Genomic DNA, 127,219 nt, shown 5'->3' with positions numbered 1-127,219 from the left:
TGCGAACTACTTTTTGTATGCTACTTTTGATGAAAGTGACTTCTAGACATAAAATGTCACTTTTTCACCTTATCATACTTTTTCATCACTTTTGCATTTTAAATGTAAACAATCATATTTCGTATATTTTGGGTCAGAACATTTCATAGTACTATACTATGTCTAACTATGTGAAAAAAATCAAATTGAGTAGGTCGGGCAACTGATTTATGATTTGTTAGAAAAACCACTTTCCTTTGCTCCTAGCGCCTTCTCGTTCGCTGTATATACGTTTTGAGCGGATAAAGAGCACAAGTGTGTAATGGGACACAGGATGATGCGAACTAGTTTTGTTATGGCACTTTTGTTGAAAGTGACTTTCTAGACATAAAATGTCACTTTTTTCACCTTATCATACTTTTTCATCAACTTTTGCATTTTAATGTAACAATCATATTCGTAATATTTTGGGTCAGAAACCATTTCATAGTACTATCTATGTCTAACTATGTGAAAAAAATCAAATTGGAGTAGGTCGCGGCAACTGATTATATGCGTTTTGTTAGAAAAACCCACTTTCCTTTGCTCCTAGCGCCTTCTCTGTTCGCTCTATATCGTTTTGACATCGGATAAAGAGCACAAGTGGGTAAGGGGAACACAGGATGACATGTGCACCTATTTTTTTATGCCACTTTTGATTCAAAAGTGAACTGTCTAGACATAAATGTCACTTTTTTTCACCTTATCATACTTTTCATTTTCATACTTTTGCATTTAATGTAAACATCATATTTCGTAATATTTTGGTGTCAGAAACATTTCCTAGTACTATACTATGTCTAACTATGTGAAAAAATCAATTGAGTAGGTCGGCAACTGATTATATGAGTTTGTTAGAAAAACACTTTCCTTTGCTCCTAGCGCCTCTCGTTCGCTCTAATAGCGTTTTGAGCGGATAAAGAGCACAAGTGTGCAGGGACACAGGGATGAATGCAAACTAGTTTTGTTATGCCACTTTTGATGAAAGTGACTGTCTAGACATAAATGTCACTTTTTTCTTCACCCTTATCTTAATTTTTCAATCAACTTTTGCATTTTAATGTAAACAATCATATTTCGTAATATTTTGGGGTCAGAAACATTTCATAGTACTATACTTATGTCTAACTATGTGAAAAAAATCAAATTGGAGTAGGTCGGGCAACTGATTATATGAGTTTGTTAGAAAAACCACTTTCCTTGCTCCTAGCGCCTTCTCGTTCGCTCTATAGCGTTTTGAGCGGATAAAGAGCACAAGTGTGTAAGGGGACACAGGATGAATGCAAACTAGTTTTGTTATTGTACTTTTGATGAAAAGTGACTGTCTAGACATAAAATGTCACTTTTTTTCACCTTATCAATACTTTTTCATCAACTTTTGCATTTTAATGTAAACAATCATATTTCGTAATATTTGGGTCAGAAACAGTTCATAGTACTATATATGTCTAACTATGTGAAAAAAAATCAAATTGGAGTAGGTCGGTGCACTGATTATATGAGTTTGTTAAAAAAAACCACTTTCCTTTGCTCCTAGCGCCGTCTCGTTCGCTCTTAAGCGTTTTGAGCGGATAAAAGAGCACAAGTGTGTAAGGGGAAACACAGGATGAATGCGAACTAGGTTGTGTATTGTACTTTGATGAAAAGTGACTGTCTAGACATAAAATGTCACTTTTTCACCTTATCATACTTTTTCATCAACTTTTGCATTTTAATGTAAACAATCATATTTCGTAATATTTGGGTCAGAAACATTTCATAGTACTATATTATGTCTAACTATGTGAAAAAAATCAAATTGGAGTAGGTCGGGCAACTGATTATATGAGTTTGTTAGAAAAACCATCCTAGCGCCTTCTCGTTCGCTCTATATGCGTTTTGAGGTTTATTGTTAACAGGATAAGGGACACGGTTTCTTTTGTGCTTTTAAAAGTGACTGTCTAGACATAAAATGTCTTTTTTTCACCTATCATACTTTTTCATCAACTTTTGCATTTTAATGTAAACAATCATATTTCGTAATATTTTGGGTCAGAAACATTTCATAGTACTATTATGTCTAACTATGTGAAAAAAAGGAAGGTCGGGCAACTGATTATATGAGTTTGTTAGAAAAACCACTTTCCTTTGCTCCTAGCGCCTTCTCGTTCGCTTATAGCGTTTTGAGCGGATAAAGAGCACAAGTGTGTAGGGGACACAGGATGATTGGAAGTTTTGTTATGGTACTTTTGATGAAAAGTGACTGTCTAGACATAAAATGTCACTTTTTTCACCTTATCATACTTTTTCATCAACTTTTGCATTTTAATGTAAACAATCATATTTCGTAATATTTTGGGTCAGAAACATTTCATAGTACTATATTATGTCTAACTATGTGAAAAAAATCAAATTGGAGTAGGTCGGGCAACTGATTTTATATTTTTTTTGTTAGAAAAACCACTTTCCTTTGCTCCTAGCGCCTTCTCGTTCGCTGTATAGCGTTTTGAGCGGATAAAGAGCACAAGTGTGTAAGGGGACACAGGATGAATGCGAACTAGTTTTGTTATTGTACTTTTTGATGAAAGTGACTTTCTAGACATAAAATGTCACTTTTTTCACCTTATCATACTTTTTCATCAACTTTTGCATTTTAATGTAAACAATCATATTTCGAAATATTTTGGGTCAGAAACATTTCATAGTACTATACTATGTCTAACTATGTGAAAAAAATCAAATTGGAGTAGGTCGGGCAACTGATTATATGAGTTTGTTAGAAAAACCACTTTCCTTTGCTCCTAGCGCCTTCTCGTTCGCTCTATAGCGTTTTGAGCGGATAAAGAGCACAAGTGTGTAAGGGGACACAGGATGAATGGAACTAGTTTTGTTATTGGTACTTTTGATGAAAAGTGACTGTCTAGACATAAAATGTCACTTTTTTCACCTTATCATACTTTTTCATCAACTTTTGCATTTTAATGTAAACAATCATATTTCGGAATATTTTGGGTCAGAAACATTTCATAGTACTATATTATGTCTAACTATGTGAAAAAAATCAAATTGGAGTAGGTCGGGCAACTGATTATATGAGTTTGTTAGAAAAACCACTTTCCTTTGCTCCTAGCGCCTTCTCGTTCGCTCTATAGCGTTTTGAGCGGATAAAGAGCACAAGTGTGTAAGGGGACACAGGATGAATGCGAACTAGTTTTGTTATGGTACTTTTGATGAAAAGTGACTGTCTAGACATAAAATGTCACTTTTTTCACCTTATCATACTTTTTCATCAACTTTTGCATTTTAATGTAAACAATCATATTTCGTAATATTTTGGGTCAGAAACATTTCATAGTACTATATTATGTCTAACTATGTGAAAAAAATCAAATTGGAGTAGGTCGGGCAACTGATTATATGAGTTTGTTAGAAAAACCACTTTCCTTTGCTCCTAGCGCCTTCTCGTTCGCTGTATAGCGTTTTGAGCGGATAAAGAGCACAAGTGTGTAAGGGGACACAGGATGAATGGGAACTAGTTTTGTTATTGTACTTTTGATGAAAAGTGACTTTCTAGACATAAAATGTCACTTTTTTCACCTTATCATACTTTTTCATCAACTTTTGCATTTTAATGTAAACAATCATATTTCGTAATATTTTGGGTCAGAAACATTTCATAGTACTATATTATGTCTAACTATGTGAAAAAAATCAAATTGGAGTAGGTCGGGCAACTGATTATATGAGTTTGTTAGAAAAACCACTTTCCTTTGCTCCTAGCGCCTTCTCGTTCGCTGTATAGCGTTTTGAGCGGATAAAGAGCACAAGTGTGTAAGGGGACACAGGATGAATGGAACTAGTTTTGTTATTGTACTTTTGATGAAAAGTGACTTTCTAGACATAAAATGTCACTTTTTTCACCTTATCATACTTTTTCATCAACTTTTGCATTTTAATGTAAACAATCATATTTCGTAATATTTTGGGTCAGAAACATTTCATAGCACTATATTATGTCTAACTATGTGAAAAAAATCAAATTGGAGTAGGTCGGGCAACTGATTATATGAGTTTGTTAGAAAAACCACTTTCCTTTGCTCCTAGCGCCTTCTCGTTCGCTCTATAGCGTTTTGAGCGGATAAAGAGCACAAGTGTGTAAGGGACACAGGATGAATGCGAACTAGTTTTGTTATTGTACTTTTGATGAAAAGTGACTTTCTAGACATAAAATGTCACTTTTTTCACCTTATCATACTTTTTCATCAACTTTTGCATTTTAATGTAAACAATCATATTTCGTAATATTTTGGGTCAGAAACATTTCATAGTACTATATTATGTCTAACTATGTGAAAAAAATCAAATTGGAGTAGGTCGGGCAACTGATTATATGAGTTTGTTAGAAAAACCACTTTCCTTTGCTCCTAGCGCCTTCTCGTTCGCTGTATAGCGTTTTGAGCGGATAAAGAGCACAAGTGTGTAAGGGGACACAGGATGAATGGGAACTAGTTTTGTTATTGTACTTTTGATGAAAAGTGACTTTCTAGACATAAAATGTCACTTTTTTCACCTTATCATACTTTTTCATCAACTTTTGCATTTTAATGTAAACAATCATATTTCGTAATATTTTGGGTCAGAAACATTTCATAGTACTATATTATGTCTAACTATGTGAAAAAAATCAAATTGGAGTAGGTCGGGCAACTGATTATATGAGTTTGTTAGAAAAACCACTTTCCTTTGCTCCTAGCGCCTTCTCGTTCGCTGTATAGCGTTTTGAGCGGATAAAGAGCACAAGTGTGTATGGGACACAGGATGAATGGAACTAGTTTTGTTATTGTACTTTTGATGAAAAGTGACTTTCTAGACATAAAATGTCACTTTTTTCACCTTATCATACTTTTTCATCAACTTTTGCATTTTAATGTAAACAATCATATTTCGTAATATTTTGGGTCAGAAACATTTCATAGTACTATATTATGTCTAACTATGTGAAAAAAATCAAATTGGAGTAGGTCGGGCAACTGATTATATGAGTTTGTTAGAAAAACCACTTTCCTTTGCTCCTAGCGCCTTCTCGTTCGCTGTATAGCGTTTTGAGCGGATAAAGAGCACAAGTGTGTAGGGGACACAGGATGAATGCGAACTAGTTTTGTTATTGTACTTTTGATGAAAAGTGTCTAGACATAAAATGTCACTTTTTTCACCTTATCATACTTTTTCATCAACTTTTGCATTTTAATGTAAACAATCATATTTCGTAATATTTTGGGTCAGAAACATTTCATAGTACTATATTATGTCTAACTATGTGAAAAAAATCAAAATTGGAGTAGGTCGGGCAACTGATTATATGAGTTTGTTAGAAAAACCACTTTCCTTTGCTCCTAGCGCCTTCTCGTTCGCTCTATAGCGTTTTGAGCGGATAAAGAGCACAAGTGTGTGGGACACAGGATGAATGCGAACTAGTTTTGTTATGTACTTTTGATGAAAAGTGACTTTCTAGACATAAAATGTCACTTTTTTCACCTTATCATACTTTTTCATCAACTTTTGCATTTTAATGTAAACAATCATATTTCGTAATATTTTGGGTCAGAAACATTTCATAGTACTATATTATGTCTAACTATGTGAAAAAAATCAAATTGGAGTAGGTCGGGCAACTGATTATATGAGTTTGTTAGAAAAACCACTTTCCTTTGCTCCTAGCGCCTTCTCGTTCGCTCTATAGCGTTTTGAGCGGATAAAGAGCACAAGTGTGTAAGGGGACACAGGATGAATGCGAACTAGTTTTGTTATTGTACTTTTGATGAAAAGTGACTTTCTAGACATAAAATGTCACTTTTTTCACCTTATCATACTTTTTCATCAACTTTTGCATTTTAATGTAAACAATCATATTTCGTAATATTTTGGGTCAGAAACATTTCATAGTACTATATTATGTCTAACTATGTGAAAAAAATCAAATTGGAGTAGGTCGGGCAACTGATTATATGAGTTTGTTAGAAAAACCACTTTCCTTTGCTCCTAGCGCCTTCTCGTTCGCTCTATAGCGTTTTGAGCGGATAAAGAGCACAAGTGTGTAAGGGGACACAGGATGAATGGAACTAGTTTTGTTATTGTACTTTTGATGAAAAGTGACTTTCTAGACATAAAATGTCACTTTTTTCACCTTATCATACTTTTTCATCAACTTTTGCATTTTAATGTAAACAATCATATTTCGTAATATTTTGGGTCAGAAACATTTCATAGTACTATATTATGTCTAACTATGTGAAAAAAATCAAATTGGAGTAGGTCGGGCAACTGATTATATGAGTTTGTTAGAAAAACCACTTTCCTTTGCTCCTAGCGCCTTCTCGTTCGCTCTATAGCGTTTTGAGCGGATAAAGAGCACAAGTGTGTAAGGGACACAGGATGAATGGGAACTAGTTTTGTTATTGTACTTTTGATGAAAAGTGACTTTCTAGACATAAAATGTCACTTTTTTCACCTTATCATACTTTTTCATCAACTTTTGCATTTTAATGTAAACAATCATATTTCGTAATATTTTGGGTCAGAAACATTTCATAGTACTATATTATGTCTAACTATGTGAAAAAAATCAAATTGGAGTAGGTCGGGCAACTGATTATATGAGTTTGTTAGAAAAACCACTTTCCTTTGCTCCTAGCGCCTTCTCGTTCGCTCTATAGCGTTTTGAGCGGATAAAGAGCACAAGTGTGTAAGGGACACAGGATGAATGGGAACTAGTTTTGTTATTGTACTTTTGATGAAAAGTGACTTTCTAGACATAAAATGTCACTTTTTTCACCTTATCATACTTTTTCATCAACTTTTGCATTTTAATGTAAACAATCATATTTCGTAATATTTTGGGTCAGAAACATTTCATAGTACTATATTATGTCTAACTATGTGAAAAAAATCAAATTGGAGTAGGTCGGGCAACTGATTATATGAGTTTGTTAGAAAAACCACTTTCCTTTGCTCCTAGCGCCTTCTCGTTCGCTCTATAGCGTTTTGAGCGGATAAAGAGCACAAGTGTGTAGGGGACACAGGATGAATGGGAACTAGTTTTGTTATTGTACTTTTGATGAAAAGTGACTTTCTAGACATAAAATGTCACTTTTTTCACCTTATCATACTTTTTCATCAACTTTTGCATTTTAATGTAAACAATCATATTTCGTAATATTTTGGGTCAGAAACATTTCATAGTACTATATTATGTCTAACTATGTGAAAAAAATCAAATTGGAGTAGGTCGGGCAACTGATTATATGAGTTTGTTAGAAAAACCACTTTCCTTTGCTCCTAGCGCCTTCTCGTTCGCTGTATAGCGTTTTGAGCGGATAAAGAGCACAAGTGTGTAAGGGGACACAGGATGAATGGGAACTAGTTTTGTTATTGTACTTTTGATGAAAAGTGACTTTCTAGACATAAAATGTCACTTTTTTCACCTTATCATACTTTTTCATCAACTTTTGCATTTTAATGTAAACAATCATATTTCGTAATATTTTGGGTCAGAAACATTTCATAGTACTATATTATGTCTAACTATGTGAAAAAAATCAAATTGGAGTAGGTCGGGCAACTGATTATATGAGTTTGTTAGAAAAACCACTTTCCTTTGCTCCTAGCGCCTTCTCGTTCGCTGTATAGCGTTTTGAGCGGATAAAGAGCACAAGTGTGTAAGGGGACACAGGATGAATGCGAACTAGTTTTGTTATGTACTTTTGATGAAAAGTGACTTTCTAGACATAAAATGTCACTTTTTTCACCTTATCATACTTTTTCATCAACTTTTGCATTTTAATGTAAACAATCATATTTCGTAATATTTTGGGTCAGAAACATTTCATAGTACTATATTATGTCTAACTATGTGAAAAAAATCAAATTGGAGTAGGTCGGGCAACTGATTATATGAGTTTGTTAGAAAAACCACTTTCCTTTGCTCCTAGCGCCTTCTCGTTCGCTCTATAGCGTTTTGAGCGGATAAAGAGCACAAGTGTGTAAGGGGACACAGGATGAATGCGAACTAGTTTTGTTATTGTACTTTTGATGAAAAGTGACTTTCTAGACATAAAATGTCACTTTTTTCACCTTATCATACTTTTTCATCAACTTTTGCATTTTAATGTAAACAATCATATTTCGTAATATTTTGGGTCAGAAACATTTCATAGTACTATATTATGTCTAACTATGTGAAAAAAATCAAATTGGAGTAGGTCGGGCAACTGATTATATGAGTTTGTTAGAAAAACCACTTTCCTTTGCTCCTAGCGCCTTCTCGTTCGCTCTATAGCGTTTTGAGCGGATAAAGAGCACAAGTGTGTAAGGGACACAGGATGAATGGGAACTAGTTTTGTTATTGTACTTTTGATGAAAAGTGACTTTCTAGACATAAAATGTCACTTTTTTCACCTTATCATACTTTTTCATCAACTTTTGCATTTTAATGTAAACAATCATATTTCGTAATATTTTGGGTCAGAAACATTTCATAGTACTATATTATGTCTAACTATGTGAAAAAAATCAAATTGGAGTAGGTCGGGCAACTGATTATATGAGTTTGTTAGAAAAACCACTTTCCTTTGCTCCTAGCGCCTTCTCGTTCGCTCTATAGCGTTTTGAGCGGATAAAGAGCACAAGTGTGTAAGGGGACACAGGATGAATGCGAACTAGTTTTGTTATTGTACTTTTGATGAAAAGTGACTTTCTAGACATAAAATGTCACTTTTTTCACCTTATCATACTTTTTCATCAACTTTTGCATTTTAATGTAAACAATCATATTTCGTAATATTTTGGGTCAGAAACATTTCATAGTACTATATTATGTCTAACTATGTGAAAAAAATCAAATTGGAGTAGGTCGGGCAACTGATTATATGAGTTTGTTAGAAAAACCACTTTCCTTTGCTCCTAGCGCCTTCTCGTTCGCTCTATAGCGTTTTGAGCGGATAAAGAGCACAAGTGTGTAAGGGGACACAGGATGAATGCGAACTAGTTTTGTTATTGTACTTTTGATGAAAAGTGACTTTCTAGACATAAAATGTCACTTTTTTCACCTTATCATACTTTTTCATCAACTTTTGCATTTTAATGTAAACAATCATATTTCGTAATATTTTGGGTCAGAAACATTTCATAGTACTATATTATGTCTAACTATGTGAAAAAAATCAAATTGGAGTAGGTCGGGCAACTGATTATATGAGTTTGTTAGAAAAACCACTTTCCTTTGCTCCTAGCGCCTTCTCGTTCGCTCTATAGCGTTTTGAGCGGATAAAGAGCACAAGTGTGAAAGGGGACACAGGATGAATGGGAACTAGTTTTGTTATTGTACTTTTGATGAAAAGTGACTTTCTAGACATAAAATGTCACTTTTTTCACCTTATCATACTTTTTCATCAACTTTTGCATTTTAATGTAAACAATCATATTTCGTAATATTTTGGGTCAGAAACATTTCATAGTACTATATTATGTCTAACTATGTGAAAAAAATCAAATTGGAGTAGGTCGGGCAACTGATTATATGAGTTTGTTAGAAAAACCACTTTCCTTTGCTCCTAGCGCCTTCTCGTTCGCTGTATAGCGTTTTGAGCGGATAAAGAGCACAAGTGTGTAAGGGGACACAGGATGAATGGAACTAGTTTTGTTATTGTACTTTTGATGAAAAGTGACTTTCTAGACATAAAATGTCACTTTTTTCACCTTATCATACTTTTTCATCAACTTTTGCATTTTAATGTAAACAATCATATTTCGTAATATTTTGGGTCAGAAACATTTCATAGTACTATATTATGTCTAACTATGTGAAAAAAATCAAATTGGAGTAGGTCGGGCAACTGATTATATGAGTTTGTTAGAAAAACCACTTTCCTTTGCTCCTAGCGCCTTCTCGTTCGCTGTATAGCGTTTTGAGCGGATAAAGAGCACAAGTGTGTAAGGGGACACAGGATGAATGCGAACTAGTTTTGTTATTGTACTTTTGATGAAAAGTGACTTTCTAGACATAAAATGTCACTTTTTTCACCTTATCATACTTTTTCATCAACTTTTGCATTTTAATGTAAACAATCATATTTCGTAATATTTTGGGTCAGAAACATTTCATAGTACTATATTATGTCTAACTATGTGAAAAAAATCAAATTGGAGTAGGTCGGGCAACTGATTATATGAGTTTGTTAGAAAAACCACTTTCCTTTGCTCCTAGCGCCTTCTCGTTCGCTCTATAGCGTTTTGAGCGGATAAAGAGCACAAGTGTGTAAGGGGACACAGGATGAATGGGAACTAGTTTTGTTATTGTACTTTTGATGAAAAGTGACTTTCTAGACATAAAATGTCACTTTTTTCACCTTATCATACTTTTTCATCAACTTTTGCATTTTAATGTAAACAATCATATTTCGTAATATTTTGGGTCAGAAACATTTCATAGTACTATATTATGTCTAACTATGTGAAAAAAATCAAATTGGAGTAGGTCGGGCAACTGATTATATGAGTTTGTTAGAAAAACCACTTTCCTTTGCTCCTAGCGCCTTCTCGTTCGCTCTATAGCGTTTTGAGCGGATAAAGAGCACAAGTGTGTAAGGGGACACAGGATGAATGCGAACTAGTTTTGTTATTGTACTTTTGATGAAAAGTGACTTTCTAGACATAAAATGTCACTTTTTTCACCTTATCATACTTTTTCATCAACTTTTGCATTTTAATGTAAACAATCATATTTCGTAATATTTTGGGTCAGAAACATTTCATAGTACTATATTATGTCTAACTATGTGAAAAAAATCAAATTGGAGTAGGTCGGGCAACTGATTATATGAGTTTGTTAGAAAAACCACTTTCCTTTGCTCCTAGCGCCTTCTCGTTCGCTCTATAGCGTTTTGAGCGGATAAAGAGCACAAGTGTGTAAGGGACACAGGATGAATGCGAACTAGTTTTGTTATTGTACTTTTGATGAAAAGTGACTTTCTAGACATAAAATGTCACTTTTTTCACCTTATCATACTTTTTCATCAACTTTTGCATTTTAATGTAAACAATCATATTTCGTAATATTTTGGGTCAGAAACATTTCATAGTACTATATTATGTCTAACTATGTGAAAAAAATCAAATTGGAGTAGGTCGGGCAACTGATTATATGAGTTTGTTAGAAAAACCACTTTCCTTTGCTCCTAGCGCCTTCTCGTTCGCTGTATAGCGTTTTGAGCGGATAAAGAGCACAAGTGTGTAAGGGGACACAGGATGAATGCGAACTAGTTTTGTTATTGTACTTTTGATGAAAAGTGACTTTCTAGACATAAAATGTCACTTTTTTCACCTTATCATACTTTTTCATCAACTTTTGCATTTTAATGTAAACAATCATATTTCGTAATATTTTGGGTCAGAAACATTTCATAGTACTATATTATGTCTAACTATGTGAAAAAAATCAAATTGGAGTAGGTCGGGCAACTGATTATATGAGTTTGTTAGAAAAACCACTTTCCTTTGCTCCTAGCGCCTTCTCGTTCGCTGTATAGCGTTTTGAGCGGATAAAGAGCACAAGTGTGTAAGGGGACACAGGATGAATGCGAACTAGTTTTGTTATTGTACTTTTGATGAAAAGTGACTTTCTAGACATAAAATGTCACTTTTTTCACCTTATCATACTTTTTCATCAACTTTTGCATTTTAATGTAAACAATCATATTTCGTAATATTTTGGGTCAGAAACATTTCATAGTACTATATTATGTCTAACTATGTGAAAAAAATCAAATTGGAGTAGGTCGGGCAACTGATTATATGAGTTTGTTAGAAAAACCACTTTCCTTTGCTCCTAGCGCCTTCTCGTTCGCTCTATAGCGTTTTGAGCGGATAAAGAGCACAAGTGTGTAAGGGGACACAGGATGAATGCGAACTAGTTTTGTTATTGTACTTTTGATGAAAAGTGACTTTCTAGACATAAAATGTCACTTTTTTCACCTTATCATACTTTTTCATCAACTTTTGCATTTTAATGTAAACAATCATATTTCGTAATATTTTGGGTCAGAAACATTTCATAGTACTATATTATGTCTAACTATGTGAAAAAAATCAAATTGGAGTAGGTCGGGCAACTGATTATATGAGTTTGTTAGAAAAACCACTTTCCTTTGCTCCTAGCGCCTTCTCGTTCGCTCTATAGCGTTTTGAGCGGATAAAGAGCACAAGTGTGTAAGGGGACACAGGATGAATGCGAACTAGTTTTGTTATTGTACTTTTGATGAAAAGTGACTTTCTAGACATAAAATGTCACTTTTTTCACCTTATCATACTTTTTCATCAACTTTTGCATTTTAATGTAAACAATCATATTTCGTAATATTTTGGGTCAGAAACATTTCATAGTACTATATTATGTCTAACTATGTGAAAAAAATCAAATTGGAGTAGGTCGGGCAACTGATTATATGAGTTTGTTAGAAAAACCACTTTCCTTTGCTCCTAGCGCCTTCTCGTTCGCTGTATAGCGTTTTGAGCGGATAAAGAGCACAAGTGTGTAAGGGGACACAGGATGAATGGGAACTAGTTTTGTTATTGTACTTTTGATGAAAAGTGACTTTCTAGACATAAAATGTCACTTTTTTCACCTTATCATACTTTTTCATCAACTTTTGCATTTTAATGTAAACAATCATATTTCGTAATATTTTGGGTCAGAAACATTTCATAGTACTATATTATGTCTAACTATGTGAAAAAAATCAAATTGGAGTAGGTCGGGCAACTGATTATATGAGTTTGTTAGAAAAACCACTTTCCTTTGCTCCTAGCGCCTTCTCGTTCGCTCTATAGCGTTTTGAGCGGATAAAGAGCACAAGTGTGTAAGGGGACACAGGATGAATGCGAACTAGTTTTGTTATTGTACTTTTGATGAAAAGTGACTTTCTAGACATAAAATGTCACTTTTTTCACCTTATCATACTTTTTCATCAACTTTTGCATTTTAATGTAAACAATCATATTTCGTAATATTTTGGGTCAGAAACATTTCATAGTACTATATTATGTCTAACTATGTGAAAAAAATCAAATTGGAGTAGGTCGGGCAACTGATTATATGAGTTTGTTAGAAAAACCACTTTCCTTTGCTCCTAGCGCCTTCTCGTTCGCTGTATAGCGTTTTGAGCGGATAAAGAGCACAAGTGTGTAAGGGGACACAGGATGAATGCGAACTAGTTTTGTTATTGTACTTTTGATGAAAAGTGACTTTCTAGACATAAAATGTCACTTTTTTCACCTTATCATACTTTTTCATCAACTTTTGCATTTTAATGTAAACAATCATATTTCGTAATATTTTGGGTCAGAAACATTTCATAGTACTATATTATGTCTAACTATGTGAAAAAAATCAAATTGGAGTAGGTCGGGCAACTGATTATATGAGTTTGTTAGAAAAACCACTTTCCTTTGCTCCTAGCGCCTTCTCGTTCGCTCTATAGCGTTTTGAGCGGATAAAGAGCACAAGTGTGTAAGGGGACACAGGATGAATGGAACTAGTTTTGTTATTGTACTTTTGATGAAAAGTGACTTTCTAGACATAAAATGTCACTTTTTTCACCTTATCATACTTTTTCATCAACTTTTGCATTTTAATGTAAACAATCATATTTCGTAATATTTTGGGTCAGAAACATTTCATAGTACTATATTATGTCTAACTATGTGAAAAAAATCAAATTGGAGTAGGTCGGGCAACTGATTATATGAGTTTGTTAGAAAAACCACTTTCCTTTGCTCCTAGCGCCTTCTCGTTCGCTGTATAGCGTTTTGAGCGGATAAAGAGCACAAGTGTGTAAGGGGACACAGGATGAATGGGAACTAGTTTTGTTATTGTACTTTTGATGAAAAGTGACTTTCTAGACATAAAATGTCACTTTTTTCACCTTATCATACTTTTTCATCAACTTTTGCATTTTAATGTAAACAATCATATTTCGTAATATTTTGGGTCAGAAACATTTCATAGTACTATATTATGTCTAACTATGTGAAAAAAATCAAATTGGAGTAGGTCGGGCAACTGATTATATGAGTTTGTTAGAAAAACCACTTTCCTTTGCTCCTAGCGCCTTCTCGTTCGCTGTATAGCGTTTTGAGCGGATAAAGAGCACAAGTGTGTAAGGGGACACAGGATGAATGGGAACTAGTTTTGTTATTGTACTTTTGATGAAAAGTGACTTTCTAGACATAAAATGTCACTTTTTTCACCTTATCATACTTTTTCATCAACTTTTGCATTTTAATGTAAACAATCATATTTCGTAATATTTTGGGTCAGAAACATTTCATAGTACTATATTATGTCTAACTATGTGAAAAAAATCAAATTGGAGTAGGTCGGGCAACTGATTATATGAGTTTGTTAGAAAAACCACTTTCCTTTGCTCCTAGCGCCTTCTCGTTCGCTGTATAGCGTTTTGAGCGGATAAAGAGCACAAGTGTGTAAGGGGACACAGGATGAATGGGAACTAGTTTTGTTATTGTACTTTTGATGAAAAGTGACTTTCTAGACATAAAATGTCACTTTTTTCACCTTATCATACTTTTTCATCAACTTTTGCATTTTAATGTAAACAATCATATTTCGTAATATTTTGGGTCAGAAACATTTCATAGTACTATATTATGTCTAACTATGTGAAAAAAATCAAATTGGAGTAGGTCGGGCAACTGATTATATGAGTTTGTTAGAAAAACCACTTTCCTTTGCTCCTAGCGCCTTCTCGTTCGCTGTATAGCGTTTTGAGCGGATAAAGAGCACAAGTGTGTAAGGGGACACAGGATGAATGCGAACTAGTTTTGTTATTGTACTTTTGATGAAAAGTGACTTTCTAGACATAAAATGTCACTTTTTTCACCTTATCATACTTTTTCATCAACTTTTGCATTTTAATGTAAACAATCATATTTCGTAATATTTTGGGTCAGAAACATTTCATAGTACTATATTATGTCTAACTATGTGAAAAAAATCAAATTGGAGTAGGTCGGGCAACTGATTATATGAGTTTGTTAGAAAAACCACTTTCCTTTGCTCCTAGCGCCTTCTCGTTCGCTGTATAGCGTTTTGAGCGGATAAAGAGCACAAGTGTGTAAGGGGACACAGGATGAATGCGAACTAGTTTTGTTATTGTACTTTTGATGAAAAGTGACTTTCTAGACATAAAATGTCACTTTTTTCACCTTATCATACTTTTTCATCAACTTTTGCATTTTAATGTAAACAATCATATTTCGTAATATTTTGGGTCAGAAACATTTCATAGTACTATATTATGTCTAACTATGTGAAAAAAATCAAATTGGAGTAGGTCGGGCAACTGATTATATGAGTTTGTTAGAAAAACCACTTTCCTTTGCTCCTAGCGCCTTCTCGTTCGCTGTATAGCGTTTTGAGCGGATAAAGAGCACAAGTGTGTAAGGGGACACAGGATGAATGGGAACTAGTTTTGTTATTGTACTTTTGATGAAAAGTGACTTTCTAGACATAAAATGTCACTTTTTTCACCTTATCATACTTTTTCATCAACTTTTGCATTTTAATGTAAACAATCATATTTCGTAATATTTTGGGTCAGAAACATTTCATAGTACTATATTATGTCTAACTATGTGAAAAAAATCAAATTGGAGTAGGTCGGGCAACTGATTATATGAGTTTGTTAGAAAAACCACTTTCCTTTGCTCCTAGCGCCTTCTCGTTCGCTGTATAGCGTTTTGAGCGGATAAAGAGCACAAGTGTGTAAGGGGACACAGGATGAATGGGAACTAGTTTTGTTATTGTACTTTTGATGAAAAGTGACTTTCTAGACATAAAATGTCACTTTTTTCACCTTATCATACTTTTTCATCAACTTTTGCATTTTAATGTAAACAATCATATTTCGTAATATTTTGGGTCAGAAACATTTCATAGTACTATATTATGTCTAACTATGTGAAAAAAATCAAATTGGAGTAGGTCGGGCAACTGATTATATGAGTTTGTTAGAAAAACCACTTTCCTTTGCTCCTAGCGCCTTCTCGTTCGCTGTATAGCGTTTTGAGCGGATAAAGAGCACAAGTGTGTAAGGGGACACAGGATGAATGCGAACTAGTTTTGTTATTGTACTTTTGATGAAAAGTGACTTTCTAGACATAAAATGTCACTTTTTTCACCTTATCATACTTTTTCATCAACTTTTGCATTTTAATGTAAACAATCATATTTCGTAATATTTTGGGTCAGAAACATTTCATAGTACTATATTATGTCTAACTATGTGAAAAAAATCAAATTGGAGTAGGTCGGGCAACTGATTATATGAGTTTGTTAGAAAAACCACTTTCCTTTGCTCCTAGCGCCTTCTCGTTCGCTGTATAGCGTTTTGAGCGGATAAAGAGCACAAGTGTGTAAGGGGACACAGGATGAATGGGAACTAGTTTTGTTATTGTACTTTTGATGAAAAGTGACTTTCTAGACATAAAATGTCACTTTTTTCACCTTATCATACTTTTTCATCAACTTTTGCATTTTAATGTAAACAATCATATTTCGTAATATTTTGGGTCAGAAACATTTCATAGTACTATATTATGTCTAACTATGTGAAAAAAATCAAATTGGAGTAGGTCGGGCAACTGATTATATGAGTTTGTTAGAAAAACCACTTTCCTTTGCTCCTAGCGCCTTCTCGTTCGCTGTATAGCGTTTTGAGCGGATAAAGAGCACAAGTGTGTAAGGGGACACAGGATGAATGGAACTAGTTTTGTTATTGTACTTTTGATGAAAAGTGACTTTCTAGACATAAAATGTCACTTTTTTCACCTTATCATACTTTTTCATCAACTTTTGCATTTTAATGTAAACAATCATATTTCGTAATATTTTGGGTCAGAAACATTTCATAGTACTATATTATGTCTAACTATGTGAAAAAAATCAAATTGGAGTAGGTCGGGCAACTGATTATATGAGTTTGTTAGAAAAACCACTTTCCTTTGCTCCTAGCGCCTTCTCGTTCGCTGTATAGCGTTTTGAGCGGATAAAGAGCACAAGTGTGTAAGGGGACACAGGATGAATGGGAACTAGTTTTGTTATTGTACTTTTGATGAAAAGTGACTTTCTAGACATAAAATGTCACTTTTTTCACCTTATCATACTTTTTCATCAACTTTTGCATTTTAATGTAAACAATCATATTTCGTAATATTTTGGGTCAGAAACATTTCATAGTACTATATTATGTCTAACTATGTGAAAAAAATCAAATTGGAGTAGGTCGGGCAACTGATTATATGAGTTTGTTAGAAAAACCACTTTCCTTTGCTCCTAGCGCCTTCTCGTTCGCTGTATAGCGTTTTGAGCGGATAAAGAGCACAAGTGTGTAAGGGGACACAGGATGAATGCGAACTAGTTTTGTTATTGTACTTTTGATGAAAAGTGACTTTCTAGACATAAAATGTCACTTTTTTCACCTTATCATACTTTTTCATCAACTTTTGCATTTTAATGTAAACAATCATATTTCGTAATATTTTGGGTCAGAAACATTTCATAGTACTATATTATGTCTAACTATGTGAAAAAAATCAAATTGGAGTAGGTCGGGCAACTGATTATATGAGTTTGTTAGAAAAACCACTTTCCTTTGCTCCTAGCGCCTTCTCGTTCGCTGTATAGCGTTTTGAGCGGATAAAGAGCACAAGTGTGTAAGGGGACACAGGATGAATGGGAACTAGTTTTGTTATTGTACTTTTGATGAAAAGTGACTTTCTAGACATAAAATGTCACTTTTTTCACCTTATCATACTTTTTCATCAACTTTTGCATTTTAATGTAAACAATCATATTTCGTAATATTTTGGGTCAGAAACATTTCATAGTACTATATTATGTCTAACTATGTGAAAAAAATCAAATTGGAGTAGGTCGGGCAACTGATTATATGAGTTTGTTAGAAAAACCACTTTCCTTTGCTCCTAGCGCCTTCTCGTTCGCTGTATAGCGTTTTGAGCGGATAAAGAGCACAAGTGTGTAAGGGGACACAGGATGAATGGGAACTAGTTTTGTTATTGTACTTTTGATGAAAAGTGACTTTCTAGACATAAAATGTCACTTTTTTCACCTTATCATACTTTTTCATCAACTTTTGCATTTTAATGTAAACAATCATATTTCGTAATATTTTGGGTCAGAAACATTTCATAGTACTATATTATGTCTAACTATGTGAAAAAAATCAAATTGGAGTAGGTCGGGCAACTGATTATATGAGTTTGTTAGAAAAACCACTTTCCTTTGCTCCTAGCGCCTTCTCGTTCGCTGTATAGCGTTTTGAGCGGATAAAGAGCACAAGTGTGTAAGGGACACAGGATGAATGGGAACTAGTTTTGTTATTGTACTTTTGATGAAAAGTGACTTTCTAGACATAAAATGTCACTTTTTTCACCTTATCATACTTTTTCATCAACTTTTGCATTTTAATGTAAACAATCATATTTCGTAATATTTTGGGTCAGAAACATTTCATAGTACTATATTATGTCTAACTATGTGAAAAAAATCAAATTGGAGTAGGTCGGGCAACTGATTATATGAGTTTGTTAGAAAAACCACTTTCCTTTGCTCCTAGCGCCTTCTCGTTCGCTGTATAGCGTTTTGAGCGGATAAAGAGCACAAGTGTGTAAGGGGACACAGGATGAATGGGAACTAGTTTTGTTATTGTACTTTTGATGAAAAGTGACTTTCTAGACATAAAATGTCACTTTTTTCACCTTATCATACTTTTTCATCAACTTTTGCATTTTAATGTAAACAATCATATTTCGTAATATTTTGGGTCAGAAACATTTCATAGTACTATATTATGTCTAACTATGTGAAAAAAATCAAATTGGAGTAGGTCGGGCAACTGATTATATGAGTTTGTTAGAAAAACCACTTTCCTTTGCTCCTAGCGCCTTCTCGTTCGCTGTATAGCGTTTTGAGCGGATAAAGAGCACAAGTGTGTAAGGAGACACAGGATGAATGCGAACTAGTTTTGTTATTGTACTTTTGATGAAAAGTGACTTTCTAGACATAAAATGTCACTTTTTTCACCTTATCATACTTTTTCATCAACTTTTGCATTTTAATGTAAACAATCATATTTCGTAATATTTTGGGTCAGAAACATTTCATAGTACTATATTATGTCTAACTATGTGAAAAAAATCAAATTGGAGTAGGTCGGGCAACTGATTATATGAGTTTGTTAGAAAAACCACTTTCCTTTGCTCCTAGCGCCTTCTCGTTCGCTGTATAGCGTTTTGAGCGGATAAAGAGCACAAGTGTGTAAGGGGACACAGGATGAATGGGAACTAGTTTTGTTATTGTACTTTTGATGAAAAGTGACTTTCTAGACATAAAATGTCACTTTTTTCACCTTATCATACTTTTTCATCAACTTTTGCATTTTAATGTAAACAATCATATTTCGTAATATTTTGGGTCAGAAACATTTCATAGTACTATATTATGTCTAACTATGTGAAAAAAATCAAATTGGAGTAGGTCGGGCAACTGATTATATGAGTTTGTTAGAAAAACCACTTTCCTTTGCTCCTAGCGCCTTCTCGTTCGCTGTATAGCGTTTTGAGCGGATAAAGAGCACAAGTGTGTAAGGGGACACAGGATGAATGGGAACTAGTTTTGTTATTGTACTTTTGATGAAAAGTGACTTTCTAGACATAAAATGTCACTTTTTTCACCTTATCATACTTTTTCATCAACTTTTGCATTTTAATGTAAACAATCATATTTCGTAATATTTTGGGTCAGAAACATTTCATAGTACTATATTATGTCTAACTATGTGAAAAAAATCAAATTGGAGTAGGTCGGGCAACTGATTATATGAGTTTGTTAGAAAAACCACTTTCCTTTGCTCCTAGCGCCTTCTCGTTCGCTGTATAGCGTTTTGAGCGGATAAAGAGCACAAGTGTGTAAGGGGACACAGGATGAATGGGAACTAGTTTTGTTATTGTACTTTTGATGAAAAGTGACTTTCTAGACATAAAATGTCACTTTTTTCACCTTATCATACTTTTTCATCAACTTTTGCATTTTAATGTAAACAATCATATTTCGTAATATTTTGGGTCAGAAACATTTCATAGTACTATATTATGTCTAACTATGTGAAAAAAATCAAATTGGAGTAGGTCGGGCAACTGATTATATGAGTTTGTTAGAAAAACCACTTTCCTTTGCTCCTAGCGCCTTCTCGTTCGCTGTATAGCGTTTTGAGCGGATAAAGAGCACAAGTGTGTAAGGGACACAGGATGAATGGGAACTAGTTTTGTTATTGTACTTTTGATGAAAAGTGACTTTCTAGACATAAAATGTCACTTTTTTCACCTTATCATACTTTTTCATCAACTTTTGCATTTTAATGTAAACAATCATATTTCGTAATATTTTGGGTCAGAAACATTTCATAGTACTATATTATGTCTAACTATGTGAAAAAAATCAAATTGGAGTAGGTCGGGCAACTGATTATATGAGTTTGTTAGAAAAACCACTTTCCTTTGCTCCTAGCGCCTTCTCGTTCGCTGTATAGCGTTTTGAGCGGATAAAGAGCACAAGTGTGTAAGGGGACACAGGATGAATGCGAACTAGTTTTGTTATTGTACTTTTGATGAAAAGTGACTTTCTAGACATAAAATGTCACTTTTTTCACCTTATCATACTTTTTCATCAACTTTTGCATTTTAATGTAAACAATCATATTTCGTAATATTTTGGGTCAGAAACATTTCATAGTACTATATTATGTCTAACTATGTGAAAAAAATCAAATTGGAGTAGGTCGGGCAACTGATTATATGAGTTTGTTAGAAAAACCACTTTCCTTTGCTCCTAGCGCCTTCTCGTTCGCTGTATAGCGTTTTGAGCGGATAAAGAGCACAAGTGTGTAAGGGGACACAGGATGAATGGGAACTAGTTTTGTTATTGTACTTTTGATGAAAAGTGACTTTCTAGACATAAAATGTCACTTTTTTCACCTTATCATACTTTTTCATCAACTTTTGCATTTTAATGTAAACAATCATATTTCGTAATATTTTGGGTCAGAAACATTTCATAGTACTATATTATGTCTAACTATGTGAAAAAAATCAAATTGGAGTAGGTCGGGCAACTGATTATATGAGTTTGTTAGAAAAACCACTTTCCTTTGCTCCTAGCGCCTTCTCGTTCGCTGTATAGCGTTTTGAGCGGATAAAGAGCACAAGTGTGTAAGGAGACACAGGATGAATGGGAACTAGTTTTGTTATTGTACTTTTGATGAAAAGTGACTTTCTAGACATAAAATGTCACTTTTTTCACCTTATCATACTTTTTCATCAACTTTTGCATTTTAATGTAAACAATCATATTTCGTAATATTTTGGGTCAGAAACATTTCATAGTACTATATTATGTCTAACTATGTGAAAAAAATCAAATTGGAGTAGGTCGGGCAACTGATTATATGAGTTTGTTAGAAAAACCACTTTCCTTTGCTCCTAGCGCCTTCTCGTTCGCTGTATAGCGTTTTGAGCGGATAAAGAGCACAAGTGTGTAAGGAGACACAGGATGAATGCGAACTAGTTTTGTTATTGTACTTTTGATGAAAAGTGACTTTCTAGACATAAAATGTCACTTTTTTCACCTTATCATACTTTTTCATCAACTTTTGCATTTTAATGTAAACAATCATATTTCGTAATATTTTGGGTCAGAAACATTTCATAGTACTATATTATGTCTAACTATGTGAAAAAAATCAAATTGGAGTAGGTCGGGCAACTGATTATATGAGTTTGTTAGAAAAACCACTTTCCTTTGCTCCTAGCGCCTTCTCGTTCGCTGTATAGCGTTTTGAGCGGATAAAGAGCACAAGTGTGTAAGGAGACACAGGATGAATGGGAACTAGTTTTGTTATTGTACTTTTGATGAAAAGTGACTTTCTAGACATAAAATGTCACTTTTTTCACCTTATCATACTTTTTCATCAACTTTTGCATTTTAATGTAAACAATCATATTTCGTAATATTTTGGGTCAGAAACATTTCATAGTACTATATTATGTCTAACTATGTGAAAAAAATCAAATTGGAGTAGGTCGGGCAACTGATTATATGAGTTTGTTAGAAAAACCACTTTCCTTTGCTCCTAGCGCCTTCTCGTTCGCTGTATAGCGTTTTGAGCGGATAAAGAGCACAAGTGTGTAAGGAGACACAGGATGAATGCGAACTAGTTTTGTTATTGTACTTTTGATGAAAAGTGACTTTCTAGACATAAAATGTCACTTTTTTCACCTTATCATACTTTTTCATCAACTTTTGCATTTTAATGTAAACAATCATATTTCGTAATATTTTGGGTCAGAAACATTTCATAGTACTATATTATGTCTAACTATGTGAAAAAAATCAAATTGGAGTAGGTCGGGCAACTGATTATATGAGTTTGTTAGAAAAACCACTTTCCTTTGCTCCTAGCGCCTTCTCGTTCGCTGTATAGCGTTTTGAGCGGATAAAGAGCACAAGTGTGTAAGGGACACAGGATGAATGGGAACTAGTTTTGTTATTGTACTTTTGATGAAAAGTGACTTTCTAGACATAAAATGTCACTTTTTTCACCTTATCATACTTTTTCATCAACTTTTGCATTTTAATGTAAACAATCATATTTCGTAATATTTTGGGTCAGAAACATTTCATAGTACTATATTATGTCTAACTATGTGAAAAAAATCAAATTGGAGTAGGTCGGGCAACTGATTATATGAGTTTGTTAGAAAAACCACTTTCCTTTGCTCCTAGCGCCTTCTCGTTCGCTGTATAGCGTTTTGAGCGGATAAAGAGCACAAGTGTGTAAGGGGACACAGGATGAATGGGAACTAGTTTTGTTATTGTACTTTTGATGAAAAGTGACTTTCTAGACATAAAATGTCACTTTTTTCACCTTATCATACTTTTTCATCAACTTTTGCATTTTAATGTAAACAATCATATTTCGTAATATTTTGGGTCAGAAACATTTCATAGTACTATATTATGTCTAACTATGTGAAAAAAATCAAATTGGAGTAGGTCGGGCAACTGATTATATGAGTTTGTTAGAAAAACCACTTTCCTTTGCTCCTAGCGCCTTCTCGTTCGCTGTATAGCGTTTTGAGCGGATAAAGAGCACAAGTGTGTAAGGGGACACAGGATGAATGGGAACTAGTTTTGTTATTGTACTTTTGATGAAAAGTGACTTTCTAGACATAAAATGTCACTTTTTTCACCTTATCATACTTTTTCATCAACTTTTGCATTTTAATGTAAACAATCATATTTCGTAATATTTTGGGTCAGAAACATTTCATAGTACTATATTATGTCTAACTATGTGAAAAAAATCAAATTGGAGTAGGTCGGGCAACTGATTATATGAGTTTGTTAGAAAAACCACTTTCCTTTGCTCCTAGCGCCTTCTCGTTCGCTGTATAGCGTTTTGAGCGGATAAAGAGCACAAGTGTGTAAGGGGACACAGGATGAATGGGAACTAGTTTTGTTATTGTACTTTTGATGAAAAGTGACTTTCTAGACATAAAATGTCACTTTTTTCACCTTATCATACTTTTTCATCAACTTTTGCATTTTAATGTAAACAATCATATTTCGTAATATTTTGGGTCAGAAACATTTCATAGTACTATATTATGTCTAACTATGTGAAAAAAATCAAATTGGAGTAGGTCGGGCAACTGATTATATGAGTTTGTTAGAAAAACCACTTTCCTTTGCTCCTAGCGCCTTCTCGTTCGCTGTATAGCGTTTTGAGCGGATAAAGAGCACAAGTGTGTAAGGGGACACAGGATGAATGGGAACTAGTTTTGTTATTGTACTTTTGATGAAAAGTGACTTTCTAGACATAAAATGTCACTTTTTTCACCTTATCATACTTTTTCATCAACTTTTGCATTTTAATGTAAACAATCATATTTCGTAATATTTTGGGTCAGAAACATTTCATAGTACTATATTATGTCTAACTATGTGAAAAAAATCAAATTGGAGTAGGTCGGGCAACTGATTATATGAGTTTGTTAGAAAAACCACTTTCCTTTGCTCCTAGCGCCTTCTCGTTCGCTGTATAGCGTTTTGAGCGGATACAGAGCACAAGTGTGTAAGGAGACACAGGATGAATGGGAACTAGTTTTGTTATTGTACTTTTGATGAAAAGTGACTTTCTAGACATAAAATGTCACTTTTTTCACCTTATCATACTTTTTCATCAACTTTTGCATTTTAATGTAAACAATCATATTTCGTAATATTTTGGGTCAGAAACATTTCATAGTACTATATTATGTCTAACTATGTGAAAAAAATCAAATTGGAGTAGGTCGGGCAACTGATTATATGAGTTTGTTAGAAAAACCACTTTCCTTTGCTCCTAGCGCCTTCTCGTTCGCTGTATAGCGTTTTGAGCGGATAAAGAGCACAAGTGTGTAAGGGGACACAGGATGAATGGGAACTAGTTTTGTTATTGTACTTTTGATGAAAAGTGACTTTCTAGACATAAAATGTCACTTTTTTCACCTTATCATACTTTTTCATCAACTTTTGCATTTTAATGTAAACAATCATATTTCGTAATATTTTGGGTCAGAAACATTTCATAGTACTATATTATGTCTAACTATGTGAAAAAAATCAAATTGGAGTAGGTCGGGCAACTGATTATATGAGTTTGTTAGAAAAACCACTTTCCTTTGCTCCTAGCGCCTTCTCGTTCGCTGTATAGCGTTTTGAGCGGATAAAGAGCACAAGTGTGTAAGGGGACACAGGATGAATGGGAACTAGTTTTGTTATTGTACTTTTGATGAAAAGTGACTTTCTAGACATAAAATGTCACTTTTTTCACCTTATCATACTTTTTCATCAACTTTTGCATTTTAATGTAAACAATCATATTTCGTAATATTTTGGGTCAGAAACATTTCATAGTACTATATTATGTCTAACTATGTGAAAAAAATCAAATTGGAGTAGGTCGGGCAACTGATTATATGAGTTTGTTAGAAAAACCACTTTCCTTTGCTCCTAGCGCCTTCTCGTTCGCTGTATAGCGTTTTGAGCGGATAAAGAGCACAAGTGTGTAAGGAGACACAGGATGAATGGGAACTAGTTTTGTTATTGTACTTTTGATGAAAAGTGACTTTCTAGACATAAAATGTCACTTTTTTCACCTTATCATACTTTTTCATCAACTTTTGCATTTTAATGTAAACAATCATATTTCGTAATATTTTGGGTCAGAAACATTTCATAGTACTATATTATGTCTAACTATGTGAAAAAAATCAAATTGGAGTAGGTCGGGCAACTGATTATATGAGTTTGTTAGAAAAACCACTTTCCTTTGCTCCTAGCGCCTTCTCGTTCGCTGTATAGCGTTTTGAGCGGATAAAGAGCACAAGTGTGTAAGGAGACACAGGATGAATGGGAACTAGTTTTGTTATTGTACTTTTGATGAAAAGTGACTTTCTAGACATAAAATGTCACTTTTTTCACCTTATCATACTTTTTCATCAACTTTTGCATTTTAATGTAAACAATCATATTTCGTAATATTTTGGGTCAGAAACATTTCATAGTACTATATTATGTCTAACTATGTGAAAAAAATCAAATTGGAGTAGGTCGGGCAACTGATTATATGAGTTTGTTAGAAAAACCACTTTCCTTTGCTCCTAGCGCCTTCTCGTTCGCTGTATAGCGTTTTGAGCGGATAAAGAGCACAAGTGTGTAAGGGGACACAGGATGAATGGGAACTAGTTTTGTTATTGTACTTTTGATGAAAAGTGACTTTCTAGACATAAAATGTCACTTTTTTCACCTTATCATACTTTTTCATCAACTTTTGCATTTTAATGTAAACAATCATATTTTGTAATATTTTGGGTCAGAAACATTTCATAGTACTATATTATGTCTACCTATGTGAAAAAAATCAAATTGGAGTAGGTCGGGCAACTGATTATATGAGTTTGTTAGAAAAACCACTTTCCTTTGCTCCTAGCGCCTTCTCGTTCGCTGTATAGCGTTTTGAGCGGATAAAGAGCACAAGTGTGTAAGGGGACACAGGATGAATGGGAACTAGTTTTGTTATTGTACTTTTGATGAAAAGTGACTTTCTAGACATAAAATGTCACTTTTTTCACCTTATCATACTTTTTCATCAACTTTTGCATTTTAATGTAAACAATCATATTTCGTAATATTTTGGGTCAGAAACATTTCATAGTACTATACTATGTCTAACTATGTGAAAAAAATCAAATTGGAGTAGGTCGGGCAACTGATTATATGAGTTTGTTAGAAAAACCACTTTCCTTTGCTCCTAGCGCCTTCTCGTTCGCTGTATAGCGTTTTGAGCGGATAAAGAGCACAAGTGTGTAAGGGGACATAGGATGAATGGGAACTAGTTTTTTTATGGTACTTTTGATGAAAAGTGACTGTCTAGACATAAAATGTCACTTTTTTCACCTTATCATACTTTTTCATCAACTTTTGCATTTTAATGTAAACAATCATATTTTGTAGTATTTTGGGTCAGAAACATTTCATAGTACTATATTATGTCTACCTATGTGAAAAAAATCAAATTGGAGTAGGTCGGGCAACTGATTATATGAGTTTGTTAGAAAAACCACTTTCCTTTGCTCCGAGCGCCTTCTCGTTCGCTGTATAGCGTTTTGAGCGGATAAAGAGCACAAGTGTGTAAGGAGACACAGGATGAATGCGAACTATTTTTGTTATTGTACTTTTGATGAAAACGGACTTTCTAGACATAAAATGTCACTTTTTTCACCTTATCATACTTTTTCATCAACTTTTGCATTTTAATGTAAACAATCATATTTCGTAATATTTTGGGTCAGAAACATTTCATAGTACTATATTATGTCTAACTATGTCAAATAAATCAAATTGGAGTAGGTCGGGCAACTGATTATATGAGTTTGTTAGAAAAACCACTTTCCTTTGTTCCTAGCGCCTTCTCGTTCGCTCTATAGCGTTTTGAGCGGATAAAGAGCACAAGTGTGTAAGGAGACACAGGATGAATGCGAACTATTTTTGTTATTGTACTTTTGATGAAAAGTGACTGTCTAGACATAAAATGTCACTTTTTTCACCTTATCATACTTTTTCATCAACTTTTGCATTTTAATGTAAACAATCATATTTCGTAATATTTTGGGTCAGAAACATTTCATAGTACTATACTATGTCTAACCATGTGAAAAAAATTAAATTGGAGTAGGTCGGGCAACTGATTATATGAGTTTGTTAGAAAAACCACTTTCCTTTGCTCCTAGCACCTTCTCGTTCGCTGTATAGCGTTTTGGGCGGATAAAGAGCACAAGTGTGTAAGGGGACATAGGATGAATGGGAACTAGTTTTTTTATGGTACTTTTGATGAAAAGTGACTGTCTAGACATAAAATGTCACTTTTTTCACCTTATCATACTTTTTCATCAACTTTTGCATTTTAATGTAAACAATCATATTTTGTAATATTTTGGGTCAGAAACATTTCATAGTACTATATTATGTCTACCTATGTGAAAAAAATCAAATTGGAGTAGGTCGGGCAACTGATTATATGAGTTTGTTAGAAAAACCACTTTCCTTTGCTCCTAGCGCCTTCTCGTTCGCTGTATAGCGTTTTGAGCGGATAAAGAGCACAAGTGTGTAAGGAGACACAGGATGAATGCGAACTATTTTTGTTATTGTACTTTTGATGAAAACGGACTTTCTAGACATAAAATGTCACTTTTTTCACCTTATCATACTTTTTCATCAACTTTTTCATTTTAATGTAAACAATCATATTTCGTAATATTTTGGGTCAGAAACATTTCATAGTACTATATTATGTCTAACTATGTCAAATAAATCAAATTGGAGTAGGTCGGGCAACTGATTATATGAGTTTGTTAGAAAAACCACTTTCCTTTGTTCCTAGCGCCTTCTCGTTCGCTCTATAGCGTTTTGAGCGGATAAAGAGCACAAGTGTGTAAGGAGACACAGGATGAATGCGAACTATTTTTGTTATTGTACTTTTGATGAAAAGTGACTGTCTAGACATAAAATGTCACTTTTTTCACCTTATCATACTTTTTCATCAACTTTTGCATTTTAATGTAAACAATCATATTTCGTAATATTTTGGGACAGAAACATTTCATAGTACTATACTATGTCTAACTATGTGAAAAACATCAAATTGGAGTAGGTCGGGCAACTGATTATATGAGTTTGTTAGGAAAACCACTTTCCTTTGCTCCTAGCGCCTTCTCGTTCACTCTATAGCGTTTTGAGCGGATAAAGAGCACAAGTGTGTAAGGAGACACAGGATGAATGCGAACTAGTTTTGTTATTGTACTTTTGATGAAAAGTGACTGTCTAGACATAAAATGTCACTTTTTTCACCTTATCATACTTTTTCATCAACTTTTGCATTTTAATGTAAACAATCATATTTCGTAATATTTTGGGACAGAAACATTTCATAGTACTATACTATGTCTAACTATGTGAAAAAAATCAAATTGGAGTAGGTCGGGCAACTGATTTTATGAGTTTGTTAGAAAAACCACTTTCCTTTGCTCCTAGCGCCTTCTCGTTCGCTCTATAGCCTTTTGAGCGGATAAAGAGCACAAGTGTGTAAGGGGACACAGGATGAATGGGAACTAGTTTTGTTATTGTATTTTTGATTAAAAGTGACTGTCTAGACATAAAATGTCACTTTTTTCACCTTATCATACTTTTTCATCAACTTTTGCATTTTAATGTAAACAATCATATTTCGTAATATTTTGGGTCAGAAACATTTCATAGTACTATACTATGTCTAACTATGTGAAAAAAATCAAATTGGAGTAGGTCGGGCAACTGATTATATGAGTTTGTTAGAAAAACCACTTTCCTTTGCTCCTAGCGCCTTCTCGTTCGCTCTATAGCGTTTTGAGCGGATAAAGAGCACAAGTGTGTAAGGGGACATAGGATGAATGGGAACTAGTTTTGTTATTGTATTTTTGATGAAAAGTGACTTTCTTGACATTAAATGTCACTTTTTTCACCTTATCATACTTTTTCATCAACTTTTGCATTTTAATGTAAACAATCATATTTCGTAATATTTTGGATCAGAAACATTTCATAGTACTATATTATGTCTAACTATGTGAAAAAAATCAAATTGGAGTAGGTCGGGCAACTGATTATATGAGTTTGTTAGAAAAACCACTTTCCTTTGCTCCTAGCGCCTTCTCGTTCGCTCTATAGCGTTTTGAGCGGATAAAGAGCACAAGTGTGTAAGGGGACATAGGATGAATGGGAACTAGTTTTGTTATTGTACTTTTGATGAAAAGTGACTGTCTAGACATAAAATGTCACTTTTTTCACCTTATCATACTTTTTCATCAACTTTTGCATTTTAATGTAAACAATCATATTTCGTAATATTTTGGGACAGAAACATTTCATAGTACTATACTATGTCTAACTATGTGAAAAACATCAAATTGGAGTAGGTCGGGCAACTGATTATATGAGTTTGTTAGAAAAACCACTTTCCTTTGCTCCTAGCGCCTTCTCGTTCACTCTATAGCGTTTTGAGCGGATAAAGAGCACAAGTGTGTAAGGAGACACAGGATGAATGCGAACTAGTTTTGTTATTGTACTTTTGATGAAAAGTGACTGTCTAGACATAAAATGTCACTTTTTTCACCTTAGCATACTTTTTCATCAACTTTTGCATATTAATGTAAACAATCATATTTCGTAATATTTTGGGTCAGAAACATTTCATAGTACTATACTATGTCTAACCATGTGAAAAAAATCAAATTGGAGTAGGTCGGGCAACTGATTATATGAGTTTGTTAGAAAAACCACTTTCCTTTGCTCCTAGCACCTTCTCGTTCGCTGTATAGCGTTTTGAGCGGATAAAGAGCACAAGTGTGTAAGGAGACACAGGATGAATGCGAACTAGTTTTGTTATTGTACTTTTGATGAAAAGTCACTTTCTAGACATAAAATGTCACTTTTTTCACCTTATCATACTTTTTCATCAACTTTTGCATTTTAATGTAAACAATCATATTTCGTAATATTTTGGGTCAGAAACATTTCATAGTACTATATTATGTCTAACTATGTCAAATAAATCAAATTGGAGTAGGTCGGGCAACTGATTATATGAGTTTGTTAGAAAAACCACTTTCCTTTGTTCCTAGAGCTTTCTCGTTCGCTGTATAGCGTTTTGAGCGGATAAAGAGCACAAGTGTGTAAGGAGACACAGGATGAATGCGAACTATTTTTGTTATTGTACTTTTGATGAAAAGTGACTGTCTAGACATAAAATGTCACTTTTTTCACCTTATCATACTTTTTCATCAACTTTTGCATTTTAATGTAAACAATCATATTTCGTAATATTTTGGGTCAGAAACATTTCATAGTACTATACTATGTCTAACTATGTGAAAAAAATCAAATTGGAGTAGGTCGGGCAACTGATTATATGAGTTTGTTAGAAAAACCACTTTCCTTTGCTCCTAGCGCCTTCTCGTTCGCTCTATAGCGTTTTGAGCGGATAAAGAGCACAAGTGTGTAAGGGGACACAGGATGAATGGGAACTAGTTTTGTTATGGTACTTTTGATGAAAAGTGACTGTCTAGACATAAAATGTCACTTTTTTCACCTTATCATACTTTTTCATCAACTTTTGCATTTTAATGTAAACAATCATATTTCGTAATATTTTGGGTCAGAAACATTTCATAGTACTATACTATGTCTAACTATGTGAAAAAAATCAAATTGGAGTACGTCGGGCAACTGATTATATGAGTTTGTTAGAAAAACCACTTTCCTTTGCTCCTAGCGCCTTCTCGTTCGCTCTATAGCGTTTTGAGCGGATAAAGATCACAAGTGTGTAAGGAGACACAGGATGAATGCGAACTATTTTTGTTATTGTACTTTTGATGAAAACGGACTTTCTAGACATAAAATGTCACTTTTTTCACCTTATACTTTTTCATCAACTTTTGCATTTTAATGTAAACAATCATATTTCGTAATATTTTGGGTCAGAAACATTTCATAGTACTATACTATGTCTAACTATGTCAAATAAATCAAATTGGAGTAGGTCGGGCAACTGATTATATGAGTTTGTTAGAAAAACCACTTTCCTTTGCTCCTAGCGCCTTCTCGTTCGCTCTATAGCGTTTTGAGCGGATAAAGATCATAAGTGTGTAAGGGGACACAGGATGAATGGGAACTAGTTTTGTTATTGTATTTTTGATTAAAAGTGACTTTCTTGACATTAAATGTCACTTTTTTCACCTTATCATACTTTTTCATCAACTTTTGCATTTTAATGTAAACAATCATATTTCGTAATATTTTGGGTCAGAAACATTTCATAGTACTATATTATGTCTAACTATGTGAAAAAAATCAAATTGGAGTAGGTCGGGCAACTGATTATATGAGTTTGTTAGAAAAACCACTTTCCTTTGCTCCGAGGGCCTTCTCGTTCGCTGTATAGCGTTTTGAGCGGATAAAGAGCACAAGTGTGTAAGGGGACACAGGATGAATGGGAACTAGTTTTGTTATGGTACTTTTGATGAAAAGTGACTGTCTAGACATAAAATGTCACTTTTTTCACCTTATCATACTTTTTCATCAACTTTTGCATTTTAATGTAAACAATCATATTTCGTAATATTTTGGGTCAGAAACATTTCATAGTACTATACTATGTCTAACTATGTGAAAAAAATCAAATTGGAGTAGGTCGGGCAACTGATTTTATGAGTTTGTTAGAAAAACCACTTTCCTTTGCTCCTAGCGCCTTCTCGTTCGCTCTATAGCCTTTTGAGCGGATAAAGAGCACAAGTGTGTAAGGGGACACAGGATGAATGGCAACTAGTTTTGTTATTGTATTTTTGATTAAAAGTGACTGTCTAGACATAAAATGTCACTTTTTTCACCTTATCATACTTTTTCATCAACTTTTGCATTTTAATGTAAACAATCATATTTCGTAATATTTTGGGTCAGAAACATTTCATAGTACTATACTATGTCTAACTATGTGAAAAAAATCAAATTGGAGTAGGTCGGGCAACTGATTATATGAGTTTGTTAGAAAAACCACTTTCCTTTGCTCCGAGCGCCTTCTCGTTCGCTGTATAGCGTTTTGAGCGGATAAAGAGCACAAGTGTGTAAGGGGACACAGGATGAATGCGAACTAGTTTTGTTATGGTACTTTTGATGAAAAGTGACTGTGTAGACATAAAATGTCACTTTTTTCATCTTATCATACTTTTTCATCAACTTTTGCATTTTAATGTAAACAATCATATTTCGTAATATTTTGGGTCAGAAACATTTCATAGTACTATATTATGTCTAACTATGTGAAAAACATCAAATTGGAGTAGGTCGGGCAACTGATTTTATGAGTTTGTTAGAAAAACCACTTTCCTTTGCTTCTAGCGCCTTCTCGTTCGCTCTATAGCGTTTTGAGCGGATAAAGAGCACAAGTGTGTAAGGGGACATAGGATGAATGGGAACTAGTTTTGTTATTGTATTTTTGATGAAAAGTGACTTTCTTGACATTAAATGTCACTTTTTTCACCTTATCATACTTTTTCATCAACTTTTGCATTTTAATGTAAACAATCATATTTCGTAATATTTTGGGTCAGAAACATTTCATAGTACTATATTATGTCTAACTATGTGAAAAACATCAAATTGGAGTAGGTCGGGCAACTGATTATATGAGTTTGTTAGAAAAACCACTTTCCTTTGCTCCTAGCGCCTTCTCGTTCGCTCTATAGCGTTTTGAGCGGATAAAGATCACAAGTGTGTAAGGGGACACAGGATGAATGGGAACTAGTTTTGTTATGGTACTTTTGATGAAAAGTGACTGTCTAGACATAAAATGTCACTTTTTTCACCTTATCATACTTTTTCATCAACTTTTGCATTTTAATGTAAACAATCATATTTCGTAATATTTTGGGTCAGAAACATTTCATAGTACTATACTATGTCTAACTATGTGAAAAACATCAAATTGGAGTAGGTCGGGCAACTGATTTTATGAGTTTGTTAGAAAAACCACTTTCCTTTGCTCCTAGCGCCTTCTCGTTCGCTCTATAGCTTTTTGAGCGGATAAAGAGCACAAGTGTGTAAGGGGACACAGGATGAATGGGAACTATTTTTGTTATTGTACTTTTGATGAAAACGGACTTTCTAGACATAAAATGTCACTTTTTTCACCTTATCATACTTTTTCATCAACTTTTTCATTTTAATGTAAACAATCATATTTCGTAATATTTTGGGTCAGAAACATTTCATAGTGCTATATTATGTCTAACTATGTCAAATAAATCAAATTGGAGTAGGTCGGGCAACTGATTATATGAGTTTGTTAGAAAAACCACTTTCCTTTGTTCCTAGCGCATTCTCGTTCGCTCTATAGCGTTTTGAGCGGATAAAGAGCACAAGTGTGTAAGGAGACACAGGATGAATGCGAACTATTTTTGTTATTGTACTTTTGATGAAAAGTGACTGTCTAGACATAAAATGTCACTTTTTTCACCTTATCATACTTTTTCATCAACTTTTGCATTTTAATGTAAACAATCATATTTCGTAATATTTTGGGACAGAAACATTTCATAGTACTATACTATGTCTAACTATGTGAAAAACATCAAATTGGAGTAGGTCGGGCAACTGATTATATGAGTTTGTTAGAAAAACCACTTTCCTTTGCTCCTAGCGCCTTCTCGTTCACTCTATAGCGTTTTGAGCGGATAAAGAGCACAAGTGTGTAAGGAGACACAGGATGAATGCGAACTAGTTTTGTTATTGTACTTTTGATGAAAAGTGACTGTCTAGACATAAAATGTCACTTTTTTCACCTTAGCATACTTTTTCATCAACTTTTGCATATTAATGTAAACAATCATATTTCGTAATATTTTGGGTCAGAAACATTTCATAGTACTATATTATGTCTAACTATGTCAAATAAATCAAATTGGAGTAGGTCGGGCAACTGATTATATGAGTTTGTTAGAAAAACCACTTTCCTTTGTTCCTAGCGCTTTCTCGTTCGCTGTATAGCGTTTTGAGCGGATAAAGAGCACAAGTGTGTAAGGAGACACAGGATGAATGCGAACTATTTTTGTTATTGTACTTTTGATGAAAAGTGACTGTCTAGACATAAAATGTCACTTTTTTCACCTTATCATACTTTTTCATCAACTTTTGCATTTTAATGTAAACAATCATATTTCGTAATATTTTGGGACAGAAACATTTCATAGTACTATACTATGTCTAACTATGTGAAAAAAATCAAATTGGAGTAGGTCGGGCAACTGATTTTATGAGTTTGTTAGAAAAACCACTTTCCTTTGCTCCTAGCGCCTTCTCGTTCGCTCTATAGCCTTTTGAGCGGATAAAGAGCACAAGTGTGTAAGGGGACACAGGATGAATGGGAACTAGTTTTGTTATTGTATTTTTGATTAAAAGTGACTGTCTAGACATAAAATGTCACTTTTTTCACCTTATCATACTTTTTCATCAACTTTTGCATTTTAATGTAAACAATCATATTTCGTAATATTTTGGGTCAGAAACATTTCATAGTACTATACTATGTCTAACTATGTGAAAAAAATCAAATTGGAGTAGGTCGGGCAACTGATTATATGAGTTTGTTAGAAAAACCACTTTCCTTTGCTCCTAGCGCCTTCTCGTTCGCTCTATAGCGTTTTGAGCGGATAAAGAGCACAAGTGTGTAAGGGGACATAGGATGAATGGGAACTAGTTTTTTTATGGTACTTTTGATGAAAAGTGACTGTCTAGACATAAAATGTCACTTTTTTCACCTTATCATACTTTTTCATCAACTTTTGCATTTTAATGTAAACAATCATATTTCGTAATATTTTGGGTCAGAAACATTTCATAGTACTATACTATGTCTAACTATGTGAAAAAAATCAAATTGGAGTAGGTCGGGCAACTGATTATATGAGTTTGTTAGAAAAACCACTTTCCTTTGCTCCGAGCGCCTTCTCGTTCGCTGTATAGCGTTTTGAGCGGATAAAGAGCACAAGTGTGTAAGGGGACACAGGATGAATGGGAACTAGTTTTGTTATGGTACTTTTGATGAAAAGTGACTGTCTAGACATAAAATGTCACTTTTTTCACCTTATCATACTTTTTCATCAACTTTTGCATTTTAATGTAAACAATCATATTTCGTAATATTTTGGGTCAGAAACATTTCATAGTACTATATTATGTCTAACTATGTGAAAAACATCAAATTGGAGTAGGTCGGGCAACTGATTTTATGAGTTTGTTAGAAAAACCACTTTCCTTTGCTCCTAGCGCCTTCTCGTTCGCTCTATAGCGTTTTGAGCGGATAAAGAGCACAAGTGTGTAAGGGGACATAGGATGAATGGGAACTAGTTTTGTTATTGTATTTTTGATGAAAAGTGACTTTCTTGACATTAAATGTCACTTTTTTCACCTTATCATACTTTTTCATCAACTTTTGCATTTTAATGTAAACAATCATATTTCGTAATATTTTGGGTCAGAAACATTTCATAGTACTATATTATGTCTAACTATGTGAAAAAAATCAAATTGGAGTAGGTCGGGCAACTGATTATATGAGTTTGTTAGAAAAATCACTTTCCTTTGCTCCTAGCGCCTTCTCGTTCGCTGTATAGCGTTTTGAGCGGATAAAGAGCACAAGTGTGTAAGGGGACATAGGATGAATGGGAACTAGTTTTGTTATTGTACTTTTGATGAAAAGTGACTGTCTAGACATAAAATGTCACTTTTTTCACCTTATCATACTTTTTCATCAACTTTTGCATTTTAATGTAAACAATCATATTTCGTAATATTTTGGGTCAGAAACATTTCATAGTACTATATTATGTGTAACTATGTGAAAAATATTATATTGGAGTAGGTCGGGCAAATGATTATATGAGTTTGTTAGAAAAACCACTTTCCTTTGCTCCTAGCGCCTTCTCAATCGCTCTTTAGTGTTTTGAGCGGATAAAGAGCACAAGTGTGTATGGGGACACAGGATGAATGCAAACTAGTTTTGTTATTGTACTTTTGATGAAAAGTGACTTTCTAGACATGAAATGTCACTTTTTTCACCTTATCACACTTCAACATCAACTTTTACATTTTAATGTAAACATTCATATTTCGTAATATTTTGGGTCAGAAACATTTCATAGTACTTTATCATGTGTAACTATTTGAAAAATATCATATTGGAGTAGGTCTGGCAATTGATTATATGAGTTTGTTAGAAAAAACACTTTCCTTTGCTCCCAGCCGCTGACCTAAAATAATATGAAATATGATTGTTTATGATATGATTGTAAACTTGATATGTATGGATGCAGTTGGTAATGCAGCCCCCATGAAAACTGCTTCACCCTGTTCTCCCCTATACGACTGGTAGCAAGCATATGCTTCTGCTCTGCTGTACATGTGCGGAACAGCAGAATCAGACAATCCCGTGTAGGTACGCTGATGAGGAAAGGGCTATTTCTGGCTGCTGTGACACAGAAAGCATCCCTGAGACACACTGACACAGTTACACAGCATGCATCATCTTTAATTCTAGAGGCAGCGACTGTGAGCCTCCTGTTACGCCACGGCCAGCAGAGGGCAGTGGCTCGGCTCCTGCGAGTCACGTGACATTGTTTTTGTTTGCTCGCTTCCGGATTGAGCATTTCGTAGTAAGTGACTTTAATTTGCCCCAGGTGTCCATGCTTTGAGCTAATCATGTTCTTTATTTAAAGGCCTGGCTGACTGAGCACTTCGTTCAGTATTATATCGTGTCTTTAGTGGATCCTGGTTAGTAGCGTTTGTTTTCCATGCCGCGAATGTTCTTGTTTCCCGGTGAAGACCGCGTTTACTTTAATCCTGAGTTTTGTGTCTAATAAAGACTGTGACCTGCACCCGCCTCCAGTCTACGTTTCGAAACACCTCCACTGGGGCCTTACCTCGGTAATCTGACTGATGAGGTTGGGGATGGGGTTCACATTATAGAGTTTTGTTCATGGGGCCTGAAAACATAGTTACTGCACTGCTAAGGGTAAGGTCTGCATGAAAGCCAAGGGTATCACTCTAAATGTTGTAAACTCAAAAGACTTTACAACAAAGGTTAGACACTCTGATTGGACTTCTCATGGGGAAGATAATGGTTGTCATATAATGGCATGCACCGACGCTATGAGGGGGAAAGAAACACTTCACACAACAGGTCAGTCATTAAAAAGTTTAAGGTGTTGTACAACAAACGTGCTGCTCGCTGATTTCACAACACTCCCATATGGATTTTGACAATCTTTTTGGACATAGGGGTGTGTGTGAGACAGATTGTTTTGATTTCAGATTACAGCATTCATTTTCATGTGTGATAAGTGGCCCTTCAAACTCAGGAAAGTCATATTTTACAAATGTTGAAAATGCTGAAAATATTGTATATATTTATGATTCTTGGCAACCACTGCATGACAAATTGTTAAATGTACAAAATAAAATTTTTTGAAGGGCTACCACATACTCTGAATGATTTGTTCCCTGTCAACAAAACTAATTTGCTGATCCTTGATGACCTGATGAAAGAGGTCAGCAGGAGCAATGAGGTGGAGTGGGTGTTCACACAGTATGTTCACCACAGAAATTTTAGTGCTATTTGTATTGTGCAGAGTTTATTTTGCCAGGGTAAATCCCGCAGGACCATCATCTTAAACACCAATTATCTGATGTTTAAAAATCCCAGAGACACCAATCAGGTTTGTATACTAGGAAGGAATGTATACCGGGAAGGCATTTTTTTTTTATGAAACCAACAAATCTTTTGGATACCTGATGATTGATTATAAAACGAAAACACCTGCACACTATTGACTCAGAACAGATTTACATTCACCACATACTGTAGTATACCTCAAGAAAAGAAGGTAGTGAAAAAAATGTTGGACGGTGAAAATGTCAGCTAGATATTGTAGAAACATAGCTCTTTTTAAAATATTATTAAAAGCAACATCCAAACAGACGGTTTATTTTATAGTCTGCCACAGATGAGCTCATTGTGACATTGTGTGAAGTAGCTCTTAATGTTCCCTATGGCAATATACCACCCACATCACAACAATACCAGAAGCTGAGAAGGAGGAAAAGCACGATCAAATTTGTTGCAGATAAGAAGATTGGGGTTAAACGAAAGAGATGGTTGATAAACCAACAAGGTGGATTTCTTATTTCCCTCTTAAGTGTCGCAATCCTTTTTATCTCCAGCTTGGTTGCTTCTAGATAACTTCGGGGATGGAGTATGCAGAGAAGTTGTTTTTAGTCCCACAGCATCAACTGGGTAAACTAAAGACTGGTACCCACTGTGAGACTATTCAACAGGTTGTGGAGAATGAGTTGGACATGACTATAAGAAGTATTTTGCACAGATCTGATTTGGACAATTATGAAAATGCAAAATTGTACACAAATGCTTTACAGCCATTTTTAACACTTTTAACACTAGACAAGGGGACAGGGAAACCAACACATTAACATTAACCCTTCCACAGCCCGACCACATTGCAAAAAAAGACCCACCCACGATGGCCGGTGTAAGTGTTGAGGATATTTTAGATAATGTTGTGGATGACATTTTGAAGAATGTTCAACAGAAGAGTGTAAACAATGTTCGTTACAATTTAGATAAAATGTCTCAAACCAGAAATGTATGGGGTTAGAATTGTTTCATAGTTCCAAATAAATAGATTGTGATCCACAAATATATGTTAGGAGTCTCACAAAAATGAATTCAATTCACAAATAAATAAAATGAGATTTGCTAATATTTTTTTTTTTACAAATATGTTTTCATGTCACAAACAGAACTCTGCCTGGTATTCATTTGAGAATCCTGTCCTGTGCATTTGTGGCTTGCTGCACACATTTGTGGGTTTTGAAACATTTCTAGCGTCAAGAGTGCACACAAAATCCACAAATAGTTGGACTTCGTCCACCATCTACTCAAGCCAATCGGGTAACGCCCACATTGCGCTGAGCAATTGTAGCACGTTCTCGCTCCAACCAATCACATTTTGTTTTACAATCAGGGTGGGAACAGAGTCATTTTTGAAGCTAAATCCATAAATGTGTGCAGCAATCCACAAATGCACAGGATGCGATCCACAAATGAATAAATACATTCCGATACTGTGTCACTAGTCGTAAGCTGGACAGTGTCCATTTTTACATATTAATAGTAATCAACCAGGATCTGTTGGCGATTTGACATTTCAATGATGCTGTAGAATATGGCATAAGCAATTAAGTTGATAGTTCAGGGTAGTAGTTGTCTAAAATGAGCTTCTAGTATAATATTTCCAGACTTGATAAGCGATATGTGCTGACTGTACTCCTCATCTAGTGTGAGATTAAATGCGTAGAGGGTATAGCCATGCAGAAAATCCTGCTTATCTATAGATAGAGCCTGATTTTTTAAGATGCTTTCCAGAAGTCAACGCTAACTCGTAAAATTCCTGCACTGCAGAACTACTTTCATATTCAGGCTGCAGAGGCTTTTGTGGGTGCGGTTGTCCATCCAGATAAATGGCCAAAATGCATATGGGTTGTTATTATAGGATCCTGCAAACACATCATTATCAATGAGTTTTTTTTTTTTTTTTATTGATCACATACACAAATGCACAGTGAAATTCTTTTCTTCACATACCCCAGCATGTCAGGAAGCTAGGGTCAGAGTGCAGGGTCAGCCATGATACAGCACCCCTGGAGCAGAGAGGGTTAAGGGCCTTGCTCAAGTGCCCAACAGCAGCAGCTTGGCAGTGCAGGGGCTTGAACCCTGACATTCCAATCAGTAACCCAGAGCCTTAACCGCCAAGCCACCACTGCCTCATCAAGCATCGTTGCAGAAATGTTTTTCAGGCACACTCTGTCAATGGGGTACTTGGCAGTTGTTGAAAGAAGTGCTTGTGCATGGCCCAATCTCACAGCTGGTGATACAGACACTTTTTTCACAACTAGCAAGGCTGACAGGATGTTTAGTTTATAGGCTACAGCGTCGCTCCTCATCAAGCAGAATTCATCTTTACCGGTTGTCATGGGAATTTTAATGACCACCCGGTTAAGCATCAGTTTTTCTTGATAGAAAATATCACTGTGAATTGGTGCGAGTAGCTCAACCACATTACTGGCGTTGGTAGCATTATTATATACCACATTACTGCTCCAGTTTTTTTTGAGCAGCTTGACTTCAAGGGAACAGTATCATGTCTGGCAGAGGCAAGGGTGAATGGGTGGACTAGCAAGCTCATACTAGTTTTCTGCCCCATCAGACAATATAAAATCAAGCTCAAGAAAAACTCTGATAGAACATTAATTAATAATACCAAATTCCATCTTGATGGGACCATACAATGGAACCATCTCATATCCAAGCCAAATTCAGCGCTGCTTCATATGCAACAGTTCAAGCCAAGGACTGTGAAAAGATGAAATGCTGGAAATGTGGTAGTTTCGGCCACAAAGGCAAAGACTGCATAAACACTGAGGTGTGCAACTTGTGTAGTGAACCAGGACATTTATACATTTATACTAACTACAAAGTGAAAACGATAAAAAGCCCCCACAAAGATATTGAATGTATTTAAATACAAAGCACACACACACACACACTATGAAAACCAGAACAAAAGAGAACGAGGACACCAACCGGGATGAAAACAAATCACAGATTTCAAGCGAGGAAGACGCTACATCTGAGATTGAATCAAGCAACGCCAGTGACAGCGAAGTCACAGAGGACTGTGAGAGCAGCACGGATTCCCTGACTCCTAAAAGGAGACGAGAAGCACCTGAAGAGCCTGCTGAGGACAATGGATCAACTCTATCTGGCACTGCAACTGCAGGGAACCAGCAAGCTCTACAGGAGTCTGCTGCTGTGTCTGAAACCGCTCCCTATCCTATATAGTGCATTATAAAGTGTGTCGGCCATTTTGTAGTGGTGTCCGAATTCTGATTTTCCCTACATTTCTTCAATTCTTCATTCCCTACATTTATTCATTCATTATACCCACAATGCACTCTGATTTCGAGTGTACATCGGTTGTACACTCGCAAAGGCACTATTTCCAAAGCAAGACGGCAATAGAATGCAAAAGAAAAATAAACATTCCGGACGGTAACATTGGAGCGGCAATTTTAACAAATGTAAGTGTAACGTTTTGTTAATTAAAATACATCTGTATCAAGATATTTTGAAGATAAATGATACAGATTATTGATTGATTGGCACAGTATTTATTTTCAGCCACTTAATTTGCAATTTAACTTAACTTTTAAATTACCAACTGTACACATCAAATGATAATTTGGTGGATTGTTCACATTTATTAGTCAACACATTCACAGTACAGTATTCACATATATTAGAAAAGAATGTATTGACGAATTATTAATTAAGGACGGCTGGGGAATTTTATATATATATATATATATATATATATATATATATATATATATATATATATATATATATATATATATATATAGTTGCATTTGTGTCTTACAGAAGTTGGAAGGATCTAGTCATCAGTTATTTAGTTAACAGCTGGATGTATAATGTCTAATGTCTTCTTACAGATAGATGGCATCTTTGAACTAACAAAGCACGCCTTAAAATTACTTTCTGAAATCTGCCTTTTTATTCTCCTCAGGAAAACGAAGTTTCGCCTAAAACCAACACTAGCCAGATGAGTAGATTTTCCGGTTTAGCCTACAGGTTTAGTTCGGGATTCAGCTTCTGGACACTGACAGGAAACCCCTTGAAAATTAAACCCAACGAAAATAGTTATTTTCTACTTATCTACAATAAACAAATACAATAAATGTGACAGACGGTAGTGTTTTTATTCTAATTTTCTTTATTTTTAAATATAATAAATATATTTATTAAATATAACAAACAAGCCTAATAGTAAATTAGCATGACAAGCTGTTTTTGTTCCCTTTATCAACTAATACAATAAACGTGACAAATGAACAGTGAGAAAATGAACTTTACTGTTTTACGTGACAATCCATAATATCCGCGACAGAGTCCTCTCTGACGCATTATCAACGTCCGAATTCGCTCACTCGTTTTCTTCCCCATATAGTGGACTCAGATGTCATTCTCTATAGAGTGAACGGTTTCGGACATAGGCATCAGAATCTGGACACCACTACAAAATGGCCGACACCATATATATATATATATATATATATATATATATATATATATATATATATATATATATATATATATATATATAGGAGACAGGGAGCGGTTTCAAGACACAGCTTAGATGTCCGTTTCGAACTCCCCCCTACCCTCAGGTTATATTTTCAAAATGGCCTACCAGAACCTATGTTTGTTGCGTTTTTATGTCTTTGTTAACATAACCAACTACTGTTATTTCTATCAATAAATAATCGTATATTTGTGAGAGAGTTTTCATTTTGAATATTGCCGGGGGAAGTAGAGTTCGACACAACACCGGAAAAGGTTGCATTCATGTGATTGGTCACGTGACATGTATAGTTCGTGCGCTGTATCAGGACGTACCCAAGTAACTTGTGATTTTTATGCTATCGGAAGCAGTAAGGTGATTAGGTGACAGCGATGAGTGAGGGTTATTATTTAGAGTTAAGCGAAAACCCTGTCCAATTTGAAAATGCATCGAGTGTCAACAACGTATTTTTCGATGAGGCTAATAAACAGGTAGGCTATGTTTTTTTTTAAACACCGACACTGCTAGCTCGCTAAATACAATGCTCTCAAATTCAGATCAAACGTTATCCACTGGCTAGTTTTAACAAGGTATATTATTATCTTTAACTCTTTAACATCCTTGTGTCGTGTGTGTATAACGTAACAGTTGTCCAGTAGCCATATATGTATAGCGCTTCTATAGCTAGCAGTACATTTTAGTTGACATTAAAGAAATACCCAATTACAGAGTAATAATTATTCGGGGTATATAAAATCTATCTAACAAACACAGTGCATTTAGATTAGTTGAATTGGAAACTATAGTTTTAAATAAACTGGGGGGGAAACGTGCCATGGTGCAACACATAACAGTGTGCAAGACTACATGCAGTGCAAATACACAACAGTGTGAGACGAGTGCAGGACAACAAATACACAGAACAATATGTGCTGTACAGTAAATACACAGGACATTTGCTGTAACCTACTGAGTAGTGTTACAATAACATTTACAGCAGCCATATTAACAACAAAACAAGCGCCACAAATAAAAAGTGTAGGTGTGCAATGTTTTGAGTCACTTGGTTTAGGCGTTTGACTAGCCCAGGTGAGCATTGGGAGGCAGCAGGCTGTGGAATTATCTGACTGCTCAGGTAAAACTGTTGCAGAGTATGCTGGTGGTGGCACGGATTCTCCTGTATCTTCTGCCAGATGGCAGGCGAATGGTTCAGTTCTCTTCTCGCAATCTACTGTAGGGTCTTGCGGTTGGAGACTGTTCAGTTCCCGTACCAAACATGGTGAGACACCTGGTCAGGTTGCTCTCTATTGTCCCTTTGTATACATTGGTGGTGATAGGAGAAGGGGGAGGCTGGCGCCCTTTAGCCTCTGCAGGAAGTGGAGGTACTGCTGGTCCTTCTAGGCTAAATAAGAGGTCTCTCCTATCATATTAGCTATCAATCTGGGAGGGCATTCCTCTGAGACATGTGAAACTACACAAGTGTAGCTGTTTCAAGCTGCTGCTCATGCTGCAGTGCACTCAGAGGAAAGAGCTATGTGCTCCCTTCTGCATACATGTGCTCACAGCCTCCTATGATTGGCTAGTGCTGCTGTGATTGATAAGGGGGAGAGAGTATGCCTTCCACCCACCTAAACAGCACAGCCAGTTTTGCTTTCTTGGACTCCCGGTCACGGATGGCTGCAGCATCATTACAGATGATGAACGTGTGATCACTGGAGGATAGGCCTAAGGTTTTTCTGTTGCGCTTATAGCATATAAAATATAAATGTAAAGAAAAACAAATAAATGGGAACATAGTAAATGTAAAAGACTGTTAAGCCTACAAATGTACAAGATTAATGTTTATAGTCTTTATTTAAACCTCCTGTTATGTTGGGGGAAAAAAGTTACATCCGTTATGTTATGACTTGTAAAATTGACTTCCACAGTTTAAATCCACACAAAAATCACAAAAGAACAGCTTAAAACAATAAACCTTTATTATGGCTCATCTCAGGCGAGCCATAAGAAGAAATATTTGCACATAAGTTCATGACCCTAAATGAGGAAAAGTCAAATAATTTCAAAGAGATTAACCAGTATTTCAGACATCTAAAATGTGGAATTTGGTCAAATGGACCCATTACGTTAAAGGAGGGCTAAAAAGCACAAAAAGGAGGCTCATCTGATGCAGGAAAAATCCTAAATAGAAGCACAAAACCAAATAGTTTAATTTAACTTGACAAATACAACTAGGTTTGCTCACCTGCCTTTGCCATTCATAGTTCATCCATCTATATATATATATATATATATATATATATATATATATATATATATATACACACACACACACAATATATACAATATATAAAATATATATGTGTCATTTCTGCTATGCATTCTTATGAAATATACATGACTTTTCTTCTATGCTAGGTTTTTGCTGTCCGATCTGGTGGTGCCACTGGGGTTGTGGTCAAGGGCCCAGAAGACAAAAACTCAATTGCTTTCAGGTAAGGAATCTGGTAGCTGAAACTTTGAAGCTCTCAGTCTACTAGGTGGCAATGTACATCTTTTACTCAGGAGACAGCAAGTGTAGAAATCTTTCTAACACACAAACAGTGTTACAATATGAGTAATTGTATGAGCAATATTGTAACAGAGTTACAATATGAGATTGAAATACACACACTGAAATAATTTAAACAGGTATTATATTTGACTATAAAGTAGATCTGCAGCAAATATTTGATAAAATCGATAACTATTGATTAGTTGGTCTGCAGAGTAAACGCAGTACGTTTACTCATTACGTTACTTCTGTTCCGAAAACATGGTTTGGAGAGTAAATACTAAAGTTGTGTCCCAAATGACCCCTAGTGGTCAGTGGTGTAATTGCGGTCTGTAGGAAAGTTTAAAAAACGTTTAAATTAGGGTAATAAGTAGGGATGCACCGAATGTTCGGCAACCGAAATTATTCGGCCGAAAATAGCAAAAAAAAAAAGCATTTTCGGTGTTCGGCCGAATAAGTGAAAAGGCCAAATAAATTTGACCGAACAATGACGTATTTGATGACGTGACAAAATAGCCTAGCAACCAGAGAGAGAAGCGCGAATGTCACGACCTTGATGAGGGGGCGCGCGCATGCACGAGCTACGTGCTCTTCGGATGTTTACTGTGGACAGTAAACGTGCGTGGACGTGCGTTTGTTTTGTTTCTGTTCCGGTGTATTCTGTCACACCACGAGACGTAAGGGAGTAGAGTACGGAAGCAGGTAAAGACGTATTTATTTAAGGCAGGCAGACAAATCCAAATTGTAATCCAAAAAACGTAGTCAAGACAGGCAAAGGGTCAGGTGATCGGCAAACAGGCATAAACGGAGGAAAACCAGGAATCAAAGTCGCGGTCACAGAAAACAGGGTCAAAACACAAAACAAGAAACATGAACTAGTACTATGGAGCGGAAAAACCAGCATGGACTAAACTAATCTATAGTTCAAACTAACTAAATCGATCACGGTACATAACATTAAAAACGTATCTAACTGTACTATATCTACTAATACTCCGCGAGGTGTACAGGGAGGTGAGCGGTATATATCCCGAATATAATCAGCCGAATAGAACCATTTTTGCACTCTTGTCAATGCACCTTTTAATGCACGTTTTTGTTGTAGGCTACAGAGTGTTAAATTCTTTCAGCAATCAGTTATAGGCCTAACATAGGCTACACAAGGGGGGCTCAAAAATGACCACATAAAAATGTTTATTTTACTCATTTATTTATTTAAAGTTATATTGTGCCCTGTTGGTAGCCTATACCTGATGGAATGAAAAAAAAATGTTCAGTGTTAAATACATATTTTGAAATTGTAATTGATTTTTTTCTTTGAAAAGCTAGACAAAATAGTAAAAAGCACATTTTGACTATTTAATTTATGCAATGGTGAAAAAAATGGCAAAATAAATGGAAAAAACGTTCGGTCTTCGGCCAAGAATTTTCATTTTGGTGCATCCCTAGTAATAAGGCAATTTTTCACGCTTTTGGCCATCGGCCAACAGTTTAGGAACATCTGATGATCAGGGCCGATTATATCCTGTCAATCAAAAGAGGGTGGGAAAACAGTGATTTCGTGCTGTGTGTAAAGATGATGTCTCTTGTGTGGAATGACAACAAAACTGCAGTTTGTAAGCTCGGACGCTGCAGCAGTGAAGCGGGAGTTTTGGCGTTGAGTTTAAATTATTTTGCTGCGCTGCTCGATCTGAATTAAAGCATCAGCACACTGATGAAACGAGTTGACAAAAAAGGTATTACACAGAAAAATATATTTGTAAAATAGTGTATTTCATATCCAGTTAATGTTAATATATACAGTATCTCACAAAAGTGAGTACACCCCTCACATTTTTGTAAATATTTGATTATATCTTTTCATGTGACAGCACTGTAGAAATGACACTTTGCTACAATGTAAAGTAGTGAGTGTACAGCTTGTGTAACAGTGTAAATTTGCTGTTCCCTCAAAATAACTCAACACACAGCCATTAATGTCTAAACCGCTGGCAACAAAAGTGAGTACACCCCTAAGTGAAAATATCCAAATTGGGCCCAATTAGCCATTTTCCCTCCCCGGTGTCATGTGACTTGTTAGTGTTACAAGGTCTCAGGTGTCAATGGGGAGCAGGTGTGTTAAATTCGGTGTCATCACTCTCACACTCCTTCATACTGGTCACTGGAAGTTCAACATGGCACCTCATGGCAAAGAACTCTCTGAGGATCTGAAAAAAATAATTGTTGCTCTACATAAAGATGGCCTAGTCTATAAGAAGATTGCCAAGACCCTGACACTGAGCTGCAGCACGGTGGCCAAGACCATACAGCGGTTTAACAGGACAGGTTCCACTCAGTACAGGCCTCGCCATGGTCGACCAAAGAAGTTGAGTGCATGTGCTCAGTGTCATATCCAGAGGTTGTCTTTGGGAAATAGACGTATGAGTGCTGCCAGCATTGCTGCAGAGGTTGAAGGGGTGGGGGGTCAGCCTGTCAGTTCTCAGACCATACGCCGCACACTGCATCAAATTGGTCTGCATTGCTGTCGTCCCAGAAGGAAGTCTCTTCTAAAGATGATGCACAAGAAAGCCCACAAACAGTTCACTGAAGACAAGCAGACTAAAGACATGGAACCATGTCCTGTGGTCTGATGAGACCAAGATAAACTTATTTGGTTCAGATGGTGTCAAGCATGTGTGGTGGCAACCAGGTGAGGAGTACAAAGACAAGTGTGTCTTGTCTACAGTCAAGCATGGTGCTGGGAGTGTCATGGTCTGGGGCTGCATGAGTGCTGCCGGCACTGGGGAGCTACAGTTCATTGAGGAAACCATGAATGCCAACATGTATTGTGACATACTGAAGCAGAGCGTGATCCCCTCCGTTCAGAGACTGGGCTGCAGGGCAGTATTCCAGCATGATAACGACCCCAAACACACCTCCAAGACGACCACTGCCTTGCTAAAGAAGCTGAGGGTGAAGGTGATGGACTGGCCAAGCATGTCTCCAGACCTAAACCCTATTGAGCATCTGTGGGGCATCTTCAAACGGAAGATGGAGGATCTCAAGGTCTCTAACATCTACCAGCTCCATGATGTCGTCGTGGAAGAGGACTCCAGTGGCAACCTGTGAAGCTCTGGTGAACTCCATGCCAAAGAGGGTTAAGGCAGTGCTGGAAAATAAAGGTGGCCACACAGAATATTGACACTTTGGGCCCAATTTGGTCATTTTCACTTAGGGGTGTACTCACTTTTGTTGCCAGCGGTTTAGACATTAATGGCTGTGTGTTGAGTTATTTTGAGGGGACGGCAAATTTACACTGTTACACAAGCTGTACACTCGCTACTTTACATTGTAGCAAAGTGTCATTTGTTCAGTGTTGTCACATGAAAAGATATAATCAAATATTTACAAAAATGTGAGGGGTGTACTCACTTTTGTGAGATACTGTATAATATAGATCAGATCACCAGTATGTCTTGACCCACGCCTGATCTAGAGTCAAAATTATTACTTTTTATTTCCTTATATGGGTTTATGACAGTGAGCAGTCATATACACTACAAGCCAAAGGTATAGAAGCAGGCGAGTTATTTTTAAAGGTTCCAAAATAATTTAACAGTTAAGGCATATTTCCAACAGAACAGAATACTAGACATTTAGTGTAAACTAATGTAAAAAATTTCTCTGAAATATTTCGGTGAAAATATTTTCCATATTAAATGCATTATATTAGAAATGATAGTACAGTATTTTTTGACAAGTTACAAACTCATACTTTATAATAATTTGTTTAGGAGCATCTGAATCTGGAAAATACCTTTTATTGTATTTAGGCATGCAATAAAAGTTAATAAACAATTTAGGAAGAAATAACTTTTGTTTACTATTGTTTACGGAAATTAAGTCAAATCATTTTGTTCAAATTCAGCATGATCCATAGAGTAGCAGAAACTTATGGCAACTTATGAATACCATGTGAAGGATTAAGTTGACTTAAGTTGACACTTAAAATTGCAAAGACATGTCCTTGTGCAGGCTCACCTTTGCAGCAACATTGCCACATTGGTCCCTCTTCTCCGGTGTCAACGTATAAGTAAAGGCAAAATAATATAAGATATATAAGAATATAATTTATAAAATATGTCATTATAAGAAGAAACATAATATTATTTAACAAGAACTGCCATTCAGCCCTCTTAAGTGTAAGAGCATTATCAGTATTGTACGGCAGTTGGGACAGTATTTAGCTTTCAGATGTCAGATGAAAAACAACTTTTTGAGTCACAGTGCCAAACTACTGGCAGAATATTTGATCCTTATTTTTCTGCATGAAGGACTGGCATTTATTTAATAGGCAGATGGCACAGCCATATACTTGGTCAGAGGATTTAGGAATTTCTTTAAGAAAGGTTCATTGTTTTTGTTCTTTTATCATAGCTTCAGTTTGTATACTTACTTTGGTTAGTGACTTAATCTGTTTTATTAGGTAGTGACAGATTTCGTTAACAGGGAATGATGATAGGTGAAGATTAAGTTGGTATGCATTAGGGATATTACAATACCAAAAATCTAGTAGTCGGTACCGATACCATCAAAAGTACACGATACTCGATACCAAAGTCGAAACCACGGTGTGGTTTAAAATAAATAAAAAATTCTAAATAACATTTAAAACTCCTGGAGGACATCCTCCTCTGGCTAATACTGGCTAAATATAGAGAGAGGGATATGTAAGTTATCAAACACTGCCTGACAATGACTAATAAAACAGTGCTAATAACAAGTGTTAAAGTGCACTCCTAAATCCGCACACTCACGCACGCACACAGACAGACAGACAGACAGACAGACAGACAGACACACACACGCAGACACCCCTTATACTCTGAATGCAAGCATTAGTTTAAATTCACTGATATGGTGGCAGGCTAAAAAGATTTATTAAAACCATTAACAGTTCAACAATTATTAGTGACATTAGTCTACATTTTGCTGAATGGCGATGCATGGTGGCCCATTAGGAGGTAGTTTATAACATTGCAATGCGTTAGCGTCGTTAACAAATAAGTGGGTATCGCAAACATTACATGGAGCATAATGTTAGCTGGTTTCATGGCCAAAATGCCAGCTGCCTCAAACAAACATAATATAGGACCATCTTTCAGGTGCTTTGCCAAATTCCAGGCGTTTCCTCACTTTGTTTAAAAGGAACAATAGCATTGGCTGCACACTGACAACCGATGCTACCTTTCCTCTCAACGAGCTTTCCTCTCTCTGCCTCTCAACGAGTCGGGGCGGAGCTAAACTCGTCGCCATCTTCTGTAGTTTTTCCTGTGTGCTTAGTAGGTGTTCTTCTTCTTCTTCTCCACCACTTGTGGACCGACTAAAACACTTGTGCGTATTTGCTGTCCTCTTCAGTTCCGGAAGAATTGCAACCACGGTATACTCATTAACATCGATACCTACCCTACTGCAGAAAAACAAGTACCGTCACGTTTTAAAAATGTTGGTACTGACTTGTATATTTGTCTTCTATGTATCTGTTTAAGCACTACTTTAATAGCAATATAAAGAGAGAGAGACATTAACTAATTCATAGAACCCCTTTCCACCTTTTCAAGTTTGTTATACAGGTTTCTTTTCAAGCATTGTTTGCTGAAATTGCAAATCATTCGTCTGATGGTTAAGGGTTTCTCAGATTTTTGCTTCTTCAGCATCAACAAAGTCTAAACAAAGACTAAACCCAGAAACAATATAACTGTCTGGTTGTGATCAGAATAAAAGTCAATATGAAAGGTGACTTAATTCCCAAAGCACTAAATGAGATTTCTCTATGTTCTATATGACCTTTCTACAGTATGTGAGAATAAGACCTAGTTTCCAGCCATCATTACAGCACAGGAGAGGAAATCTTGTTCATCATATGTGTGATGTACATCTAGACAATCTGATAACAGATTACACACAAAATTTATGTTGAGAAAATTCAGCTTGCTCTTTGGTCCCAAATAACATTGGACCTGATCCATAGTTTACATCATCTGCCCACACATATTTAATCTGTATTACAAGTACAGAACAAGTTAGATGAAGTGAACATATAGCTTTACTTTTCATTGGAACTTTATTGTTTATTTGGATTTGTCTTTTATATTTTATATTCATTTTATTATTATGTTTTATGAAGTACCTTCAACATAGTCTAGATAGGAGAGTCTGGCATCTAACATAACGTACAGTGCACCCGGAAAGTATTCATAGCTCTTCACTTTTCCCACATTTTGTTATGTTAGAGCCTTATTCCAAAATGGATTAAATTCATTATTTTCCTCAAAATTCTACAAAGAATACCTCATAATGACAATGTGAAAGAAGTTTGTTTGAAATCTTTGCAAATGTATTAAAAAAAAAAAAAAAAATAGCACATTTACGTAAGTATTCACAGCCTTTGCTCAATACTTTGTTGAAGCACCTTTGGTGCCAATTACAGCCTCAAGTCTTTTTGAGAATGATGCTACAAGCTTGGCACACCTATTTTTGGGCAGTTTCTCCCAGTCTTCTTGGCAGGACCTCTCAAGCTCAATCAGGTTGCATGGGGAGCGTCGGTGCACAGCCATTTTCAGATCTCTCCAGAGATGATCAATTGGGTTCAAGTCTGGGCTCTGGCCTGGCCACTCAAGGACATTCACAGAGTTGTCCTGTAGCCACTCCTTTGTTATCTTGGCTGTGTGCTTAGGGTCGTTGTCCTGTTGGAAGATGAACCTTCACCCCAGTCTGAGGTCCAGAGCGCTCTGGAGCAGGTTTTCATCAAGAATGTCTCTGTACATTGCTGCATTCATCTTTTCCTCGATCCTGACTAGTCTCCCAGTTCCTGCCGCCGAAAAACATCACCACAGCATGATGTTTCTGGCACCACTGTGCTTCACTGTAGGGATGGTATTGGCCAGGTGATGAGTGGTGCCTGGTTTCCTCCAGACATGACGCTTGCCATTTAGGCCAAAGAGTTCAATCTTTGTTCAATCTTTGGTCTGAGAGTCCTTCAGGTGCCTTTTGACAAACTCTAGGCGGGGTGTCGTGCCTTTTACTGAGGAGTGGCTTCCATCTGGCCCCTCTACCATTCAGGCCTGATTGATGGAGTTCTGCAGGGATGGTTGTTCTTCTGGAAGGTTCTCCTCTCTCCACAGAGACACACTGGAGCTCTGTCAGATTGACCATCGGGTTTTTGGTCACCTCCCCGATTAAGGCCCTTCTCCCCCGATCGCTCAGTTTGGCCGGGCGGCCAGCTCTAGGAAGAGTCCTGCTGGTTCCACACGTCTTCCATTTACGGATGATGGAGGCCACTGTGTTCATTGGGACCTTCAATGCTGCAGAAATGTTTCTGTAACCTTCTCCAGATCTGTGCCTCGATACAATCCTGTCTCTGAAAAAGTTGTTTTTCATCTGACATCTGAAAGCTAATTACTGTCCCAACTGCCGTACAATACTGATAATGCTCTTACACTTAAGAGGGCTGAAATGAAGCGCAAAATGACTGATCTGAAGAATTTAGTGTGAGTGCGTTTGATTTAATTTGAATAGTGTCATTGGTCCACTGTGACCTGTCCGGTAATTTCATTGGTCCGATGTGACGAGGTTAAATGTTTTGGCGGCGTGAAGCTCGTTACCCTGTAAAAATCCATAAATTAGCCGCGTCATTGTTTAAGCCGCAGTGTTCAAAGCGTGTGAAAAAAGTAGCGGCTTATAGTCCGGAAATTACAGTATATTCTGTTGGAAATATAGCTTAACTGTTAAAATATTTTGGAACCTTTAAAAATAATTTGCCTGCTTCTATACCTTTGGCTTATAGTGTATATGACTGCTCACTGTCATAAACCCATACGAGGAAATAAAAAGTAATAATTTTGACTCCAGATCAGGAGTGGGTAAAGACATACTGGTGATCTGATCTATATTATATATACGTACCTTAGATAATGCCTCTCTGAGGGCCATGTTGGAATGTTCCCAAGTTGAAGTACTGTAGAACTCCTAAGCATTAGATCACCCCGATTACTCTTGTATACTCTTTCCATGCCATCGTGCTCTTTGCCTGAGAAAACCATTCACAAAACATATTTGACAGTTGGAGCCTAATTCTAAAATCACCAGTTACCAAATGTACAACAGTTTTGTGTTGCTGCTGTTACAAAATAAAATTTTTTAAACCTTAAGTAATGTAGTCACAGGGGGTGGGTACATTTTTCACACTACATGAAGGGTGGGGATCCTTATAGACTGTGGAACAGAAATGTACTCAGTGTGTCTCCACCGATTTATTTCACATTGGAGTACAACCATTTTTCTTTTTTACCATTATGGACGAAACACCCATTTCTTTTAAAACATCTTTAAATGTTTTTTCTACCTCCTAAAGAACCCTCTGACTTAAGAGACGGTCTTCGGAGTTGTTGACACCCTGCTCAGTGTTAAACAACGTCTTTACAATATATTCATAAATAAATTGTCAAACTACCTTTTTTTTTTTTTTTTTTTTTTTTTTTTTTTTCTTGGAGCAAAAGTCAGGTCTCATTTCAGCATGTCCTCTTGTTGGTGAAATACACAGCATCCTTCTAGGGGTATTACGATTTCTCGGAGCAGCCATTGTAACCGATAGTTGCAGAGTTTCTTCTGTGTTTTAACTACAATGTCTTAATCATTATTTAATCACTGAGATGCACGGCTCTCTCCTTAATTCATTAACATAAACACATTTGTAAGCATACTGGTCCCCCAGAAATCACATGTCTCTGTCTCATATAGGCAGACAACTGCCAGGAAAGATCACACATTCAGATCAAAAAGTGTTACCAGAGGTCATAAATGTACACGACTTGACTGTCAGCCAGCGGGGACATGGGATATCAAAGCATAGAAAAAAGCTTATGTATTTAGCAGCTAGTCTGTGCAAGTATCCCCGTTGGCAAACCATTTTCCGAAAACTTGTTTATAGTTGAATAAATAATTCTTAGGACCTGGAAGTTAGAGGAGGCCCCATCCTTTCAGGAATGGGTAGCTGAACTAGGTAGAGAGGCTGCATTTGAGAATATGTCTTATAAACAGATTGACGAACTAAATTTATATTATAAGAAATGGTCCAGATATTTAACTTATTTGGATTATTTGGCAGTAATAATTATGTGAGAAACATGTTCACAGTCAAAAGTGTAATTGTGATGTGTTTATAATATGTTTTTTTTTTTTTTTTTTTAATATTCTTTTTATCATCACTATATACTGGAAGTTAATTGTATTTAATTCTATAGCCTAGTTGTGACCTCAAGCCGTAGTTGGGAATTTCTGGGGGTGGGGTGGTGAGGGTTGCTATCGGAGTAAAAATGTTGATTCTGTACCGGTATATTGTGTTGTATTCTGAAAAGTGTCTGAAAATCAATAAGAACTGTTCATCTGAATGTCGATGGAGTTGGTATAGTATGAAGAAGCACAAAAGAGGCAGACATGCTGGGATTTGTGCAGAACTTGGAATATAAGCTTCAGTACCCCTCTTCCAAGTATTCTATTAGCGAACATCCAGTTGCTGGTTAACAAAATAAACAAATGTAACACTTGAAGTTCCAACGGGACATCAGGAGGTGCTGTTTAGCCTTCACTGCAATATGGCTGGATGCTACAGTTCCAGACAATGGAGTCACACTGGTTGGTTCCATCATTCACCACCTGGACAGAACAACAGACTCTGGTAAACGCAGAGTTGGTGGAGTTTGTGTTTTGGTGAACTCTTGTTGGGAAACGGATGTTTTATTTGTCAATAAACACTGCTCTCCTGACATTGAGCTCATTACAGTTAAAGTCTGACCTTTTTTCCTCCCCTGCAAATTCAGTTCTATCATTCATTAGAATGATTACTTATAGTGACTAACAGTGACTTATATCCCACCTCAGGCAGGCAAAGTTGTATTGGACATTTTGTATGAGACAATTAATGGTCAGAGAACTCTTATCCAGATGCTGTTTTTATTGATGGGGATTTCAACAGGGCAAATCTGAAAATCTTTCAACCCAAATACAGTGAGGGGAAAAAAGTATTTGATCCCCTGCTGATTTTGTATGTTTGCCCACTGACAAAGAAATGATCATTCTACAATTTTAATGGTAGATTTATTTGAACAGTGAGAGACAGAATAACAACAAAAAAATCCAGAAAAACGCATGTCAAAAATGTTATAAATTGATTTGCATTTTAATGAGGGAAATAAGTATTTGACCCCCTCTGCAAAACGTGACTTAGTACTTGGTTTAAAAACCCTTGTTGGCAATCACAGAGGTCAGACGTTTCTTGTAGTTGGCCACCAGGTTTGCACACATCTCAGGAGGGATTTTGTCCCACTCTTCTATGCAGATCTTCTCCAAGTCATTAAGGTTTCAAGGCTGAAGTTTGGCAACTCGAACCTTCAGCTCTCTCCACAGATTTTCTATGGGATTTAGGTCTGGAGACTGGCTAGGCCACTCCAGGACCTTGCCACTCCTTTGTTGCCTTGGCCGTGTGTTTTGGGTCATTGTCATGCTGGAATATCCATCCACGACCCATTTTCAATGCCCTGGCTGAGGGAAGGAGGTTCTCACCCAAGATTTGACGGTACATGGCCCCATCCATCGTCCCTTGATGCGGTGATCCTGTCCCCTTAGCAGAAAAAAACCCCAAAGCATAATGTTTCCACCTCCATGTTTGACGGTGAGGATGGTGTTCCAGGGGTCATAGGCAGCGTTCATCCTCCTCCAAACACGGCAAGTGGAGTTGATGCCAAAGAGCTCCATTTTGGTCTCATATGACCACAACACTTTCACCCAGTTGTCCTCTGAATCATTCAGATGTTCAGTGGCAAACTTCAGACGGGCATGTATATGTGCTTTCTTGAGCAGCGGACCTTGCGCGTGCTGCAGGATTTCAGTCCTTCACAGCGTAGTGTGTTACCAATTGTTTTCTTGGTGACTATGGTCCCAGCTGCCTTGAGATCATTGACAAGATCCTCCCGTGTAGTTCTGGGCTGATTCCTCACTGTTCTCATGATCGCTGCAACTCCACGAGGTGAGATCTTGCATGTAGCCCCAGGCCGAGGGAGATTGACAGTTCTTTTGTGTTTCTTCCATTTGCGAATAATCGCACCAACTGTTGTCCCCTTCTCACCAAGCTGCTTGGCAATGGTCTTGTAGCCCATTCCAGACTTGTGTAGGTCTACAATCTTGTCCCTGACATCCTTGGAGAGCTCTTTGGTCTTGGCCATGGTGGAGAGTTTGGAATCTGATTGATTGATTGCTTCTGTGGACAGGTGTCTTTTATACAGGTAACAAACTGATATTAGGAGCACTCCCTTTAAGAGTGTGCTCCTAATCTCAGCTCGTTACCTGTATAAAAGACACCTGGGAGCCAGAAATCGTTCTGATTGAGAGGGGGTCAAATACTTTTTTCCCTCATTAAAATGCAAATTAATTTATAAAATTTTTGACGTGCGTTTTTCTGGATTTTTTTGTTGTTATTCTGTCTCTCACTGTTCAAATACAACTACCATTAAAATTATAGACTGATCATTTCTTTGTCAGTGGGCAAACGTACAAAATCAGCAGGGGATCAAATACTTTTTTCCCCTCACTGTATTTGGGTTGAAAGATTTTCAGATTTGCCCTGTTGAAATCCCCATCAATAAAACTCACTGTATATCTGGCATGTTATTTTTCCCACTTGACCTGAGCAGACACTGGATTGCTGCTACACTGCACTCACAGACAGCTGCAAACAGAGGTTGCCAATCCTTGTCCTAGGAGATTCATGTGATCGCCATTAAATTTGGTCAACATTATGCCAAAACATTGAAGATGCTAAATTGCAAATGGATTTTTGATCTCTTTGCTTGTATTTTTCTCAATTGTAAGTCGCTTTGGATAAAACCGTCTGCTAAATGAATAAATGTAAATGTAAATGATCTCGAATGGTTTCGTCATGGTGTGGCAATACATTTATGGCAGAAACAGGAAGTGTCTCATATCTTCTGCATGCATTGAGTGTTTTAGATCAAATTTGAGATGTATGTTTAGCCACGGAGACTGAGCACATAGATGTGACTATTGTGAGTCATGGTTATAGTGGCACCAACTGGCAGCAGGAAGAATGCCACTTAAAACAGGCTTTCAAATAGTTGTTTTCTATTTACCTGAATTGGTTCAGACTTGGTCAGAATAATGTCAAGACATGGCTGATGTAAAATTGTGAAAGGATTTTGATATCTTATATAGTGTTCCCATGGTAACACATCAAACATTAATATTTGTTCAGGTATTTTTGAGGCTCTTAGCATGCTTAAAATTTCATGAAAGTCAGCCCTTAGACTTAGGAAAAGCTAAGACATGGGCGTGGAGGGGGCTCTGTAGCGCCCACTTTTGACTAAAGTGGTGGGGTCAGTTTTACCTACAGTCACCAAACTCGGTACATATATTGTTTGCATCAAGCTGGACAACTTTCAAAATGACAGTCATTAGCTCCGCCCAACAGGAAGGTCATTTTCTATTTAATGTGGAGTTTTTGAAAATTGCAGGCTCTGAATTTTTAAATACTCCTCCCAGGGATTCATGTGATTGTCACCAACTTTGGTCAACATTATGCCAATATATTGAAGATGCTAAATTGTGGAGGGATTTTTGATATCTTTCACCATGGTGAGGCAGTACATTTAAGGGATTAAGGGTTAAGGAAACAGGAAGTGTCCCATATACAAGTTCACATAACCAACAGAATGTGAATTATGTGTGCTTTTATCAGTTGGATTGAAGTAAATATCTGAACACAATTGCTGTGTTCACTTTTTTTTCTTTGTTGTATAAGCTTGCATACAATTACTAGTGTTTTGTTGTTTATCTGTAAAGGAGTGCCAAACATTATTTTTTGGCCACAATCTATAGTAGATCTGTTACAACATATCTTATTGTTCCAATGATCTTTTAAAAATATTTATACAAGAAAGCCACATTCAGATTTTTGAGAGATGCAAATAAGAATCATCTGGCATGTATTGAAACAGGCATTTCTTGAGCTACATTTTCTGTTTTTACATTTACTATACAGAATGGATGACAAAGGTGAGGTAAAGTGCATAAAGTTTTCATTGGGGAACAAAATCTTAGCTGTTCAACGAACACCAAAAACAGTGGTAAGTATTAAAATCCAAACTGAACTACTGCATCAGAAACCTGCTGTCAATATTGATGACGTTTTCTTGTCCCCCCCGCCATATCTAATGACATTTGCCTTGTTTTTCAGGATTTCATTAACTTCATTCCTGATTTTCCCCATTTGGAATTCTCCCATGAATGCAAGGTATGTTCAGAGGAAGTGTTATAGCAGGCTGAGTGGTGTGGCAACAAACAAACTACTTGTTGGTTTGTTAATTTATCGTTTATGCCAATAGACCAAGAATTCTAGTGTTCTGGGCTTCTGTTGGACCAGCTGGAATGAAATTGTTTTCATCACTGATCAAGGGATAGAATTTTACCAGGTATAGTTACATTACAGTTAGATTTTCCGTTGCATACAGAGTTGGAACAACGAATATGTTAAAACTATAAATCTTTATATATTTTATCATTTTAGCAACCCTAATTTGTTCTTTTACATGCTGCATTTATGTTGATAAGATAGAAGTCATTTTATTTGTTTTGCCTGAAAAGGTGCTGCCTGAAAAGCGAACACTGAAGATATTGAAGAGCCAGAGCATTAATGTGAACTGGTATATATACTGCCCAGAGACTGCAGTTCTTGTGCTGTCCACCACTGTACAAGGCAATGTTCTGCAGCCCTTTGCTTTCAAAGTGAGTAATGTATGCTTTGTTTTTGTTGGAAGAGTGCCTTGAAATTTATTTGTTTGATTTCTTTTTACATTACATTTTTACATTATTTACATTTAGTTTAGTATAAAATGTCTATCATACATAATGATCATACATAAATAATTAATCGATCATTGTGAATCCCACGTTGATACTTGTCAGTGAAATTACGGGCACGCAAACGAAGGTCTGATTTGAACTGCTGTGTATCATTTTAAAAATGAATTCTAACGACTGATGCTTTATGTCCTCATCCTTTGGGAGTCCATGCAAAATGGTTTTGCTTTTGCAACGCAGAAAACTACATCTTTTAGTCATGAACCTAACTCATTTAGGACGCAACTACATCTGTAGTGATTGAGGGCAGGTCAAAGTACAAGTTGTATGCGAGCAGCCAGTAATGCCCAGAGGCTGGGTTTTTTGTTACAAACCTACGTAGGTTTGTACAGGAAGTAAGCCTGGAATTACTCACGACTCATTTCAGGCTATTCACAATCGGTTCTTCCTTTTGTGAGACAGTGGCTCCCATAACATTTATTGTGCACTTTCAGCTTTGAAACTTTGCAGACTTTTTACATTCACAAACAGCTATATAGCATACGACATAATAGGGGTGCAAAAAAGCACAATAGGGGTGCTTTAAGACAAAGGTGGTCAGTCATTCAGTTACGACAAAATAAATACCGTCATTTAAAAACGACAATGGACTAGTTTGTGCATAGCCCACATGAAGCAAATTGCTCAGCTGATTGAAGATTTGAGACACATTATGCTTATGAGGGAATAGATATTTAGAGACTTGTAGATGTTTTGGCAGATGAAGGCTGACTTATAAATTGGGTTTGTTGCAATGGTTTTGTATCTTCTTTAAATGCTGTCCAACACTGACCAACCTGTGCATGTCAAAGTTTTGTCATTCCTTGAAGTTCTTGTTATTGGCACAGTTCAAGAGATAAGACCAGTTGTTTTTTTCACATCAATATAAGAAATATAGCTCTAACTAAAAAACAGATTTTGTGTGCAGATATTATCAGATGCTTCTGGGAGTCCAGTATGTATTTTACAGTAGTAATAGTATATATATATATATATATATATATATATATATATATATATATATTACAGCTTCAGCTTATATGCCTGAGAGTTTAATGAAAACCACAAAAACATGCAATTTAGTGAAAGAAGTTTTCCAAACATTTCCTCTCCCTAAAAATGGTTTAGTCCAATGGTTATTAATTATTTCAGCTCAGTTGTTGATGAACTGCAGATGGACTCAATAAAATTGTAAGTCCCACCCCAGATATCCCAGAACACTTAAAGTTAGAAGTAAAGTTACCGTGGAAGTACAAGAGACTACCACTTGTCGGGGGAAAAAACATAAATCTGGGTACCAGCAAAGTAATGAATAGAAAAAGAGGGAGGCTAGGAGAACTGCTGGATCCCAGTCTATTAAGACCTTCTTTAACAAGACAGGTTAGTGTACTGTTGGGATGTCAATGTGTTGGGATGCTGTGCCCTCAGCATTTCTCTGCCTGAGGAACTATTGCAGAATAGGACACCTAAAGAGCTGCCACTGTCAGTACTGTCACATCATTTTCTCATTTATGGGAAGCCAAACAACTCAAAAACTGGTTCAACCTGAGCTACTCAGAAGAACAGCGCAACACGCACCAAATACCTGTGCGGACCACTGAAGAGCACAGCATGGGCCAATCAATATGCGCCACTCACTGATCAGTGCAGCGCAAATTCATTTGAATTCTTCCCCCAAATTCTACTCTAAAATACTACCGCTATCAACAGTTCCTATTTGAAACTATTTTAAATAGTCCTAAAATTCTTAATGGAATTGATGAAGCTCTTGAAAGAAGCAATAATAGACATACAGCAGAAAACGGTTTACGAGCAGAAGAAAGCTCTTCAGACTTCACAGGTCTCACTGAAGTATATTCATATTCAGATTGTTTATCTTTAAAGAGCAGGAGTAAGCCTATTTGTATGGCTGTAAGTAATCAAATGATTATCTATTTAGTCTCTCTCAATTTATTTTGGGCCACGTTGATCAGTGGGTTGGGCAGATACTTGGTTTTTGACTTCCAATACATTACTCTATTGGTGCGCACTGACAACAATTATGCGGTCAAAGTCTCATTCCTCGTTCACGTTAGCTTCTAGTCTCCACTTTAACTTGAGATTCAGTTCATGGACAGATGTCCTCACATTTTACTTTAGAATTCGCTGGTATAATTCAGAATTCATTGTTCCATCAGTGATGGCAAGCCATCCAGGCCCAGATGCAGCAAAACAAGCCCAAACCTTGATACTACCCCATCATGCTTCACAATGTTCTTTTTAGAGACCAGTGGCTTTCTCCTTGCAGTCCTGCCATGCAAACCATTGGTGTTCAGTGTTCTCCTGATGGTGGACTCATCAACATTGCAGTAAAACAACAACCCTAAGCACACAAATTGTTCTACCATAGAAGAATAAAGTTCATGTTTGGAATGGCCACGTCAGAGTCTTGACCTTAATCCAATATAAATGTATGCAGAAATATAGAAAATTCTTAAAGGGTTCACGAACTTTCAAGCATCACTGTAGCCAGGTCAATAAATATTAGGACATTGACAAAATTATTATATTAGCTGTCTATTGCAGTATATTGGAAATTAAATTAAATAATCCAGATACCCCCCCCCCCCCTTTTTAATTCGACAAACTAACATAATCATAATTTAAATTGTCATTGTCATACTTGATTGTAAATCTTTTGCAGTCCATGACTACCAAAAGTCTGGAACCCATAGACATCACCAGATGCTGTGTTTCTTCTTAGGTCATGCTCTGCCATTCCTTTACTGCAACTGTCTCGAGTTCCTGTTTGTTCTTGGGTCATTTACCTACAGTTTTGCCCTCAGTAAATGTAATGAATGCTCAGTTGGATTCACGTCAAGTGATTGAGTTAACCAATGCAGAACAACTTCTTTGCCTTATTAATCGCACAGGTAGATGTTGACCTTCTATGGCGTTACTGCCTGTCATACCTCCTCCATTGCCCATAGGACTACCTTGCTGGTCCTTGAGCCTTGCCAACATGCCTAATGCAACCAAAACCATTCAGGCCTCCTTTGTGACTAAGGCTGTAGTGAGCCCCACTGACACAGTTAATGCATGCTTAGTGCCACTGGTTCCATATGGTTTCCTCCTGTTATACAGCTGTTATACAGCTGTTCTAGAAGAAATTCTAGAAGATAAAACTATACACGCAGCAGCCATGGAATAGGTAGGAAATTTATTGCTTTTTTTCAGAAAGGTCTCAAGTACACATGTCTGAAAACATCATGCACAAGAGCCCAGAGCACAGTTTTCAGGGTTGTTTTTTGTTGTTGTTGCAACTGTGTACAAAAGTCTGTTTCTAACTGCCCCAGATTTTGGGTGAGACAGTTTCTGACCTCTCTATGAACTTAGTAGTATCTTTCTTGTCAGTTAACACCACCCACATGTCAGATTTTCAGTTATGCATCTTTTCTAAGCAACCGTAGATATGAAGAACTAGGCTTAACATAATTACAGAGTAATACTTGCAGAGTAATAGTCACAATTTCCAACTCCAGGACCTTTGTCTAACACAGTGGTTCTCAACCCTGGGGGGTGTGGAGAGCTCAGAAGGGGGGCGTGAATTTTTTCAAGAAAAAAACAGACAGGGCATCATTTGGGTACTCTGTGTTTTTTTTTTTTTTTTTTTTTTTTTTTTTTGCTTTTCAAATAGAATGTGCGGAAATGAAAAACACTGTGTTTTCTCTCCCTCTGTATTTTCTATTTGCTGGGGAGAGGTGGAGCTTAGCCTGCCTTTTATCTAGCTGTCAGTGCAGACCATTGTTGCCAACTTAGCAACTTTTTAGACCCCTTTAGCGACTTTTTTTTTTTTTTAAATAAATAAAAGTCAGACAAAAAAGTCTAGCGACTTTTTGGACAAGCCTTAGCAACTTTCCAAATGTCAGAAGTACTTTCCTGCAAGCACAAGGTCTCGCTTTCCTGCTGCACTCAAACCTCTGTTTTACTATGTAAAAGTACACGTTATTACAGCCTAGTTCTCTTGTTCAAAGTAGTTATAGTGTTCAGAAACATTTTACAGCATTCATTTTCCATACCTGTCCATTATATATTTTTCTAAATGTCATAGTTTTTTTATCATAAAGGTCATGAAAAGTAATATATATATATATATATATATATATATATATATATATATATATATATATATATATATATATATATACACACACACACACACAGTGAGGGGAAAAAAGTATTTGATCCCCTGCTGATTTTGTATGTTTGCCCACTGACAAAAAAAATGATCATTCTATAATTTTAATGGTAGGTTTATTTGAACAGTGAGAGACAGAACAACAACAAAAAAATCCAGAAAAACATGTCAAAAATGTTATAAATTGATTTGCATTTTAATGAGGGAAATAAGTATTTGACCCCCTCTCAATCAGAAAGATTTCTGGCTCCCAGGTGTCTTTTATACAGGTAACGAGTTGAGATTAGGAGCACACTCTTAAAGGGAGTGCTCCTAATCTCAGTTTGTTACCTGTATAAAAGACACCTGTCCACAGAAACAATTAATCAATCAGATTCCAAACTCTCCACCATGGCCAAGACCAAAGAGCAATCCAAGGATGCCAGGGACAAGATTGTAGACCTACAAAAGTCTGGAATGGGCTACAAGACCATTCCAAGCAGCTTGGTGAGAAGGTGACAACAGTTGGTGCGATTATTCGCAAATGGAAGAAACACAAAAGAACTGTCAATCTCGCTCGGCCAGGAGCTCCACGCAAGATCTCACCTCGTGGAGTTGCAATGATCATGAGAACAGTGAGGAATCAGCCCAGAACTACACCGGAGGATCTTGTCAATGATCTCAAGGCAGCTGGGACCATAGTCACCAAGAAAACAATTGGTAACACACTACGCCGTGAAGGACTGAAATTCTGCAGTGCCCGCAAGGTCCCCCTGCTCAAGAAAGCACATATACATGCCCGTCTGAAGTTTGCCAATGAACATCTGAATGATTCAGAGGACAACTGGGTGAAAGTGTTGTGGTCAGATGAGACCAAAATGGAGCTCTTTGCCATCAACTCAACTCGCCGTGTTTGGAGGAGGAGGAATGCTGCCTATGACCCCAAGAACACCATCCACACCGTCAAACATGGAGGTGGAAACATTATGCTTTGGGGTGTTTTTCTGCTAAGGGGACAGGATCACCGCATCAAGGGACGATGGATGGGGCCATGTACCGTCAAATCTTGGGTGAGAACCTCCTTCCCTCAGCCAGGGCATTGAAAATGGGTCGTGGATGGGTATTCCTGCATGACAATGACCCAAAATACACGGCAGAGGCAACAAAGGGTGGCTCAAGAAGAAGCACATTAAGGTCCTGGAGTGGCCTAGCCAGTCTCCAGATCTTAATCTCATAGAAAATATGTGGAGGGAGCTGAAGGTTCGAGTTGCCAAACGTCAGCCTCGAAACCTTAATGACTTGGAGAAGATCTGCAAAGAGGAGTGGGACAAAATCCCTCCTGAGGTGTGTGCAAACCTGGTGGCCAACTACAAGAAACGTCTGACCTCTGTGATTGCCAACAAGGGTCTTGCCACCAAGTACTAAGTCATGTTTTGCAGAGTGGTCAAATACTTATTTCCCTCATTAAAATGCAAATCAATTTATAACATTTTTGACATGCGTTTTTCTGGATTTTTTTGTTGTTATTCTGTTTCTCACTGTTCAAATAAATCTACCATTAAAATTATAGACTGAACATTTCTTTGTCAGTGGGCAAACATAAAATCAACAGGGGATCAAATACTTTTTTCCCTCACTGTATATATAGACACAAAAGATTTAAAAGATTTGAAAGACACGAAGAAAGATTTTAAATTGAAGTTGTAGTGCAAGTATATGGTGTATTTACCTTTCTGTGGAAGGAGTTACCAACTGTAGAGTTTAGAATTTTGTATAGTTTTCCTCCGTTTCCCCTATTTTGTCTAGTTTTTTTTTCGGACCTTCACGTATTTTTGTGCACATTTGGTGGACTGTAAATAGGAGCACTGTCAATAAAACACCTTCGCACAAAAGTGCTATTGCGGCCTTGCCATCAATTTTCTTGTGCGGGACTATTTTTCCATCACACCTTGTCACAAGCACATTTGATAAATTTGAATTAATTAAATTAAATGAGCTTTTTTCAGTGTGTGGACTTCTGTGTTCACTTTAAACCAGTTTTTAAATAGTAAAACTTTTAATGTAAGAACAAAAGTTTCCATTGGCAAGAAAGGAGTAGATGGAATCCATTCAACGTTACCTTGAGGAACTTTCCACAGTGAACTAAACCCCCGCTCATTTTAAACAACACTAAACTGAGGTTCGGTTTGAACTTCGGTCACAGGAGTATTAAATCTGCATGTTACCGCTGCACTATGCTAGTACACATACTATAGCCACATTAATTTAAATACTACAGTTAACTATACTACATGAATCAACCGTTATGCTTTCTATATTTAATTTAGATTTCAGTATTAAAACAATGGTTTGCTGATTGTATCTAAGATAGACACAAACACTGCTCTGCGGAAGTCCAGAAAGACTATGCGTTATTTTTTTTCTTCCTGTGAAGGTGCTCACTGATGTAATATGTATGCCCCATATTGCGTTTTGACATATTAGAAAAATAAGTCATAATCTTGAGGAAACAACCTTTGTTACCTTGAGATTACCATACTGCTTGCAGAGGGTTTTGTGAAAATATTAAATGGATATTTAAGTCTATAACAATTACTGCTTTGTCTATTTAAACAACCAGATTTGAGAAGAAGTCTGCAAATTATTGTAGAAATTCAGAATATGACTTTGCTTGTCTGTAAATACCAATGACCGAGAAAGTTATCTTTTGTGACTTATGTTAGTAAAAGTACTTCATGTACATTAAGTTACTGATTAGAAATAGTTTCATCTGCAATAATTAATAAAGGCCTGTTATATTTGCATCGTGGGTTAAGTGTGACACGTAGAGGCACACTAGCTTGCATCCTACCAGAGAGTTAACTGCACTTTGTGCGCATCTGCGGTGATCTGTGTCCACCAGCCTTCAGGTAAGGCTGATTTGTTGGCAGACCATATGTCTGGTTGCATATCCAGAAAGGTTGTGATGAGATGCTCTTATGGTTACAGTGGATATAAAAAGTCTCTACATTCCTGTTAAATTTGCAGGTCTTTGTGATGTACTAATGAAACCAAGATAAATGTCAGATCTTTTTTTTCTACCACCAAAATGGCATTTTTGCATCTCCTACACCTGTTAGCTACTTTTGATGGAGAGAGATAAGGACATGTATGTTGTTAGCAGAGATAAGCCCTTGTGAATTCTACTCTCTCTTTCTTAATAATGTATTGTATATTTCAGATATTTCGGGGGGAAAAATAAAACTTTTATCTGGTATAATAAATGCTATCATCTAATTGTACATACAATAGAACAGTTTCTGTTGGTCCTTTTTCCTTGAATTGTCCTGTTTTCCATTCAGAGCTTGTTTTAGAATGAATAATAATAAATAAAAAATATGAATAATAGCCCTTGTTTTGTTCAAATGCTCACATAAATGCTGATATGGCCTGGACATAATTTAAGTTTGACACCCCTGTCCTAAAATCTACATCATAGGATATGTAACCATGATCATCTAATTTTTACATCTTCTAACGTTATGTGTGTTTTCTCCCATCAAACAACTAATACTGATTACAATGAATGGTGCAGAAATGAATGATAATGATAAAATGTCGTTTAAATTCTGAAACAGGTGAGAATCTTTCAGCAAGTGATTCAAAAGCAGGAACATTTCTATTGTCTCCTGCCGAAACCGCAATTAACCAGGTTTAAAATGCAGAGCAATCAAATATTTACCGTGTTTAACAGGATTTGTCCTGCGGCTGTCCTGCAAGTCATGCAACAATCCAGTCAGCCAATTATGAGGGTGCAGTGCATAAAACCATGCATATACAGGTCAAAAGCTTCAGGTAATGTTTGCATCAAACATCAGAATGTGATATCAGTGACCATGGCATGGCTGTTGGTGCCAGACAAGCTTTTTTGTGTATTTCATAAACTGTTGATCTCTCATGATTTTCATGAACAGCAATCTCTGCAGTTTACACAGTTTTCTGTAGGGTGGAATGTAGAGCTGCAACAACTAATCGATAATAATCGATTCTGAAAATCATTGTCAATGAATCTCATTATCGATTAGTTGGTCTGCTGCGCGGCACGGGACACGTTTACTCATTACGTTACTTCTGTTCAGAAAACACGCTTCGGAGAGTAAATACTAAAGTCGTGTCCCAAATGAAGTACTATACACTTACACTATGGACTCTGCATTACCGTCTAGTGTGTGGATTTTAGAAAGGTAATATCCTCTCAAATATCACACTAGCATTTTTTTTTACTAACCGGAAGTATAAGCCATGACGTCATGCTCACGCTAGCATTAGCAAACACCCAGCGGCACCGATAATGACTTTCTTCAGTTTACTTTCTGTCAATGTTACATTTTATTCCCAACATGACCTCGGTCACCATTAGATGGAGGCGAAATTGTCACGTGACTGAGGAAGAAAGTGTGCGTCCTCTAAGGCAGGGGGGCCTTTTAAACACCATGGGAATCAAACTGATGCACGAGGACAAATTTATGTTTATATCCAAAATGCTCCACTGTGTGTAAGGGGCAGGGGAAACTGGTGCAAGCTGCTTAAAAGGTTTAGTTTAATAAGTTTATTGTCATTATATGCTATATTTGCATGCTTGCTGTGTAAATTCTGTCGATTATTATTACGGAAGTGGTCTGTTAGTAACGAGGCTACGTTGCTGATGACACGCTGTTTAGACGCACTGATACACAGTGGGAGCTGTGTAAGATCTGTAATGTCTAATTAAAACATTATGATCAAAAGTAAACACAAGTAAAATAATATTCCTAAAGTTAGTGAGTAACAGAAACCACAAGGTGCAGTGAAGGAGAGTTTTTTTTTTTATTAATGTAGGACTATCAATATATACATATGCATTATTTTTATGGATGCAAAAAAATCACCCAATTAAACTACAGTCCTAAATTAGTCATATATATTCTGGTGTGTATGTGTGTATTGGGTTCTTTTCTGTTTTAGACAAACAGTTGTGTAAAGTTTTAGTCTGAAGTTTATACTTGTAGCACTCAGTTTGTGGATTTTATTTTAAATAAACAAAAAAATATTACTGAAAGCTTGTCCCGCCCCCACCCGATTAACTGAAAAAAATAATTGGCCAACTAATCGATTATGAAAATAATTGTTAGTTGCAGCCCTAGTGGAATGCTTTGTTGATGTGTTTGTCGGAGGAGAATGGCCTGGCTGGTTTGTTAGAAAGGAAGTCTACAATAATTCAAATCACTTATTTTAATAACTGTGAAAAGGTTTATACATACCATTCTTACTTATCTTGTTCAAGGGTGCAAACAATTCTGGGGCTGATTTTATTTATTTATTCTAAAAGCAGGAGATGCAGTAGGATACCAGTGATGATGCCATTGCACAAAATGTTTTACTCAACTTCCATGCTGTTTATTGTTTCAGGAAAAGGGTTATTCTATCTGGGACACCCTATAATATGCATACATGCCATGAATTGTTTTGCATAATTGCATGATTTTTAAAATTATTTCTTTTAGAATGGGACAATGTCAAAAATGACAAAGTTTGAGATTGAGTTGCCAGTTGCTCCAAAACCAGCCAAAATTATCCTTTCAGAACGCGACATTGCAGTCGCCACCATGTGAGTATGATACTATTATGCTTGTAGAGTGCACGTTGTATTTTGTGTGTTTTTGTTTTAATCACTTATGAATACTCTTCGCTTATGTTCACGTTCTTATCTCTGTCTCAAATATATATAATTTAGCTGTGGGAGACTATACAATGTCACAGCAATAAAAATTATATGTTCATCATAGTCTTTTTCAACCTCTTTTTTCCTGTTATAGTTATGGCCAGCTCTACGTAATGCATCTTAAACATCACACAAGATCTACCAACAACTCAGGAGCAGAAGTAGTTTTGTATCACTTACTTAGGTAAGCTGAATTTGTCAGTTTCTAAAAACTCATATTTTGCAGTCTTCACAAATATTTTTGATCTTTATCAGTTATCAAATGAGAGAGCTGTTAGAATCAACAGTAATCTTGGTAAACAAGCAGAACCAAGATCTTTCCAGATAGTTGAAATTAAAAGGTTTACAAATGAATTTGAGGACCATGAACAACATAAGCTTGAGTAGTGACATAATACTGATTAATTGTTGTAACACCCCTGAGGAAAATTGCTTTAGCTTTGTGTTTTCAGGTTATTTATCTACAATCCAAAAATCAACCTAAAAATGTAAGGACATAGACTGTTACCAAAAAAAGCAACACATTTCCAATCTGACAGCAGACCTTAAAAAAAATCTAACGAACTAATCAATCATATTCAGATTTAGCGTTTGCATGATTATTAATTTTTACTAGTCAACCAGTAATTAAAAAACATGGAGGCATAGTTGTCTTTCCCATAGTTAAAGCAAAAACTAATTAAGCGCTTCATTATTTTTGGTTGTTTGTGCAAAGTTGATGGAAAAGAACACATCAAACCTAACATCAGTGACAGTGGGGGAAATAAGTGTTGAACGCATTAACATTTTTTTCAGTAAATATATTTCCTGTGAGGTTATTCACATTAAATTTTCACCAGACATCAGTATTAACTCAAGAAATCCGGAAATGTAAAGAATTCTCAACATTAAAGTCCATAAATATAAAGTTATGTGTAATAAAATGGAATACATTGTTAATGCCAAACACTAAACATTTGCCTGTTTAACCAAGCTTACTTGTTCAACAGAGAAGGATCCTGTAAAAAGGCACACGTGCTGAAACTGAACACCTCAGGCAAGTTTGCTTTGAACGTTGTGGATAATCTTGTGGTAGTGCACCATCAGAGCTCACGGGTAAGTTTTAATTTATCATAAAGCCATTACTCTTCCTTTAGTGACCCATGCAACAGGTATGCACATTTTTTTAAAGGGAACCCCAACTATGAAGATTTGTATGGCTTATTAGATTAAAGCTGACATCCGCTATATAAATCCGCTATACAAAAACATTCTAGATGTCAGTTAAAAAAAAAATAAATAAAAAATCCTTGCACTCGTAGACTACCATTACTGTTTATGTCGCAGTGCATTCTGGGTAGTAGCGTCAAATGGTTGTGACGGTCTTTATTCCCCAGCGACCCTACAGAGGTATAAAAATGTCTTCACCCTTTTCAATTTGAACCCGAGCGTAACATCAGCGAAGAGACTAATATAGAAGACATTACTCAAAGTGTACATCATAATGAAGACGATCAGAAAGGTGAGGAGGCAAGAGTGGGGCATAATCTCTTATGTGTCTGTGCAGCAACTGCAAGTCTATGCCAACCGAGAGAGTTTCTTATTCAAAGTAACCATATGGATTAAACTATAATTTTATGATGAAACGTTTTCTAATATCAATAATTTGAGGTTATCAGCTGTTATCTCGCTGTTGTATACTTTATCCTCTTAAAATTCCAATGGACTGCTAGTGCACCGTCGCCATGTTATGAGCAAATTTATGCTCTCTACGTAGCTGCTGTGTGTACGAAGGTACATGCACTCATATCTTTGGAAAGCTAAGATTCTTGTGATTCAATTGATATAAACTGTTTTGAGATACAATCACAACAGCAACTATAATCAACGTCTTTGTCAGACCACCAATATACAAACAAACATGAAACGGAGGCAACTCACCTCATATGAAGCCTCATAGTAATCCACTGATCAATAACATCCTGACAAAAATGGTCTTGATAGGGACCGTTCACATATTCCATCTTTTGGGTGCTCAAGTTCGTTAGTTTAAATGTAGACACGCAGCAAGCGTGCTCATATAGTGTGTGATGTACTCGTTTTTCGAGATGAACAAATCCCAATTTTTCAGAATGCTGCAAGTGCACCGCAGATTATGTGACAAGAACCAACCAATCAGCTTCAACCTTTCCGTAAACAACATTGAAAGGTCAGTCGAGGAGGAACGGCTGATCATAGCTGTACCGGGATACCCAGAGCTCTATGATTTGTCAAGCGCCTATTATTCAGATGGTGCTCTTGGATTAGTTGGTGAAATTCTCCATGTTTTCTACCTGCTGAAAGCATGGGGTGCACCCAAACACAGCGTTTTTCCCCCCTTCTCCGTAAATAAATCTAGTAGCAGAGCTACTGCAAGGGATTTGCGGTGCTGTAAATCCATCCTGTGCTAAAACTTCCTTGTCATCATGGAGAACGCAGCTCATGGTTGCTTAGCAATGGCAGACACCATGGGAGCACAAGCTCCGAGCGCTTCAGAAAAAAGGTCCAAACCATCCAATTATGGTAAAGGTCCAAACAATCCAATTATGTAAAAATATTTAGTCCACCTTTCAAAAGAGACCAAAACCATGCATGTACACTAAATGGTTCAAGAACAGCTCTAATTTTACTTTGGGTATGTCTTGGCTAGGCACTTTAGGCTAATTTTACAGGAGTTTTATGTTATGAGAATATTCAGAAAAAAAAACGCACTAACAAGATGCTTACATGTTTGATTATATTTACAGATATCCGCTGTATTACAGCACACAAGAACTACAAAATTACAGCCAAAAGCAGCACAGTGTGCCATAGGTTATCGCCAATCCCTATGCCACACTGTGCTGCTTTTGCCTTTAATTTTCTACAGAGTAATTCTTATCGTGGGGAGAATTCCTACTGGTATATCACAAACGATAAGATGTCTCATAGCCTAGTTGATGACGTATTTCTGTGTGCGGCGGTGTGTGACCCATTCGCAGCTCATGTGCAGAGCGAAAACAAATATGGCTGAAGGCAGATGTGAAGCTGAGGGGTTTATCACTAAACGAGGAGCTACCTCTACAATCTGGTTTGGTTACAGAAAATCAGTTTTACTTTTAGATCAGTGGTTCTTAACACTGGGGGTGCGGAAAGATCGGAAGGGGGGTGCAAATTGGTTTCCAGAAAAAAACAACACAGACTACATCATTTGGGTAGTTTAGCCTGCCAGTTATCTAGATGTCAGTGCAGACCAGTGTTGCCAACTTAGTGACTTTTTGGATCCCTTTAGCAGTCGTCGTCCCCAAAAAAAAAAAAAAAAACCTAGCGACTTTTTGGACAAACCTTAGCAACTTTCCATATGTTGTCAATACTGTCTTGCAAGCACGAGGACTTGCTTTCCCGCTGCACTCACACCTCTCTCTGCGTCTGCTCGCACAGTTGATCGCACGGCAACTGACATAGATATGAATGTAAAAATAAACAAGCGCAGGTGTCCCACTGATTGATTTAACAATATCATGGATATCGAGATGTGCCCTTCGTCCCAGTTTACATATGCAAATGTTTTCAGAATGCAAGACAAATAACATGCAACATGTTTTACATGTACAATAGTACATGTTATTACAGCCTAGTTCTCATGTTCAAAGTAGTTATAGTGTTCAGAAATATTTTTGATAATTCATGTTCCATACCTGTCTGTTGTAGTTTTATAAAAGTCATAAAAGTTATTTTAAAAAATCATAAAAGTTATGTAATGTAATTTAAAAATGTACAAAAATACAAAAGCAAAAAAAATCCATCTAGCTATCTATTAATCAATTAATCAAAAAGAGATTATAGATTAAGTTATATATAGATAGATTTTATAATGAATAGATAATCATTATACCTGGCCTCCTCTAATAGGCGGTTGTGCCACATGATAGGGGAGGCTTGGGGGGCAGTTATTGCGTGTTAAGTCTTCATAGTCGGGGGTTCCCTTTAAATGTGCTTTCCATGTCAATTCATCCAAATTCCAAAACGTTGTTTGCATCAATGATTTCAAATGTATTCTAGGCTTGATATTTGAAACTGAAAAAGACCAAATACTGCTGATCAGATATAGATACTTCGCAAAATAGTCATTGTGAAAAAATAAGTACACCCGATGTAAATTGTTGGCTTTGTTTGACCTATTTGGACAAGCAAACAGTTGATCCTCTTTAAAGCAGTGCCTATTGATAAAGTTGATACACTCTATCAAATGACACATAAAATTAACATTTTCATATTTTCACAAATTAAATGAACAAAAATCATGGAAAACGTAAGTGCACCACTACATTTATCACACCTTTAAATACATAAAATTAGAATCAAGTGTTCAAGATTGGGTGCCAGTGATTAAAACCTGCTTAGGGAGTGCAAGTGGAATCTGTCTTATTATCCTTTCTCATATCGAACCTGTGTCTGGAACTAGCTTGCTCCCTATCTCCTATGTAGTATCTATATAGGGTGTCGGCTATTTTGTAGCGGTGTCCAAATTCTGAGTGAACATCTTCATTCCTTACATTTGTTCACTCATTTATACCCACGATACATCCGATGTACACTCACCAATGCACTATTTCCCATACTCCAACATAGGGCTGTACGACTATGGCCAAAATGATAATCTTGATCATTATCTTGATATTTTGATCAATATTGAGATCTCGATTATTTATCACGATTATTAATTGATTTTAGTGACAACATATTTTTATTGCACTTTCACATTTATTAAGTTTTCTCATGCCACAATATAACACACAAGTAGGCATGAGAAAACTTGAGCTGGTCAATTATGACAGAATTTAGGAACATGGTGTGAGCCATGATAAAGTAATATACCTTCTGATAAACTAAATTGAATATTTTCAGTTAATTTACAGACTGTATGCAAAAAACAACCGTTAACCTGTACCACATTGTAAACAAATACAATAAACCTCAATGTTCAGTGTTTGAAGTCTGCTTCTCTTAAATATATTTAAAGCTACACTATTAGACATTTTCCGCTCTCATGGTTCTGGGCTGGAGTCAGTTCTTGAACCGCTCTGTGTTTATTGTGTATATATCTGAATAATCTCATATACGGGTAATCACATAGGATGTGATTGGGTGAGTTAATTTACCCGTCAGATGCAAAGCGCTTTAGTTTAATGGTGTTCATTACTGATGCTCCGATCAGGATTTTTTACAGCCGATACCGATCCAGATACCAATCTTTTTTTGTTTAAACTTTAATCAGGAGGTCTATCATAAACAGTTAAATATAAGCTCTCTGCTCATGGTCACTGTTAATTGAGTTAAAATAATAGCAATGAGATACTGTTGGTTAATTGATAAATAAACAAACATAAAATATTTATTTTTAAATATCTTAAAAACAATAGAGTCCTAATTAAAAGTAGACTAACACAAGCATGATCCATGTTAGGAAAAAGGCTAATAGCTTTCTAAGGAAATAGCTTACTAAGCTTAATGTCAAATTGATATTAAATGCATCCCATAGTAATTAAACATTATTTCATTTCTCATTTTATTTATGTTTAATGGAGTTTTTATAATATCATTTTTTTTATATTAAATTATTTATTTATAACTAAGCACATTTTCTGTCTTTACATTTTAGTCATTTTATTTTTGTTTGTTTATCAGTTTTAAATCGTTTCCCCTAGTACAGTGTCCATGTCTGCTGATAATATTGTGTTTTGGGGGATTAAATCGAAACCTTAAGTTGACTTTTCTAGTGATATCTGGCAACCGTGAATTTAAATGAAGTGAATTAGAGTTAGTGAAGGAGAGTGGCAGTGTACTGTATGTTTACAGACTGAACAGTTGCTACTCTTGATTATGATTGGTGAGGAATTAAACCCACCTTGTAGCGTTAGCATTATTATTAATTTACTCTGCGCAAAGCCGCTGTGTCTACATAAGCAGGTGCAAGTTCAGGTCATTTTGCGGGATCAATAAAAGATGGAGGTTGTGAGATCGGGAAGTTGAGAGAAGCAGATGATGTTCAGTTTTACTCTTCATCATAATGGCTTCTTTGAAGTATTTCCACATTCGTTCGGTTGACTGAGGTGATGAAAAGCACTGTAAATGTAGATGCATTTTGGACTTCCTGTAGTTTTTATTCCAATTGTATTATACAACTCAGAACATATCACTCGTACCGGTGAGAATAAATATTTATTCACAGTCGCACAAAATACTTTTCAGTCACAAATGCGAGTGAAATGGTCGCACTGTAGAGTTTATCTGCAAAGTTTTTTCCCGTTCGGCATGATGACGTTTAATATCCCCGACAACCAATGTAATGAAATTTAACATCATGTTAATGTCATCATTTCTCCTCGCGCAAAGAGCTGGAGCTCGAAGCGAAGCTGGCAGCTAGAGGGCTAAAATGCTAACTCCATTTTGGCATTACAAAATGATGTCATCCCTGCGCCGCTCTATGGTGATTGGCTGTAAGTGTAAGAAGCGCTTGATTTGATCTGCAGCGGAGTTTTCTATTAGCGGAGGATGAACTTTATACAATAAACGTTAATACCGCAGTCGATCATGTTCATTTAATCGTGGGCAGTCAAAATCGTGATCGCGATCGATATTCGATTAATTGTGCAGCCCTACTCCAACGCAAGATGGCGATAGAACGCAAAAGAAAAATGAGCATGGCGGATGGCAACATCGGAGGTGGCGACTTTTACAAATGTAAGTGAAACTTTTTATTAATTAAAATACATCTGTATCAAGATATTTTGAAGCGAAATGATGCAGATTATTGATTGATTGGCACAGTATTTATTTTCAGCCACTTACTAGTTTGCGATGTAACTTTTAAATTACCAACTGTTTACATCAAATGATAATTTGGTGAATCGGTCACGTATATTGGTTAACACATGTATGTAGAGTATAGTTGTTTTTGTTCTCTTTATCAACTAATACAATAAACGTGACAAACAGTAAGAAAATCAACTTTACTGTTTTTTACGATACAATCCATAATGTCTGCGACAGTGCTCTCTGAAGCATGGTATTTACATCAGCGTCCAAATTCATTTTTATTCACTTCTTCCCCATATAATGGACTCAAATGTCATTTGCTCTATAGGGAATAGTGAACGAGTAAGCGATTTCAGACACAGCTCGTGTCTGGTGTTCCCTTTGCTATTGAGGTATCTGGCACTACAGAAGCCCGTTTCCACCACAGCTGAGTAAAAAATATGATTCTGTAAGTCATCATAATAAGAAATTTTCTTATTATGGCTTAACATCTCAAAATAATGAGAAACTTTCTCATAATAATGACTTAATCCTCGTATGTGCAGTGTGCGCAGGCAGGCAAGTGAGGCGAGCATGTGCATTGCAAATGCAGAATGGTTGAACTGTTTTGAAAGTAACTATGTCTGTATAACAAAAGCTGAATACTTTTGAAAGTAATTGTAATTTAAACCGTAGCATATTAATGCTTTGAGCAAACGTTTGCATCATTTAAAGATGCGGTAGCATGAGCACAAGCTCCAGACTGTGATTCACTTAGTTGTCGTTCGCATTTTGGTTGATGAACGGTCGATTACCACGTCGGCCATTTCTCTTTGATTATGTGCTTTCTGTCACATATGGTAAACATTGAACACCAAACACTCAAGTGAAAAGTGAGACAAAATGGTGCTATCTGTTTGAACCGTGCAGCACGAGCTAATTATGTGCATGATTTAGGTGTGTTTAATCGTGGATCCCACTTTCCCACTTTGGTCGATTGCTAAGTTTTTCATTATTATGACTTACAGAATCATGTTTTTTACTCAACTGTGGTGGAAATGGGCTTTCATATTGGTACAATATCATCATGCCAAGATCTAAAGAGGCCTTCAGAAGGCCTTCAGAAAAAGGTTGTGGGCGCCTATGAATCTGGCAAGGGATTTAAAAAGATTTGAAACGCATCATTCCATAGTAAGTAAAATAATCTACAAATGCCGCAAATTTCAAACGACAATATGTCCAGGACTGGCCATCCCAGCAAATTTAGCCAAAGTGCAGACCATCTAATGCAAAAAGTCTCCAAGAACCTAGGGCTGCACAATTAATTGGATATCGATCGCGATTACAATTTTGACTGCCCACGATTAAATGAACATGATCGACTGTGATATTGACGTTTAAAGTTCGTCCTCCACTCATAGAAAACGCCGCTGTTTTCTCCACTCAAAACAAGTGTTTCCTACACTTACTGCCAATCACATAGAGCATCGCAGGGCTGATGTCATTTTGTAGTGCCAAAACCCCTGAAATGGGGGTTAGCATTTTAGCGCTCGAGCTGCCAGTTTCTCTGCGAGCTCCAGCGCTTGCGCGAGGGGAAATCATGACACTAGCTAGCACGATGCTAAATGGCACTACAGAGGTTGTCGGGGACATTAAACATCATCACGCTGAACAGGATAAAACTTTACAGATAAATTCAGGGCTCTACAGTGCGACCATTTCACTCACATTTGCGACTGAAGTACTTTGTGTGACTGTGACTAAATATTTATTCACACCGGTGCTAGTGACCTGTTCGGAGTTGTATAATACAATCGGAATAAAAACTACAGGAAGTCCAAAATGCATCTACACCGCACAACAGTTACTTTCACACTGCTTTTCATCGCCTCAGTCAACCAAACACGTGTGGAAATACTGCAGAGAAGCCATTATGATGACGAGTAACACTGCACATCATCTGCTTCTCTCAACTTCCCGATCTCGCAACCACCATCTTTTACTGATCATGCACTATGTTCCTAAATTCTGTCATAATTGACAAGCTCATGTTTTCTCATGCCTACTCGTGTGTTATATTTTGGCACATTAACGCTACCATCTCTTAAAAAAACAAAACAAAAAAAACACTAAACTTCAACTGTGCTCCTAAATTTTTGTAATCTCCTAATAGAAATTGTCTTGCGTTTGTCCTCCTGTAAACATTGTTATTGCCTTTACTGCATTCGCCTGAAATGTTTTCATTTATTTGCATATTGTTATATTTGATACATATTTTCATTTGGTTGATGGCATTTTTACTTATCCTATATTTTGGGTACAATTTTATTTTTATTTTGCTTCTACGAGATGATGCACTTTAAGCATCAGTCTAATTTGATGCATAGATTTGTACATTAGCAGGAATGTAGCACAACATGGAGGTGAAAGCACCGGTCTGTTTATTTAAATGTGAAAGTACAATAAAAATGTTGTCCCTAAAATCAGTGAATAATCGTGATGAATAATCGAGATCTCAATATTGATCAAAAATAATTATTATCATGATGATAATTATTATCAAAAAAATGATTATCATTTTGGCCATAATCATGCAGCCCTACAAGAACCCCAAAATTTCATCACAGGATCTGCTAGTAAGTCTTGCAACTGTTGGTGTCGAAGTGCATGCTTCTGCAATCAAAGAAATTGTACAAATTTAACCTGCATGGAAAGGCGTGCCAGGAAAAGCTTTTGCAAGACTACAATTTGCCAATGAGCATATGCAGTGGGGGAAATAAGTATTGGACGTGTCAACATTTTTTTCAGTAAATATATTTCCAAGGAGGCTATTCACGTGAAATTTTCACCAGACATCAATTTTAACTCAAGAATGGTCTGCACTTATATAGCGATTTTATCCAAAGTGCTTTACACTGTGTTTCATTCACCCATTCACACACACACCAATGATAGCAGAGCTGCCATGCAAGGCGCTAACTTGCCATCGGGAGCAACTTGGGGTTCAATGTCTTGCCCAAGGACACTTCGGTATGTGGAGTCATGTGGGCTGGGAATCGAACCGCCAACCCTATGATTAGTGGACATCCCGCCCTACCACCTGATCCACAGCCACCCAAGAAATCTGAAAATATGAAGAATTCACAACATTAAAGTCCATAAATTATGTATAATAAAGAGGAATGACACAGGAAAAAAGTATTGAACATGCTAACTAAAATTTATTTAATACTTGGTGGAGAAGCCTTTGTTTGTAATGACCACTTCAAGACACTTCCTATATGAAGAAATTAGTTGGTCGCAAGAATTCAGGTGTGATTTGGGCCATTCTTCTAAACATGTCTTTAATTCTGTTCAATTGGATTCAAGTCAGGTGATTGTCTGGGCCATTCTAACGCCTTGATTTTTTTCTCTGAAACCAATTGAGAGTTTCCTTTGCTGTATGCGTTGGATCGTTGTCCTGCTGGAAGGTCCACCCATGTCTCATCTTCATTCTGGTGGATGGCAGCAGATTCTTCTCAAGAATCCTCCGGTAAAGGGCTCCATTCGTTGTTCCTTCAATTATATTAAGTCTGCCAGTACCATGCGATGAAAAACAGCCCCACACCATGATGCTTCCACCTCCAAACTTCACTGTTGGTATCGTGTTTCACGACAAATTTCAATTTTGCTCTCATCCAACCACACTGCACTCTCCAAGTATTTCATAGGCTTGTCCAAATGAGTTGTAGCAAACTTTAAACCAGCTTTGACATGCCTTTTCTTTAGTAATGGAACCTTTCGGGGTGAGCATACATAGAGGCCATGGCAGTGGAGTGCATTGCCTATTGTTTTCTCTGTGATCATGGTACCTGCTGCCTCCAAGTTTTTCTGGAGCTCTTTCTGAGTGGTCCTTGACTCTTGGGCTGCTCTTCTGACTATTCTTCTGACTCCCTGGTCAGAAATCTTGCGAGGAGCTCCTGGGCGTGGCCTGTTAATGATGGAGTGATGTTGCTTCCACTTGCAGATAATGGCCCCAATAGTGCGTGCTTACTGGAAGATTTAGAAGTTTTGAAATATGTCTGTATCGGATTCCATCGATATGTTTTGCGACAATAAGGTTATGAAGGGCTTGGGAGAGCTCTTTGCCTTAATCCATCATGAAATGTTTCTTGTGTGAAATCATGGTAATGAAAAAGCCTTTTTATAGACCTTTTAATTTACTAACACAGCTGATGTTAACTTGCACAGATAGAGGGTATAATTACTTACAGATTTCAGCTGGTTCCTTGACTTACCTTGCCTTGGAGAACTGCTTTTTCTTAACGTGTTCAATACTTTTTTCCTGTGTCATTCCATTTTATTACACATAACTTTATATTTATGGACTTTAATGTTGTGAATTCTTTATATTTCCAGATTTTGTGAGTTAATACTGATGTCTGGTGAAAATTTCATGTGAATAGCCACATTTGGAATATATTTACTGAAAAAATTTTTGACGCGTCCAATACTTATTTCTCCTACTGTAAGCAAAGACCAGGCTTTTTGGAATAATGTGCACTGGACAGACGAATCAAAGATAGAGGTGTTTGGCCACAGTAACAGCAGGCAAACAAAAGATAGCTTTTCAGAAGAACGCCTCATACCAAATGAAGCATGGTGGTGGAAATGTCATGGTTTGGGGTTGCTTCACTGCTTCATGGACTGGACAACTTGCATTCATTGATTCAACTATGAATTCTGCAGCATATCAAAGAATGCTTGCAGATAATGTGAGGCCATATGTCAGAAAATTGAACCCGAAAGTGGACCTTTCAACGTGATGATGATCCTAAGCACACTAGCAAATCCACCAAGGAATGGCTCAAAAAGAAGAAATAGAGGTTTAGGGAATGGCCTTGTCAAAGCCAGGATTTGAATCCCTTTGAAATGTTGTGGGGGTATTTGAAACGGGCAGTACATGCAAGAAAATCCACAATCATCTTGCAACTGAAAGAATATTGCATTAAAGAGTGGTAAAAATTTCCAGCAAGCACGGTGTACAATTATACAAAACGCCTTCAAGAAGTTATTTCTGCTAAAAGTTGCAGTACTAGTTTCTGAGGCCAAGGGTGTACTTACTTTTTCCACAGAAGAATTTCAATTTTATTGATATTTCTGTGTAATAGAGATTTGGAAAAGCTAATTTTCCTTGTGGTTTTGTTCAAGTATATCAACTTCATTAATGGGCACTGTTTCAAAGATGGTGAAATGTTTGCTTGTCCAAATATGTTATATATATATATATAAATATATATATATATAAATATATATATATATATATATATATATATATATATATATATATATATATATATATAAATATATAAATTTTTTTAAAAGGCCAAAAGCTTTTTTTTTTTTTCCTTCTCCATGTGACTGTATAGCCGGTTTTATAATTGAGGGGTTTCAGGTTTCTTGCACAAAGTAAAAGAACAATCCAGCATTAAAATCTTTTTAAATATTCTGTTGTAGTACACTGTACACTGTATTGTAGTGCATATTCTCATCGTTTTTAACATAGTCATGTTAACATAATCATGAATTATGTGTGTTGCTATCCTGTTTTCACGCATCATTGTAGTGAAGCTACAATGCCCAGCATACAGTACAGCTATATGTAATTCAAAATTTGGGAATACATTCTGTGATCACCTAATGCAGACCCCTAAGTGTGTCATGGCACTCTGACATGTTACTCTAACGTTCTAAAACAGGAAGAATCTGCCTCATTTTCAGAATCTAAAACAGCACTATAGAATAAAGTTTTCTATAAGTTGCATTGTGCCGTTTGGGTTTCAGAACAGGAAACATGTTCATAAACATATTCGTTTTACATTTTCTTACTGGACACCTTGACATCAGTAATATTTTAGGTATGGCACTGTATTTTCCCCATTCTGATTTCTTCACTTTTTGTGTACATCTCGTACTAAATCGTTTTAGAACTTCAGTCGAAATACAGCATAAAACAAAGGCAGTTATTTATTCATTTATTTTTATTGAAACAAAAAAGTTATCCAACACCTATCACCAATGTAAAAAAAAAAAAAAAACCTAATTGCCCATTTAAACTTAAAATCTGGTTGTGCCATCTTTAGCAGTGATAACTGCAACCAAACGCTTCTGATAACTGGAGATCAGTCTGTCAATTACTTCTAGGACTAGGCCTTACTCCTATGCTTTGGATCGTTGTCTTGATGCACAATCCAGTTGTGCTTGGGCTTCAACTTACGGAGTGAAGACTGGACATACTCCTTTAGGATTTTCTGGTAGAGAGCAGAATTAATGTTTCCCTCAGTTATTGCAGGTTGCCCAGACCCTGCAGCAGCAAAGCATCCCCACACCATTACACTTTCACCACCATGCTTGACCCTAGGTATGATGTTCTTTTTTGTGGAATACTGTTGTTGGTTTATGCCAGATGGTAACGGGACCCCTGTCTTCCACAAAAGTTCCACTTTCCACTGAAATTATAGCCATTTTTTACACAGTCCCTCCAGTTTCACAAAAGTAATCGGAGATTTGACTGATAAGCAGTTTCATGGCCAGGTGTGGCCTATTTCCTCAATATTTCATGACAAAAGACTTGGAAGGCCACTGAAGACAACTGAAGTAGATGATCGCAGAATTCATTTCTTGTTAAAGAAAACCCCTTCACAACATCTAGCCAAGTCAAGAACACTCTGGAGGAGGTAGGTGCATCATTGCCAAAGTCTAAAATGAAGAGACCCCTTCATAAATGTAAATACAGACAGTTTACCTCAAGATGCAACCACTGGTAACACTCAAGAACAGAAAGTCCACATCAGACTACTAAAAAACCTCTACAAATGTAAAAATGTCTGACCAGTTCTGATGTAACTTGTGCAAGAATGATGTGAAGAGAAGAGTATGGAGAAGGAAAGGAAGGGCTCTTTATCCAAATCATACCACATCATCTGTCAAACATGTGGAAGCAGAGTTGTTGCATGGGCATGTATGGCTGCCAATGGTCCTGGGTCAGTGGTGTTTAATTATGATGTGACTGCTGATAGAAGTAGCAGGATGAATTCTGAAGTTTATAGAGCAATACTTTCTGCTCAGATTCGGTCAACTTCTGCAAAACTGATAGAATGACACTTCACAGTACAGATGGATTATGACACAAAACATATGGCAAAAGCAACCCAAGAGCTTCTTGAGGCAAATAAATTAAATGTTTAATGACCTCAGCCAATTGAGCACGCTTTTCACTTACTGAAGACAAAAACTGAAGGCAGAAACACCCACAAACAAGCAGCAACTGAAGCCAGCTGCAGTAAAGGCCTGGCCAAGCATCTCAAGAGAGGAAACTTAGCATTTGGTGATGTCCATAGATTCCAGATTTCAGTTTCGTCTTGACTGTAAAAGATTTGCACCCAAGTATTACAAATATTCCTAATATTTATGATTGTTAGCTTGTCCAATTAATTTTGAGCCTGTGAAAATGTAGGGACTCTGCAAAGAATATTCCTAGATGATTTTTGTTCCTAGAAATACCTATCTAGGGATGGTTAATGCAATATTTTTGTTAAACCCATTGAATTAAAAGCTGAAAGTCTACACTTCAATCACATTGTGTACAGAGGCAAAATCATGAAAATTGTGTCACTGTTAACATTAGAGGGGGGCAGTGGTGGCTTGGCGGTTAAGGATCTGGGTTACTGATCGGAATGTCGGGGGTTCAAGCCCCAGAGCACTGTTGGGCCCTTGAGCAAGGCCCTTAACCCTCTCTGTTCCAGGGGCTCTGTATCATGGCTGACCCTGCGCTCTGACCCCAGCTTCCTGACAGGCTGGGGAATGCGAAGAAAAGAATTTCACTGTGCTCTACTGTATATGTGACCAATAAAGACTCATTATCATTAACAAGCAAATATGTCTGTTTATTGATGAATCTAAATGAAATATTTGTGTATGCATTATTACTAATTTAAAGGTCAGAACTTTGTTTGATTCTGATGCTGTGCACACACTAGTTGATTTGATATTACTCCCTTAACTGGAACTACCCCAAATTGACTAGTAAGAACTTCGGGGGCATTTACTTTGGCTTTTCCTTGTTGGAGGAAAGCAATTAGAAGTTAGAATACACCCCCTCCCCCTTTCCATTTTTATTTATTTATTTATTTATTTATTTACTTTTTCAGACCTCTCTTATCTTTGATATCAAGCTAAAAGAGCCAGACTGTCCTGTGAATATTCATCAACCCGTACTTCCTGCACAGTCCATCCACCCTTACAAGATCTCTGTCACAGGTACTTTCAGAGGGCCAGAAATTATCATCTTGCTCTGATTTAATTTGTTTATATGAATTTTACAAAGAAATCCTCAGTTATTTCAAAATTTTGTATATCAAATTTTTGCAATATCAAAATAAACGTTTATTTAGCGGTCATATTCTTAATTAGTAGATAGTAGTAAATTTGATTATTGTTCTACAGGGCCAGTGGCTGCTACCGGTCAGGCTTCTGTGCCATGTGAGCTTTGTATCCTTTTAATAATTTTTTACTTGTGTCTACTTTCATTTTCTGGTAACGAAAGACATTTTTACAAAGAAATTCTGTAAATTACCCCCAGTGTAAAATCTCTTTTGGGAGCTTTTGTCATGATAATGTTGTATAGGTTTAATAATGTAATGTAATGTAAAACAGGGGTTCCCAAACTTTTCCAGGGCAAGGCCCCCCAAATTGCATTAACATTTGACCGAGGCCCCCCTTTTGCAAGATGTCTTTAAAACACATTAAAATACAGACTTCTGAATATACCCCCCTTTTTTAATTAATAATTACATCTTACATCTTTACATTACATTACATTACTAATTGATTGTGTGGGGGGTGCCCATTCAGCCACAAGAGTATATTTAAGGTTGGGCACTGTTGTTGGGAAAGGAGGCATTCCGTTTCACCTTAAAAGTGATCACTGGGTTTAAGGACAGGGATCTGTGCAGATCACTCGAGGTCTTCCAAACCAAACTTGGCACCCCATGTCTTTATGGACCTTGCTTTGTGCACAGGGGCATTTCCATGTTGGAAACAGGTTTGGACCCCTTAGTTCCTGGTAAGGAAATTTTAGGTATAACATGCAAAGATATTTGAGAGTATTATGAGCTTCAAATTTTGTGGCAACAGTTGGGTCATGTGTTCACATTTTTGGCCATATAGTATATATAAAGTAACGGGTTGTATTGCGGTAAGAAAGGTCAGGGTCTTTAAAAAAAAAAAATGCCTCAAGAGACTACTTTTAAGCTGTGGTTAGTGGATCGCCATCTTAGTCAGCTGTGGAGAGTAACATGTCTCCTCTGATTCCCATGACAACAGAAAGCTGAGCAGAAAAACTGTGCCATCCAGCAGAATGCTGTGATTTAAAAATAATAATAATAGCAATTATTATTATTATTAGCAATAGCAAAGAAAAATAAGTTTTTTTTTTGTGAACAAAAACTATTATTGTTAAGACTTCTACATTTTTAAGTAAACTCTTCTGGTTAATTATATTAGTATGTGTTAAGTGACATGGTGGCTATATTTAGTAGTGAAGTTAGCTACAATAGATATAAAAAAAAAAAAGTTTACACATCCCTGTTAAAATATGAAGTAAAAGAATAAAAATATAAATCATGTCAGATCTTTTCTCACCTTTAATGTGCAATTGCAAAGTGTATAAATAAAGTGGAAAAAAACCTTACAATAACCTAGTTGCATAAGTGAGCACACCACTAAACAAATACTTGTGAAGCATTTTTGAATTTATTATACCACTCAGTCTTTTTGGCTAAGAGTCAATCAGTGTGCCACATCTTGACTTTATAAGCAATATCTTCCCACTGTTTCTTGCAAAAACATTCTAGAGCCATCAAATTGTAAGGCATTTCCTGTGCACAGCCTTCTTCAGGTTACCCCACAGATTTATAGCTGGATTCAGGTCTGGGCTCTGGCAAGGTCAATCGAAATCAGTGATGTTCTTTTGGTTAAGCCGTTCCTTTATTGATTTGGATGTATGCTTTGGGTCACTGTGATATTGAAAGGTGAAATTCCTTTTCCTCTTCAGCTTACTAGCAGATACCTGAAGGTTTTGCACTGAAATCAACTGGTATTTGTCGCCCCAGTTCTGGCTGAGTAAAAGCAGCCCTAAAACATGATTCAGCTACCAGCATGATTGACCGTGGGTATGATGTTCTTTTGGTGATGGTTTTGTTTTTTGTTTTTTGCACCAAACATACCTTTTGGAATTATTATACATTTTGGATTTGGTCTCATCAGTGTGTAACACATTTTGCCACATGGTTTGTGGTGATTTAGTAGAGCTTGGATGTATTTTGTGAGAAAGGGCTTCCACCTAGCCACCCTACCCCATAGACCAGACATATACTAGAATACGAGAGATTGTTGTGATATGAAGAGTTTAATCAGTACTTGTCAGATATTCCTGCTGTTCCTTAAATGTTGCCGTAGGTCTCTTGGAAACCTCCTTGGTAGTTTTTGTCTTGTCCTTTTGTTCATTTTGGAAGCATGTCCTGTTCTTGGTAATGTCACTGTGGTGCTTTCGTTTTCTCCACTTGTTGATGATGGCCTTCAGGGTGTTCCATGGTACATCTAATGTTTTGGATTTTTTTTTTCCTCTACCCCTCTCCTGATCGATTCCTTTGGACAGGGAGACCCTGTCCAGGTTTTGTCAGCACTTTGCAGACCATGGCTTCAGCAGTCAGATAAAACCAACAAGATGCCAAGAAAATCCTGCAGTAACAACTGGTCTTTATTTGGTGTTAATCATAATAATTTCATTGATGACCGCTGTATCATAATTATTTTGAACATGCGATTGAATGTGATTGGTTCATTATGATCTTTCCACATCCTCAATTATAAAAAGGTGTGCACACTTATGCCACAAGGTTATTTCAACTTTTTTTTATTTTTCCTATATTTTTTGCATGTGCATTATACGTGTACTTTCAACACCACTATCTACACTATATGGCCAAATGTATGTGGAAACCATACATTGGTGGGCCTTCCCAAAACTTTTGCTACAAAGTTTGAGGAACATAATTGTTTAGAATGCTTTATATGCTGTAGCATTAAGATTTCCCTTTACTGAAACTAAGCAGCCTAGCCCATGTACCCCTCTAAGCACCTTTGGATAGGAATGGAATGGGCAAATCCTCACACCTATGCTCCAAAATCTATTGAGAAGGCTTCACAGAAGAGTGTAGGATATTATAACAGTAAAGGGGTACTAAATCTGGAATAGATATAAATAAATATGGGTGTGATTGGTCAGGTCCACATACTTTTGGCCATATGGCGTATATAGTGAGAGCAGATATTAGAAGGATTTTGGTTTGAGAGTTATTTCCTGGGGGAAGATGCTGTTCAGATGATTACTAATCCCAGTCTTTGGAAAATGCTGAAATGGCCAGTCCAGGTAAGAGGTATGAGAGCTAGTAGCCATTGGTTTTTCAAAAGAATGTAATTCCAGTTTGATTCTGTGTTGGCATTTGTTTAATGTACTTTTTTGTATGCATTCCAGTCACCAGGCTTAATAATAATAATAATAATAATAATAATAATAATAATAACAATAATAATAATGATAACAATAATTAAACAATAAAAATATTATAATCATAAAAAAGCATAAATAAAACGCATAAAATACAGTTTAGGGAAACAGCCTAAAAAACAAGACACAAGAGAATTAATAGGTATGACAAGAACGTCTTAAAGGAAAACAGAATAGCATACCTAATAGGAAAAAAAAAAACTAAGCAAAATTTTTTTAAAGGCAAATAGAATAGGAATTGATAGAAGAAAGTGGAGGTGAGGATTAACAGAGGGCTGGCAGTATGGTAGTGTAGTGTGAATGGGTCAGACAGACAGTGGTTACATACCTTACATAGAGCAGCCTTTGTTCTGGTAATAAGTATTTCTGTCTTTGCACTGTTTAGTTTTAAAGAGTTAGCTGACATTTTATTTAATATTGCAAAGGAAGATTATTAGGGAAGAGGGCATGAAGTAGAAGTATTGGCTAAAGTATTTTATTTACTGTTTTGAAGAGGCAGTTTTTTTTTTGTTTTGTTTTTTTTTGGGGGGGGATTTTAGGGTGTTTGAAATGAGAAGATTGTAGTTGGACACCCGTTCATTACATGAGCAGGAAGAATTGAGAAGAGCGGAGAGGTCAAGTGGTGAAAGACAGTGGGTTAACGGGGTTGCATTTGCGATAACATAGTTGTTTTGTTATATTTATGTATAGGATTTAGAATGCTGAACTTAATAAGCTTGTTATCCGAGATACCGAAAAGAGTGCCGCAGTGGTTAGATATGTCTAATCCAGTAGAGCAAACAGCAATAACAAAGTGTGAGTAGGGAAGTCAACATTGCATAAATTCAAAGCAATCAAAGACTGACACAAATTCAGATGTCAAAGTACAAGAAGCTGAGTCTAAATGAATGGTAATGTCTCCCACAAGGAGAAAATTAGAGCTAGGGGATATTTAACATAGGCAGTGTACCTACTGGCATGTTTTTTGAGTTGTGAAAGGAAACCAGCATACCTCACTGACACAGGGAGAACATGTGAAACTCCACACAGAAAATAACTTGACCACAGTCTCCCACAACCCCTGACCCACTGTGTGATTTCAACTCTATTCAGTGTAGTATAAAAGACAATTTAGTTTATTATGTAGTGTTTCCTGCCCTTGTTCTTTCTCCTTAACATTTAGACTCATCAACTTGGAGTGTCTTTCAACCAGATATCATAATCAGTGCAAGTGAGGGTAAGAACAATTATGTCTGGCAGGTTTCAGTCCATATGTAATTCATTTATTTTTCCTTAATTTTATATTGTTAAATTAATAATAGACTGACATGTGTGATAAGAAAATTGTAGTTTTATATATTAAGCTTTGACATCTATGTATGCACCGGACAGGTTATCTTTGGTACCTTCATGTGAAGCTCCACCCAACAGTGAACCTCCTTCAAGACAAAGGAAAACTGATGGACTTTCTGCTGCACAGAAGTGATTGCAAAATGGTCATCCTGTCTGTATGCTCACAGAGTACGCAGCCCACCATGGCTTGTTAATGCATGTATTTTATTTAAATTGTACCTGATGGAATTTGCCTTTTAACAGTGACAGAATGGATTCTTATTACCCCAATCTTAATCTTGAAGTAATATTACCCCAGTTGTAATCTTGACTTCTGGATCTAAATCAGATTATAGTTTCAGTTAAGAGCCTTCTCATCTCTGGACCAAAAGTAATTATCTACATCATTGTATGTATACTGAGTTGCAACTTTATCAGGTATACCCTTTTTTGTACGTATGCTCACTGGTCATTTTACCAGGTTCACCTTGCATACTTTGTGTACACTGTGTGACAATAGAAATCATGTTTACATTTATTAATTCAGCAAACTCTTTTATCCAAAGCGACCTACAAATGAGGAAATACAAGCAAAGCGATATATCAAGCAGAGAACAATATATGTAGTGCTACCATACAAGATTTTTTAATTGAGGTCTAGAAAAACAAAGTGTGCAGATTAGAGGTATAAGAGCCAGAGTTGTGGTTTTTTTTTTTTTTTTTTTTTAATTATTATTTTTTTTTTAAATAAAGGATAATGTGGGGTTAGTTACGTGCTCACGGAAGAGGTGGATCTTTAGCTCTTTTTTGAAGATAGTGACAGATTCTGCTGTCCAGATTGAGGTTGAAAGTTCATTCCACCACTGAGTGACAGTTGGTGTGAATGTTCTGGAAAGGGACTTTGAGCCAAGCTGAGTAGGCACTACTAAGCGTCGGTCGCTAATCGATCGTTGATTGCCTGAGGGAATGTAAACCTTCAGAAGAGTGTTGAGGTCGGGGGTGCTGTTCCAGACAATCTCTTGTATGTGAGCGTCAAGGCCTTGAATTTGATATGGGAAACTACAGGAAGCCAGTGGATGGAGATGAAGTGGGGTGTGACATGGGTTCTTTTGGGCTGGTTGAAGATGAAGTGTGCTGCTGCATACTGAATCATCTGGATGGGTTTGATGGAGCTGGCTGGAAGGCCCAAGAGTAGTGCATTGCAGTAGTCCAGTTTTGAAATGACAAGAGCCTGAACTAGTAGATACAACAATCTAGTCTATACAACAGTAGAAATCTTGTGAAAATATTGGCCCCCTATAACTTTATGAAGTACCCTTGGGGCTATTACACTGCCTCCCCTGCACAAAGTCTTTTATTCCCAAGGGAACAAACATAGTCCCTGAAATTGTTCTTCTCTTCCTCTGAGTTGGAATGATGGGCATAAGGGTTAGGCTGGCTATTAGGGACCAGGGCTACAAGGTTCAGGTGTAGCTGCAATTGGACAACCACAGGAGAATTATGAACTCTGGATGACAGTTCTGCCATTGAAGTTAAGTCCTATGGGATCAACTATGCTAGGAAAAGGTTACCCTCACTGGGTGGTTCTGTATGTGGGAGAAAAGAGTGAGTACTTGCTGGGGGAAGCAGGTGAAACTGATGTGGGACCTCCCTGATTCTCTGTTGTACTCTGCAAGCCTTCACTCATTTACAATCCGGCTGAGATCACCTGCTTTTTTATTCTTGGTAATATATACCCATATCAGTTTTCTAGGTGTGAAGGGTTTCTCTTTTGTGCACATACCATACACTATAGGGCCAAATGTATGTGGACACCTGACCAACACACCCATATGTGGGGCCTTCCCAAGGCTGTTTCCACAAATTTGGAAGCACCCAGCCCAAACCTCTTCAGCATGACAATGCCCCTCTGCACAAAGCAAGGTTGATAAAGATATGATTTGCTGATGTTGGTGTGGAAGAACTTGAGTGACCTGCACAGGACCCTGACCTCAACCCCACTGAACATCTTTGGGATGAATTGGAGCAATGACTCCCATGCCTTCTTGTCCAAAATCAGAGCCCAACCTCTCTAATGCTCTTGTGGCTGAATTGGCACCCTAGCCATGTTCCAAAATCTAATGGAAAGTGTTCCCAGAAAAGTGGATGCTGTTAGCAGCAAAATGCGAACAGCTCCAAATTAATGCCCATGATTTTTGAAAGTGATGTTTAACAAGCACAGCTGGTTTCCATGGTCAGATGTCCAGTGTCCACTTATCTTTGGCCATATAGTGTACTTCTGTTTATGCCTCCCCTCATCATTAAAGAGTTGTTGCTTTTAAGGCAGTCTGGAGCTGCTGTGGCTACTTTGGTCTAGGAGGCATGGTTGAAATGTCTGGAGGTCTGTCTAATGCCATATCTTGCCTCAGCATCAGTAAAACTGGTGGGCATGATATGAAGTCAACACTGCAGAGTGAAATGCCATGAATACACAGGGGAGATGTCCCAGTCACGCTAAGTAAGTAAGTGAGGTTTGCCAATTGTTCAGCCAGTGCCCTGTTAGATTTGTTCACAATCCATTGCTTTGTGGTTGTAATGGTCTGTTGTAAGTTTGATGTATGCCTAGCCAGTCATGGATTTGGTTTCATTGACTATGCTGAAGCATATGCCCCAAAATTCTCTCTTAGGAAAAATAAAGCATCATCTATCATATATAAAATTTGTCTGTATGATTTATAATGTATCAGGTTAAGTAGTATGCACATGCTAGTTGATTGTATGGATATGATGAAGCCATACTCGTGCTTGGGTTGGATTCGTGTTGGAATAACAGTTTTCATTCTGGTACCTAGGGCCTTGCTTATAATTTTTGTGTTTGTGTTGAGTAATAACGGATGATAACTAGAGGGTAGGGTGGGGTCTTTATTGGATTTTAGATGTAGCAAGATAGTGGCAGTATTAATATTTGTGGGTATTCTTTTTTTATTTCAGCTATTACTCTATCAAACTGCTGTTCTGGTGCTTTATTACAGCATACAGTCACGTCCATAAATATACTGACATTGGCAAAGTTATTGCTATTTTAGCTGTCTACAGCAGTTGAAGTAATTTCCTCAGCTGAAATTAAATAATATACTGTGGGTATAGTAGGGAATCACCACTTTCAAATTGTTCACATTTTGTTGCTTTACAGCCTGAAGTGAAAACATGAAAAACAGCATTTTTCCAGCTTTATTTACTCCTTGCACCTCATCATTTTTTAGATTAGGGTTTGATCCTTTATTAAATCAAGTTATTCTATTTTTTAAATGATTTTTTTCTATTGCTTTTCTACTAAAGCAATAGAAAAAAATCATTAAAAAAATAGAATAACTTGATTTAATAAAGGATCAAACCCTAATCTAAAAAATCTAACCCTAATACATTCTTGTTCAATGTTTTTCATATAAAGATATTTTAGTTCTAGAGATTTCTGCAGGTATTTTGCTGTTACCATTGGTTTCTTTATTACCTACTCCAACATTGCACATTGTGCCTTTGGTTTGATTGACATTTGCAAGAAATACACTCATAGTAGTATCTCAACCAAAGCACAGACATACAGCAAGGAGAAGAGATTATATTAATACAATTTATTCAATTACCTGTTTAATTTTATTATGTAGTTTAATTGGCTGTGGTATAAAATTAAAATTGTTGCCCTGTTTGTATGTGGTGTGTTTACCTTTTAAAATGGCCAGTGTGTTTCAGTATAAGGTTGGAGTTCCTAATACGCTGGCACCTCACTAATATGTAAATAATTAATTGTATTCTATAATATATATATATATATATATATATATATATATATATATATATATATATATATATATATATATATATATATATATATATATATTATATATATATATATATATATATATATATATTATATATAATATATATATATATATATATATAATATATATATATATGTGTGTGTGTGTGTGTGTGCTTGATTATATAATTTAAACATTGTTTTCTCTTTTTCTACTGTATTTAAGTGCTTGTAGGTGGAGAGAAAGGAAACTTGCCTGTAGTGGCCACTGTATTTGATAAGCTAAACCAAGTGTATAAGGAATACCTGGAGGCAGAGCAAGCATACACTTTGGTACTGCCTCTTTTACACATTCCCAAGTACCAAGAATTTAATAAAAGAGCTATAAAATATTTTTAAAATAGGTTATTTGAATATTTATGTTGATTCTAAGCAACACTGATAATCGTGTGATGATTGTCCTAGTTTGCTTTTAGTTTGTAAATTTGTTTACTTTTCCTCTTCCTCTAGGCTGTGGAATCGGGACCTAGTCGCTTCAGTAACTCCTATAAAAGACCCATTCGATCACAAGCAGTCATTGACCAGTCAGACATGTACACACATGTCTTCTCTGCATTTACTGAGAAGAAGGTGAATATGAAATATACTGCACTCTGGATTTAAGCAGAAAGAATATACATTTCTTGAAAAAGTATTTGCCCCTCCTGATTTCCTCTCTTTTTTGCATATTTGACACACAAAATGATTTCAGATCCTTATAAAAATATAATATAAGAATAGGAGAACTTTAGGAAACACAGAGCCATTTATAAATGATAATTTATGAAAGAAAAAAGGTTGTGTAACATCCATCACCCATGTGAAAAAGTAATTGCCCCATAAACTTAGTAACTCTGTGTGTCACGTTGTCTCCAATAAATTGGAGATCAGTCTTTCGCATTGCTGTGAAGGAATTGTGACCCACTATCCTTTGTTGAATTGCTTTAATTTAGTGACATTGTCGAGCTTTCATGCATGAACTGCCAGTTTAAGGTCCTGCCACAGCATTTTAAGGAGGCTTTGACTAGGCCATTCCAAAACCTTAATTTTGTTTCTTTTGAGCTATTCAGAAGTAGACTTGCTCTTGTACTTTGCATTTTAATTTATTTATTCAATTTCATATGATTCATGTTCATGTGATTCATTTTTGTGTGATTCATTTACATGTGATTCATTTACTGATTTGCTTCTCTTTAAATCCAGTTTTAGACTGTGATATTACAAAGGTCTTTCCAGATTATTACTTGCCACACTGTATGAGATAACCCCAGTAAAATTGCCTGAATTCTATAATATAATTTGTTCACCATGTTAGGTTTAAATCCTCTAAAAACAGATTCGCAATTGACTAACATTACTCCGTTCCAGTTCACATCCTTCAAAGCATTGGCATGTTTTGTCTCTCACAATCCTCCAAACACACACACACCCAAAGTCTCCATAAAAAAAATGAGACAGCAGTGTTTCCCACAATAACCAAATGTTGTCCACAATGTGAAAACAACTCAGAGAGTAAGCTGAACGAACCAAAAAAATTACCAAGACAAAAAGTTCCAGTAAGAGAAAAAACCCCTACTGACTTCAAGTCTGATAAACAGTCTGCGCACAATAACAAATATAATGTCCTTAACTTTTAAAGACTTTTAACAAATAATATAACAATGTAGGACATAAAGCAGAGGAAAAAATACTAATAAAATTAAATAAACAGAAACTCTAACCCAGTCAGAACATCAAAACAGAGAACCACATTAATACCAAAGTAGATTTAAGAGGAGTGAGTCCAGAAAATCTAGGTGATATAATGCAACAACGATATCTTCTATAAAAATCCGAATACTGTAGAGCTGGAAGGCCGAGTGCAAAAAAGTATAAAAGAAGAGCGAAAAAGACGCCGCTGTGTAGGTGAAGCAGTCACCCCAATATCAAGAGTTTAACATAGTCTCCTGCTTCCTCTGCTGAAATAAAGTCTTTCTGAACACCGTTATATGTAATGTGAAGCCGAGCCGGGTGAAGTATTCCATAGCGAGAGCCCTCAATACCACGAAGTTGACGCCGAACCTCGTTAAATGTTGCCCGAGCCCGGGCTATCTTGGGTGTGTAGTCAGGGAAAACGGAGATGGTCAAATCCCTCACTTTAATCCGCTGGAGCTCTCTCGCACGGCGTAAAATGTCAACACAGTCACTGTGATAGTGGAGTCTGCACACAATAGCTCGTGGTCGTTCACCAGGATTGGGCTTTGGCTGAAGGGTGCGGTGGGACCGGTTCATAACCGGCTCCTTCTCCAGACCAAACACCTCCTTTAACAAGGCCGCTACAGCAGCAGTTGTACATGTATCAGCGCCCTCTGGAACTCCCAATATCCTAACGTTACTGATCTGTGACCTCAACTCCAAATCCTCACATTTATTCTCTAATTGAGTCACGGTCACAGTGAGAGACTCGATAGTAGTCTTCATGTGAAATATGTCATCGGTACAACCGGAGACAGCGTGCTCCATTTCCCCAACAGTACCTTTCAGTGTTGATATGGTACCCTCGGTAACGACTTTATCACTAGCCAGCTGTGTTTTCACGGCCTGCAGGTCAAGCTGAACAGCAGACAGTGCAACCCTGAAAGTCTCCTGAAGCTCCTTTTCAAAAATATCGGCGATGTCCTTCCTCAGTAAAACCAACAGCTCGAGCCTGAGTGCGGTGAAATCAAAGCGACGCGTGTTCAGGGGAAGAAGGGGACTCGCTCACGGTGCGCACACTCAGCCTCAGTCATGTCTGAATGCTACCATGGGATTTCATGTTCTTTCCAGACATTTTACCGTACCACAAAGTTAAAAGTGCAAACAAGGAAACGGAGTAGAATAAATCAAAATCTATTGCATGACCGAAAAACACTAATTAATTACAATTTTAATCAAAATCAGCAGAGCCTCCAACTTCGCGTCCTACTCCATCAAACTCCCGCTCTTGTACTTTGAATCATTGTCTTAACCAAATTGTGCTTGAGCTTTAGATCACAAACTGATGACTGGATATTCTCATTCAGGATTTTCATGTAGAGAGCAGAATACATGGTTCTGTCACTTATGGCAAGTCACCCTGAAGCAGCAAAGCATCCCCACACAATCTCATTACAGCCACCATGTTTGACAGTTGGTATGATCTTCAGTTTGTGGAATGCTGTTAGATTTATACCAGATGTAATGGAACTGATGATGTTCCTCTTGATCAGCAGTGGTATTTGGCATTGCAGCTCTCCATGGATACTATGTTTGCTCATTTTCTTTCTAATGGTAAAATTGTGACTGTTGACCTAAGGTGAGTAAGGCCTACAGTTTCTTGGCTGTTCATCTGGATTCTGGAGTCATCGATGTGCTCTTGGAATTTTGGTAGGCTGGATACTTCTGGGAAGATTCACCACTGTTCTACCTTTTCCATTTGGAAATAGTGGCTTGTGACTCTCACTATGGTTCACTGGAGTCCCTGGGCCTTAGAAATGGCTTTCAATAACTTTCTTCCCTTATCTCTTCTGGTATTTCTTTTGATTGTGGCATAGTGAGCTGCTTGTCAAGACATTTGCTTCACATTTGCTGAAAAGGTTCTATTTAAGTGCTGTTTAGATTTAATAGGGCTGTCGGTAATCAAACCTGGATGTGTCTAGTCTATTTGAACCCAGTTAGCAATTACATTTGGTTAATTGTTTGATTAAGTAACTAATGTAACAAAAATATTTTTTTCACATGGGGTCAATTGTTGCATATCTTTTCTCTTACAATAAATGAAATGATCAAAAATGTATTTTGTTTTAAGATCTGAAACCATTAAGTGTCATAAATATGCAAAAATAAAGGAAATCAGGGAGGGGGCAAATGCTTTTTAATGGCACCTTGTGTAAAAAAAAAATAATAATTCTGTCATTTTTTCAGGTATTTTGCATTGTCTCTCAGTACACTTTAACATCTACGAATAATTACAATGAAGTGATTTTTTCTTATTTCATTTTACAGGATGTATCACATAAGTTCATCATTGCTGTTCTCATGGAATACATTCGCTCTCTCAACCAGTTCCAAATCACAGTTCAGGTATAGCACTTACAGTGCAGGCACACAGTCAGTTTCAGAAGTATTGTGGTTATTTAGCTTAATCTCACACTGAAAATATGGTAGAAATTATGTCTTTTATTGAAGATAATTTATTTTAAGAAAATAAATTATAATAATAAACCCACATCACCATTATTGGCACCCCTGCATTTAATATTAATCTCACTTTGCAAAAGCACTGAGTGTACTCCTATAATGTTTGTTGAGCTGGAGTATACAAATTAAGGAATCTTGTCACGTAATGGAGGCTGGGATGGATACAAATGCAGATAAGAGCTTTTATTAAAGAGAGGCAGGCAGACGAATCCAAATCATGAAACAAAAGCGGGGTCAGAAACAGGCAACGGGTCAGGCGATCTGCAAACGGGCATTAAACAGGCAAGGCAAAAGCACGTAACGAGAAACAAAAAACAAAATCAAAATGAAACAAAACGAGGAACAGAGTACAAATGTTTGGCATGGTGATAACACTCCCATAATACTTCATGAAGTACAAAGAGACACGAGGGGTTTAAATGACAAACGTAATCAAGGGTGAACACAAAACAGCTGAGACTAATGATGTCACATACGGCAAACAACCAATGACCGGACAGAAATCACAACAAAGTGCACGTTTCAAAAGTAAGCAAAGTCAGTGTCCCTGCCAAACCCAGAAGCGTGCGCTCATGCATCGAGCTCGCGGTTCAGGTTTCCGAGCACACTGCATGCTACAGCTCTTAGCTCGAGGGGATATCCAGGGGATTTTTTTCTAAGCTTCAACTTCAACTTGTCCAGTTTCAGTGAGCCTGAGCCCACTGATAGCCTCAGATTTCTGTTCTTGGCTGACAGGAGTAGCTCATCCACCTCAATAAAGAGAAATCAATTTAAAAAATGTGTAAAAAATATTATACTTAGTCGTTTATTTATTATGGAAAATTATCCATTATTACATATCTGTGAGTGGCTTTCAGTATCTGGTGTGACCCCCTTATGCAGCAATAACTGCAACTAAAAATTTCTGGTAAATGTTTATCACTCCTGCATTGGCTTGGTGGTATTTTAGCCCATTCTTCAGAACATATTAAATTCTGGGATGTTCTTGGGTTTTCTGCTTTCTTCTACATTTCTGTTGGACTGAGATCAGGACTTTGACTTGACCAGTCCAAAACATTAACTTTATTTTTCTTGAACCATTCTGTGGTAGAACGATTTATGTGCTTAGGGTCGTTGATTTGCTACATGACCCACTTTCTTTTGAGATACAGTTAGCGGACAGATATCTTAACATTTTCCTTTAGAATTTGCTGGTATAATTCAGAATTCATTGTTCCATCAATGATGGCAAGCCGTCCTTGCTCCAGATGTAGCAAAACAGTCCAAATAATGGTACTAGCACCACTATGTTTCACAGATGAGTACACAGAGAAGGTTCTTATGCTGGAATGCAGTTTTTTTTTTCCTCTAAACATAACATTTCTCATTTAAACCAAAAAGTTCTATTCTAGTTTCATCCATATACAAAACATTTTCCAATAGCTTTCTGGCTTGTCCGTGATCTTTAGCAAACTGCAAAGGGGCAGCAATGTTAATTTTTGAGAGCATTGGCTTTTACCTTGCAATCCTGTGATGCACTGTTGTTCAGTTTTCTCCTGATGGTGGATTAATGAACATTAACATTAGCCAATGTGAGAGAGGCCTTTTGTTCCTTAGAAGTTACCCTGGGTTCCTTTGTGACTACTACATGTCTTGCTCTTGGCATGATCTTTGTTGATCAACCACTCCTGGGGAGGTAAACAATGTTCTTGAAATTCCCCATTTTGTACATAATCTGTCTGACTTTGGATTCATTTTATAACCTTTTCCAGCCCGATGAGCATCAATCAACAACTCTTTTTCCAAGGTCCACAGAAATCTCATTTGTTCTTGCTATGATTAACGTCCACAAACATGTCATGAAGATCAGACGTTGATAGAGCCCTGTTCTTTAAATAAAACAGGATGATTACTCACACCTGATTGTCATCCCATTAATTGAAAACACCTGACTATAATTATACCTTCACTGCTAATCCTAGAGGATCACAAACTTTTGCCACTCACAGATAATGAGTCTTTATTGATCACGTTAATTAATTAATTAATTACAGCACAGTGAAATTCTTTTCTTCGCATACCCCAGCATGTCAGGAAGCTGGGGTCAGATCGCAGAGTCAGCCATGGTACGGCGCCCCTGGAGCCTGGAATTATGAAACAGTTCTAACTCGGATTAGTACTGAGTCATACTGGGTTTGGTGTGTGACTAGCCCAGGTGAGCAGTGGGAGGCAGCAGGGTGTTGAGTAATCTGTCTGCCTCAGGGAAGAAACTGTTGTGGATTCTGCTGGTGGTGTCATGGATGCTCCTGTACCTTCTTCCAGATGGCAGGAGGGTGAAAAGTCCATTAGAGGGGTGAGAGAAGTTGTCCACAATACTGATGGCTTTGGGATGGAACAGTTGTTGAATGACGTGTTGATGGTGTGTAGAGAGTCTCCGATTATCTTTTTGGTTGTCCTCACAATTAGGGTCTTGGGGTCAGAGATTGTGCAGTTCCCATATCACACAATGAGATAGCTATTCAGGATGCTCTCTGTCATCCCTCTGTAGAAGGAGGTGAGAATGGGAGGGGGGAGGTTTGCTCTCTTCAGCCTCCACAGGAAGTGGAGCCAGTTGTCTTTCAGGCAGGACACAGATGATTTTTTCGGCACAGGGGTGATGGCGTTTGTCTTGAAGAATACAGGGACAACTGCTTGACTCAGAAATGTTGAAAATGTCTGTGAGGACATTCCATGGGCACCTGGCCAGGTATGTTGTCGGGACCAATTCCAGAAAGAGTTTTCCTGACATGTACTGCAGACAGACAAAGTACTTGGTCGCTGAGAGTTGGGGTGGCCTTCCCTCCTGGCATGTTGTTCTGTGCTTTGAACCGTGCATAGAAATTGTTGAGTGTGACAGCGTGTGGGGTGTCACCATCACATGCAAGTGGTGTAACTGTGCAGTCTGTGATGGCCTTAATGACACCTGATGTGTCCTTGGTATGTAAAAAGTAACTGTGGATTCTTTCTGCGTAGTTGCGTTTTGCCTCTGATAGCCTGGGACTAATTGGCCCTTGCTGTGCAGCTGCTTGTTGTCAACCCTGAAGGCAGTGTCTTGGGTTTTCAGCAGTTAGCACACTTCAACAGTCATCTGGTTTGCATGTGTGGCCATGGTCTTGATGGAGGTCACATCATTTATGCACTTGCTGATGTAGCCACTCACTGATGCTGTGTATTCCTCCAAGTCTGTGGTGTTTTGGTATGTAGCAACATCTCTAAACATATTCCAGATACAACAGTCTGAACATATTCTGATACAACAGTCCTGATGTGCTGAGATGGCACAGCCAGACCAGGTTCTCACCTGTTTCAGAACTGTTTTTCTCTCTCTCTCTCTCTCTCTCTCTCTCTCTCTCTCTCTCTCTCCTTCTCTCTCCCTCTCTCTCTGTCACACACACACACACACACACGGCTCTGTGCTGGTGGCTCGACGCGCGTCTCTCTTGTTCTTGCGCTCTTATCCTTGTGTCGTCTCACTGCAACATAGAACAATCATTAAGAGAATTCCCCACAGGTGTGCATTCCTTACCACTCACCTCCTCTGGCTCCGTTCCCTCCATCCAGAAACCAGCACTCCCCCATTTCCACAATCATCAATGTGTGTTTTGGCACAATTCAGATGAGCCTTAATGTTCTTCTGGGTTAGCAGTGATTTTTGCTTCACCACTTTTCCATGGATGCCATTTTTGCCCTGTGTCTCTCTGATAGTGGAGTCATGAACAGTGACCTTTATTGATGCAAGAGAGGCCTGTCCTTTGATGTTATCCTTTGCTGTTTTGGGATTTCTGGATGAATAGTTGCTGTGCTCTTGGAGGAATTTTGGAAGGTCAGCCATTTCTGGGAAGGTTCACTACTGCCGAGTTTTTCCATTTGGAGATGATGGTTCTCACTCTAGTCCTTTGGCATCCCAAAACCTTTGAAATAGCTTTGTAGCCCTTCCCAGACTGATGTATTTCAATCACCTTCTTCCTCATCATCCCTGGAATTTCTTTCAGCTTTGGCATAGTGTGTTACTGGATAAGACCTTTTTGCGTCTAGTCCAGCTGAACCCCATTATGAATACAGTTTCATAGATTTGGGGAATTATTAATTACAGGGACAAATACATTTTCACACAGGCCCACTTGGTATTTGTTAAATGTTTCTTCGATGAATAACATTAACAATAAAATTTTAAAACTGCATTTTGTGTTTATTCAGGTTGTCGTTGTTTTATCTGAGTTATTTAGTACGTTTACATGGACAACAATAATCCGATATTAACCCGATTAAGGCAATACTCTGATTAAGAAACTACCATGTAAACAGTGATTATCGATTATCTTAATCCGACTAAAGTCATACTCGAAGTAAACACAAATCGAATTAAGATATGTGGCATAGTAGTCGCATAATCGACGTGCATTACAGACATATAAATACCTTAATCACACTGTTAAGGTTGTGTGGGTGTTTTCGCCGCATTTTGCAACAGGACACATACACACACGGCAGTGCTCAACCATTTGACCACAAACAAGAGAGAAGGCTGCATCTGAAACCGAGTACTTACCTGCTATATAGTAATTGAGATGCATGTATTTCAGCTAATATATAGTAGGTAAGTACGCAGTTTCGGACGCAGCCTGTGGCTTCAAGCAGTAGCCTATTTGCACGCATAGCATGACAAATAATTAACTGCACTTGAAGCTTTCATCAAGTTAAAAATGAAACACCCAAAACTGTATAGGGTACCATAACGAATGGAACTGTATGTTGATGCGTGAAATTCTGGAGGGAACGTCGGACGGCGTGGCGTGGTGGTGTAATGATGTGCCATTAATCGATCTATGTTCTATAACATGTAAAACGAGAACATGAAAGGAATATTCTAAAAGCAGCTCATGTAAACGCTAATCACAATATTGTCTTATTCAGAATAAGGTCAATAATTACATTATTGCTGTCCATGTAAACGTAGTCAATGTTTTCATTTCTGAAACAATTTTGTATGAATATACACAAAAAAAGAAGAACTCAGGATGGAGACAATTCTTTTTCTAATTACTTACAATTATAATTAAAATTACTAATCTATTTATATTTTGCAAAAACGGAAGCAACTCAGTTCATCAGAAAATAATGTGGGCTGGTGCAAACAATAAAAAACTAAAAGAAAGGTTCTCAAATGATCATTCTAGAGCAGGGGTGGGCAATCTTATCTGGAAAGTGTGGGTGCAGGTTTTCATTCCAACCAAGCAGGAGCCAAGCAGGAGTTGCTTTTTTTTTTTTTTTTTTCCTTTTTTCCCCTGCAGCCTAATTGTGGAAAATTGTACTGTCTTGACATTCTTTCTTCTGTATCACACACAGCACTACTTTTATGAGCTGGTTATCAAAACTCTGGTCCAGCATAATCTCTTCTACATGCTTCACCAGTTCCTCCAGTATCACGTGCTGAGTGACTCCAAACCATTGGTGAGTTCAGTTGTAAGAAAGTTCAGCATGCTTCTATAAGTTCTATTTCTGGGAAAAAGCAATTGTGTCTTAATAATATGTTGGGCCACCACTTACCAGCAAAACAGCTTCAGTGTGTCTTGGCATAGACTTTAGAAGTCCCAGTGGAGGGATGGATCACCAAAACTTCCAAAGGATATTACACCACTATCATATTGGTGTATATATGATGGTGTAGGAGAGGGCTAACATGTCAGCCCAAATCACATTAGGATGTAATTGCTTACACTACAAATGTACTAAATCCAGTGTGAAATCACACATTGCTAATAGTACGTTTTTTTGTTTGTTTGTTTGTTTGTTTTTTCTTCATCATTTGTGTGGTAAAGTCTGACTTGTATCTAATAAACAGTCAATTAATGTTATAACTGACAGCATTCTTTAATTTATTATTATAATAATTTATTATTTTATAAAACTATATAATTAAAAGGAGCAAATTTTAACTAAATTACTTCACAGTTTTAATAATCTGCCTTGTAGTAGACGTTCGGTTATGTACAGTGCCCTCCACTGATATTGGCGCTCTTGGTAAAATATGAGCAAAGAAGTTTGTGAAATATTGTCTTTATTGTTTAACCTTTGATCTTTTGTTTAAAAAATTCACAAAAATTCTCTGCTCTCATGGAGATCAAACAATTGCAGAACACACGGCTTTATCAAAAAAAAAATCTTTGTTAAATATAGGTGTGAAACAATTATTGGCACCCCTTAAGTCAATACTTTGTGCTACCTCCCTTTGTCAAGATAACAGCTCTGAGTCTTCTCCTATAATGCCTGATTAGGTTGGAGAATACATGGCAAGGAATCTGAGACCGTTCCTCCATACAGAATCTCTCCAGATCCTTCAGATTTCGTGGTCCATGCTCGTGGAGTCTCCTCTTCAGTTCACCCCACAGGTTTTCTATGGGGTTCAAGTCAGGGGACTGGGATGGCCATGGCAGGACCTTGATTTTGTGGTCATTAAACCATTTTTGTGTTAATTTTGATGCATATTTTAGATCATTGTCTTGCTGGAAGATCCAGCCATGGCCCATTTGAAGCTGTCTGGCAGAGGCAGTCGGGTTTTCTTTTAATATCTGTTGATATTTGATAGGGTTCATGATGCCATGTATCCTAAAAAAAATGTCCAGGTCCTCTGGCAGAAAAACATTAAAGAGCCACCACCATATTTAACCGTGGGCATGAGGTACTTTAACATATAGCTACCTCTCTGTGTGCGCCAAACCCACCTCTGGTGTTTATTACCAGTTCTATTTTGTTCTAAGTTCTATTTTTGTTTCATCTGACCATAGACCACAATCCCATTTGAAGTTCCAGATGTCTGGCAAACTGAAGACACTTTGGTTTTGCATAAGAATAGAGGCTTTTTTTCTTGAATCCCTTCTAAACAACTTGTGGTGATGTAGGTGACTTCGGATTGTAGTTTTGGAAACTTTCTGACCAGAAGACGCAACTAACTTCTGCAATCCTCCCGCTGTGATCCTTGAAGATTTTTTGGCCACTTGAACCTTCTTCTTCACAATGTGTTGAGACAATATAGACACACGTCCTCTTCCATGTTGATTTATAACATTTCCAGTTGACTGGAACTTCTTAATTATTGCCCTGATGGTGGAAATGGGCATTTTCAATGCTTGTGCTATTTTCTTATAGTCACTTCCCATTTTGTGAAGCTCAACAACCTTTTCTGCACATCACAGCCATATTCCTTGGTCTTACCCATTGTTATGAATGACTAAGGGAATTTGGCCCATGTGTAACCTCATATTTATACCCCTGTGAAACAGGAAGTCATGGTTGAACAATTTCCTGTTCCTAGTCATCCAGGTGTTAAAAAAAAAAAAGAAGATATCAATGGGAATATACTTCAAATATATTTTTCTCATATGAATTCATGGGGTGCCAATAATTGTTGCACACCTGTATTTAACAAAGATATTTTTTTGATAAACCTGTGTTGTGCTTGCAATTGTTTGATATCCATGAGAGCAGAGTATATTTGTGATTTATTTTTTTTTAAACAAAAAATCAAAAGGTTCAACTATAAAGACAAATTTTCACTGCCTTCTTTGCTCATATTTACCAAGGGTGCCAATATTAGTGGAGGGCACGGTAGGTACTAGCTCACTCTATTGTTTTCCTCTGGTTTAGGCCTGCCTGCTGTTGTCCTTGGAGAGCACATACCCTCCTGCTCACCAGCTCTCTCTAGATATGCTTAAGGTAAAAGACAAATTCATAAGTCTGTTTTTGTTCTTCTGTGATTGTTATATGCATTAATAAGAGTTTAAAATTTATTGTGAAACTTGTATGTGTGTGTAAAACAGAGGCTCTCCACAGCTAACGATGAAATTGTGGAGGTACTCCTGTCAAAACAGCAAGTACTTGGAGCTCTCCGCTTTGTCCGCAGTGTTGGTGGCCATGACAATGTCTCAGCACGCAAATTTTTGGATGCTGCACGACAAACTAATGATACAATGCTGTTCTATACAATCTTCCGATTCTTTGAGCAAAGAAACTTTAGGTTACGTGGCAATCCTGCTTTTAATCCAGGTAGCTGGGGTTTTATATTCCTAAATGTTGTTAATGAGCACACATTGGATACAATAAAATTTTATTTTAATTATTTTAATCATTATTATTATTATTATTATTATTAGTAGTAGTAGTAGTAGTAGTAGTAGTAGTAGTAGTAGTGGTGGTGGTGGTAGTAGTAGTAGTGGTGGTGTTACCTGCTTCAGCGTTTGTGTTGCGTAACGTGTTTATGCTGTTTTTCATTGACTAACCTAATGCTCTTTTCCAGGTGAACACTGTGAGGAGCATGTCACTTACTTCAAAGAAGTCTTTGGAGAACAAACACTGATGAAACTTCCAGTTGTCTGAAGAAAAGGATGGAGATTTACTAAGCAAGGTCCTTAAACTGATGTTTGACATATTTCAGTACTTCAGTACATTCAAGCTGTATTCCATTCATTCCTATGGCTTAGTTAAAGGTGTTTGTGAATGAGTCCATTAGCATTAGAAAGTGTCCCTTTGCATCCAATCTCATACTGTACATGCTCTGTTTGCCACTGCACTGATTGTAATTATGTGGGACGTCACTGAGGGATTTGACAAACTGCACAATTTCTATGCTGTTTTTAAACATGATGTAAGTGCTATAAAATGCTTTTTAATGGGTGCCCTGAAAGTAATAGTAAACACAACCATAACATGTTTAAACATGCAATTACTGCATGTTGATAAAAATTTAGTAGGGTATTTCATGTGAATGGGATTCCTCAAATCAGCCAGAGAACAAGTGGTTAATATGCTCAAAGCACCATAAATGTCTATTGGAAAAATAATACATTGTGAAGCTATAATATATAAAATATAATGTGACCATCTTTAACTGGAAATTAGGCAGAATGTTTGGATCATGAGAATATGTTTTACGTGAATGTTCATTACTTGTATAAATGGTATAAAATGTGATGAATGCAATGGTTTAAATCATTTAAGAGGGGAACTGGACATGTAAATATAAGAATGTAACTTTCCAATGCTCATTAAAGTACACAACAGAGCTAAATCCATTTTTATGTGTTGCTCAGTCTGTGTATGTATGTGTAATCTATACTAATATATAATCCATATAATCGATTTATGCACAGTAGAGTATATAATTTTACATTACATTTTACATTTATGACATTTGGCAGATGCCCTTATCCAGAGCAAGTTAAGGTGCATTTACACATACAGCGACAAAGTGACTGGAGACCATTCATTTTCAATGAGAACTGGCTTCAGATAACATGAGCGATGGCGACCATTGGCGACTAGATGTGGACAGTGTCCAGCGACTTTGAAGGTTGAGAAAAGTTTAACTTCATGAGAATTTGGAGTGACTTGGTGCAGCGAGTACCAATGTGAGTGAAGAAAGTAGACCGCACGTCATGCGGAGCCACCACTAGAAGAAGCAGTGCCTTTGCAGCAGTAGCTAGGATCTTAGTGGGTTTAAAGCAAAAATAATCATAATAAAAGCAATAATAATGAAACACTCACTTTTTGTTACAATAGAGCAAAATCCCAGTGTAGCTCCCATCTTGGGAGCCACTTCACCCAGGAAACATGGAGGCTACAGTTTGAAGAGTTGCGGTCCGGCTCCTGGTCACCATTGAACATACTTGTACAGCTACAGCAAGCAGGGTCGGGGCACATTTGTTGAAAACTGACATACAACACATCAATTGCAACTTTTTCAAGATTTCATACATTATCATCATATGGATTTTAATGTAAACAATAATTTTTCATATCATGTCAGAAACATGTACAATATCATAGTATGTCATAAATATATGAAAAGTGTGATATTGGAGCACGTCACGCAATTGATTATAGGCGTTTGTTAGAAAAACCAAGTTCTCGGTGCCGGGTCACATCCATTGGAGCCATGCCACTGAGATCGTAACTTTTGACGAGGGTGACTGGAAAATTTTCAGAAAATCATATAAGGATTTTCTCTACATTGTTAGAATGGATTTCTTTTCACCGGATGAAATGCTAACTATTATGTGTACTATAATGATTAGATAACCGGTGACTATAGCTACATAAATCTGATAAAGTCACTGAGACCGGTGACTATACATCCATCCATCCATCTTCTATACCACTTTTTCCTTTTCAGGGTCACGGGGAAACCTGGAGCATCGGGCACAAGGCAGGGTACACCCTGGACAGGGTGGTAATCCATCAAAGGGCGCACAATCACATACACACACACACACCCATTCACACACTACGGACATTTTGGACATGCCAATCAGCCTACCATGCACGTCTTTGGACTGGGGGAGGAAACCGGAGTACCCGGAGAAAACCCCCGCAGCACGGGGAGAACATGCAAACTCTGCACACACACGGCCACGGTGGAAATCGAACCACGACCCTGGAGGTGTGAGGCGAACGTGCTAACCACTACCGGTGACTATAGCTACATAAATCTGATAAAATCACTGAGAATAAATATTATATGTAGCATAATGATTAGATAACTAGTAACTATAACTACATGAATCTGATAAAAGTCACTGAGAATAAATATTATATGTAGCATAATGATTAGATAACTAGTAACTATAGCTACATGAATCTGATAAAAGTCACTGAGAATAAATATATGTAGCATAATGATTAGATAACTAGTAACTATAGCTACATGAATCTGATAAAAGTCACTGAGAATAAATATATGTAGCATAATGATTAGATAACTAGTAACTATAGCTACATGAATCTGATAGTCACTGAGAATAAATATTATATGTAGCATAATGATTAGATAACCGGTGACTATACATAAATCTGTTTAAATAATAAGTTCATAGCTAATTGATTATTATCTTTAGTACATGTATACGTTAAAACCGAATATGGTGTGTAGACATAACGCTGATACGTATTTAGGTATCGTAAATGGTAAATGATTAACACTGATTAATACTGGTAGTGCACGTATATTTTAAAACTGAATATAGTGTGTTCCGTAAGGTACATAGGTGAATGATTAATATCAGTGGTCCTTCACATAGATCAATACATTCCTGTGCATTCCATAAGTGCATACATGCATATGACCTTTCTATAAAAAGCTAACACTCCTGAGATATTGGAAACCCAGCAAAAGATCAAAAGAAATAACAAGCTCTCCTAAAAACTTTCAGACACCCTGGATTTCTCAGCAGGTAAGAAGATGTATTTTAAACAGTTAAAATAGTTCATTTTAAATTGAAATAGAATGTTTAAGTAATTATCCAATTTGATATTAACCTATACAATAATTAACGTATGAAATATTCAGAACATTTCTGATTACAACAGAGATGATCCTTCTACTTAACTGGTCATTTATGTAATCTGGTACGGGACTATATCTAAAATTGAATCTTTAATACACATATTACAGAGCAAGACCGAACTAAGCTCATCTGATTCTAGTGTCTAGGATAACATATCAAATGAATGCAAGCCTACTAGATAATTTCAAATTGTCTCTTAGATTGGTGTAATGAGCTAACTGTTAAATTACTAAAAGTATATTTTATTTGATTTACTGTTTTTAGACAACAGCGTTGTGATTATTTCTGACAGCAAGTTTCCTGAGACATCTACGCAAGGCCATTTGAATCTGAGATCAACTACACGTAAGTCATAAAATAAACAACATAAACATAAAACAACATAAAATTATGAATGTTTCATACTGTAAAGTCTTTCATATGCATTTATATTTTGTTTGTTTCATATTCAGAAGTTGAGGACTTCATGACTATCAGTGGTGATGATGATGATTCAAGCGCTTCAGCTGAGATATAATGTATATTTTGCCTTCTATTTTTCCCCAGCGCAAAAAGCTCTCTCACATGTTCTGTGACTTATAAATAAAAGTGATTTTGAAAATGGTGGTGATGTAGACGAACAAGCGGAATTCAACTCGGAAGAGGCCGTTTAACTCGATCACAAATTAGAGGAGATCATCACAACGTGGAAAGAATTCTTCCAAGTAAAGACTGCTGAATAGGAGTAAGCGGTTGAAGATGGATGGATGGATGGATGGATGAATAAACTAAATAAAATTTTAATAAATAAAACGGGGGGGGTGGGGGGGTGTCTTTTTATAGGGCTTCCCATGCCTGTAATGTTCCAGCTCACAAAGTTCACATGTGAGCCAGAATTTCCAGTATTAGTGGACATTTATTAAGTGCTTACGGCAGGAAGAAAATGAAAATGAAGCACCCCCTCTGAGAGAAGGAAAAGGGGAGAGGAAACAAGGGGAGAATAATAATTAATTAATTAAATAGAATAAATAAATAAATAATCAAAAAATTAAAATAATTAGTAAAAGAGAAGAGAAAACACTCACACACTCCAAACAAACAGAGTGTATACTTCGCAAAAAGTGAATGCATAGAAGGTCCTTTTAAACTGTGGTTGTGATTGTGCTGTGAATTGGATGCAGGTGTTCGTGATTAGAATGAAGGTGAGTGTTCTGGGAATTGCGGTCCATGGCGGCCATGCTTGTAGGCCGCAGTGCAGGATGGAAATGTAGTCACTGGTTTGCTGTGATATGAAAGAACACTCCCTCCCCCCCTGCCCCCCAAGCGCCAAAATACACTCCCTCCCCGGTGGTCCTGGCCCTCTGGGCAAAATGTTTATATTCACGAGCGATGTCCTCGGTGGAGCAGGGAGGCACAGTGGCATCCTCAGCTATATAGGGATGCTGAGCGGCATCCTCAGTTACACAGAGACAGTGTCTTTCTTCACCAAGTCTGCCGGCTGAACTCGGTTGGCTGTGTCACCAGACTCAGGTGTACACAAAGCATGGTTGGCTATGTCATCAGTGTCAAGCCTCAGCACAGTTTGGTTGGTCATGACGTCTGCTTCAGGCATGAGGAGAACTTGGTTGTGCATGTCATCTCTCCTGAGCATGAACAGAACTTGGTTGTCAGTGTCAGCAGACTCGGGCATGAATATGCATTGAACTGGAATTAGCTAGAACTTGGTGTGGGAGGTCGCTCCGTCGACCTCTAGCTGGAACTTGGTGTAGGAGGTCGCCTCGTCTAACTCTAGCTGGAGCTTGGCATGGGAGTTCGCCTCGTCGACCTTGGTCAGGAATGTGGCTTGGGAGGCCACCTCTTCAACCTCGAACAGGAACATGGCTTGAGAGGCTGCCTCTTTGACCTCAGACAGCAACATGTCTTGGGAGGCTGCCTCTTCGACCTCGGACAGGAACTTGTCTTGGGATGTCGCCTCGTCGATCTCGGACTGGAACTTGTCATGGGAAGTCGTCCCTTCCACCTCGGTCAGGAACGTGGCTTAGGAGGCCGTCCCTTCAACCTCAGTCAGGAACGTGTATTGGGAGGCCATCCCTTCCACCTCAGACAGGAATGTGTCTTGGGAGGCCATCTCTTCGACCTCGGACAGGAACTTGTCTTGGGTGGTCACCTCATCGTCCTCAGACAGGAACTTGACTTTATGCTGGAGCTCTGGAGATGAGACAACATCAACCTCAGGGTCTTGTGCTGCTGGTCACCATGTTGACCTCCAACTGGGGCTTTGGCGAGGAGGTTGCCACGTGGACCTCTGACAAAAATTCAGCAGGTGAGGCCACCTTGTGTCTCAGGCTGGAGCTCTGGAGATGAGGTTGCCACATTGACCTCCGGCTGGAGCTCTGCAGGTGTTAAAGTTGATCGACCAAGTCTAAATAGGGTGAAGTCTAAACCTCTGTTTATTGTTAAATTTTTCTAGTTAATGTGTGCATAGAAAACTTTGGCATGATTATATAAAGCTAATTTTACCTCAGGTCCATCTCTATAAATTTTAGGGGTCGTTACCTCTGGCTAGAAATAATGTTATAAGTGTTACAATCTAAGGGTACAATGCTAAGTGTTACAATCTAAGGGGACAAAACAAAGTACTTTTTAGAAAAGGGCAAGCATGGGCAGCCATCTAAATAGAATTAATCAATTACCTCTGAATAATGACCAAGACTGGCGAGTTTGAGACCATGAGACCATACATGGCTGGCACGAGACTCTGATTGACATGGAATCCGAATGAATGAGCACAATTTAAAGTATAGAACAAACTAAACTTAATCAAATGTGAAAGATCAAAAGTATCAAAATACAAATAACTAGGAATCAAATACAACATTGAGGTTTTTACAGTTGGAGTCAGATTTAATTTAAGAGAGTCAAACAGAATTGGAATGACAAATTTAATAATCTAAATGTATTCACATTGCTTCAACAAGACTGAAACACATGGGAATCCTTCTACCACGTCAGTAGATACGGTCGTTGGACCAGTGAGTCGACCCCTACAACCCCGTCCCAACAAATTTAGATAAATAAAATAATTTGGGTCTTCCTATAATTCTTCCCATAGAATGCTATTGTTGTGATTTTGATATAATTCAAATAATTACTTATTTAAAAAGAGTATACTGTTTAAAATGAGAACTTTAAGGATTTAGCTTTAAAAAAGTATTTGTTGCAGTGACCAAAAAACAGACCATTTAACACGACCAAAAAACAGACCATTTAACACGCTGCAAAACACGTCCCGGTGTGAACAGGCCCTAAGGCAGGGCTGTCAAAGAGGACAAATAGCCCCAACTGTCAAAGAGGACAAATAGCCCCAACACTATCAAACTCAGCCCCAACACTGTCAAACAACTCTTTTTTCTCAATAAAAATAATTAAAAACTTCTTTGTCACCTTTCCGTCATTCCCACAGTTACACAAGTACTATCACTGCCAAGTCTTATAAGTAAATTTAATACCCACATGATCCCATCATCATTATGTCCTTATTCACATTTTAGTCCCACACCTCATATGAATGGATTATTTTGTCCATGTCAAAATGAATGATTTTCATTCAAACTTATTCAATCGCATTTTTAATTACCCAGTCATACAAGTAATATGAAGAATGCAAATAATTTCAGACACACACACACACACACACACGTTAGGCTTTTGTGCACATAAAATTGAAACTATCTGTGGAGTGTTTGGTGGCTGTTTCATCAGATGGAGTTTCTTCCACAGGCTTTTTGGCTGCTTTTTTTTTTTAACTTACCACCAGAGGGGGCTATTTTCGCCACTCTCGAAGCTTCCGAAGCTTTTCCCTGAAAAGTCCAAGTAGATAATCGCTGCAGTCTGGAGGCCTCCAAGTGGGAGGTCGCTGCCTCGAAGTGGGCGGTACCTACATCTAAGTGGGAGGTACTTACGCCACAAGTGGGCGGGATGTGGTAAGTGGGAGGTACTTTGGGCAGGATTTCACAAATGAGGGGAATTTAGGCAAGTATGCGGAAGTGCGCGGCTAAATTATGACCGGAAGTAGCGATGCTAGTGAAACACACCGATTAAACTTGTGAAAAATTCTGATTTCAAACTACATATACAATATGTACACTTCATTATGATGAAAAGTGCCAGGTATTTTCTCTGCATATACAATCACATTATTCATTAGCACAGTTGGATTGTATGCATGACAAACTGCACAATCCTGAGTAAAATGCTTTGGAGTAAATGCCCTAAAACTCGTCTCATCTGCCCTTACCAGCGTAACCTGGTGGATACACAGAAAACACATTACAAAATGTATGAAATAGTCAGTAAACAAATTAAAAACACTTCCTTTTGTCGATTCTACATAGTCTGTCAATTTATTGATATATGCTTACAAATTTAAATTTTTAATTTTAGGTAATTAATTACAGAAAACAGTGCGATTAATTAGGTAAACGTTTTTAATAAATTCACAGCCCTAAATCCACAGTGAAATGTTTACAAAATATGTCAAATAACAGACAGTATGCTATTTCATTTGTTGTTTGTATTGGATCATATTTGGTATTAAGAATCAAGGGTATGTAAACTTTGAACTGGGAATTTTTTTATGAATTCAGCTATTATCTTGCCTTTTTATTATTAAGATTTTGCAGATTCAATAAGGGGTATGTAAATTTTGAACAACTGTGTGTGTGTGTATATATATATATATATATATATATATATATATATATATATATATATATATATATATATAAACATTGACTGAACTCTAAATAAAAACCTCGCGTTAGGCTTCACATTCGCTCACCACAGCAAAAGCATTTGTACTTCATCATTGATGAACTGTCAAACTGGTAAAATACAGGCCTAATATAACCATTTTTTGATGATATTAACTCATTAACATTAACTGCATATGAAGCATACTACTCTACAAAAACATTTTTCTGTGCAATATATACTACTTTTTTGTCACTCATCTTCATTTAAATCTTTCAACGGTGTACTGGCGCTTTAATTCAGCGCGAGCAGTGCGCCAGTAGCGCGGGGGAGAAAATTTGACTCGATGTATATATAAGTGTGTGTGAGTGAGTGTGTGAGTGAGTGTGTATGAGTGTGTGTGTGCGCGCCAATTGCCGTAAATGTAAACGAATAACATCAACTATTTACATTGGCACCTAACATGTATTGTGAATGTAAAATTCAAGAATTAAAGCTCTATGTAGTGTTGGGTCCAAGTCCACCTTTGTTGAGTAAGAATGGAGACCAAGTCCTTAAACAAAAAATACCAGTATTACATCTTGCCATTGCCATTTAATATTTTTATTTCATGTCATCAGCACCCCAACATGTTTCCTATCAAAAAATGGTTTCAAAGAAAAAAAGGGATATAATGGTATATGTAGAACTTATATTACAAGTGTATGAAAATACAAATTAAACTGTTTTGTTATTGTATCAGACTATATCCACACTATGTCCAGTTCGAGCTGACATTTCAATTATTTGATGCCTCTCCCTCACAGGTATATTGGCTGAGTGAGAAAGAGTACAGAGTAGAGTTACATTTAGCAGCATAACAAGCTTCATGCTTTATTACTGTTTTTAAGCGGTCTATAAATTACAACAATCTCATTTCTGAACAGCTCTATTCTTGTAACTTTTTCATTTTACTTCCTAAAATTCCTATCAGCAGGTTTTATGAGATACATTTCACATTTCATGTGAAATTAAATACTGGAATCACCAAATGCTAATGTTTAGGGGTGATCGATATGACCATAATCATATTTCACTATAATGATGCATTTTCTTAGGTTGTTCTATAAGTCGTATTCAAGTCAGAAATATGATTGTTTATATTAAAATGTATTATATGATAATAAAGTTAAAAAAGTGAGAATTGAAGTGTAGAAAGCCACTTTTCATCAAATGTGCCCTGACAAAGGGTGTTCTCATTCGTCCTGTGTGTGCATACACAAGGGTACACTTCATAGAATGAAAACACTATACAGCAAGTTTCAAGTCGCTGGGATTAAGGAAAACTGGTTTGTCTAACAAACGCATAAATCAATTGCGTGACGTGCTCCAATATGACATTTTTAACATATTTATGAAATCATATGATACTATGACATTTTTCACATATTAATGACATCATATGATTCTATTACATTTTTCACATATTTATGACATCATGCGATACTATGATATTTTTCACATATTTTTACATCATACAATACTACGACATTTCTCACATATTTATGACATATGATACTACGACATTTTTCACATTTCACTGACATCATACGATTCTGACATTTTTCACAAATTTATGCCATTGAACGATTCTATGACATTTTTAACATATTTATGACATCATATGATACTATGACATTTCTCACAAATTTTTGACATCATACGATTCTGACATTTTTCACATATTTATTGGAACACTCTCTAGCTCTAAAAGTATTGGAATGTAGTCTAGTTTCAAAAGTATTGAGACACGCTCTAGCTCCAAAAGTATTGGAACACCGTCTACATCCGAAAGTATCGGGACATAGTCTAGCTCCAAAATGATTGGAACACTGTCTAGCTCCAAATGTACTGGGACACTGTCTGGTTTCAAAAGTATTGTAACACTGTCTAGCTCTTCAGTATTGGAATGCAGTCTGGTTTCAAAAGTATTGGGACACTCTTTATCCAGAAGTATTGGGACACTCTCTAGCTCCAACAATATTGGGACACTGTCTAGTTTCAAAAGTATTGGAATGAGGTCCGGCTCCAAAAGTATCGGAACATACTCTAGCTCCAAAATGATTGGAACGCAATCTAGCTCCAAATGTACTGGGTCACTGTCTGGTTTCAAAAGTATTGGAACAGAGTCTGGTTTCAAAAGTATTGGGACAGTCTGTGGCTCCAAAAGATTTGGCAGGCTGTCTCACTCCATAAGTATTGGAACTCTCTAGCTTCAAACGTATTGGAACACTGTCTAGCTTTAAAAAGTATTGGGCCGCAGTCTAATTACAAAAGTTCAAGGTTCAAGTGGTTTTATTGTCATTTCAGCCATATACAGTTGGTACATTAAAAATTGGTACATTAAAAATTGAAACGAAACAGTGTTCCTCTAGGAATATGGTGCTACATAAAACAACACACTAACCACATGAGACACAGATCTGAAAACATTCTACATAAAGTGCATGTTCAGACGTGTGCTAACAGCACAGGACAGTACAGTACTACTAAGACAGGACAATAGGCACAGTAAGTGACAGTGTAGTGCCGAACAGTACACAGTTTTGCTGTGGAAGTGTCTGATATACAGGTAGTGCAAAAGATAGGTGCCAAGGAGTAACAATATAATGGAAAAATGGTATAAATGTAAACATAACATGCTATGACTGAGTATTTAGCAAATTAGCTTATACTAAATATGAACATAGTAGTAGCAGCCAGGTAAAGTGTATATGAAGTGTATATAGTGGCAATAAATTAGATACTATATTTATATAATACAATAGCAGCAAAAAATGCAACAGTGTCAATGCAGGAATGTGCAAATATTTCAATGGGAGTTGGATGGTGTTCAGTTCAGAGTGTGTGTGTGTGTGTGTGTGTGTGTGTGTGTGTGTGTGTGTGTGTGTGTGTGTGTGTGTGTGTGCGTGTGCGTATATCAGTCCAGTCTCTGAGTATTGAGGAGTCTCATGGCTTGGAGGAAGAAGCTATTACACAGTAACACAGTAACTGTTTCACAGTTACACAGGGCCCGAATGCTTCGATACCTTTTTCCAGACGGCAGGAGGGTGAAGAGTGTGTGTGGTCATCCACAATGCTGGTGGCTTAGCAGATGCAGCATGTGGTGTAAATGTCTGTGATGGGGGGAGAGAGACATCTTCTCAGCTGTCTTCACTATCTTGCAGGGTCTTGCGATCCAATGGGGTTCAATTTCTGAACCAGACAGTGATGCAGCTGCTCAAGATGCTCTCAATAATTCCTCTGTAGAATGTGGTGAGGATGGGAGGTGGGAGATGGGCTTTCTTCAGCCTTTGCAGAAAGTAGAGACGCTGCTGGCCTTCTTGGCTATGGAGCTGGTGTTGAGGTACCAGGTGAGGTTCTCCATCAGGTGAACACCAAGGAATTCTATGCTCTTAACGATCTCCACGGAGGAGCCATCGATGTTCAGTGGAGAGTGGTCGCTCCTGCTCTCCTGAAGTCAACAACCATCTCTTTTGTTTTGTCCACATTCAGAGACAGGTTGTTGGCTCTGCATCAGTCCCTTAGCTGCTGCACCTCCTCTCTGAATGCCGACTCATCGTTCTTGCTGATGAGACCCACCACGGTTGTGTCATCGGTTAACTTGATGATGTGATTGGAGCTGTGCATTGCTGCACAGTCGTGAGTCAGCAGAGTGAACAGCAGGGGATTCAGCACACAGCCCTGGGGGCACCAGTGCTAAGCGTGGAGGTGCTGGAGATGTTGTTCCCGATCCAGACTGATTGAGGTCTCCCAGTCAAGAAGTCCAGGATCTAGTTGCAGATGGAGGTGTTCAGGCCCAGTAGGTTCAGCTTTCCAATCAAGCGCTAAGGAATGATTGTGTTGAATGTTGAACTGAAGTCTATGAACAGCATTCAAACATAGGTGTCCTTTTTGTCCAGGTGGTGAGGCCCAGATGTAGGATGGTGGCGATTGCATCATCTGTTGAGCGGTTGGTGCGATACGCAAACTGCAGAGGGTCCAATGAAGTCGGCAGCAGGGTCTTGATGTGCCTCATGACGAGCCTCTTGAAGCACTTCATGATGATGCATGTGAGTGCAATGGGACGGTAGTCATGGACTGAGACTTCTTCAGCATGGGGACAATGGTGGTAGCCTTGGAGCACGTTGGAATGATGCTGCTGCTCAGGGAGATGTTGAAAATGTCAGTGAAAACATCTGCTAGCTGATCTGCACATCCTCTGAGCACTCTGCTAGGAATGTTGTCTGCTCCGGTAGCCTTCTGTGGGTTGACTCTGAGTAGAGTTTTCCTCACATCAGGTTAGACACAGCACCTGGTCGTTGGGAGGACCGGTGGTCTTCCTTGCTGCCACATCATTCTGTGCCTCGAACCGTGTGTAGAAGTTGTTGAGCACATCTGGAAGGGAGGCATCACTGTCACAGGCAGGTGATTTTGTCCTGTAGTTGCTGATTGCCTGAATGCCCTGCCACATGCGCCGTGTGTCGCTGATACCCTTGAAGTGACTGCGGATTTTCTGGGTGTGTGCGTGCTTTGCCTCTCTGATGGCCCGGGACAATTTGGCCCTTGCTGTTGTTAGGGCCGCTTTGTCACCTGCCCTGAAGGCGGAGTCTCTGGTCCTCAGTAGTGCTTGCATCTCCGCAGTCATCCACGGCTTCTGGTTGGAGCGTGTGGTGATGCTCTTGGAGACGGTAACGTCATCAGTGAGGTGTGACGTACATCACTTGCTGATGTAGCTGGTCACTTGTAATATCACGTAGGTCTATATATAACGCTGTCTGTGTATGTGTGTTTGTGCATCCTTTTCTAGTGGAGGAATGTAAAAAAAAAGTGGAAGAACCTTTGTTTATAGACATGAACTAAATAAAATAAAAGACAGGAAAAGTGACTCAGCAGCAGACATCACTAGACCCTGGAAGTACAGTGGCATCATGGGCTTCCTCAACCCCTTTATGGAGGCAAGAGTGGCAACATGCCTGAAGGGGTTAGTGAGCCCATGATGTCATGTGAAGTGCAGAGACAGGGAAAGGGGCACCAGAAATGAACAGCAGGCAGATGAACAGCAGCCAGATGTAGCCAGCAGCCAGACAGATCCAGTGAGCAGCCAGTCAGATCCAGCCAGCAGCCAGACAGATCCAGCCAGCAGCCAATCACATTGTCAGAGAATGAGACAGGAGGTACAATGACTTTATTTGAAAAACGCCTCATTGCTGCCTTGGACAGGATAGAGGCAGCACCCACCTCCAGTCCACCAACAGAGGACCCTGATGAACTTTGTTGCCACAATTAAAAATACTGCATTAAAGGAAAAATAGTGTAACATTTCAGATTTACAAATTAATCTATAAGGCCCAGGGCAGCCAGGAAGAGGAGGAGTAGGGTACAGTTAACAAGGGAATGAGGTGTGTTAGTATGCTCATTTACCCTTGTGGTTTTGTCTGCTGTACACTGCAACATTTATCATATTAACATTTCCTTCATATTAACATTTCTTATATTATATAGAAATAAATGTTGTATAATTTATTGTTTAGAGACACTTCCTGTTTTCCTTTTTGTCATTAATTTAATCCCTCGCCATGGCAACACTATCCAATATCTGTTCACAATTTAGCATCTTCAGTGTTTTCACATCATGTTGTAATAGTTTGGTGTGAATCATATAGTAAAGGTAGTTAAAAATTCAGAGCCTGATTTTTCAAAAAGCCCACATTCAAACCAAAATAGCTGACTTCCTGTCAGTCGCAGTTAATGACTGTAAATTAGAAAGTTGTCCGGCATGATGAGAACAATGACATTTTGAAAGTTGTCCGGCTTGATGAAAACAATATATTTTCCGAATTTGGTGACTGTAACTGACCCCACAACTTTAGTCAAAAGAGGTGAAATTTTAAGCATGCTAAGGGCCTCAAAATCAACAGAAATTGACAATAATGTTTTATTCGTTTCCACGACCACAATATTTAATATATCATTTTTTAAAATATCAAATCAAACGTTTTTACAATTTTACAAAATACAATTTTAGAATGTTTTACTCCCCTTAGAGAGACCGAACTAGCTTCATTAATCTCTTCAGCAAAATCATCAACTTGTATACTAGATCCTGTACCTACATGTTTCTTTAAACAGATTTGTCCAGGAGTAATTTAACCACTTTTAAATATAATCAATTCTTCCCTTAGCACTGGCTATGTACCTAAATCATTTACATTAGCAGTTATTTAACCCCTGCTATTAAACAGAGACAGCGTTAGTTAAAGTAGTAAATGACCTACTACTGGCCTCCGATCAGGGTTGTGTCTCGTTGCTTGTATTACTTGACCTTAGTGCAGCTTTTGATACTATAGATCATACTATTCTCCTTGATAGATTAAAAAATGTTGTTGGCATTAAGGGAACGTTCTCTCCTGGCTCAGGTCTTGTTTGACCGATCGTTATCAGTTCGTAGATGTAAATGGCGATTTCTCCACACATATCGAGGTTAAATTTGGGGTTCCACAAGGTTCTGTTTTAGGCCCACAGCTTTTTACTTTGTATATGCTACCTCTAGGTCAAATTATTCGTAAACATGGAATGAGCTTCCACTGTTATGCTGATGATACAAGCTATATGTTTCAATGAAGCCAGAGGACAGACAGCAGCTTAGTAAAGTTGAGGAATGTGTAAAGGACATTAGACGTTGGATGCTTATTAACTTCCTATTACTTAATTCTGGTGACAGTACTTGTGCTAGGACCACGTGTAGCTAGAAGTAAGCTTTCTGATCTCATAATAACTCTGGATGGACTTTCTGTTTCATCATGTGAAGCAGTAAAAGACCTTGGAGAAATTATTGACTCCAGTCTTTCATTTGATGCTTATGTAGATAATATTAATAGGATAGCCTTCTTTCATCTTAGAAACATCGCTAAGATAAGAAATATATTGTCACTACATGATGCAGAAATTTTAATTCATGATTTCATCAACTCTAGACTAGATTAGTGTAATGCCTTAATGCCTGGATGTTCCAGTAGGAGCATAAACAAACTCCAGTTAGTCCAGAATGCAGCTGCTAGAGTCCTAACTAGAACCATGTCATGTATCAAGGATGGGTTTGGAAGCAATCGCAGATTATAACGTTTATTTAAACAATCAAATAACAAAACAAAGACAATAAGACAACTTGGCATAATACTGTGGCAAAACTAAACATAAACTAACCAGATCAAGAAACATGGTAACATGGAACACGGAAATCTAGGACAACGAAAGACAGAGAAACAGTGCAAACCATGGCTATATATACACGTGTGCTCATTACCAGAACGTGAATCAGGTACAGGTGGTCATGTGACATGTAGTGCAGTGGCTGATGGGAACTGGTGTCCAGAGTTTCCTGATATATGACAAACCAGAAGATACGACCACATCACCCCGATCTTATCCACACTGCATTGGCTCCCATTGAAATCTCGCATTGATTATAAAATATTATTATTAACTTATAAATCACTAAACGGTTGTGCACCACAGTATCTAAGCGACCTTTTGGTTTTCAATGATCCGCCACGCCTACTTAGATCAAAAGATGCAAGCTATTTGGCGATACCTTGAATAGCAAAGGCAACAGCAGAGGGAAGAGCTTTCGCTTATAGAGCCCCACAGTTATGGAATAGCCTTCCGATTAGTGTTCGTGACTCAGACACAGTCTCATTGTTTAAGTCTAGGCTTAAAACGGATTTGTTTACTCAAGCCTACCATGACTAGACTTTCTGTTATGCTAAGTGTAGTCCTAACAATCTCTTCTCTCCCTCTCTCCTTTTGTTGAGCCACACACGATTTTATGGAGATACTAGAGATCCAGATCCTTTCTCCTCTCCGGACCTGCCTGATCTGTTCGGATGTCCTACCTCTGGATGGAGCTCTCATCTACTCCAATTCCAGATTGCTGGGACTACGATTGCTTCTAAGGTTAAACAGACTTCATATAAAACCATAATGAACTTTTTTACACTATCTGTTGTTACCCAGATGAGGATGAGTTCCCTTCTGAGTCTGGTTCCTCTCAAGGTTTCTTCCTCTTAACATCTTAGGGAGTTTTTCCTTGCCACCGTCGCCACCGGCTTGCTCAATTGGGAAAATCTGTATACCGTGTTTATATGTTTCTTTAAAGCTGCTTTGAGACAATGTCCATTGTAAAAAACACTATACAAATAAATAAATTGGATATCAACCATGGCTTGACATTATTCTGACCAAGTTTGAAGCAAATTAGATAAAAATAAGAGGGTGATTTCAAAGCATTTTGAAAAGTTACACACTTCCTGCTGCCAGTTGGTGGCACTATGACTTACATCCATGTGATCGGCCTCCTTCAGCGAATATTCAGCTGAAGTTTACTCCAAATCAGTCAATGTATACAAAAGTTCTAAAAGTTATAACACACTTCCCTTTTCTCACCATAAATTCATTTCAGTGCCATGGGCAAACTGTTCAAGATATCAAAAATTAACTCGCAATTTAGCATTTATGTCTTGACTTCATGGTGACCGAGTTTGTTGGCAATTGGATTAATTTCCTAGGTGGAGTATATCAAATTCCAGAGCATGCGTTTTTCAAACAACCCTAAATAACCAACTTCCTGTTGGACAGAGCTAATCACGTACAATCATGCACGGAAGTTGCTCTGCCCGATGAGATCTAAATGTCTACCGGGATTCATACATATAGGTGCTAGTATGTATCCAAGGTTTCAGATTGCATTCAAGGGGGTGCTGTAGAGCCCCACTCCCATGCTGGCGTACCAGCTTTGGCCCGGCCCTAATGGCATTCTGACCTGGGTGTACATTTTCAATGTTAATGGTCAGTTTTTGACCTTTGTAAAGGCCTCAAAAAACCCCAAAACATTGAAGAAAATAGAAGAAGAAGAAGAAGAAGAAGAATAATTAAGAATAAGAATAATCCCAAGAAAAACAATAGGACCTTTGCCCTTTTAGTGCTTGGGCCTTAATAATAAAATAAACAGAATAAACCTAAGCTAAACAATAGGGATGATAATAATAATAATAATAATAATAATAATAATAATAATAATAATAATAATAATAATAAACAGAGCAGATCCAATAGGGCCTCGCACCAGAGTTGCTCGGGCCCTAATAAAAGATTTGTGAGCCCATTCCAGAAGCAGTCATGCAAGCTCAATCCATGACACTACCTCCACCATGCTTGACCGATGAGCTTGTAGGTTTGGATCATGAGCAGATCTGTTCTTTCTCCAAAATTTGCCTACTTTGGTAGAGGGTAATCTCGTTACAGAACTTTTGTGGGTTATCTCTGTATTTCTTTGCAAATTCCAATCTGGCCTTCTGATTATTATTGCTGATGAAACCTACTGTGAAATATGCTGGTTAATAATTGAATAATTGCCGCTGTTTGGTGCTGGTGGTCTATGGTCTCTTATGATGATTGATGACTTCTCAAGTACGTCAGGATAACTCCAAACCTGGTTGCCTCTGCTATTAGGTCCAATTAAATTCAATTCAATTTTATTTGTATAGAGCTTTTAACAATGGACATTGCCACAATGTGACAGTGACAATTTTCATAATTTTGCCTCTGTACACAATGGATTTGAAATTAAGCAATCGAAATGTGATTGAAGTGTAGACTTTCAGTTTAATTCAAGGGGTTTAATAAAAATATTGCAAAAATTGCCGTTTTCACAGGCAAAAGTAATTGGACAAACTAACAATCATAAATATTAGGATTATTTTTAACACTTGGGTGCAAATCCTTTGCAGTCAACAATTGCCTGAAATATGGAACCCCATGAACATCACCAAATGCTGAGTTTCCACCCTTGAGATGCTTTGCCAGGCCTTTACTGCAGCTGCCTTTAGTTGCTAGTTGTTTATGAGTATTTCTGCCTTCAGTTTTGTCTTCACTCATTGAAAAGCAGGCTCAATTGGGTTGAGGTCATTGGACATTTAAGAACATTTAATTTCTTTGCCTTAAGAAGCCCTTGGGTTGCTATTGCTGTATGCCTAAGGTCATTATCCATCTGCACTATGAAGCGCTGTCCTATCAGTTTTGCAGCATGTGACTGAATCTGAGCAGAACGTCTAGCTCTATACCCTTTAGAATTCATTGTGCTACTTCTATAAGCAGTCACATCATCAATAAACACCAGTGATCCAGTTCCACTGGCAGCCATACATGCTTTTGTCTTAACACTTCCTCCACGTTTTTGACAGATGATATTGTATGCTTTGGTACATGAGCCCTTGTTTCTGTATCCATACTCTTCTTCTCTTCCCATCATTCTGGTATAAATTAATCTTGCATCAGATCTGGTCAGGCTTTTTTTTGGAGTTTTTTTTTTATTTATTTATTTTTTTAGTAAAATCTAATCTGGCCTTTCTGTTCTGTGTTACGATTGGTTTGCATCTTGAGGTAAACTGTCTGTATTGAAGGCATCTCTTAATGATTGATTTTGATGAAGATATGCATACCTCCTCCAGAGTGTTCTTGACTTGACTAGACGTTGTGAAGCGTTTTCTTCAACAAGAAAAAAATCTCCATCCATCCACTTTCAGCTCACTCGTGCATTTCTTCTTTTTAAGAAGGTACTAAATTGTTGATTTGGCCATTCCTACATTTTCTCAGATAGGTATGTTTTTTTTTTCAGCCTAGTGATGGCCTGATTAACTTGGATCAACACCTCTTTGGACCACATATTGAGAGTTCCCATAAACAGCTACCAAATGCAAATTCAACACTTGGAATTAACTCCAGACCATTAATTTTTTTATTTGTTATGAAATAATGAGGAAACAGGCCAAACATATTCACGAAACTTGCTTATCAGTCAATTGTCCAATTACTGTGAAAATGGAGGGACCTAAATGGTTAATGCAATGAGCCCTTTGACTTAAAGCTAAAAGCGCATACTTCAATCACATCTTGATTGCTTCATTTCAAATCCATTATGGTGGTGTACAGAGGCAAAATGATTTTTAAAAAAAATAAAAAATGTGTCACTGTCCAAATATTTATGGATATGACTGTATAAATTCAAGATATAAATGTTAAATTTATAAATTTATCCCTAATGAGTGTGACAGTAGGAAATTTACAAACTTTACAAGGACAGTAGAATTGTTGTATATGCTGTTGCATTAGGAACCTGTTGATATTTGTGCTTTGAACAACAGTCTCTTGGCAGTTTTGATTCTGTTGATTCTGCCTTGCCAATGGTCTGAGGGTAGCCAGGTGATGAAGTCTTGTGTAGGAATTCCCAGTGGTGACTGAAGTTCTGTAATTCTTTGGACGAGAACTGTGGGGCATTATCAGAAATGACTATGTCTACAATGCCCTGCCCGGGGCAAAATGAGCTTTCTGCTTTCTGATCACAGTAGTTGAAAGAAACATGAAAGCAGAGCTATCATCTCATATCCATGTTTTGATTTTGAAACCAAATGTCAGTGTTTAGCAAAAACAAAAAAATTGGCTTGAACCATTCCAGTACTTTTTGAGGGGACTGTACTTTCTGTCCATATGTATAATGGTGAAACTTTTACATACTGAAAAGTATAGCCAAGAACTCTTTTTCTAGTCGTTCATAGCAACTTTCTGTGTGTGTTAGTGCTCTACTTGCAAATGCTACTGGCTCACCTCTCTTTGTGTGCGCAGCACCGGACCTGTGTCAGAGGCATCACATTGGATGGTGAGTTCTTCATCTGGGTTGTAGTATTTCAGCACTGCAGCATTTACTATAGTTTCTTTTATTTTGCAGAAAGCCTCTTCCTGCTCTTCCTGCTCACTTAGTCAGATGTCTGAGAACCTTGCACTGGTCTGAAAGATGTGCACAAAATTTAAGAGGTAAATTACCGTGAGTTTCTGAACCCCTTTTACATCCGTTGGTTTAGGCACGTGTGTTATACCTTGAACTGTGTATGGGTCTATTTTTAATCCATCAGATGTCAGGAGGTATCTGATGTAAGAAACTTCTTTTTCACAGTTTGTCAGCATTAAGTTTGATGTTTTTTCTTTCTACACCATGTTAGAAATGCTTTCAACTTTTCATCATGGTCTCTCTCAGCTGTGTCTAGAGTCTCCTCTTGTCCTGTAATAAGCACATAATCAACTAAGATTTCAACATCAACAGTTTATTCCTGGCAGGCCCTCTAATGCGGGTTTGAGCATCCTCTGAATGATCTCAGGGGGCACACTTATACCCATTGGCATTCAAAGACATCTGTACCTTCCAAATGGGAGAAGAGAATGTGGTGAGATAAATGGACTCTTCCTCCAGCTTCACAGGCCAAAACCCCCTTTTAACATAACACACTGAGAACACTCTTTAGATAGGTCAGGGAGCATATGGTTGGAAACAGAAAATGCCTACACTTTGTTCAAAAGTCTTGAATCAATTCATACTCTGGGTCTGCCGTTGGACTTCTGTACTTCTACCATACTACTCATCAAATCCAAACTCCTGTCTGCTGGTGCGATGATTCCTCTCCTCTGAAAATATTACAGTTCTTACTTCAAAGGTTTCATGATGGCCACCTGAAATCTTCATTTCTGGAATTGCACAGGTTTTACTGACTTGTTGATCTTAATTCTGTATTCTCCCTCCAGGCAGCAATCAGCATTGAATACATCAGCATATTCTGTCTTTATTTGTTGCAGTGACCACTGGTTGATTGTAGGTTTTTCAATAGTGACTATGCTGTCTATTGGCAAAATGTTCTCATAATGCACTTTGATTAGGTTCATAGCTTCACTTGCTCTCTTACAGTGGGACAGTACAGATGCTACATTACATTACCGCTTGCCCTACAGTCAATCTGAAATTTCACCAGATTCATTCCCAAGAGCATTCCTGCAAACAACTCTGTTTTCTTTTCTTTATCAGTCTCGATTTTGTTTACAGTCTCTGAGTACGCTGCACTGACAGTGAGCTTGTACTCATCACTCCCCTGTTCCGTTACATTATTTCGTTCCTTTTTTGTGACTGAGATCTACATTTAAACCACAGTAGAACTTTTAAACCACAGTAGTCTAAAACTGCCCATGCTGCCACCATGTTTCATTTTGCCTCTTCTGCTCAATAAAGACAAACTAACGAGATTAAGTGACTGTTTTAATTGACCTCAAACACTACACTCACTCACATGGGTTGTCAGTCCCAAAGAGTGTCTCATAAAACAGGCTCTTGCTGCAACAGGATATACAATAATCATACTCTCAGAATGAGCAAACCAGAGGCAACAGTGACAAGGGAAAAACTCCCTGAGACGTTATGAGGAAGAAACCTTGAGAGGACCCAGTCTCAAATGGGAACCTATCCTTTGGTTTTATTTAAAATTATGGTTCTTCTCAACTGGAACTTGTTTATGCACCTACTGGAACATCCAGACAGTAAGGCATTACATTTATCCAACCTAGAGGTAACAAAAGCATGAACTAGTTCCCACTACCTGTGGTAAGAAGACAATCTGGTGGAGGCGTGGTGGTGTGATGCTTTGGACAATGTTCTGCTGGGAACCCCCTGGGTACAGGCATTCATGTGGACATCAATTCACCATGTGCTACATACCTAAACATCTGTCTGTGCATTTGAAATTTTATGGAGTTTTGTGGGCATCATTACATGCAAATCAGCTGTGCCTTGCACATGCTTGGTAATTTACAGATGATTGGTATTCATCAACAAACACCCCCCAAGTATGAAAAAAATCAGCACAAACTTTTATAAAACCGGCAGAGATTTTTTGCTCTGTGTGGTTTGCACACCTTTACTAAAAGAATGATAAATGAGGCCCCAGATTAAAGTTTGCAAAAAGTTCTGTAACATCCTATGGACAGACACAAAGATCAACTTGTACAAGAATGAATGGGAACGGGAAGAATGGGAAGAGGAGAGTAAGCATACCACCTTATCTTAGGTGTGGGCATGTATGGCTGCTAATGGAACTGATTCCATCGTGCTTATTGATGATGCGACTACTGACAAAAGCAGCAGGATTCATTCTGAATTGTATATTATACAATATATTATAAACATATCCTTCCCCAGGTAACTTCCGCTCCATGTAGGATTCATCCACAGCCTCATCTTTTAACTTAATTTATAGCATAGTGTAGCACTTTAATTGAGTGCATATCCACTTCATTTGGATTAATTCAGAATATAGCAAACTTGACTGAAAACCAGTGGCTGTACATTTTTTCAACTCCAGCAAGATCCCAAGATCATTTTGTAGAAAACAAAACTTTATTTCAACATGACCCCTATTTGCCACAAACATTGCACAATATAAAAGCGGACTCAAATCTGTTTGACACCATGTCACATGCCTACGATGCATGAACAAAAAGGTCCCAAAACCATTTAGAATTAATCGTCTTCCTCCATTTTGGTGATGT

At 37.1% G+C, this 127,219-nt stretch overlaps 1 protein-coding gene across 4 annotated transcripts; it reads left to right on the top strand.

Moving 5' to 3' along the window:
- Positions 1-42,827: 42,827 nt before the first annotated feature.
- rmc1 (regulator of MON1-CCZ1) lies at positions 42,828-108,804 on the top strand. Of its 4 annotated transcripts, XR_008396303.1 has the most exons (23): positions 42,828-43,040; positions 44,968-45,044; positions 58,194-58,278; positions 58,389-58,445; positions 58,537-58,623; positions 58,796-58,936; positions 68,729-68,832; positions 69,041-69,130; positions 69,936-70,041; positions 83,931-84,039; positions 84,226-84,270; positions 88,512-88,565; positions 88,721-88,849; positions 92,683-92,789; positions 92,967-93,086; positions 96,498-96,575; positions 102,057-102,161; positions 104,355-104,423; positions 104,528-104,753; positions 105,004-105,111; positions 106,879-107,935; positions 108,314-108,394; positions 108,502-108,802. XR_008396303.1 is itself a non-coding variant. In XM_017467002.3 (20 exons), exons 1-20 carry the CDS (start codon positions 42,942-42,944, stop codon positions 105,081-105,083), a joined length of 1,968 nt encoding a protein of 655 aa, XP_017322491.1. In that variant the 5' UTR covers positions 42,828-42,941; the 3' UTR covers positions 105,084-105,795. The 4 variants fall into 4 exon arrangements, 1 of the variants encoding a protein (XP_017322491.1); XR_008396302.1 differs by having other exon boundaries at positions 106,879-108,394; positions 108,502-108,804; XR_008396305.1 differs by having other exon boundaries at positions 106,879-108,394; positions 108,596-108,803.
- The last annotated feature ends 18,415 nt before the right edge of the window (positions 108,805-127,219 follow it).

This window comes from Ictalurus punctatus, chromosome 1 (genome assembly GCF_001660625.3).
Source record: "Ictalurus punctatus breed USDA103 chromosome 1, Coco_2.0, whole genome shotgun sequence".
Taxonomy (NCBI): domain Eukaryota; kingdom Metazoa; phylum Chordata; class Actinopteri; order Siluriformes; family Ictaluridae; genus Ictalurus; species Ictalurus punctatus.
The sequence above is the reverse complement of the archived record's forward strand: the minus strand, read 5'-3'. Positions and strand labels throughout refer to the sequence as shown.

What these genes read in the sequence shown, in the direction of transcription:
- rmc1 (XM_017467002.3), top strand. Translation starts at nt 42,942, where the DNA reads ATGAGTGAGGGTTATTATTTAGAGTTAAGCGAAAACCCTGTCCAATTT. An exon ending in TGCAGCCCTTTGCTTTCAAA is followed by an intron (nt 58,937 to 68,728) that starts GTGAGTAATGTA and finishes TATTTCTTTTAG; the next exon opens with AATGGGACAATGTCAAAAAT. An exon ending in TCTCTCTAGATATGCTTAAG is followed by an intron (nt 104,424 to 104,527) that starts GTAAAAGACAAA and finishes TGTGTAAAACAG; the next exon opens with AGGCTCTCCACAGCTAACGA.